Consider the following 144,179-nt stretch of genomic DNA (forward strand, 5'->3'; position numbering starts at 1 on the left):
AACGTTGAAAAAAAGGGGCTACAAACTAGCAAGGTGAAAAGACCTTTTTAGCTGCGTATGTAAAAAAAAATTGCCCATTTTAGATCAATCTTTGTAAAAAATAATGCATTCAAGCGCACGCGAAAGAAAAACTCCCAAGAGAAGCATCACTTTAACTGAAATGGAATAATTAACAGAAAGATTTTTGGTTTGTTTACGACAGTTTTTCTTTTGACTCTTTTGTTTGTTTATCTGTTTTGTTTGTTTTTCAGTGTAATTTTGTCAGTGCAAAATAGAAATAAAAGGAAAAAAGAAGTAAAATATTTTTGGGCTGTCCTCGGCCAGACTCGAAGTACCAAAGCTCTTCGATTTCGCTCGCACGATAGAATATCGCTAAACCACCCACATCCAAATAAAATCCATCTCCTTTAGGACAATTATAGCTTATAGCTTCACCGGAAGAGTGGAAACGTAAAATCGACAAGTTCTACTTGATCCTGTATTAAGCTGTCGATGAACCATTGCCCTAAGGGACCGTTAATTGCAGGTTGAACTGCAAAATAGCCCTTATGCATGTTTACGTCAATCTGGCTAGTTTCACCACCAAGCCTCGCTTTCAAAGTGCAAACTTATAAATATTATCATGAACGAATTCCCAAAGCAGCAAAGATGAAAAGAATACCCACGTGAAAACTGCATGAAGGTGGCGAAAGGATGCGCATAATTTGCGTAAACGAGGCTTGGTGGTGAATTTTGAGCTTATGATGTTATCATGCATAAGGCCTATTCTCTGGCATCCGATCGCTTGTCCGATCGCGCGCCGAGATTAATTTAGTGCGTTGTCATATTTTATGAGCTCCGAGATGTTCCCGAGGATTTTTCGGTTCAGCATCAATCCGCGCGTCACAATTCTTGGGACACTTGCCATTTTTTTAAACTTAAAATAGGGGAAAAATTAGCAATTCTCCCCCCTCCCCTCCCCGCGCCATTACAATGTTGTGTACCTTTAAAAAACAATGCCTTCTGTTGCCATCTATTTTGCAACATTGCTTTTGGGGAAAGGGGGTTCTCCATTTCTGAGAATTTCGTAACAGAATGTCACGTTACAATTGTTGGAGTGAGTGTCCCAAGGAATGATGGCGCGGATTGATTATTGAACTTCAATATGGCCACTACAAAACAAAAGGAGCGTTAGCAGGAAACAATATCCAGATATCTAGTATTCGTCCTCCAACTTAATGTGAGGGCCCTCTGTGTCGTCATGTTTATTAGTATTCTTCCTTGATATTAATAAACTGTGTACATATATCATATTTACACCTAATAAGAGGCATTAATTTATAAGGTGTCTGGAAAATAACTATGCGCAAAAATGTATTGTTAGTGCATGTATGGTAACTTAAAGATCAATTCGAAGAAGCATCATCCTCTCTCTTCTAATTAGCATTTCTTTAATTCATACAACCGTAGCATAATAATAGCCTGTGTACAGCCGTCCCGCTCCGCTCAAAAGAATCGCGGAACGGAGCGGGACGGCTGTACACAGGTTACATAATAATTACAGTCTTAGCACGTTTATAAACCTAGCAGAAAAACATGAAGAAGGAAAATTAATGACATTGAAATTGAAACAAAGGTATCAAAAAGTACAATTAACTACACCTTTGATACAATCACGCAATTCATTTTTGCACTAACAGTCAACTTCCACTCTAACGGACACTTCAGCTAGGGATTACAATTTGGTGTACGTAATAAAGAAAGTTCGTAATTGCGGGGGTTATTTTTAGTAATTCTCATTCGTTGGGACTTCAATTCATGTCCGTAATCAGGGGATAACTGGGTGTTCCTAGTACAGTCAACTCCCGCCTTGCGGACACTTTGCTATTACGGACACCCCGTTATTACGGACAGGAGTTGAAGTCCAGGTGAATAAGAATTACTGAAAATAACTCCCGCTGCTACGGACTTTCACTACATTGCGGATAGCAATATGTGCTCCCGAAGGTGTCCGTTATAGTGAGATTTGACTAGGTCGAGGTGTCCGCAAGACGGGAGTCAACTGTATATTTTTGAAAATGTGTTTAAACCACACGTCTAATCCTCAGGGTCAACATACAAATTTCTCTTCATTGCTTGCATTCGCTGTTAATTAATCGTATGATTAAGTTTTCACAATTATGTATCTTGTTAGAATAAATTTGATAATTACTTGGGGAATAAAGGATAAATACCATCCTAGTCTCTAGGCTTTCACACTTGTCCCGTTGTCGGCGCGAAGTCTGGAATGGAGTGGATGACGTCACGGCTCACAGTGTTGTCCAGGTTTGACCGAGCCAGAACACCCATACAGGGAATTTAGTAGGGAATAGGCTTAAGGACTAGGCTGTTTTTTTTTTTTTTAAATACTGCTACGTATGACATTAAGTGCATTGATAAAAGGCGAGACAATGACAACTGGAGACTTGTCCTAATGCAAAGCTATTCGCTACATTTCTTTTCAGAAACGTTCTTTTATACACATGACTACCACTTTTTTACGTCTCAACAAAATGTTCTGGAAAAAAGTGTTAAAAATCAACCGCATTAACCAATGTTTCACAAATTGGCTCTTACCATTGGTCAGAATTGGCCGGCCAGACCAGTATGCTCGGGAACAGAATTCCGTTGTTAGTCAGTTTTGTCCTGTGATATCAGTCAATGCATAAATGTTATTCACTGTTCTGGTGGATCTGTGGGAAAATGTCCTGAAAAAAGTCCATTTCACATTCACAACCACTGCACCGGCCGGCCAGTTCTGACTATTTGTAAGCGCCGTCAAAAGCGCAATTATATACAGTAAAAAAATGCTGATTCAAATTGAATATTCACTAGTCTTCTTTAAACGCCAGCTCAAAACAAATCCAAAAATTGACTGTCTGCGACGCAGGCTGAACTGATGTGTACATAACAGACATTTTTTTTGGTTTACAGCTATCTAAAAGTAAAATTTAAGGTTCTAATATTTTTTGTCCAGTATAAACATATTGCTATTGTCATAAAAAATTGTACTTGAAATTTTAAGCTCTGTTATCTTCTAGAACTTAAACCAAGGCTGGCTTCCATGAAGCATCAAAATGAAACCAAATTCTCTATACGTATGCACCAATACGTATAAGCGAATAAGTATTTCTCATTGGCGATGTCTCATTTCCTTTTTTCAAATTCTAGGGTGACGTCATCGCCGACCAGTACAAAAGGCGCCCAATGCTTAACATGATTGTACTTGTCTGATTCCCTTAAACTTTTCATTGCCTGATTCAGAGAATCGTTTGCACTTTTCCCTTTCACAAGTTGATGATAGAAAATGGCCATGAATTCCATGGTTGCCTCGTCGTTGATCGCCCACAGTGACATCAAAACTGAGCGAACACCAGCGCCTAGAAAGGCTCGTGCAATGCCAACGACACCTTCGGCCTTAATTTGACCTTTACCGGAGTGACAACAACTAAGCACAACCAGTCTTGCTCGAAGTCGAACGCCCAACACATCTGCCATTGTTAAGGTGTAATCTTCCCTTTTGGGGATCTGGGAAGTTCGATTTGGGTCTGGGGTCAAAGCAATTTCCCCTGTTTCCATGCTCCCATGTGCTGCAATGTGAACTAAAGCAGCAGAACTGAGTCGTTTTAACACCTCGTTCTTTGTGGCCTCTTTTCCAATGAGAGGTGTTACCTGGAGAATCTCCCCAATCATTTCCACTTTCTTTCTGGCAAATGGAAGCTGTTTCAGTAGCGGTTTTCTTTTTTTTCCCCTTTTCTCAACAACTTCTTCATACCATGGATCTCCCACCAATAACGCATCACTCCTAATTTGAAGTTCTTCTGGACACTCAGCAATCAGCTGCAAAGTGGTCAGCGAGGGAACAAGCCGGACTTTAAAAGATTCACACAGGTATTTGGAATTGTGATCCACAAGTGCAGCATAAGGCACCAGCCACAGTGGACCATCTGGGACAACAATTAGCTCGCTACCTTGCACCAGCTCTGCAATCGGTTCAATCATGATGTCATACAAGGTGTGCAAAGAACTTTTTTGAAGAAAAGGTTGTAAACTTTCCTTATCAGGGCCGTTCTCGTCCGTCGTTGGTGTATCGTCCCTTAACGCATCCAAAGAACGATCTTCGCACCTGACGTCAGAGCGAACGCCAATTTCTTTATAGGAATTCTTTATAGACGACTGAAAAAAGTCAATGACATCATCCCATGCGATGGGATCATCAAGCTTCTTTCGTCTATACTGAATGGATCCTGTTGTAGTTTCTAGTACCCAGAAATTCACTGATCCTTCATGAAGTGCTTGGAAAACTATGCTTGATGGAATGTAACTAGGCGATTTAAATTCCTTTTCATCCCGTTCACCCAACATGGAATGACTAGGTTGAACACCATAATGAGATTTCAAAAGATCAGTTAGGGCTTGGGCTCGCCCCTCCTCGGCGGCAAAGAGAGCTTCACCAATCTTGCCTTGATTTAATAGAACTCTCCACAAGCCAGTGTAAGCTTCGCGAAACTCATTGCGGAAATTTATTTTCCACTCATCTTTAAATTCAAGGAGGCTTCTCAAATCATTGAACAATCTCACGCTCATTTCGTAAGATTCTAAAGCTTCTGGTAAGCGGTTCAGTGATTCAAAGACGTGACCAAGTCCTTGATAGCCTTGAGCTTCGCCAAACCTGTCCTTCACTTCTTTGGCATTTTTAAGATCGAGGTTGAAGTAGTGTATGGCTTTATCAAATTTACCAAGACCGAAAAAAACTTGGCCAAGATTGGAATAAGCTCTGCCTTCCCCAGTCCTGTCTCCCACCTCTTTGGAAATTTTAAGATGTTGCTCGTAGTAGTCTTGAGCTTTTTCGAAGTCACCAAGAATATATAAGGCACTGCCAAGCTGGCTATAAGCATTTCCTTCCCCATGCTTGTCTCCCAGCTCGATAGCAATTTCACGACTTAGCTCATAGTTCTTGATGGCATTTTGGAAATCTTTTACTTTACAAAGAGTATTACCCAGATTTCCATAAGCCATTCCTTCAAGAGACTTGTCTCCCACTTCTTTGACAATTTCAAGATGTCGTTGATGGTACTCTAGGGCTTTTTGAAAATCTCCGAGACATTGAAACATAGTGCCGAGATTGCCATTCGCATTTCCTTCACCAGTCCTGTCTCCTACCTCTTTGGCAGTAGTAAGATGTAGGTTGTGGTAGTCTATGGCTTTCTTAAAATCACCGAGACTTCCGAAAACAATACCAAGACCGCCATAAGCAACGCTTTCCATGTACTAGTCTGACACCGTTTGGGCAATTTGTAGACCCAGGCTGTAGTTTTTCCTGGCGTTTTCGAAATCACTAAGCCCATAGTAAGCATTTCCAAGATTGTTATAAGCAGATCCTTCCATAGATTTATCTCCTTCCTTTATGGCAATTTTAAGACATTGGCCGTGGTTGTCTAGGGCGCTTTTTGAATCACCGAGATGGATAAAGGCATTGCCAAGTTTTCTATAAGCCCTTCGCTCCCCAGACTTGTCTCCCACCTCTTTGGCAATTTCAAGATATAGTGTATGGTTGTCTATGGCTTTTTGAAACTCACACATGCTGTAAAAAGCATTGCCAAGATTGTTGTAAGCAGTTCCTTCCCTAGATTTGTCTCCAACTTCTCTGGCAATTTTAAGTGATAGGTTGAAGTTGTCTACAGCTTTACTCAAATCACCAAGGCCCCAAAAAGCTTTGCCAAGACAGTTATAGGCATTTACTTCCTTGCCAGAGCTTTCTTTTGCATTACTTGCAAATTTGAGATATAGGTTGTAGTAGTGTATAGCTTTCTTAAAATCATCGAGACAGTGAAAAGAAGCACCAAGTAAACCATAGGCATTTCTTTCCCCAGACGTATCACCCACCTCTTGAGCAAGGGTAAGACATCGTTCTTCGCAGTCTATAGCTCTCTTAAAATCACCGAGCTGGAAATAAGCCATTCCAAGTCTGTTGTAAGCAGATACTTCCATAGATTTGTCTCCTTCCTTTTCGGCGATTTTAAGAGACTGGTCGTAATTGTCCATGGCTTTTTTGAAATCACCAAGACGGACAAAGGAATCGCCAAGATTGCTATAAACACGTCCTTCCATAGACCTGTCTCCCACCTCTTTGGCAATTTTAAGATATGATGAAAAGTTTTCAACTGCTTTTGGGAAATCACCTTTACTTTGAAAAACGAGACCAAGATTGTTGTAACTAGCTCCTTCGACAGGCTTGTCTCCTACTTCTCTGGCAATTTCAAGAGACACGTTGTAGAAGTCTATGGCTTTTTCGAAATTACCTTTACCGAAAAAAACACTGCCAAGAATGTTGTAAGCAGCTCCTTCCCTCTTGTTTACCATTTGTTTGACAATTTCAAGATGTAGGTCTATGGCTTTCTTGAAATCAAAAACGTAAACGTAAACAAGAATGGCCAAGATTGCGATGCATCAATTCTTCTTCTGCGGCCTGGCTAAATGTGGATACCTGTTTGACAAAGAAAAGATAAATTTGTTTTGCGATGTAAAAATATTTTTTCGTTTCGACTTATATTAGCTCTAATACTACCTCGAGCTTAAGTCGGCAGTCAATTATAAGCACGTTTTTGTCTCTTGACGCTATTGGAAAATGCGCGCCAAATTCGAGTGACATGCAGCCTTTGCATAAAATAAGTATTTATCATAGACCGAGCGCGAGGTCCGTACTGGGAGAATATCGGGCCGAGGTCTTGACGGTATGGACCAAGCACCGAGGGCCAATATTCTGAAAATGATTTTTCTAGCTATATAAGCGAAAAAGTTGAAAGGATAAAAAGGACAGGATTCTGAACACGGACCCACCGGGCGCTTCGTTCGGAAAAGAATTCCCTAAGATTGTTTTTTTTTTTTAAAAAAAAAAAAGCTAATAAAAGTATGAAATGGTTTTTCATGACACTTAAGTTTATTTTCTTACTTTTGTAAGCCATACGAACATTGTGCAGGATCATTCTGAACAATACCTAGTCTAATAGTTAGAAAATATCGGATCGGCTATGGAACAGTCTGATATGTTGATTTTAGGTATTTGTCCCCTGAATACCTTAGTTGTGTAATAATGTAATGTTAAATAACGGAAGTAGCATTTCATTACTGACATTAATATTCCCAAACACTAAACGTGGTATCCCTAGTGATGTACCAGTCAGTCGGTTTTCTTTCTTGTTTATTGTTTATTAGTCTTACCGTGCGTTTTATAGTTTCAGTTTGTGACTTCTCCGTCGCTCGCTGCTTATTTTGTTCTTCCAGACACTGCAGTTTTAATTCTAACAACTTCTTGTTATTGTTGTCAATCTTTTAGTACAAATAAAGGAAGAAATCCAGAGAAGTATAACAGGATAACTCAAGGTAAGAATAAGTGCCACTTTTCCCGAAGAGGAAAAAGTTGGTTATTTTAGGCTAGTGGTTATGAAGAGGCGGTTTTCGTCTACAATTAACTCTACGACGAGTTAACGCACGCAGAAACAATCATGCAACATTTTTGGATGTTGCATGATGTTGTACTCGTTTCGCCACGTTCGCGCAACATTTTTGCGCCAGAGCATGCGCACTAGTTCAGTTTTCGCCATCCAACATGCAGCAACATATCGCAATAGGGTGGCCAAACGCGTGCAACATGTTGTGCAAACAGACCCTGTCCGTGCAAAAGTATTCAGCTAGGAATTTTTGCTTTATGCAAATTCAGAAACTCTTCAACGACATCGTATATTTAATTTTATTTCAGTCTTGAAAAAGGCGTCAAGATGATGCCGAAACGTCATTTGATTACGATTATTTTCGCATATACGTGTATATGCTTTTCAAAATCTCTTATTGTTTTATCAATCTTATATTACATATTCATGTAAGCTTTGTTCTACTAGTGAAAATTAGCATAATATGCTAATCCTAAAATTGCTCTCAACTATCAAAGCGAAGCGAAAGGTCGCACACTCGATCCGTCAGAATGCCGACCATGTTCATGAAATGAGCTGTGATTCTCAATTTTTTTTTAACCCAAAACGGCTCAAACTCAAAGGCTTCGATAGTCACTCTATAAATACATACCGAAAAAGTACCCAATGCTACATCTTTTCCCTGTAAAACGACAATATCCCGGTGGTAAAACCTCTACGAATCATCCTTGGCCCGAGCTCCTCTGTATTTAATCATATTCAATTTGAAGCCAGGGGAGGTGTATGGAATGTCACATGTGACACATATTCATGAGCTCAGGAATGAGGTGTAAACAAACAAAATTCAACATCTCCCCTAGAGAGTGGCGTTTTGGTGAGAAAGTAATATATTCTCACCAGGTCCACCCACACACAAAGCCAAATGGACCCAGATGCACTAAGATATGGGAGAATCGGCCCGAGGCTTTGCGAGTCGGCAGACTATGAGAGAATATGTTCCATCGCTGCGGGGAGGAGGGTGGGACGAACTCTCCTAGCAAGGGTACCGAGACCTAAACTTTACTGGAACTGGCTGAATTATCTAGCAGGCTGCACTTAAATAGAAGGGTGAGGTCTGTGGGAATGCCGTGTACTCCCCTGGGTAACGCTGGGAATTTTAGGTGGCGCATGGTGGTAAATTTTGGCTTTTGTGCGTGTTTTTCCTAGTGAGACACATGATAGGTAAACTTTGAGAATTACAGCTCATTTCACGAACACGATTCGGCATTCTGACGGATCCAGTGTGCGACCTTTCGTTTCAGTTTGAAAGTTGAGAGCAATTTAAGAATTAGCATATTATGCTAACTTTCACTCGTAGAACAAAGCTTACTGTATTTACTCGAATAAGCGCCGCGGCGCTTATTAATTTTTTTGCGCCTCAGTTGCGGCGCTTATTCGAGGGCGGCGCTTATTTAAAATGTGGACGCAACCAAGAATCTTATCTTCTACAGTAATTGAAAATAGCGTCTTTTAATTGTCAGTATTCGTCTCTTGCTAAAGAAAGAAGTGGAGCTAGCTATCCTGGCAAAGTTAGAGGAATTCACAACATTTAGAGAACTACGTGTTGTAAGAATGTTGGATAGAAAACTAATGGGCAAGCAGTTAAACAATCACTTAGAACTGCAAAACATCGCTTTTGTTGTTTTAGAGTTGTTTTGTAGTGCTGTTTTAAGTAAAACGGAATTCCTCGAACGAGCGCCGCATCAGTACTGCGGCGCTTATTCGGGGGCGGCCCTTATTAACTTTTTTGTCCCAAATGCGGCGCTTATTCGAGGGCGGCGCTTATTCGGGGGCGGCGCTTATTCGAGTAAATACGGTACATGAAGATGTAATCTTAGATTGAAAAAACAATAAACAGTTGATAATTTTAGATCATTTTACCCATTTTTAGTCGTATCTTAAGCTTTGGCTACCTGTGCAACAACATGGGGCCAATGGGAGAGTTCAATTATTTTTTTATAGTAGTAAAAGAAGTTCTCTAATTTGTGTCTTTAAAGCAGCGAAAATGTCCCGGATAGGTTGACAACATGTGGTGTTTGTTATGAAATAAAACCATCACGGAAATGGTAATGAAAACGTGGCGATCGAATTTTCCCGTGCCGGTCGGAGCTATTGTTCTTGCTCTATTGTTTCGAGGCAGTTTGTTGACTTGGTCGTTCTTTGTTTTACCTTGAAAATCGTGGCACAATCATTTGCATTTCAGCCCTAAAAAGTAGTGCTCACGACTTCAAAAAATTCTGCGTCTTTATAACTACACGACGATGACGAAATTTTGGGATAAAAACAGTTTATTTAGATGTTTAGTAAAGATAGTTGTCGCCGCTTTACAATCAATGAAACCACAGCAACGTACTTGTGATTGTCATAGCTTCCATCAGGGGCACCCATCGAGAATATAGTTCAAAACCACTTAAAGATAGCACCGTTAAACATATTTTAGTATTTAAACGGTAGATATAGGCATATGTTTATCCCCTAAATCTTTTTTATCTGTTCGGATTTCCTAGCTGAAAGTCTAGTGATCCGAAAGTTATAGGGATCAAAACTTACCTTTTCGAAAATTCCAGCCAGAGAAGGGCTCCCTTTTCGCAGGACTGAAGGGCCTGCTGCATCATCGTCCAGTATTTGTGGTCATTTGTATATGAGCTCATATACCATTGGCTATCAACCCATCAAAATGCAGGAATTGCAATATATCATTGCTAGTTTTTAATAAGAATGGTTATCTCCAAGCGAAACGATAACTAAAGGTACAAACAAAGGGTAATTTATGGTATACGATACATCTAGTAACAGTTTGTGTATAAAGGATACTGCTAGCCCCTTATCGCACCATGTAATTGCTTCTTCCACGCGGTCCATCTTCATACAGGCATTTGCTCCTAGGATAAAATATAAATCTAATGGTCATGATTCGCTAGCTAACTTCCGTTTTAAGCAGTTTCAAGCAGCCAACACTTCCGATAGGATCATACTTCATGGGACTAACACAGACTCCTTTGCTAATGATTTTTGTACTTATTTGTCATTTCCAACCTTAACCCAGGGCTCTAATACCTTTAAATACCAGGTTGTGTCATTGTCACCACAGATTATATTACCTGAATATTGCTAAATTAAAAACTTAAAAAGTATAGATTTGATGACAACTGACACTCAGTTCTAACGATCCCAATGTTGAGTTAATGTCTACAGAAAACTCTTCCGGCAAGTTTTATTTCACTTTTTTCACCTTCAACATTAGAGGCTGAAATCACGGTTTCGAAATAATTAAGACTCATGTTTATTGACATTAAAAATGTCTGCAGCCGGATAGCTGAGAAATCGCCAAAGCTAGTGCAGGGCCGTAACCAGACCTCTGACATAGATGGAGCAAAACCGAGCGCCGAAGGCTCTCGCCGCAAGCGGACTTTGGAGCATGCCCCCCGAAAAATTTTGAAATATAGAAGCTCTGAAACGCTATTTTGAGCATTTTTCATGAAGTAATTCGTAAAAAAAATCAATCTTGTTCAAGTGTAAAATGGCACTTCTCATTTCTTTTTACATACTTTGGCAAATGATTTCCTGTGCATATGCCTATACCCTTTCTTTCTTGTTTTTCGTCTTTGCTATATACGCCAAACCTCCCCCTTCCCATTACTCTTCCTGCACAGAAGTGTGCGGGACGACTGGTTTTCCTTTTATCAATTTAAAGCTGTCAAATTTTGTATTTACTAGTAAAAGCGTAAATAACGAAACCACAAGAGCAGGCGAAATTCATCGAGTTTATATAGAGGTCTTAGCTAACACTACCTTTTTGACGCTAATATAAGCAAATCAGCTACGCACCACCCGGCACTTAAAAATGTAAAACAGATACTGATGGAACACTGGAGCCTTATACAAAATCAGCCTTTGCTGAAAACAATTTTTAAAAACCCTCCGATCATCTCATTCAAAAAGGGTAAATCCCTTACGACATGCTAATGCGAAGCGACAACGAAACACACATGTGGAGTTCGTGTCGGCATGTCTTTAATTTGATTTCAAGCACCCGGCCTTTCTGAGGATTTCTTTTCTAACCAATGTTTTTTTTTTAATTTTTGGTTAAAATCAAGACGAGACAAGTGCCTCGTCTTGCCTCGTGCTAGTTACGGCCCTGTAGTGTAACTTCTGCAGTTTAAGGTCTTACCTCTCTCAATTGCCTTGAGAAAAGTTGGTTGTAAATCAGTGGCAGCCGTTGCATCACTCAGTGATTGCTCATAATTCCCTGGCAAATATATTTACAGGAAGCTAGTATATGGAATGGCAGAGCTCTAAGTATTCCATCTATTCTGAAGCAATGCTGATTGAAATGAATTACCTCCAAAATTTCTTTCTTTTCTTATACCTTTCAGTTGAAAATTTTAAAAGGTTAAGTTGTGTTTAAATTTGGAAGGAAAAAATTAGGTGTTGACCATTCTTTTAATACCATATAATAATAAAAATAAAAACAATCTTACCCAAGTGCAAATGTGCTTTTGCCCTGTTACTGTACAGTTTGGACTGCAGTTCTTTATCACTGCACTTCACTATAATTCCTTCCGTGTAGAAGTGAATGGCGTCGCTAAAATTCTTTTTATTGTACTCCTCATTTCCCTTCTTCTTGTAAAACTCTTTTTTTTCTAAATGAAAAATGAAAATGTCAAATAATTTCTGAAACATTATCCAGTGATTTTCTTTGCTTTCATCCTTCAAGACGCTCAATTTAAACGGGCCTGGCCTTTCCCACTTGAACCTAACTAATTTTCATTTACGTTTTTATACAATTACTGCTTTCCTCCAGTTTTACTCTTCTTATTTTCGTCAATCGTCCAAAGTAAGAAGCACGGGTAAATTTCACTTTCCCGTAAACTTTTGGTAAAATTGCTAAATATAGGCTGGTAATGATAACACTGTTAAAAGTATCTAAATTTGATTTTATTTTGCTGGTGAAATATGTGTTCATTTCTTCCAAACCTAAATTGTTCAGTCATTATACTATTAAAAATAACACCATTATTCTGTTGGTTCAACATATAATGATAAGCTACTTATCTTGCCGTTAAGCTCTTTTTCTAACCTCTTAAGCTGTTGTCATTGTCTCCCATTTCTTTATCAGCATAACCCGTATTCTCGCTTTTAAACACAACAATGTTCGGTGATTTCCATTCTATTGATTAGAAAAAAAGATCTATTGAACCATTATTATATATAATAGTGGCTATTCGTTAGGCACCCGTACGCGGACTTCAGTTTGCTAATTGTACGGGAGTCTACAATTTTTGTAGAATTTCTATGTAATAACTTTTTTGCTGATCCAAAATACTATATGTAGATTGAGATGCAGTAAGCGATTCTATTGAGCGCGGTTGAGTTGATTCAAAATAATTCATCTGACCTCTGCATACTACGCGAACAGCTAATTCGCGACTCTTAAAATTTACAAAGTTACATGAACTTACGGAAATGTCACACAACCTCTCGTTTAAAGAAGCACTTTTACAAGACTAAAATGAGATGGAACGGCAAGATTTCCGCACAGCCACATACATTTATTATGCATGCAGACCGTCTTTCTTGGGAACGAGATTCCAAATTTGATCGACGCTAGCCGGTTAGCTGGAATTAACCGGGGATTGAAAGCCAATCAGAAACGGAGAAATATTTTGAATGAATAATAATGGCCGATATCCAGTTGCTGGAACCGATACAGCAGGATTGCAACCGCGGACAGCTGTTTCGTTCTTATTGGAACTCATCAGCGCGGTGTAGCGAATCTAAATGACGCCAGCCCAAAGGCCAACGCAAATAAATTGCCCAATAACCCGTACACTTTTGTCCATGCGCTTAAATGTTCGGAATGGCTGTGCCTACCACATTTAAGTTATTTTGCTTTGCGAGACTCCATCGTGACACTTTGAATTTCTTGTCCCCCGAAACACGTGATGTGGCAGCGCGTGATTTGGGGGACAAGTAAGTTCAAAGTACGGAACTTGATACAGTGTACGGGTTATTGGGCAATTTATTTGCGTTGGCCTTTGGGCTGGCGTCATTTAGATTCGCTACACCGCGCTGATGAGTTCCAATAAGAACGAAACAGCTGTCCGCGGTTGCAATCCTGCTGTATCGGTTCCAGTCGTGGTGTTGTCTCGCAAAGCCTATTTTTCACGTAGTATGATCAGCCTTGCTTGCAGTTGAATGTAACAGGGCCCGCGCAGCAAGTTTTCGAGTGGGGGGGCTAAAGACGGACGCGTGAGCGAAATTAGCGGTGGTGGGGGGGAGGGGGGGTATATGCTTGAAAATTTTGATGTTAATTCCTCTAAAATGAAGAAAAATACATTTATAAATAGCAAACTAAATTTCATCTCCATAAAGAAACGTTGCTCACCAATCCGTGAAGCTTCTCGCTGATTAAGATAAAACTGCCCGACACCTACATCAACGCATTAGTGAGCACCGTTATTCTGCGATCGGTAAACACCTTGAGGCACAACATGGCAGCAAAGAAGCAAAGATTAATCACCTTTTCAAAGTGTTAAAGAAATGCAGAAGCAAGTTTGACTGCCTCGTATATGAAATGCTGTTCATCAGGGACATTAATCCTTCCCTGAACACCCAGAGTGACTCTATCCGCGCCAAATTATTTACTTGACACTTCCCTATTTTTAATTAGAACTTTTAGTTTTTCCATTGTTTTACTTTACGTATTATGCCCATAGGACACACAACTATTTTTATTGTTTCACGTTACTGTATATATATTCTTATTTTAACTATCACTTCTTTAGAGCAGCGCCGAAACGTCGTCTACTTTTTTAAAGTTTTTAAAGTTTAAAAATGAATTTTAACAATATTTTAGCGTTTAATTTCATTATAAAAACATAAAAAGAGGAGCACTAATTTTATGCTCATTGTTAAAAGATCAAGGTCGGGATTGTTGTTATCGTACCTCTGTCAACTGGACTCGGCAATCAACTGAACAATTTGTTTGGGAGCCTTATAAACTTAACCCAGTCATGAATTCGGATTGAAATTAACCGATTCCGTTTTCCTGAGAGGTCCGCCTGCAAAAAGAAGCCATTTAAAAGACATAAACCTGTACTAGCACAAGGCTACAACTGAAAATTTTTTCGATAATTATAGCGACTTATAACTAATTTATGACAATGTTTGTTGTTAACCTATCTGCGCGTCTACTTTGCCAGTAACTTTTGTCCCTTATTACTTAACTAACAAATTTTTTGCTTCGTTAATTTTTTTATTTTATTTATTTTTGCACAAAAGTGGGGGGCTAAAGCCCCCCTAGCCCCTCCCTCTGCACGGTCCCTGTGTAAAACATTCAGATGTAGAAGCACTTCTAATAGATGAAGTTCGAAAATGTCCAGAAATACGAGACCCAAATTACAAGAACGCAGTAGCGAAAGAAAACGCCTGGCGTCAGGTCACGGGGGTTGTGAATCGGGAAGCCGGGAAGGCCTACTCAAATCTTTTTGGTGTCTATCGGAAGTATTTATAAGATGACTTGTGGTCATATTTACGCATTTCTTTTACTAGGATGTGGTATATATTTGCCCACTTGATAACGCTTTAACGGTCTTACTTAATATTTCATGCGATATTTTCATCTTCTCTTACGTCTTTGCCGAAGGTTAAAAAAAACAGAAGGAAGCCCTTGTCTACAGCGGGTGCCATTACTTTGGCAGCAGGCAAAACAAATAACCCGCGATATCCTTGATTTTTGAATTGGCTCCAAAATTAAGGATGGCGGGCATTTACGTAGGTTCAACGCACGTAAAAAAGAAACGCTCTTTATAACTTTTTACGCGACAGTGGGAATTTCCCACGTACGTTTTGAAAGTACATTTATATTTTCGCGACAGTGGAAATCCATCTTTACGTAAGCCAATCAAAACTCTGAAGAAAAACTTTATCTAATACTTAAGTTTTAAACAATGTTATATATTATGTTTCTTTGTTCAGGTTTGTTTTGTAATCTACGCAGCCATTCCTTTTTGTCTTTACTCAAGCTTGCCCCTACGACAATTTTTGAGCACTTCTTGCACTTGCAAAGGCGTGCTGGGCATGTTTTCTTTGGGTGAAAACCTCCAAGACACTTACGGCACCTTTTATGTGGATGAATTTTGAAATTTGTGTTTGGGCTCCTGTCAGCTGTCCTGTTCCGAATGTTTTACGATTCTCAATCGACAATCGCTTTTTTGTCATCGTACTGTATGTAATTAGTGTAGACATGACCTCGAGTAGAATCCATGTTTTGAAAAACTTACGTCGCGCTACAAAAAAATATTTAAAACGTGGTTTGCCTATGCTTGCATCTGGTACAATTCTCCACAGAATTTTAAAATATGAAACTGTTATTGTTCCGCCTGACTTCAGATTAATAGGTACTAGCGATTGTTTTGAAAGTTCTCAAAATTGCATAAGCCTTTAGGCAAGTACTTTCAAAGCGTCAGTCGTTAAATAACCTATTAATCACGAATTGTACCCAAGGTCGTGCGATTTTTCACTGTTCTAATACATGTACGGTATTTAACAAAATTACAAGAAGCGTATTTCTATACTTCAAACCATGATTATTTGGAACGGTCTGCTCTATTATTCCTTGGTCGATCTTTGGACTTCTTTAATTAATTGGCTTCGAGATAAGTATAATCGACGAAAATTTATAAATCACAATCGGCTTTTCATCGACTATCAATAACAGTTGGGATTTATTTTCATCGTTTGATCGATAGATTTTCCGATCATCGATTTCATCATGTAAAAAGTTATGCCAATGCTAGACATGTTACATGTATTAATAATTCAAAGCAAAAATCATTCCCAGAAATACCGCACAACAAAGATACCAAACTTGGTGAAACAACGTTTTGTGCAGTAAGATGCGCTCGATACAAAGGTTTCCGGAAAGTTTCTCGTATAGTCCCATATACTTAATGATATAAATAATCCTTCACACTCGAACGGTAGTCATTACTTGAAAAATTGTATGCATAATTAAGTAAGTTATACAGAAATCTTACAATAGCCGGCTTTACAAGTTAATTTACCGAGAGAAAACCAATTGTTCTGTATCTCGCGAAATGAATTTCCTTTTCCTTTAATATGATTTTTATATATTTAAGTCTAGCTAAAAAAAAGAAATTGTTTGTCTACTCTTGGACAGAATCGTTGTGTTCGCATCGCAGCTGTTTCATCGAAATTGTTTACATCTGACATTGGTTTCCACGAAATACTTTTAACCAGTAATATGCACCTTCTTCGCTGACCGATAACGCTTTCGTTATCGGCCGTCCCAAGTCTGGCTACAGCGTCAAACTATCGCATTAGGTCCGGCACATGAGTGGAGCGATGTTTGGACTGGGCCTTAATTATACCCTACCGTCTATTTTCTTTGCTGTCGGCTCCGTTAGTAGGTTGATTGAAGAATGTATTCGGAAGACCCCTTCTTTATTCGACGATAACTCACCAAGTGCAAGATACCCTGCGACTGCGAGACAGAGACTCCCTTCTTTTTCTGTCTCTCAGGGTAACCCACGAAGATTCTAACCTGCGATCAGGCTTCTCTAGTTTTGAAAGGCACTAGGATCGACACTAGGAAAAGGTGAGATGGATAAGGTAATGTAGCTGGTAACTCTCTCCTCCGCAGAGGCCTGAGACCTCTGCGGAGGAGAGAGAGCTGGTAATGATCACAGGTTCCCAGACAGGTTCCTAAAGATTACTGACAGCAGCTGTGAGGTCACGTGCATTGGTCGTGCTGTGTGAGTAACGTCATGGTCTATTTATAAATCTTGCGTATTCCTCCATCAGAGAGGTCATGGATTCGAATTCCGCCTTTTTACTGTTTCTCCTGCTATATAACGCTTAGGAAATTCCTGGTTTATTTCCAGCACTTTTGAGGCACGCAGCACTGGTATTAAACAAACTGAAAATTAGAGAATAATAATTTCAGTTTATCTTATATCAGTGCTGTGTGGCTCACTCGTCATTACAATGCTCAGGTGTACCCTTTGTATTAGCGTGACGATGCCAAGTTTAGAAGTACGTAAACATAAAGCCACGATCGCGGCAACCCCGCTCACAGATGGCAGGCCGGTGGAAAATATTCTGGCACCCTGGATACCGTTGGAGTTGGTTAAGGGACAGACCATTTTTTTTGGAGGTGGGAGGAGGGATGGGTTGGGCAATTTTTTTTTAAAAAAGATATGCACATTAAAAACGGCTGAAAGAAAAAAATTATATAAAAATATAAAAAAAAATCTTACAAAAAATCTTGTATTGAATGTCCGAGTGCGTTGCTTGCCTTCCAGCAAGATGTTAGTTTGTACCATGAAATCGTTAGCTGCAAAAGGCCTAATACGTTGCGTATAAGAATAGCTTGTATTTGAACAAAAAATCTAACCTACCAATTGACATTTAACTAGTACACACTGGTTTATTGCAAATCGGCGAATCTGCACAATGTTCCTTCATTATCAATATTGTGGGAAAGTTATTCTTTAATTTTTGGCTTAAAAGGTACCCAAAAATATATGATATTTTTACTGCCATCAGTTATAGCGTCTCCTAGTGTTCTGTAAGTAATAGTCAACTCAAAGAAAAAATCGTGCACGTTGTGTAATTGTTAACTTGTTTTTATCGTTTTTCAAAAGGTGCTCACAATGCAATCTTACAGTAATAGCGTGTAAACTAAAGGTCGGGACATACTAGGCGGCATGTCGCGGGGATAAGTTGCTGCAACGCTTTGCCTCGTGTGACATGGTGCATTTTTGCGACAATCTTTGTCGCTGCGATCAGTCGCACGAATTCAAACCAGTTTGAATTCGTACGACTGATCGCAGCGACAAAATGAGCGAAAGCAGCGTTGTCGCAGCATGTGCACACCTCTGCGACAAAATTTTTATTAACCAATGAGAGAGCGTCATGTATTTTGCCACATTGAATTGGAAAACTAGTTCACATTCCCACTCTTCCAAATTCGCTGCGTGTGCAACAAACAAGCGCCTTGTCGCAGCGACTTGTTTTGAAGCAGTACACACGGAGCGACTTGTCGCAGAGACCTGTCGCTGCGACTTGTCGCCTAGTGTGCCCCGATCCGAATAGCTACACGCGTTCTCCAGGGGCTACCGCTTGTCCAGGTCGTAGCGGTAAGTGCAATTTAGCCACCATCAAGTTTGTGGTTACAAATTCCCTGTAAAAACTTGAGATTCAGCTGCACATGTAACTAAAATTCTTTTAAATAATCGGCCCGAAGAGTTCCAAGAGCGTATCAGTTGTCCTTCTTGGAAGCAGATTGCTCCTCTTCTGCTCTCACAACACAGTGGCGAGGAAACCAGCCCTTTGCTCTGCCGATGACATCATCTGTGGTTTCTTCACAAAACAAATAACATAACAGCTCAGTATTAACACCATTTTTTTTAATATTTAATACATAAAAGACCATCACAGTGATGAATGTAAATAGTTGCGAAAAGGTGGTCTGCAAAAAGTCAGTCGTGAAAACATGACTTTTGCGATACCGGTGCATTGTTCTGCCAAGTGGGCTATCAGGCTTGATAGCCAATGAGCACAATCGTGTAGTCTTGGCGCCATTCGGAGGTTAATGCAAACTTGAATTGGGTTTCGTGACTTTTCCCGCGCTGTGACGGGGTAACGAGGTCTTTCACTCGGAGATCTGATTGGTTTTTATTATTGTGATTAGTCAGATGTGATTGCTGTCATTGGCTTTGGTTTTACGCTTTGAAATATGGAGCGATTTTCACTTATGTCGCGTTTGCTTTGGTTTTGCTTTACTACGCATAGTGATTGGCTGAATGAACTCGCGCCACTTTATCGACCAATTAGAAGTTAAGACCAAAACCAATCGTGACTTGCTCGCACGCGTTTGCCCGCGCTTCTTACCGTCTACATGTATTTCCTTCGAGTTTTGTTCACTTTGATTGGCCAGAATGATTACTTTGGTTTTGGTTTAACGACACTAAACAACAACACTTACCGACAGATGTTGACTTACAAGACGACTTTTCACCATACAACCACCGCCTGACAACAAAACACAATTTACCATCCAGTCAAGATGAAAGTTCTCATTGTTACAAAGTTACATGAAGGAAAGGAAATGTAAAAAAGTAGTTTGACTGGCAACACAGTTCATCTATTCACCAGGTTGATAAGGGTCGATAAGTGTCGAGAGAACAATAGAACTAAAAACAGAAACAATGCCCCTATCGGTATCCCCCAAAGCAATAGCGATTTATAAGAGCAGTAGTTACAACTGAGCGTACGAGAGCTGATACACTACTTTTGAAGCCAATAAAATAAACATACTTTCTCCAGCGTGTTACTAGAACAATTTCTCCTGGCTGCAGTTTCATACGAGGCTCGTCTGTCCATGGCGTGGATAAACATGTTCTACAACCTTCACGCCAAGCTATTATGTTTCCATTATAGGATTTTACTACAGAACAACAAATCTATTAAACAGAATGGAACAACATATCAAGAGTTAGTTAGTTACCACTTATATTAAGACTTGCACATTACATGTAGAATGGATAAAACATACTCACAAGCACCTAGATTAATCACTAGACTAAAATGGAATATTTCAGCTGGTTTGTCAACCTACCGTTCTTTCTCTTTTTAATTTCTTCTGCTGTAATTGTTCTCTCTGGTGAAACAACGAAAAATTAAAAATATTCAGGTCACTAAACTAGAATAACTACTGCGAAGAGGACTATACATATTGCAGTACATTTAAACAAATAGTTAGAAGACAAAGGGCCTTCACAAGTTCCACATTTAAAAGTTGATTACTACCATTTTCGATTGACCGTGAATGGCTAACTTTTTCTGTGTTTTCTCACGTGTAAAAAAATAAAGTTTGTATAGACAAACTGTTGCGTTTTACAAGTAAAGTATTTAACATAGTTTAACACAAAAAAATCCCCCCAAAGTAAAAAAAAAAAAAACGATCCAAAGATCGCTGCCGCGGCAATTGAAAGAAATGGCAAGCCGCCCTTTGCGGTCGGCATTCATTGATTGGAAGAAATATAAAAAGTCGACGCAAAAGTTTTCAAAACCATTGTTTCAAGTGTAGAAACACACAGGCGGAGCTGTCAAACTTGACATATCGATGCTCCAAACGTTAATTGGTTCAGTTGAAAAACACGACAGTTTGTCTAGTCAAACTTGAATGTTTTACTGGTGAAAAAACGCGGAAAAAAGTTCAGTTGGCCGTTCACGGTCGCTGGAAAGTGGTAGTTAGCGTCAGGAACACTTGATGTGCGTTTTAAATGTCCATGATTGAGCCAGCTTTAGTAATTACACTCACTCACTCACTCATCCTCATCGAGCCCATGAGGGTTCTTGAGGCCGGAAATCTCAGGGTAGTTTTGGGTGTCACGAGGGAAATCCCAGGCGACTTAATCAGGTTACGGGGATCCTTGCGGCTTTGCCCTGCAGCTGTCATACGCGTGACACCAGAATTCCAGCTAAGAAAGCTATCATCGGGTGGCTCGCATGTCGCCCGACGGCACCCCCTGATGAGTTCGTCAATTCTCTGTTCGGTTTCCGTAATCATATATTTTTACAGGGTGCGGGGATTAGCCGCACGCCCAACCCCCCAACCTGGAGGACCAGTGACTACCATTTTGTCTGGCCTCTACCCTTTGACCTGCCCGCCAAGGTTAGACCTGCTGGGGGAAGACCCCCGACGGTATAGCTCTCAAGGTCATTGAGGCACGCAAGCTCCCCCACCACGACAAGGCGGTAGTCTACGGGGAAGCTTTAGTAATTACGTTAGAGTCTATTTCTTTTTGGCAAGAAATCTTTTTTTAGCCTGGTTACTTTTAATATTTGAAAGTCACAGTTTATATGAACCCTTTGTTTTAACTTTTTGCAGTTCTGCTAGGTTCTTAGTCAGGGTTTTTTAGATTTCGTATTAAATTTAATGAAATCTTGGCCCTGAGTGACCTTAAGTACTGTATAACTCCTGACTGTAACTATATGGGATGATAAAGATCGACAAGTTTATAACTTATTCTTGACATAAATGGTTTGGTGAAAGTTAATCTTACAACCACTTGCAAAAATATAATTGTCGTGAACAAAACAAAAAAAACGAAACAGTCTCAAAACAACACGACAATCATATAAAGCTGCATCAGATGATGAGAGCTGTAAGCAATTTTTGCATGATGCAACAGCACACACTCCAAAAGATGCATTCGACAAAGTTATCTACATCAGGTCTCATGTGTGAACTCATTCAAGCAGGGAAAGTGGAGGGGGACAGGGGGCGGGAGCCCGGGAGAAAAGGGGCGGGAAGCGGGATTCTTAAGGTGGCGGGAACCGGGAGAAAACGAGTGAAGTTTCGTAACATTTCATGATATTTCGCAATAGCCATGGAACAAACAGGAGAGAACAGCTACGGAAAGGGACGGGAGGCGGGAGTAAAAGGTACGGGAAGCGGGATTAAAAGGTACGGGAGGCGGGAGGTTCAGACCCCCCTGTCCCCCCCCCCCTGGGAAACTTACATGTTATTCAGGGTGGGGGCTATAATCAAGGAAACAGACAAACAATCAACATACAGTGAGTGTGTACTGATCACATCCTTCAATAACAGGCCAAGTGAATCCATCTCCAACATAATCTTGACTCAATGTTACTACCTATATTTGATAAAACACAGTCAAGTAATTAATATTTAACTGAGCGGAATACAATTCAGGAAGTAATCGGGCGAGTCTTTTCGAAATTGGCCGAGCGTGCAGCGCGAGGCCGATTTGAAATTACGAGCGTGATTACTCGCTGAATTGGACAACACGAGGTCCAATTACTAATTAATTGTGTCAATAACAAAGTTTGAGGTTAGGAAGTCTGGAGGAACCTTTTCTGTAAGAAAACATCAAAGGTAAATTCAATTGGTTGGACAAAAAGTTTTTTAAAAAAAGGAAAAAACAATTAAAAAAACAGCAAGAAAAAAACAATATTGTGGAAGTGGGCACAAATATGCATGAGCAGAATATTATTTGTAGCAAAACCTTAAGCAAAATCACTGTCAGACGCTAATGTGCATGAGCAGACCATTATCCGTAGGCAGTTATTTGCAGATCACACGGTGGGCTCTAGGCCAATGAAAAGGAATAAAAAATTGCATTGCATGATAATTATCATAATATCAAACTAGTTTCATTTGTATTTTTTTGCTTTTGTTCCAGATGACTGTATTACAGTGGAACCTCGATATAACGAAGGGCCAAGGGACTGGAAAAATGTGTTCACTTCATTTTATCGAGGTTCTTTTCCGTGGCTCTGACATGTTTTTTAACCTCCCCGGACAGTTAAATAACGATAGAAGGAAAGATTTACACGTGATGTGTTGAAAAACTCATACTGCTGGCTGACTGTGGAGAACGTAAGCTTTGCAAAACGCCTTTGTTCTTTGCATACGTAATTTCTAAAAAACGAAGCAAGATTCAGGGAATTTGAATACAGATCAATGTTAAGCACATGTTAACGAACTTGCGTGTGAAATTTGGAGTTGTTTGTGACAATTGTCAATTTGGCCAAAACTCGAAGTGCGTTTCTTGCTCTTGCCCCTTCATTTACAAACAACTGTTTGTGATTGGCAACGATCAGGAAGTACTGCACCTGTTTGAAATTTTCTTTCCAACCAAGATCATACGGGTATCTAAAAATTTCTCCATCAGCACGAGGTCTGTCTGCCTGAGAATTGAAACATAGTACAATAACAATGTAAGTCAAACTTACAAATTCAACCTCAATGTTGCTGAAGATTTTATACAAATTATGTAGCTTAACTTCAAAGATAAAAATTTCGAACCACTGAATTAATAAAAACATTGTTAAGAGTTTTTATTAATGTAATATAGTAAGTTACAATGTACATATTTCTACATTTTGAAGAATATTTTATGTTGAAGGCTTTCATCATACAATAATGTACAATGCGTTTTTACAAAATTGCTAATTACAGTAAATAATTTACCTTATTACATGAAATTTTCGTGACACTTTAATTTCGCGAATTTCGCGATTCTAATAAAATCGTGAAATTAAAGTGAAGCGAACAATAAGTGTCGCGAACATAACATGACGCGAATATTAAGTGACTCACATATGTTAGTAATCAATGTAAATGGATGTTGTCGTCAATTGACTCACTTAAGCTTGTAGACATTGTAAGAACTGCTGTTGTTGCTATTGCCGAGATTAAGTCCCCCCCTGCGTTTTTGTTAATTTTTACGTTATTGTTCCTTCGATAAAGTCGTTTTACATAATTCAAAGGCATGTCAAAATATATTGCCAAGAAAATGTAAATTGTGTCTCACTCAAAAACGCGAAATTAAAGTGATTCAAAATACAAAATGTTGGCAAAAATCGCGAAATTTAAGTGTCGCGAAATATGTGCACCCCAAAATCGCGAAATTAACGTGTCGCGAAAATTTCATGTAGTAAGGTACATTGCAGAACCAGTAAGTTGAAATCAAGTTGAAATTAATATTTTGATGTCTCAGATACATAGACATTCAAATATTAATATCAGCTGCAAAGAATTATCTGAGCGTCTAAATCACAAGTCATTGGATCTCCTGGATACTAAAATCAATGCCGCTTATGTCAAACAACATAATAATAATTATAAACTTATTTATTTTTTATTTGACCTTTTCTACTATCCATCCTTCTATTGCTGTCTGGTTTGTTAATATTCCTTTCATCTAAGACAGAATAAAAAAAAACAACAATAACAACATAAGAATAATGAGTACATTAACACTGAGTCGAACGGCCCGGATTCGAGGCCTGGCCGGGGCGCTGCGTTGTGTTCTTGGGCAAGACACTTTACTCTCACAGTGCCTCTCTCCACCCAGGTGTATAAATGGGTACCGGCGAATTTACTGCTGGGGGAAACCCTGCGATGGACTAGCATCCCATCCAGGGGGGAGTAGCAATACTCCTAGTTGCTTAATGCTACGGAAACGGAAACTGGGATAAGCTCCGGCTGTATGAGCCTTATGGCTCGGACACAGACTTTACCTTACCTAACACTGAAATAACCAAGTAGTCAATTTTGTGATAAAATCTTGCATAATCTATGCAGAATCTGTACCTGGTGATAGAGAAGAAATCCAACAGCTATTGTGACACCCACTGACAAACCAATGCAGAAGAGTACAAGTATCATGTGGTAGAATGTGAATGAAACAACTGCATTACGCTGGAACACAATGCGACGATAAACACTCCCAGATATCTAAGTTTGTTGAAAAAGGACCAAAAAATAATCAGTGACAATAACAGCAGTATCACAACAAATACGGAAAAAGCTATCCTGCAAAAAAGGACATTAAATGGCTTACATGTACTTACATTGGTACTCTAAGGGATACATTGAGGGTCAAAGGGAAACAAACCTCACGGCTTCCCAATGGACGATCAGTCAAGTGTTTCAATTGTTACACTTCCCAAATGAAGTCAAACAATTTAAATTATTTTCCTGCAATTATAACAACACTGACTCCTACATGTACAGTGTCGGTATTCCTTTGAATGCCAGCATAATATGACCATATTATCGAAGCGTGTTACTGCACATATGCACATTTTCAACTTAGAGGTATTGAGTGGGGTGTAGATTTAGCTCAAGAAAACATCATCATTAAGTTAAACATCGTACATCCGTGTTACGGCATGGAATGCACAAGGCCTCAAATCAAGAAATCAAAATAAGACTTCGATCTTGAGTCCTAACAATATTCAATCCATACGTACATTACAATAATAAACTATTTTTTCACAGACTTCAGGACATACATGTACCAATTAAAATAATGTACTTACCAAATAAAATTGCTGCATAAAACATGATATTAATATGACTGCTGCATGTGTACATCCAATGGGAATGAAGAATAAAAACAGTGTAAATGCTCTGTGGTTCAAATGACCGACACAGTTATTAATCCACGGACAGTGATGATCCATTTTCATGACACACCTGCAGATGAAAGTATTTTTTTAATGCCGAGCTTCATTGGAAGAGAACAAAAAAAGGAAAAAATGATTCGTGATTCTTTGATTAAGCAATCTGCCAACTTTTTTGTTAAAGTACATGTAAATGTTAATAAATAATTACCGTCCACACTTGCTACAGTGATGTGCTCTTGGTGCTTTGTAGCCGTTGCACACAACACACATCTGCAAAACATCTTGAACCTCTTTGTTGTCCTATAAAATAACAACAATAAATTATTGATCTGGGCCGAGTTGTTCAAAGCACGATTAAGCTAATCCCGGATTAGCGTGAATTTTGATTTAGGTGTTTCAATGTTCAGTGAGGTTTTTATGTTTGTATTTCCTGTCTTCCAGTTTTGGCGTGGACTTGTCTCGAACTCCACAAAACATAAGCAATAAAAATACTTTTTTACCAGAGAAATTGAACCCTCGATCAACTCTTAATCCTGGGTTAGTGTTAATCGGCTTTCGAACAAACCAGCCCTGTTATGTACAAGTTAAGGCCATGAGTTACTATAATGCAACATAATGTTGCATTGCAAGTTGCTGAACTGTTTGATCTATCCTCTAATTTTCGCAACATTCTGAGACAAGTTGCGGCATGTAACATATCAACCCAGGGAAGGGGGGTACTTGCAGTATACATGACAGGGGGGGGGGGTCCGACGGAGCTTCATATTGCGAACCGAAAAAAATATGTGAGCCTGAAATTTTACACCCAAAAAAAATACCTGGCATCAAAATTTTTTGCTACCCCAAAAAGTACAAGACCTAGCACCTCGATACTGATTTATTTAATCAAACAGACTTTAAGACCGTAAAAAAATACATGACAGATCTCTTGACCTAAAAAAATACCAAGGGTGTAAATTTTCGACCCCAAAAAATACGTCGGACCTCCCCCTCATGTATACTGCAAGTACCCCCCCTGGGCATATCAAGCGCAACCTGCAATGCAATGTTGTTGGAACCAGCCAACCAGAGTAGTTGTCTACAGGAGTGGATATCACTGAGATTTTCGTAATTATTTGGTGGGCGCATTGCAAGTTGTGAGTAAAATTAACTTGCACGGGTGTGACAACTCCTCTGCAACTCGCAATGTTTTTTAGTAGTCATTATAACAGTAACTGATGCATGTCTACTCTATAAAAACTAAAATTATCTTTATTTACTTTGTTTCATCTTATCTCAGCACCAGAACAATAACTGACGTAATTTATCAGCTATTGTTCTGGTGCTGAGGTAAGACAAAGCATTATATAAATAAAGATTTCAGTTTTTACAGGGTAAAAACTGAGAGAGGAGACTTCTGTACATACAATTCTGGCACCTCTAATTTCAAATGGTACCAGATCAATTTTTTTTATGATTCAAAAGGTACTAGTAAGATTCTTTATCCTGGGAATGGCTCAAATTAATAGCCATGACTATTATTTTGTCTTTCAGTGTCTGATAACGGACTTACCGCTTTCCAACCCAGAGGCAGATATCCTGGGCCAAGATATATTGATTTCAGGAAATAATTCATTATAAGAACCAGCCAAGACACAAATACAGCCAGGTGAATCACGCTTGCAATGCTAGTCCATGGAGGAAACCATAGCAACGTACAATAAAGTCCACAAAGAAACAGGGTCATAATTATCGATAAGGCAAGAAGAGGTCCCCAATGACAAATACCGCTCATCCTCAAATCAAATGAGCATCAAACTTGTATGTAGAATACAAATGCGAATGCAACAATCATGTGCAACAGTGCGACTTGTCTTGTTCTTGCACGTGCTTAGCCGAGCGAACTAGTCCTTTTTATTAAGTAATTATTTTTTAAAAAAACTTTCCGCTAAAACGATCTAAACTTCGCCGGTTAAAATCTGCAAGGCGTATATCGAGACATCCCGAGATTCAATTCGAGTTTGTCTCGTGTCCAGAGCCCTCTCGGCACTAAAATTCAAGATGGCGGGTGCAATGTTGTGAAGCAAGCCAAGTTTACGATCAAAATGGCGGGAGTTTCTTCGGCTGAAGTAGCTTCCCAGGTGCCGTTTTATGATCTGTGTTTGTTGCTGGAGAAGATAGCAGATACGCCAGGAACTGAAAAGAAGAAGAAAATTTTGACAACATTCGTCAGTTCTTGGAGGGAGGCTCATGGAAAGCTACATGGAACTGCCAAAACAGTTGAGTGTGGTCTTTTTGCACCTTTGTCAATTTTGCACCCTTAGTAAGCTTGATGTTAGGCAGTGTAGCTTTTGTTTTGGACATATGTAACGTTAGATAGCAGCAGCAGCAGAACACTGCAGCTGGCGGACTGAATTTCATGCTTGGAATTCAAGTTTAAAAATTATTACTGAGATAATTTTGTATATTTTTATTTTTCCATATAACCATTGATGTCCTTATTAATAGCGAAGCTCCCACAAAGTAAATAACCAGGGAGCTCCGCTTTAAGGCTTGGCTAAATATATTTATGCAGCTATCAGTGTTAAGCCCCAGGGTGGTGGTGTGTGTGTGTGTGGGGGGGGGGGGGGCGTTTCCATGGGAATTTGACAAAATTTGAAGCTCTCCCAGGGTAAGGATTTTGACATCTTAAATGGTCTGCTGGGTTAGAAATTTAAGAGGAGATATGTGAAATTTGACATTCACTATGTACCCAGGAGTGGGGCATTCGACTCTAGCTTCCAAAAAATATCAAAATCCCCTGGGTCTCCCCCCCCCCCACCCTGGGGCTTGACATTGTAAGTTGCATTAATAAGATTTTTTTTGTTATCATTAGCCTGACTCATTCCATTCTGCTATGCGGCTGTTGCTTCCTCAATTGGACAAAGAAAGAGGAGCTTATGGAATAAAGGAGGTGTGAACTTTTTTACTAAATAAATATATTTTGTAATGGTTTTCTTTGACTAATTATATTTAATTATATATTCTTTTACTAATTATATTTTGTAATGGTTTTCTTTGAGCAATACTGACAGCTGTATGTCACAGCCAACACATCTTGAAAAAAAGACCTATTTTTTCAAACTTGTTCATAATCCATTCTTCTTTCTAAGCCACTTGTCAAGTGAGCAGTTAAAACTGCTGTTGGAAATTAGAATTCAAAACAGCTCTGACTAGGGCATGAACCGTGAAAAAATTGTTTCATGACGGTGATGACCTAAAAAAATACCTTCAGTTAGGAGTGAAAGGAAATCTCCTCTTGGGGAGTTTAAAGTGGTACTATGATCAAAATTTTACCTTCCCTTTTCTCTTCGGTTTTCGAAAGTACTTACATTAAATAGTAACCTTGCCAAATTTTAAGTTCAAATTCGAATTGGAAGACCACTTATTTCACGCGTAAACTTCGGCTTTGGCTTGCCGCCATTACTAGATTCAAAAATGTCCGAGGACTAAATAGAGATCTGGAACTAGTTGGGGCGAGAGCATGCTGACGTCATATGCGCATCAATGCAACAAAATGCCTGCTTCGAAGGCTGGAGTGACCGATTTGGACAAACATTGGTTTTCTTTTTAACCTGAAGTGGTACAGAAGCCTGGTCTACTGCACAAATGTTTTTTAAACATACTACAAGGCATCTCCAGATCACTTTTGCACAACATAGTGGCAGAAAACAATTCAAAAGATGGAATTTCGTGACATCTCAACGTGCCCGATTCAACCGTGCGAGATGAATAATCGATCACCTGATAACTTTGAGGGAAACTTGTACTCATGGAAATGTGTTATAGATATTTTCCCTGCAACCACTGTGAGGTTAACTTCTTAGCTTTTCGAGAGAAGTTGGGGGATTGGATAGAATGCGTGAGCAAAGATGTTTCGAAATTATCTACAGCTTACTGTATTCACTAATTTGTAGAAGCAAAACATTGGGTGAGTGGCGTAAATTTACTTTTATTGCTCAAGCGCTTGTTTTCTAGAATATTTATTTTTAAATTAATTGTAGATAAGTTTACTTTATGCCCAAAAAGGTAATTTTTGGACAAAACCCTGTATGTTTCTGAATTATCTCTTTCGAATGAACATACATTATGTGAAGTACACTACAGCTGCAGGAGGAAGCAAAACTGAGCAATACCATTTTACTGATTATAGGTACTGAGAATGTTCCCATTGTAATCCTCTGTATACTCTGCAGTCTTAATAATTGAAGTTTTTTTGCTCACCAGCACGTTCTTGGTGTTGGTCACTTGTTTATTTCTGCCATGAAATGTACAAGTAGAAGTAGTCACTACAAAAGGACTACTTCATTGTGCACTTAGAATAGTATTCATAAACATTTTCTGAGGAGTAAATTAAACTCAGGATTGAACACTTACAGCCTGTCTCAGAGACATACAGGCTATCCTGATTTTACTCAGTAAATCTTTATTTATGAGCCATGTGTACCCTTATGAGCCTTTATTTATGAGCCATATGAGGAGTTTTTAACATAGATTAATTAGGAGTAATTCATTTTATCCAAATTTTTATCATTGTAATTTTTTATCATTGTAATTTTTTATCATTGTAATATTTATAATTTTAAAATTGTTATTTCTACTGTAATTTATTGTCACTGAAAAGCCCGTAAGGGGAGTGTCAAATTAAAGTATTGTATTGTATATGTACACTTACCGGTATGTTGTGTGCAACAGAGCAATGTTGAAATCCTAGCCACCCTTTATTTTGAGTTTGCAATATTTTTTTGCATGTCCTTTTTGTTCATTAGTTGAGAATTTATGGGTCAACACAAAATGCGAGGCAGCGACGCATGCAATCCATTCCAGTTAGCCTATGTAACAGTGCGGTTAGCCTACAGTTAGGTTAGGTAGCTTGCAGTTAGCCTTTTTATTTGGAGTAGGGATTTCTGCCTTGCATGCCTTGCCTCACTGCCTTGCCTTGCACGCCTCGCACATTATTTTGTAAGAGTTGATTTAGTAGCCAAAAATAAATCATGTGAATGTGCCAGAGAACTCTTGAGTTGCTAACACAAGTACAGTCAAACCTGTACCATAAATAAAAATTTTGTCATAGTAATGTAGTAGTTGTATTGAGATGCAGTGGCCTAATGGTAAGTGTGCTGGATTTCGTATCAAGGGGTTCAGGTGTGAGCCCTTACCGGTGTCATTGTGTTGTGTTCTTTGGCAAGACTACTCTCATAGTGCCTCTCCACCAAGTGTAGAATGGGAATCAGCAAATTAATGGTGTGGGGAGGGGGAAGGGTAAACCTGTGATGAACTTGTACTTGCATTTATCTAGGAGGAAGTGGAAATACTCCTGGTTGCTTAATCCTACTTACGGGTAAGCCAGGATAAGCTTGCTTGATGTACAACTAGGCTTGCATGCAGACTTTGATTTTTTGTGTCAAGGGAGCAATTGTGAAGACTATTTATGGGAATTAAGTATATTTAACCCTTATGGAAGCAGAAATTTTTTTCTGTAAGTTTTAGAGGTTGTACTTCTGTTAATCACTGGTTTTGAACCTAACATGTTACTTCAGAATATTACCTCATTGAGGTGCAGTATACAGCTGTACAAATGTTGATCTTAACTGAGTTTTCTGTTTATGTTTTTAGGTTGTACTGGCAAAATATTACATGGAAATACTGAGTATAGGAAAAGACTCTGCTGACGGGCGTAAACTGTTGAACTATAGAGCACCCAAACATGCCAAACAGGTACAGTGTACATCACATTAATTTGCAGCTAATTTAAGTGAACAAGAAGATGAGAAACCCAAAATCTTTCTGAAGTTACACCAAAACATGCCATAAAACAGCTTGGAAAAACTTGTGACTGACACTGTATATTAAATTTAATTACACTACCCAACTAATACCATGAAAGCAGTAATTTAAAGGCTGGCTGGAGAGAACACAACAGAATTGGATTATATTGTAAAAGTAAAAAAACTTTTAGGTTTTAAAATAAGCCAAATTTTAAATTTAATTATTAGTACTTAGTAATAATTGACAACAAATTATTGACAATAGCTATTACAAAACAATCTCTTAAATTTTATCCATTTTTCTTAGGATTCAGTGGCTGATTTTGCTAGTGTGGCTTACTTTGTTTTGAGAAACAGGTGTCCTGAAAAGGGCAGGTAAGCTTGGCTAGTACACTGTACAATCATCTCAATCTGTGTACAAAATCTGTATACAAAGACCAGTCTATTATGTGAAATGTCCACTTTTTAAGGCACTGTACTATGTATGTTCACACTTACTTAGGGGTGTCGAATGGTAAAAGCGAGACTTTGCGAGACGGCGAGACTGAGATATATTTTCTGCGAGCTGGAGACCTTTTTAGCCTTGCAAAAGAAATCGAGACTCCGAGAAGGCCTCAAACAAAAATTCGACGAGACCCTTGAAATTTGGCTAAAATTTTGCGAGACACGCATTTTTTGAAGGACCATTCACCACCCCTTTACTGAGCACAATATTTCCAAAACAGTTCTACAGCACTTTGACACATGATTGTACAGATGTTTTCATTCAGTTTTACCCTTGGTACAATCTGGAATTTTCCTTTGTTTTATATTTATTATCATAGATTACAAAAACAAAAAAAAACAGAACAAAGGAAATACCTGAAATTGTACCAGAGTAAAGTTGAACTACAAAAAAGATAACAAAACGTAATTAAAACCTGAGCTATGTCACAATTACTTTTATTAAGTTATTTTTCTGATGTGCTAAATTACTTTCAAACTAAAGGAAACCTCAAAATAATAGTTTTCTTAGGAGGAAAAACACCAAAAACTAAAAATAAACTGAAAGTACATGTAAACATTAGAATTATTAGCTAAGGGCCAATGCAGATTTAAATGAATGGCAGAATGAGAAACTTGAGAAAATGGCCAATGTTTTTCCTATGCACTGTCTGTGATGTACAGTGACTTTTATTGGTTGTTTGAATCTAAAACTTTAATAATCAGTGTGTCTTATTTTAAATTCTGTGTGGAATTCTTAGTTTAAGGATTGACCAAGTTAACAAGCATCTTGATCAGGTGGCACAGGCAAATCTTGAACGCAAACGAGATGACGTCAAGAAAGCTCTACAACTACTTCTCAGAAACACAAGTGCTCTTGAACAGGTGCATATTTGGGTATTGGTCACTTAGAAAGGAATTTTTAATATATATTATATAATGACTAAACATGTACATAAGGAATAATTTTAAACAGTTATTGGATGAGGTTTTTGTGATATCCAGAATAATCAAGGTTGAGGTAAGTGTTATCAGGCTCAGCTGATAACACTTACTGAGATCTTGATTATAATTCTGGATATCACAAAAACCGAATTTAATAATTGTTTTATTATACATTGTTTTTCTGGAAAAAAAAATAAGGACAAAACGATTACAACTGCGTTCTACTAATTCCTACTTGTCGCCTTGCTTTTGAATGTTTTTCTCTCAAGGTATTAGTGGAATATTTCCTTCGCAATCTTTGTCGGTCATTTTGTGCTTTCCGAGAATTTACTGTGCAGCAATTTTTCAATTTAGGTAAATCTTTTGCTCGGTCAAAGAAGCGAATCGATGAACTATGAATTTCCTTCGCTGTCAGATGTATCCCACATTGCTCTCGGAAATCATGCATTGCGCACCCAATCTGCTAGCAGATTATTCGCTTATCTGTAGGTTGCGCTGATTCTCAGAATTAACTGTAGGCTCTTAGCCAATGACAAGACAGATAGTGACTGCAACAATGTATAATGAACTAAATAAATGTCTTCAATGATTAGGGAATTGATGTTTTTCTTTTTCCTACATAGAAATGGTTAATCAGGATCATTTTCAAGGTGAGGTAATTGTAGCAGTAGGATCATTTTATTTTACATGAAAGGATGATGATCCTTAAGTGCTAGGGTCATCCTCTTTCCATGTAAATGGCCCCTTATAATTAGTAATTAAAGAAAATTACCTGGAGTAGAAGCAAGAAGGGTTCACGTTAGTGGGAGATTTGAGTTATTAAGAGTTTGCGGTTATCCTTTTAGCCGATACATTAATGTATATTTAAAATTACCGCTTTTCAATTGTTTCCTATGTTGTATCATTTTTTCCTTGTTATATGTGTATTATTTTAAGTTTATTTTTGCTAACATTGTTGTTATTTAAAACTGTTATATACTTTGTTTGTATTATTTTGAGTGTCAATAAAGTATTAATTAAAAAAAAAATAAAAAAAAAGAGTTTGAGGTTACTGGGATTCAACTGTATTACATTTACATAACTAATAAGCAACATTTTTAACACTGATAAGAAGAATTTTTATCTTGGTGCCTTTTCATTTAATAAAATAATGTGTTTTTTCCCCCAAAATTTTGGATATTATTAGGACTGTTGGGAGTTAAGGGGTTAAATGTAGAATTCAAATGCTATAGATAAAACTAAGAGAACTCGTTGACTAAAAACTTACCAAACCTTATTTTGTTTATACTAGGAACTAAAGATTGGCCTCAGCGAGAACTCTGTTTTTAACGTTTACCATCCTGATGCTGTTGAGCTTTACAGTGTCTGTAACAGTTTACCCAAGGTGAGAATTATACATGCATGTGTTGGCATTAAATAAGATGAGATGATTTTTGGCTTTTTTCGGAGGGCGGGGGGGGGGGGGGGGGGGGGGGGGGGGGCTAGTGTAACCAATGTCATTCCTTATTACATCCCTTAAAACTTTCATTTTCCAATGGTCCTCTACTTAAGGTGCCCTGCATACTGAAATAACAAAGTAGATCAGCAAGTAATCAATCAATCAATCAATCAAATCAATCAATCAAAACCTTTATTTATACACGATGGGATAAAAAAGCTACATAGCTTGAGGGGTCGTGTGTAAATAAAACATTAAAACTAGTAGATAAAAAACATTAAAACTATATTAAGGTAAAAAAGCTAAAAAGCTAAGCTAAAAATAGATAAATTGCTAAAATTGTTACAATGATAAAAAGGTAAAAAGCGTTAAGATCTCTTACAATAAAGATTGTTAAAATTGTTTTTTTTTTTTAATTATGTTCGACTTGTTGGTCATTGTCACAAAACTCTTGAGAGACATCGCCTTGTGACACTCTCCTGGTAAAAGTTTCCAGAGCACTGCCCCTCTGTAAGATGTTGAAAGTTTCATTATATTAGTATTAAATGATGGGGGAATTAGTAAATGTTTTTTTCTAAAATTGTAAGAATTTCTTACAACTTAGTGCCACTCCTTGAATTCTCTCAGCCCAGACAAGGGTAGAATGCATTAATTACCAAGATGGCAATTAATAGTCCCGCTATCACAATTCTAATGGTCTTCTTGCTCTTGTTTTCAAGACAGATTAAAACCAATGGTTTTGTGTGGATTACCACACACTAAACCCTATCAACCAAGCTCGCTTATTGCAGATCTACTGAGGGGATGCTTCAAAATACATATTGAAAAATAAATCAATACAATACAGTAAAACCTCTTTTAATTACTATGAACACCAAGGGGGCAAAGTTTAAAGCAGAGCTCACTTGTCCATACTAGGGAAGTTAGGTAGACATCTGTAAGGAGAGGATCTACCAGGTTACTAGTAGCTATAAAGATCCTGGTTTTCATCCTCAAGGGGATTGGCAGGTAGAAAGGTGAATAAAATTTCAAGGATCTTGTCTGGCTTAAGTTAGTAACTTAACATTGTTAAACTTTTCACATGTTTATTTATCAAATCGAGGAAGAAAATAAAACCTGCAAAGACCTCCTTTTAAACTCAACGCCAATAGATGAGTGCACGGGAATGGTGCCTGAGACTATGTGGGAGCCGCCAGCAAGCGCCAATGGTAACCATGACAACCCTGGGAGCAGCAACCACCAGGCACTGTCACACTGAGAGAAAAAACTCAGTGGAAGGCAAAAACTAAATACTTACCGGTACTTACCTATGGGAAAGGGCGGGTGGGAACGTAACGGCTAAAAGGTATAACTTGCTCAAAAGACAATGCGAGCGAAATGGCTTGACCGGAGGCCGCCCCAACTTCAGGGGAGCAGCCGCTGGCCAGCAAATATTGTCTCGACTTTAACCTTGCCTAAATAACAGTTAATTAAAGCTGATTTCCAGTCCGTACTGCGCAGACTCGGGGTTTGTTTACGTTTTTGTTTTGAATTCGTTGAAACATTACACTTCGGTGACAGCATACATGACGTTTTTTAGTCCGCCATTACAGTTCGTTTCGTTCAAGAATTTCTGATGAGCTGAAACGGTTTGAAATAGCGTCAAGGTTCTTGTACTCGTTATTATTTGTTCTGCAAGGATATCTGGCGTTAATAATGAAGAAAAAGGTAAGTTTGTCGCGGAATTTTTAGTTTTGCTTACAAGTAAACATTCCCTTCGTGTGGGCTCACATAAACATTGCAGCCGAGATTGCGCAGTACGGACTGGAATTCATCTTTAACCACATATAACTGCAGCAGGAATATTATAAGACAGGCAGGTAGTATATGCATGCAATGCACTTTTAAACAAAAGGGGATAACATAGCTTACATGTATGTACTAAGCTCCAGTTAGTATATGCATAATTATGCGCTAAATATTTATGTGATTCATATCAAACAGGAATAGACCTTGTGCAAAAATGGTTGTCATTAATTTTATTTCAGTTGTTTGGTAAAGTTTCTTAAAATGCTGGTGGTGACACTTGAAAATATTATATGGAATGATGTGCTTCTCTGAGAAGTTTCATTGTTTCTGGTTAAAAGCTAAGGCTGCAGATTTGTAACTTATTCAAATTTAAGAGATTTGTATGGAAAAAGCCACCCTGGCCTCCCTAGCCTCATTTTCATGTTTTTGGAAATGTCCTTATAACTTCCCATTAGATAAAGTGTAGCCTTTAAACTTCATACACTTATTTACTTGACTGGATCTTTAAGTTAATTAATATCAAAGTAATTTAATTTTGTTGACAAATGATTCTTTTGGGAGCCGAAAATTAAAGGCAGCCATATTTGCATAGGTTCTGTACAATTTATTTCAATTGTTTTTTTAAAGGTTACCAATTTTATGTATAAAAGATTATCTTCTGATCAAAGGTATGCTTGGATCTTCATGATCGTAGTATCAGGATGAACGAAGCAGAGATGACTTTGTTCTCACCATTCAGACCCATGTTGGCCGATAGAGGAAGCATTGGAGAGGCCAGTAAATTCCATTAATGTTACTCTAAAAGTCACTGAACAGTTTTTAAAACAGTCAGGTTGTATCTAAAGGTTATTGACAGTTTGCTAAATGTCTGGACCAATTTTATTTATTTTTCTCAAAATGAGATGTTTTCTGTTTAATTCATAAATTAAATTTAATTAGGAATAGTCACTTTAGAGCAGTTAAAGTTTGTAGTTTTGGTTTCTTGTCATGAGATGAATAGCAGGCAGATCAGATTTGAGCAATTAATAAAAATATCACCATCTTGTTGAGCTGTGTATCACAGGTTTACACAGAGCCTGAAAAAAACCCTTGATTTTCAGCTTACCGTTCGGACAGGCAGCTGTCAAAATTTACTTGTCCAGGGCAGTTGCAAGCCGAAAATTATTTAATGTTACTTGCCTGGCAGGAAAATCTACTTGTCCTGGATGACTGGACAGGACTATTTTGAGCCTGCTTACAGGATGACAGCAACATATTGTGTTATAAACATTTTTTAAATTTATTTCTCTATAAATTTCACAGGTAGAAAAGCTGATGGACAATCAATCATTTTACATAGAGACAAAGATAGATGGAGAGAGAATGCAAGTCCATAAACAGGGAGATTCTTTCATGTATTTTTCTAGAAGGTATCGATCAATAATTGAGAGAATTTGTTTAATGTATCAAAGAAATTTAAATGTTATGATCTTCATATTAATTGTCATCTTATTTCAAGCACTGAGAAGGGAGGTGATATTATGACACACAACATACCTTATTATAGGAAATTAACGCGAATTTTAAAAATTTGCGTTAATTTAAGTCGCTTTAATATTTGTTAACGTTAATTTCCGTGCCGTTAATTAAGTGGAGCATTAATTTCCACGACCTTAATTTCCATTATTTTGGCCCCAATTTTGTGATACAGTCCAGACGTTCTTATTTGCTAGGAAAAGGCATTATTTCTTCAGGGTGGACGCTCAGAGTGGTCAGATTCCTTCGCTTAACCCATACGTTTGGGTTTAGTATTGTTTCCGTCTCGGATTATACGCCTAGTGTTGAAATAAACTTGTTTCTGTTGTCTCAACAAGTGTTTTTCTTTGTGTACGTCGCGTTAATTTCCATCATTTTGAAATGTTACCCTCTCTTTCGCATTAATTTCCTTTATTGGGAAGTAATAATTATTTCCTTCGATTCGCGTTAATTTAAGTCGCGTTAATTTCAAATACCTTAATTTACACAAGCGTTAATTTCCTATAATAAGGTAGTATTTTTATTGAAATTGATGGTGTTTGGAAATATGATGAAACACTGTACTGTCTTGAGTGTTTGATTTATCTTTTTAATTTAGGTATATGAAAGTAAACTGAGAAATAAAATTGTAACAATCTGTGCTAACTGAGTGAAATCTTAGTCAGCTAGTCATTTTTCCTGTATTTTACCTAAGCCCAAATGTTCATTCAAAGAATCATCATGCTACTGTACATGTACCCCGCAAAATCACTGTGTTGTGTCTGCCTTGTGTTACCATTACTGTGCATATATTCTTGGAACACAGGAGCTGAGATGTAACCATGACGCACTTTATGAATACATGACTGTATTACATGTATTCATAAAGTGCGTCATGGTTACATCTCAGCTCCTGTGTTCCAAGAATATGGTTTGACTATGGAAAGAGTCTTGAATATTGCTTACAAACCATGAACTTAATCTCATTTTATTTGCAGTGCCAATGAGTACACTCATGTGTTTGGTTCTAACTCATCTGCTGGAGTTCTCACACCTCATATCGCTTGTTGTTTTTCAAGGTATTTGTCATGTATTTGATTAAAGAGTAATTGAATAGCTTGATGCAAAGGTATGCTAAGTGACTTTTAAGATGAAAAATCGTTTTTTCCTTCAAACGCGCCTGAATTTTTGCTCAAACGTGCCAGAATTTTTGCGTGTGGTCTTCGATTAAATAGAAAATCGTTGTCCTTTTGTTGGGGGGGGGGGGGGGGGGAATTTATTCGCTCGCTCAAAAACGGGATCTGGAAATGAATTTCTTAAACTACTTTGTGACGTAAGCTTACGTTTGAATTATTTTGGCGCGCGAAGCCGAGGCAACGAGACTTTCAATCAGACCAGTTGAAAACTCACCTTACGCATTAGAAGTCCGCTTATTTTCGCTTATTTGACACATATTTACGCCCGTCTGGTGGTGAAAGGACATCATTAAGTCTGGAAACCCGTAAGCCACTAGCATATCTCAAAGAAGCGAGATGTGTTGCTGCCTGAAGATTGCTAAGCCCTGCCAAGACTGGCGGTAAACTTGGCTTTCGAAGGCGCATTGAGCCAGGCGAGGTCTAGAAGCAACTTCTGTTCCAAAAAACGTTATTTTCTCGAAGTTTTGGCTCATTTGCCTCGTGTTGCCGCGTTGAACGTTTGGAAATAAGGAGGTGCTTTTAGACTTATAAAAATTCTCTTAGATTTGGCGATAGGATTTCCCGTATTTCAGCTACTCAGGGATATCCCATAATAATCTTTAATGGATACGTCATTCGATACGCATTGTCACAATAAACAAAGTTTGTTCGGCACGGCAAAGACGGAAAACGCTCACTCAATCAACAGAACACAACAGAATCGACAGAAAAGGATAATTTTTACCAAGAAAAGCAACAAATTGCTTCATTTCGACAAAAACTAGCCCTAAGCTGCGATCCTTTCCAGGAATAAAAGGCCTGAATGTTTAAAAGAACGATCGTTGCTTGTGAGTCAAGATCAAATTGCGTTACGCGTGACTACGGAGAGAAACTGGGGAAAAGCGAAAACATATTATGGATTAACCTTTAGCAGCCTAAATTTGCTGACTGAAAACAAAACATTGAACATTTGGCGAGTGCATTTGTGGTTAGAAGCTGGCGAGAGGAAAGGGCAACGGCGTAAGTCGTTTTTGTTTAAGGATTTCTCGTTCATTTTGCTATATATTTTTCACTTCTTTTCACTGTTCAGTCGCTCAAGTTTGTCGATCGGTCAAGTTCAATGTTTATATAACATTCGTGACACTTAACCCTAACCTTAACACTAGCTGACCCTAACTTTACTTTACTGTAACTGCTAAGTTTAATCCTCTTTCTCTCTTTGCCGCGTGTTATTGTTTTAAAGTGACCATAGTTCTAGTTTTCTCGAAGACAAGGTGCAAACCAGAAATTTTAATTCGAGGACAATGTTTTTCCATTAAATTGAAGACCACATGCAAAAATTCGGGCACGTTTGAAGGAAAAAAACGATTTTTCATCCTAAAAGTCACTTAGCATAGTTTTGCATCAAGCTATTCAATTATTTAAAAATAGTTATTAAAAATAAGTATGGGAGGTGCAATGGCCTAATAGTTAGTGTGCTGGACTCTGGACCATGCCTTCCTGGTTCGATCCCTGGCCAGGGCACTGTAAGTTACAGTTTGCCTTTCATTTTTGTAGTGCGGCTTGAAAAGGCTTCTAACTACAGTTTTGAACAAATGTTTCTGGGAAGCTCACGATTACATGTAGGTTTTCTAATAACTATTTATTTTCTAAAGCAAGTAAACTATTAATGTTATTTTAAAAAATACAATTTTCTAAAACATATTTGTAATTTTCATGTAGTTCTGTACATTCTTGCATACTGGATGGAGAAATGATTGTGATTGATCCTGCAACAGATGTATGGATGTAAGTCATCAAGCCTTCAGGAACTTCATTATTCTATTTTATTCCTTAGTTCATTTGATCCCTGGTTTGTTGGGTCACTCCTTTTTTTGCTTGTTTATTCATCTGCTTAATATTTGTCTGGCCATGTCTCTGTCCTTCCTCGCTTCCTTCCTTCCTTCTATCCTCTCTTATTTTAAATAACTCATAATAAACTTCTCTCAGTCTTCTTTTTTTAAGAGTGGTTTTCACTTGAGTGTCAAAAGTAATTTGCATTTGCTTTGGTTTTGCATTGCTATGCTTAGTGATTGGTTTAAAAAAAATTGTGCCACTTTCTCAACCATTCAGGAGTAAAACCAAAACCAAGTCTGGATCATGCACAGGCAGTTTCTTTGGGGAGGGGGAGGGGAGGGGGGACTCATCTCACTTAGGGGTGTAGATTTCGGATTTTGGTGTTCTGGGCAAAATGCCATTAGTTTAGCCATCAAGGTATTTAGGGTTGCACACGAAGAAATATACAAATAAAAATTCTATTTTCAGTATTTTGGTATCTATTAGGGGTCCAAAAGAGCTTGTGCCACACCCAACTTGGTCTCTTTTAGATTTCTTTTGAAAATTTCTGACGAGCATCCCAACCCTTTTATATGGGAGTCCCCATCCCCCAAGGATTTTCTTGTGCTTCATTCTGGTTAGTACAAACATTTGCTTCAAGTTTTTGGTTCACTGGATTGTCCCCTTTCTTTGTGATTGGTCAGAACCATTACTTTGGCTTTGGTTTTATGACACTCAGTGCTGAAAAAATGTTTAATCGCTGATCCCTGATTTAAATAAATTTGTTGTTGTGTTGTGTTAACATGTACAGCTAAAAACTAAAGATTGCTATTATTTTATTAATTTTTCTGAATGTTTTACAGATCCAAAGGCATGAATGTTGATGTGAAATCTTTAACTACTTATGAAAACGGTTAGAACTCAAGATCCACTGTCACATTATTATTAATAAGTAATTTAATGTTAATTATTAATTTGGCAAGTAGAACACATACATAAGTTGTAAAAGATTTAGGAAAGTTAAGTGGCGGTAGCAGAGACATTAATAAGTAGAAAATAAGTAGAAAATTTCAGTAAAAACACCTCCCCTCCCTCGCTGTCTCTGAAACCCCCTCCACCATCCTTGCCTACCCCCTCCCCCCCCCCCTCAGATTTGCGGACAACCTCCGGATTTTCTATCCAACCCCTTATTCACTTTGCCACATTGGAAACATTTGGTGAACCACTATTTTCTTACCCTAAATTTTACCTAGGTTGAAAAATTATAACCTAGGTAAAAAAATGTTAACCTGATCATTTCAGTTCAAAATTGTCATCCAGGTTGTGATTCGAGGCATTTCTTAATATGTTTTCATATTCATTTTTTTTTTTTCAGGTCATCATCCCTGTTTTGTTGTGTTTGATATGCTTGTTATTAATGAGAAAAAGCTTGCCAATGTTCCTCTGAGTGAAAGGATCAAATCCATGGAAAAGTAAGTTGCTGGAACCTTGACTTTTCTTTTCTTGTAGTGTTGCAAAAAAATAATCAACATACATAGAATTGAGGACCTTTACTGTTTTAGATGTTCTTGGTTTGTTAGTTTTGCTTCTTTACTCTATAATAATTTGCCCAATCACTGTCAGTCAATTGTAGAATCACACTACTTTGCCATCTGCCACTTTCGTTAAACTCTTCACTGACTAGGTTTTCTTTCTTCTTTCTTTCCCAGAAAATTCTTTCAGAAGTTTCCTAGAAGTTTCTTTAGATTCCCAGTTGTTAGAACTGCTCGAGATTTGGATCAGCGTTTGTTAGAGTTGTTGCCCCTCGACAATCATCCCTGTCTTATTGTTTGTTATTTTTTTAATTATTCTTTTTAGAATGCTGAAGCCCCATCCTGGCTACCTTCAGTTTGTTGAAAGGCATGATGCCTCAACAAAGTATGTATATAAACAGTATGACTAAGAACAGACTTTGACATCACTGAGTAAATGTAATTAATATTTTGTAATTTATTTTGACAACTAGGTGGAGCATGAGCCCCTTGCATAAGGTTACTAGATGTGCAGTTTGGTCAAAACATTTTTTCATTTCACATTTAATTTTGTTGGTGGTCTGTCAGCTAACTGTCGATAATCTGTTGGTAGACTGTCAACTGAATGTTGGCTAATAGCTTCCTGACAGCTTCATGTACTTCTGGGAGCTATTGCTCATGAACACCACACTAACATTAAATTAAAATTTTAGTAAGTTCCCATCAAGCCGGAGCTTATCCCGGCTTGAACCCAGACCGTTTGATCTGGAGTTCAGTGCACTAACTTTCAAGCCACCATGTTTCCCCTTAAGTAGCTGGGTCCGAAAGGTAAAAGTAAACTTTCATGTCAGTCAAGCTTAATTATTAATTATTATAGTTTATTGAAAAATGATTGATCATTTAAGGGCCTGATGTACGTGCATTGACAATTGGTTTTCTATATCCTCTAGGGAAGATGTAGTAAAAGCTCTTAATGATGCAATTGACAAAAGAGAAGAGGGCTTGGTCATCAAATCACCATCCTCTATATATAAACCGAACCAGAGAAGTGGTATGCAAAAATATATGTAATAAATTAATATCAAATCGATAATATGTAATTATTCAACATTAAATTTCTTCTGTTAACTGATTTTGGCAATTTGCAGCTCTCTTCATTTGCATGTGAGGTTATAGCTAAGCCGTGTTTACACAAGAAGTTTTTATGTGACAATTATTTGTCTGCAGTTCATAGTTTAGTGTACCATTAATGACCTTGGACAGCAGAGATACACACACATACGCGCACACAGTGCCCAGTGCGAGATTGGGGACCACATATGTTGATGCAATATTTTCCATTATTTTTATGTACTGTAATGAGTCCTCTACACGAGCAATTTATTTTTTGTATGTGACAATTTTTATTTGCCACATAAAAGCTGACACGCCAGCTTGTCAACAAATATATTTGTCACATAAATATTGGCCATTTTTCTCATATACATGAGCAAATAAAAGTTGTCACATAAAAATTGCTCGTGTAAACGAGCCTTTAGGGAAGTCAGCCCTTGTTTATTTTAATTTGTATATTATATGTTACCCATTTGAAATTTGAGTAACAAAATGATGTTATTTACATTTTACGATATTTAGTACTTAAAATGTTTAATTTGAAGTTTGGTCATCTCAGTGCGTTGTCCTTTCTCTTGATAGGAAGTGGCTGGGTGAAGATCAAGCCAGAATATGTTGATAGTTTAAGCGATGAGGTAAATAGTTTTTCATTGTTGTGCATACAATTTATCAGATCAATTGAACATAGTGTAGACGCTTTACAGAATCCCTCTCACATGACCTTGTCATTCATAACAGTAATAGTGCAACAAAATGGATATCAGAAATGAAAAGAGCGTGGTAAAATTAGTAAAATTACCAATCTTGAGATTATTGTTGTTTAAGTGCGAAAATTTATGGCCGTTTCAAAGTTTGAAAAATTTTGAACTGAGGCTCCATCCAGAAGTAATTGTTTTGACTTGAAATCGAAACTTTCTCTTTGGGAATTGCTCTCCGTCCACACGAATTTAGTGAAAACAGTGACCGAAAAAAGGAACTTTTCAAAAAAGCTCTACAGAGTAGAAATTGAAAGTGATAAATGATCATCGCAGTGAATTTCCAATTTAGGTCACAGGTTTGAATTCCGTCGAAGCCCTGAATTTTTTTCAGGCTTCTTTATTCCTATTGCTTAAATTGGAAATTCACTGCGATAATCATTTATCACTTTCGTATACATCCGCAGTTTATATATGAATCATTTCACATACATTACATCAGAGTGGAAATATTTTTGAAAATGCCGTTTTCTTGTTTTGGGGTGGACGGTGCAAAGGGAACTTTTGAAAACGACAACGCCACCTGCTGTCTTGGTTAATGTGCATGTTCCGTCAGGGTATTAGCGTTTTCAAATCGTTTTAGCGTTTTCGTGTGAACGGGCAAAAATGATTTGAAAATGGCATGTGTGGACGTGAATTTTTTGAAAACAGAGGGAAACACATCCGTTTTCAAACGAAAACGGATACATGTGGACGGGACCTGAAATCAGTGACTCTACACAGTTTATAACCATATTTGCTTTGTCCTTTATTTAGTTGGATCTGCTGATTGTTGGTGGCTATTTTGGAGTTGGTGTAAGTACATTACCACTGTACATTCATAAAACCATGATACTTAACAATTATACCATGAGCGTGCGTTGGCTATAACTATCTCATATCCAACAAACGAGTGGAATAATTGTTTTATTAAAACACCAAAAGAATTGCAACATTTGAGCTCCCCAGCTATTCTCGCCACGCTAACACCTACCATATTTTTGGCTCATATATGAGCTCATATACCATCACCTGTAAACCAATCAAAACTCGGGAAATGCAATATACCAATGACCATGGCTAGTTTTTAATAAAGGATGATATTTTATACTAAGACTTTTGTTAAAGAACAGAAGTTCTGCATTAATTGCAGTCAAACCAGATGTTCTTTTGATGGGAAGTCTGCAAAGTTGTGGCGCAATGTTCGAAGTTTGATTGAGGCAACTTTGCAACTTTTACTTCAAATTTTCTCAAGCGAGTTGCCAAGTTCTGGTTTTATTTTTAAGAGTAACCACATCTTCTCTTTGTGTCTGTTTTTTTTTTTTATTATTATTATTATTATTATTTGTGTTTTTAGCGCCGTAGCGGCATGATATCTCATTTTATGTGTGCAGTGGCCGTGTCATCCAACACTCCAGGTGAACACCCTAAAGTGTTCCACTCATTTTGCAAGGTAACATGTCCAGAAATTCGTTTCTAAATGATTCAATAATTACGTTTTAGCTACACTTAGCAAGACTACAACAGCAAATGTTTTTCAGTTTATGCAAGGAGAGACTTGTATTACCGTATCAACGGCAAAAATGAACAGATTGCTACACGATAAGAAGGCGTTTCCTTCATTTCGACATTATGTGACCATTGTTGCATTGTAAATACCGCTATCATGAGTGTAATTTCTAACAACCTTTGTAATCCTTAGTGTTACATGTAGTGTCAATTGTGTAATTTTTGTATGCAAACAAAATTTTTTCTAGAAGTCTTAATGTGTGAAAGTGCGTTACTTGTCGATGAAAAGTGCTTCTGTACTCACTAAGTTGATCAACAATCGTTTGAAAATATTGCAACGTGTTGTTAAAAAATTGCAATAATCAGCGGAGTTTGACTTTTTTTACCCAAGCTGTATATGATATCAGGTCAGTGAATTGATATCATAGGGTAACTGGGCAGTATATAGAGCCTGTGATTGGTTGATTTCAAATTTTTGTTCGGTGATAAGAAAACAAAATGTTAAAGGGGCAGTGTCAAGTATAATCTTCTAAGTTTTTGTGTGAACTGTGCTAGAATTATAAGGTGCACTCACTATTTAACAGAATAACCTTTGAACAACAAAAGAAAGGCAAAAACTTGTGGTTTTTATGTAATATATCAAACACGAGAGGCAGTGTTTCATCGGGATATCCAAACACCGAGAAGAGAGTTGAAAATACCACGCGCAGCGGAGTATTTTTGACGAAATTCGAGGTGTTTGGATAGCCGATGAAACACTGTCTCGAGTGTTTGATATATCTTCTCAATCGAAACAAAAACTACGGAGTAAACGGAGAAATAAAATCGTAAAAATCTATGCTATATAAGATCGGGTTTCCAAACCACCGTCACGGTTATAATTTTCTTTGTTTTAACTTGATGAATTATTAATGAGTTTGAGAAGTGATTTTGTTCAAACTTGAAAATGTCGGCCCGGCGTTTTCAAGTTTTAGGCCACTACGTTCCTATTAGTCCGTGACCGCACCACTGTTTAGCAATTGCCATGACTAGTACAGTGCATTTAGCAATGCCAGGCCACTTTCTGCACTTGAAGTGGATTTCCAACTAATTCCAACACCTTCATTGGATTTTCAGATAGCGCTGAATGTTGGCGATACTGCCCTTTAAGTAACAATCTGTCAAAGATGTAGTTGTTATGCATTTTTCCAGAAAAATAGGAATTCTCCGTGAGTGACCATGTCATCCCTTTTCCATAAAGGTGGGGTCCGGTTACACAATGAACGAGCTGCGTGAATTAGATCAACAGTTGCGTCCACACTGGAATGTGTTTGATACTAAAAAGCCTCCCACATCTATTATTCTGGCACCTGGATACAAAGTAAGTATGAGATGAGCATCTTCATCTGTTTTAGAGCAGAGTGCAGTTTTTTTGATAATAGACCATTAAAGAAGGGGAACCTTTTCAAAAATAGGAAGATTTTCAAAACTTCTTTTTTTGAAGTGTGGAACTATGTTAAGACACTGGCGTAATCTAGTGCTGATCACATCTTTAATTATTTACTGTAGACACCCATTTAAGGGATTTGAAGTAACGCATGCAAGTATGCTCCTATTCTTGGATGGAGAGGTGCCTGACTCGTCACTGTCAGAGCTTACAGCTTACAGAAGCGATGCCACGAAATCTCAAGTTATTTTTTACCGTGTACAAAATAAATTTCAAATTGAAGGAAACTTCACAAAAATAGTTCTTTAAGTAAAAAACAAACATCTAGTACTAATGAACCAAAAATAAACTTGTAAGTACGGCTTAGAAAGAACAAGACGGATTACGATGCGTCACCAGTAATGTAGCTCCTTTAACTTTTCTTTCCAAGTGCCAACACTTGCATCGAGAAAGCACAGTAAGAGTAAAATGCATTAAATAAACACACAACACAAGAGCGCCGGCTGCACTTGCGCTCTGAGTGTAAAGCCCTGGCCACACGGTAATGCAAGTAGATGCAAGTTGAACTTGCGTACAGACTTGCGTTGGGTGGCCAAACGGTGAAAAACTTGCGTTAACTTAAGTGCAGATTTGATTTCGACCAAAGTCAACGCAAGTGTACGCAAATCAGCGCAAGTGCACGCAAGTCCTGGCAAAGCGGAGATGCAAGTTTACTTGCGTTGCCGTTTGGCCAGGACTTAACAAACCAATCTTTGATCCAATAAGCTAACCATGCTATGTACGTATACTACACCACTGGTTCTGTGAGTTGAAGTGAAACTGAACTTTCAATTATGTTTGTTTTACGACCTTTGTAATAATATTATGATTATTATTACAACAGGAAAAACCAGATGTGTGGATTGAACCATCCAAGTCAAAGATAGTTCAGATCAAGGCTACAGAAATTATAACATCCGACAAGTAAGTTTGGAACTATATCTAGAAAAACGCTTTGTTTTCTGTTGCATACTAATTAAGTGTTGGCTTTGAGGTTTGGAGAAAAGTGATCTGTGGCTCCCTTGAGGTTCCACTTTAGCTGTATTTCAGACGTTTACTTTGGGTTCCACTTTAGTTATATGCCAAACTCTTCCAGCAAAGCTACCTTGTTGTTGTCATTCAGGAAATACCAAGCTATATTTCCCTCTCTTTGCAGGTTCAAAACTGGTATCACTCTTCGCTTTCCAAGACTGGAGGCTGTTCGTAATGATAAGATGTGGTATGAATGCTTGGACCTGAATGAACTTGCCAGGCTGAAATCGGTGAGAACAGAGCTTATATTTGTCTGTTCAAAATCAACTGTTAATATGAACAGAACAGAACATCACTTTGAATCTAGATATAATGTATGAAGATTGGGAATATTGGGAATGTTGCTCATAATTTTGAAAACAAAATTAGGAGACTATTCAGAATTTTATTACACCGTGGTATTGCACAATCGGTACCCCCTCCCCCGACCCATTTGTAAAAGTTGACATTTGCTTTGTCACCAAGGAATTTGTTTTGAGTAGCTTTTTTTCTGAGAAAATTAAAACCATTACCAAACGATAACCACATCGTAACAGCCTAAAGTGCGTTTTTTTCCAATGTAAGGCCTGCTTGTTATTATTTGTAATGCAGATGGCAGAAGGAAAGCTGACGTACCAGCACACTAATGCTGAGGAGAAATCTGAGCCTGCCAAGAAAAGGCGTCGGGAAGCTGCAAGAATCGAGCATACGCGTACTGTGGCGCAGCATTTTAAACCGGCTGATGTGTCATCTGTTAAAGAAGTATGATCAATGATTCCTGATTTCCTAATGTGTTATCTAGAGTAGATCCCTGCAAAGTGAGGTTTGTGATTTTGTTGGCCTATCGGCTCGTGTAGGATCATGTCGATTGATTGACTGATTGATTGATTGATTGATTGATTGATTGATTGATTGATTGATTGATTGATTGATTTCTAAAGGTTGTGTTTGATCACAAAGATGACGTAACACGGTGTTTATGGCAAAATTTGGCGGGGGTGGGGGGAGGGTAAGAGATCCCCAATCTCTATGGACGGTGTTATAGTGATAAAGCAACTAAAGTTCAAGTCATGTGTCAAATTCATGTTTCAGGTATCACAAATGTTCCACGACAAGGAATTTTATATTGTCAATGGTCCTACGTCGCATTCCAAGGCTCTACTGGAGAAGAAAGTTGCTGAGGTATTCCTCACTATCAGTTGTTCATTTATCAACATGCTATGGCTAGAACAGTATGCCCTGATACCCCGCATTTGAAAAACACCAGGATGGTAAAAGATAGGAAAGTTAGAGATTTAGTATCTCATCAAGAAAATTGTAACTTTTTTCATTCATGTCCGAAAAAAGCCCAAAAGATGTCAAAAATGGTTAAGCAACTTTTTTTACGTGGCGTTTTAAAGTACGAGCACTTTTAATATTTTTCATGTTTTAATATATTTTATCACTTTTTATTCTCGACAGAATGGAGGCACGTTCACTCAAAACCCTGGCCCTGACACGTTCTGTATCGTTGCTGATAGAATCAATGTGAGGGTTAAAAACATCATCAGGTTAGGAATGGTCCATTTGTTAGCCACTGAGTTGTTCAAATAGAAAATGCTATGTAGAAGCCAAGACGACACGCTAACAACGTTGCACGAGTGGTTTTGTATGGCAACGAGGCTGTGTGTACACTTTGAGTTTTTTCCCTGCTTCATGTCACTGCGACGTGTCCCAGTAACGATCCCTTCTTGACAGTACCCTGCCGTTATATAGTCAAACACGAGAGACATTGTTTCATCGGGATATCCAAACACCGAGAAGTGAGTTGAAAATACGACGCGCAGCGGAGTATTTTTTACAAAGTATGAGGTGTTTTGGTAGCCGATGAAACACTGTCGCGAGTTTTTGATATATCTAACTACGGAGTAAATGGAGAAATGAAATCATAAAAATCTATGCTAATTAAGACCGAGTATCCAAACCTCCTTCACGGTTATGATTTTCTTTGTTTTAACTTGATGAGTTATTAATGAGTTTGAGAAAGTACCTTACCGTATAATAGTAATCGTGATTTGTCGTCCTTTATAGCCAGAAACAGTTCGATGTTGTGAAGGCATCGTGGCTTATAAACTGCTTGGTAAGTGTATCACATTTATAGACATATTAAACGTATCCGGGTGGCTTAAAATTCCATATTAAAGACAATGCTTCTTTTCTGTTAATTTGGCAATAATGTATTCTTAGTAAATAATAAAGATGGTAAATTTTAAGCTCGGTAATAAATAGTGAAGATGAAGTATTCAACATGACTCGAGCATGGGACAAAGAAAAATTCTGAGTCCCCGACGGAAATCGAACCCATGGCCTCCCAGATACCGGTTGGGCGCTATAACCGACTGAGCTACGAGAGACTCGTTGTGAGCTGGGCCATTTTACTAGGTGGATAAGTGACACGCGTCCTGCATACTGCTAGGATCAGCAATGTCGAATTCATCAAGTTTGTAGTAAATAATAAAGATGGTAAATTTTCTTGTTTTTATTTCATGGAAGGAATGTGGTGAAGTGAAGCCGTGGCTTCCAAGTGACATGTTTCACTCGTCCTCACGGACCGCTGATAAATTTGCTGAGGAGTATGATCGCCATGGAGACAGCTATACAGAGAATGCAACAAGTGAATCCCTCAAGAAAGTGTTCCGTAATGTCCAAGAAAAAGTAAGTTGGTATAGGAATGCGGTCAGTTCGAGAAACAATTAGGGATTAATTGTACGAGTGAACAGATCGGACTTTTTAGTAATTTTAAAAAGTCCGATCAACAACAACAAACATCCTCTTTATTTTCTTATCATCGGAGAGAGCCTGGGTCGAAAACAAGATGGCCGTGTTTTTTGGCTTCTGCTGGATACTGGCCAAAATCTTGTTTTATTCGTTTCCTTTTTGACTATTTTGTGTCCTTTGTGTATTCCATTAGTTACTTTCTATATACCAGAATGTCAACTATAACAACAGAGCAATTATCGACTATTTTAGTGGAAAAACTCGATGAGAAGCTGGCGCCATTAAACTCGACCGTAGCTGAGCTGAGAAAGTCGCTCGACGAAGCAATTAAACACGTGAAGTTCGTTGATGCAAAATACGATGATCTGCTAAAGAAGATGATCACAAGTACAATTAATCGATCGGTTCACAAGTACAATTAATCCCTAATTATTTCGAGAAAAAGCTCGATTTTCTTTTAATAATAATGCTACCGTAAGTACAAGCTTCTGAATCGAGCAAATTTTCGTGTTTACACGAGGTAAAATGTGTCAGGCTTCCTTTTGCCGTTGTTTAGCTCATGTTGGATTTGAAAGCCAATGAATGTGAGCTATTTATTGAAAAGACTACTTAAATAACCTTTATGCTTTCTTGTTCCTTCATTTCTAATCCAAGTTAAATTTGTCGGTTAGGATCCACGATCATTGTTTTCAGATCGATTGTTGACGATTTGTAAGAAACAAAACCGCAAGTGAAGCAGACTGGAAACGAGTTGTAATAGTGGTGCGGCCGCGTTTTTTCTTTTCTTTTTTTTTAATTGCATATTGTCGAGTTCTGTTTTGTGTGAAGAGCAAGAAGTTAAAAGGAGATTTGAATGACGGTTTTAACACCACGTTGCAGGCAGCTGCGGCAGTTACCAAACTTAACAATGTCACTTGCTTAAAGAAATACAGGGAATGTATAATAGCAAATAAAGGACAATGTTTGAATGGTGACCTGTTAAAAAACAGAAGCAAACGTTGTGATATGGCTGTGGTGACATTGCAGTTTTTGACCGAGTGAGGTCGGTCGGGCCGGAAGACAGCACCATGAGCGAAAGCTAAGTATCTTCCTGTCCGGTCCGACCTGACTTGGTCAATAAGCACCTTATTACACGAAATTTTCACAACAACTTATAAGTTTTTTGGAAGAGCGAAATTTCACGACACTTGATTTTCGCGAATTTGGAGAATTATCAAATTTTCTTTAAAAAAATCGCGAAGAACGCGGAAATTTGAAGTTGAGAAAATCAGTTTCGTGCATTTTAAAGCTTAGTTTGGTCAACTTTTTTTTCAGAACTCCGCAGTTCCACTATCAACAGATGAAATTCTGGAAATATCACAACGCTATTTTTCCGATAATTCGCCTCTGGGATTATTCAAGCATTGCAGGTAACACAGACTTTACCTACAGCTTATTAGGTTAAAAGAGCTCAAGTCTTGCAATGGACTTCAATGATTTTTCCAGTCTCAAGACGTTTGGTGGATGGCCAACATTCATTGTATGTTTTTGTTTCGTTGTTAGGGTGTATCTTGATCAGTTTACTCGTGTTGGGGATAGTTCAACGGTAGGTGAATCTGTAATTGACTAATATTTCTACACTGTTTGTAATAGATTAGCATGTTAATTGTGTTGTAACCAATCTAAATTTAGATATGTTAAAGTGTATATGACATGAAAAATATTTTCTGCCAATTTGAAAGGCCTTTCGAAATACAGAAGAATGGCGTTTTTCTTTTGCATTATTAATTAACCCTTCTCGCCCTCACTCTCTCTTTTGTTCTAAATGTAAATGATTGTGATTGATTTTACTGTTATGTTCGACTTATAGCTTTAAAATCGTTACCCTCCAACCCTCTCTCCTTTCCGTCATCTCTCCCCCCTTCCTTCTCTCCCTCTCTCTTTTTGCCCTCTCTCCGTCTCTCATTTGCTCTAAATGTGAACGAATGTGAATGAATTTGTGATTGATTTTACTGTTTTGTTCAACTTACTGCATTGAAATCAATTATCCCCAACTTCCCTTCGTCCCTTCCTCAGTTTGCTATTCATTCCTTCATTTGTTTTAGAGCCAATTACGTATCATGTTTCACTGTAGCCTGCGAACATTTTTCTTGTGGAAACACATAAGGTCATAAAACGTTACATCTAAAGCCCGGGCTAAACGAGGATGAGAGTTTATGCGAGTTCAAACTCTCACTCTCGTTTGGCATGGAACTCGCATGCACTCTCATCGACTCACATGCGCTCTCATCAACATTGAACGTGATCAAATTTTTCATGAGAGTCGATGAGAGTTCGACGGACTCTCGTTCTCGTTTGGCCCGAGTTGATGATAGTCGACGAGAGTTAGTTAACTCTCATCCTCGTTTGGCCCGGGCTTAACGTTGTTCCTGTTTTTTTTTTTAGCGAATACCTAACTGCAGTTTGGAGCTAGTTGGTTTAAAGCTTCGCATGTATGGCGCCCAGGTCACTAGCAGTCTTGACAGCAAAGTAACACATGTTGTGATTGACGGAAGGTTATTGCAATTTCCATTCATAAGCTACTGTAAAATAATGTCAAAATACTCCCCCCCCCCCCCCACGCCCCCTAAATTTGTGAAAACCTTGCCTCAAACATAACTCAGGGAGTGAAATTAAATTTTGAAAGATCAAGCCTTTAAAGAACAGTAATTCCTGCTTATATAGAGTTTGTTTTGCTTGGATGTGATTGTTTTGATGTTGTTGTTGTTTTGCTGTTGTTTGTTTTGTTATTGTTGCTTTTGTTTTTGTTGTTTTGTTGTTGCAGTACGTTCACGACAGATCTTTAGCAAACTACAGCTAAATACCTCATTTATTTTATTTTTCTAGTAAATTTTGCCGATTTGAAGAACTTCAAAAAATAACCCAAGAAAGGCATGCAAGGCAACATCTTGTCACGCTAGACTGGGTCACGCAATCAGTGGAAGCTGAAAAGGTCTTACTAGAAAGACATTTCAGACCATTATTATGATTGCTCTCAAATAACTGGGAGGCCTGGGCACGAACGTTTGGCGCTAGGATTCCCAAGATCCTTTTGACTGGTTTCCAAACAGCAACATGGACCCAATTATAGCTCTAGCAGTTTGTGGCTTTATTGGAAGTCCTTATGAAACCGGAGTGACTCGTTTTTGAAATATTACCAAATGATTTACCAATGTTGGAACGTTGGTAACGGGACTGTCTTCAATCATATTTGGTGGCAATTCCACAGTCACAGACGTGAAAGATGTGAGCAATACATCGTCTACCTCAAACACACGTAATATATACCGTAAAATTCCGGTTATAATCCCCCCCGGCTTATAATCCCCCCCGGTTATAGGCCCTTCTACCTGGAAACAAAAAAATACATCCAATTATAAGCCCCCCCCCCCCCCAGGATATAAGCGCCCTCTGTCGGATGGGAGTACTGAAAAGGGCTAAATGTTGCCTTATTGTGCGTTTTTAACTAAAAAACGCATTTCGATCAACACTCCCGTGGCCCGTTTCGGAATGTTTTTTTTATTATTATTCCGCTTATAAGCCCTCCCGGATATAAGCCCCTCCACTTTTAAGCCCACCCAAAAACCCTGAAGTTGTATAAGCCCAGGGCTTATAACCGGAATTTTACGGTATATTATCATGATCAACTACACTTGTAAATGAAGAATTATTATTTGAAATGGCAAAGTAGAACAAGTTTTATTTCAATTTTAGCAATAAATACATACAAGTAAATACATTCTAAATCGCGAAATACAATGAGCCCAATGAGCTCCGTAAGCCCCACATCGACAGCCATGATATTGATGCTAAAATATGACATTAATATAAAAACCCAGTCGATCCTCTATCGACAAAAGTAGAGCGATCCCAAGAGGGAAAGCTTTTGTAAAAAAATATTCCATCACACGTTTTCCGTCTCACTGGTTGTCTAGATTCACACCCAAGCATATCACGTCAACAAAACCGGGCCTATGTGACTGTTCCCAGTACGAATCGCTGTACTAGCTTGATCTTGGTTTTACTTGCTGTATGCATAAAATCTTCTTCAGAATAGTTTCTTATTGCATACATACATCTTATTAGAACCCAGCAAGAGGACCGAACTGGGGTATATCGGCCCGAGGTCTTGAAAGTACGGACCTAGAGCAGCGAGGTCTGTACAGAAAACACCAACACTTAACTGGTCTGGTCCCGAAGGAAACACACACACTTAATGACTGTTCCCGAAAGAAACACTTAATTTTGTTTCCTAAAAGACCAGCTATTAAGTGATTTTAAAAGGAAAACTTGAAAAACAGTGGTCGTCAGTCAACATTCGCCGTTAACAGTGCACCGTTACCTTCTGACGTCATTGCAAGTGTGCAATGTTGACAACGTTGCCCGCTCAGGTACTTTAACTCAGTTTTATTGTTAAGCCTGGGCCAAACAAGGGATGAGAGTTTTCGTCAACTCTTATCGACAATCATCAACTCGGGTCAAACGAGAACGACAGTCCGTCAAAATCTCATTGACTCTCACGAAAAATTTGAGCACGTTCAAAGTCGATGAGAGTTCCATGCCAAACGAAAGTGAGAGTTTGAACTTCCAAACTCTCATCCTCGTTGCCCCGGCCGCGCGCCACTGTTAAGTACATTCTATCACTGGGACCAAAGTAGCTCACTCTTATAATGCAGTACGTTTATTTTTACTGACACCTTTAAAATTTTATTAACATGTGTTTAGCCAGTAAACAGGCTCCCCAGTGGAGATAGATCTCACAGGGGAAGATCCCCCCTCCCCTCTACCCCTCTATCAGGGTTGCCACAGGTCTGGAAATGGTCAAGGGAAAACAATCTTGAAGTTTAGGGAAATGGCAGGGGAATTTTGTTGACTCAAGGAAAATTGAAATTATAACACCAGATTGATCGATTGATTGATTGATTGATTGATTGATTGATTGATTGATTGATTGATTGATTGAGTGAGTGATTAAGTGAGTGATTGACTAATTGATTAATTGACTGACTGATTGATTGATTTTTGGAAGAAAACTTTCCAGGTCAATATGATCTCAGCGATGGTGTTTATTTAGTGGGCTGGAGGCCTCTACTGTATCTGGCATTATGTATTGATTTGCTCAAGGAAGCTTTATTTTTATTAGGGAATTTTGAAATCTGATGTCTGTGGCAACCATGTCTGGTACTCGCCGGCCATTTATCTTCAATCCATTCCCGATTAGAAAGCCTGTTTATGGCCTTACTTGAATCAGTCTTTTTGGAGCCGCGTCGCTCCTGGGACACGTAATTTGATTGGCAAGATTTTTAGAGTGATTTCATTTAACCCGTGAAACACTATCTACCAGTCAGTACCTAATGGTCAAAAATAAACAAAAGAAAACAATGGAATAAGTGTCTAATAGTATCAAAAAGTGTAATAACTATTTCCCGGGTTTAGTGAAATCACTCTGACAAAGAATTCAAAATCTTAATCAAATCAACTGCTTAAAAGCGGTGACAGCAAAGGGATAGCAAAGGGATTTTAAAACGGTCGATTTAGTTGATTCCAATTACTTTACACCCCACCTATGTCCTCCCTAAACGAACCCTAGTTCCACCAGAAAGTAGAACAGTTTGCCTGCTTTATAAAGGAAAAAAAAAATACAAATACTGTTTGTTCGTATGAAATAACTTTAATTTAGTCACTTTTAAAGAACAAATTTCTCTTAAATTCAGTGATAAAAAAATTCAGTTCTGAGTGCCCCTAGTTATTTTTTGATTTTACATCGATTCTTTCGATGAATACATTGCTGAAAAAACAGTGTTACCCCTCTGCTGGTTTTCAATGTACAGTACAGTATTTCATTATTGGTGCACACAGGTAGGTTATAATTTCTTTTTTTTTTCAAGCATTTATAGTGGCTTCCTAAGAACCAATCTAAACATGGGTGTAAATATATCTTTCTTTCCCGCTTGTGTAAGAGAATCAGCAGCGGTCAGCAGCACAGTGTGCACGGCAGTGGAGCCTTGTGGTACAACTCGCAGCATTTCCATGGCTGACAGCATGAAGTGCGTGAGCTTTCTACCAACTGACGACACTCTAAAAGCATCAAGAGAGAAAGCGTGCTTTCCAACGAGGAATGTGTACCTGTGTCAGAAGTGAACAGAAAAAATATTTTTAACATGCTATGCCAGTCTTGTAGATAAGAGACTGGGGAGGTAAAAGTTGGGGAGCTCGAGACGAGCGGGACACCCGCAGCCTCGTACCCAGTCCAATTCGTGCTATGCAAATGAGCAGAGGAGGCTTGGGACCGAACGCGAATTCTACCGACAAGCCTTATTCATGAGTGACTTCACATCCCATCTCGCAGGGGACGACTGGGAAACGAGGTCCCTTTCCAGGTCGTCAGGCCCAGTGCGTTTGCCATGAGTATGCAAGGAAACTCGTAAATCACCCCCTAGGGATAAAATGTGACGTGGGTTGTTGCAGTTATGGCACTCTCTAGGTCGAGCATATACATCAAGCTTGTATGTTTTCACGGCATGAGAACAGAATCTTAAATGCCTTCCTGAAGTTACTGGGACATTAGAAATAAGGGAGAGGTGTCATTATATTGGAACCGTTCAACTACGTAGTATATAATGGGGAGGGGGGGACAGGGGGGAAGGACATTGCATTGACATTACATTGCTGAAAAGCCCTTTTCAGGGAGCGCAATTAAATTGTATGTATGTATGTATAAGGAGCCAGGCTGAAAAGGGGTGGGAGGCGGCAGATGAGAGGGCGAGAAGCGGGTTTCCTTAGGAGTAATCCACTACGGAAAAGAGCGTGCAGCGTGAAAAAAGTACGGGAAGTTGGAGTAATAGGTGCGGGTGGCGGCTGGTTTAGTCCCCCTTGTTCCCCCTTTATATAATATATAAGTACTAGTTATTACCATGGAAGCTCCCCATCACAATGCGCATTCTTGTACTCTACGATCTCCAGTCCAGATTTTCTGATTGCCTCCAACAGGACAGCCTGGGTTCGCATATCGGCCACTCCATTTCCAATCTAAAGAAAACAGGAATATCATGTGAAACATTACGCAACAATACCGCAAATACAGCGCCTGCCTAAATTGTGGATAGATTGAGGATCTAGGGGCGGCAATAAAACATGACACAAGACTCATTCAACATTTCATCTTAACTTTTATTGAATTATTTAGAGTAAATTTTATATTTTGTAGTAAATCGAAGCCGACGTAATGTTTCTCTATATATCTTCTATATGCGCCATTGATTCTAGACTACTGGTAGTCCGTCTTTTCTCTTAGGGTCCGAGGAGCGCGCGGTTATAGCAGGAACGCGAACAAACTGGTTGAACTGGCGGAAGGACGAGGGACGAGAAGGGGCTTGGGGCGAGACAAGAAAAGATGTTTTTCCTCGATCGCGCGCGCACTCTTGTCTCGCCCCAATCCTTCCTTGCGCATCTTAAACCCTCGCCGAGAGTCACACTCCCTTACTAAATTTCGAGAGAAAAACAGACTGCAAGCAGTCAACATTGATTCCAACATAACGAACACATAGGGTGGTCTGCCTGTACGCCTTTCTCGATTATGCTAGCATTTTTTTCGGCATTTTTTTGGGGAAAACGAGCATTTTTTCCGTTTTTTCTTGAAAAAGAATTGCTAGCATTTTCTGTCATTTTTCATGACTGTGATCCAGATTTCAGCACTCAGAACTCAGAAGGACAAATAATCCTAAAGTTTCACAATTTTGATTACTTAATTTGATTGTTTTCTGTCTGTTTCGACTGTTTGTGCGTTGTGTTACTTGTTTACTTGTGTTGTGTTACTCGTGTGTGTTTTTTTATTTTTTTTAAAAAAATATATATTTTTATTTTTTTTTAAATAATTTTTTTTTATTTTTTTATTTTTTTTATAAACAAACAATTATTAAGTATCACCTGTTGTTGATTTGAGCATATAATGTAAGAGCTTGTACGTTTTGTTTGAAAAAAAGCAAAGCATTCTTTGGAATTCAAATGGCATTTTTTAAAGAAATCAGGCATTATTCTAGCATTTTTTGGCTTTATGCGAGAATTTCTAGTAGCATTAAATGCCAGTTTTACTAGCATAATCGAGAAGGCCTATCTGCCTGTAGACAACAGACACTGCAATTATCTCTCAGACATGATCTGAAGGAGGAGAATTTAATCTCAACTTTTTAATCATATTGCCCTTATCATAACTTACTTCAATGTCTTCTTTGATCTTCACATGTTCCGCATTGTTCGGGTCAAAGGAGTCCGTCATGGCCCAAGCGGAGTCAACAAAGATAGCACCTGGTTTGAGCACGCGCAGTATCTCTCTGTACACAATTTCTGGGTCACGTGCATAGAGGGTGGACTCCAATGCATATCCGCCATCGAAAGTGTTGTCATCGAACTCCATGTGGTGATAATCTCCCTATAAAAAAGACGAAGATATTTTACACAATAACTGAGAAAATTTTCTCGCGCTCATTGGTCAAGAGCTATGATCGATGAAAGTATAGACCATGATTATGACATCGCCTGTAACGAAACGTAAGGCAAATTTTGGAAAACTCGAGTAATTGTCGCCGCTCTAATTTTTAAAAACCAAAGTCCTGCAAGTGCACAAATATCAATTGAAATACTTAGGGTGAAAGTTCCCACATATTCGACGGCTTCAAGTAAAGCAACTGTGATTTTACAAGCTGTCACACACACGCGCGACTTCGCGCTGATTTTCCATCTAATTCGCCGGCAAATTTTCAATGTTGTTGTATAAAACAAATCGACTTCATTTCTTCAAGGTCTATATTCTTATAGCCCATAGTAATGACGGTTTTAAATGTCCAAAACATTGCAGTGAAGCCACTAGCTTGACGACTCGTGGTTCTACTTGAGTTTTGAACATTACATGGCGTCATTTCTATATGCTCTATTAGCGCGCGTTGGATATGAGATGGTAGATAGCCAACGAGGCGCGGAGCGCCGAGTTGGCAACCTACCATCTCATATCCAACATGCACGAGTGGAATAATTGTTTTATTAAAACAAGCAAAGGATTACAATATTTGAGCTCCCTGGATGTTCATACTGACGCGTACGCCTGCCAAACTTGTGCACCATGGTATATATGCACATATTATAGCCTGTTAGCCAATCAAAACTGCAATATACCATGCATGCTACTGAGATTGTGATAAAATGTGTAGACCATGTTAACATGTGGTCGATTTCTTAACCAGTTCACAGAACAAGTACTGCAAACAAAGGGATTGTTCATTGACTTGTTTTTGTCGCACTGACAATTAAGTGAAAGCTTTTAAAACTGACCTTAACGCCACTGCAATATTCCTGCATGTTGTTTTGCTCAATGTGATACTTCACTCGCTTGAGCTGATATTCACAGGGATTCAGGCCAACTACCTGTGCCCCAGAAAACTTGGCAACCTCTATCATGGGTCCACCTACACCACAGCCGGCGTCCTAAAGCACATGTGAATATCATCAGGATTTTTTCGTATCCCTTAATTAAAGCGCTTTTACTTTTATATTACTCTAATCTATTATTTTATTATCTAAACTCCTTACACAAGCGTAGTAGCTGTAGCAGCAGCAGCTCCGCCTGAAAGGGGTACCTTTTTGAGGCTGGAGGAATATTTAACAATTATTCCACTCGCGCTTGTTGGATATGAGATGGTAGATAGCCAACGAGGCGCGTAGCACCGAGTTGGCTTTAACGATCTCGGGGGGGGATATCCAACAAGCGCGAGTGGAATAATTGTTTTATTAAAAAAAGGCCAAAGAATTGCAATATTTGAGCTCTTCAGATTTTTTTCGTTGACGCATTTTGGCTACCATATTTGTGGTCAATGGTATATGAGCTCATATACCATTGCCTGTTAACCAATCAAAAAGCAGGAATTGCAATATACCATTTCTAGTTTTTAATAAAAAAGGATAGCGATTTCACGAGTTGAAGTACAAAAGAGGGCAAGGGAAACATCAGTAGGTACCTTGACTTCCGCCACAAAACGAACTAAAGAATGAATATTATTGATTGGTTAACATCATAAGTGGTAACCCTTGATCGGCTTTTCTGTGGAGATCCCCTTAACTGTAGTTTATTTCAAGGGTATAGCGAAGAGTGCTTCCTTTGAAGGACTATGGAAGGGGTACCATTTTCTATGGAAGGTGTATATTAAAGATTTTTTTATTTTTTTTATTTTTTTGTATATTAAAGGGTTACCTTTTCTTTCAAAACTTTATTTAAAGGGTAAAAGAATTGGGACTTAGCAGACAATCGAGCAATTATGTACAATGTTTCAATCGGTATTTTTGGCAGCTGCCATGCATGTTGATGATGAAAACAATGGAATTAAAAAATACATTTTTAAACAAACAACTATTCATTGTATTTGACTACCATCAACTATACTAAGGTAAAAACGTTAACTGGCTTAAAATTTTAAAAAGAAAAATGAGCTTTCGGCTGGTCGCTCTACAGCCTTCGACGGATAAAAATGGAGTGATAAATGAATAGAATAAATACAGTTGACTCCCGATAACTCGAACCTTCGCTATCTCGAGCCTCGTGCTAACTCGAAGCAAATTCGATTTCCCCTGGATTTCTGTCATGCATTTACTGTAATTTTACCCTAGGTAACTCAAACCCTCGATAACTCGAATCTCCCGCTAACTCGAACCAATGTTCGTTTCCCTTCAGGTCATTTTCTTTATAGTTTTACCTTCGATAACTCGAAACATGTCTGTCAATACGTGACAAGTCAAAACAGTGTACTGTAGTCCAAAACGTTGAATTTATTTTTAAAATAAAAACGTACATGAGTCAGAACGCCCCTCAAAACAAGACCTGTGCCACGCCATTGACGTGCTACGGCTGTTCTGTTTGTTTGTGGAGGTTGATACCAATTCTTTCAAATCTGACCTTGGATATGATTATCTACCTTCTCTTTTGTTTCATCAAAACTTTGGGAAACTATTCCAACTGATTTGAAAAAACTGCCTTATACTTCCAGTTACAAGCACTATAAAATTTATCTCTTAAAAAAACAATCCTACTCTTGTGGATAATTTCGTTGTTTTCTGCATATTAGCTTATATTTAGTTTGATTTATTCATCTTTTAACATATTTATTCTACATACGTTTGTTATTCATATTCTATTATTTCTAGTAATTTATGTGTCTTGTCTGTTTTTTTGAACGTGTCAGTGACCAACACGATAGCTTATGCTTCTTTGGTCACTGAGCACATTTTATTTTGGTTTTGTATCTATTGTATATTTTCCTTATTTTATTATTGCATTTTCTGTAAATAGTGTTAATATTGCTTAATTGTTGTTAATAGTGTGAAATAATAAAAATCTAAAAATCTAAAATCTAATCTAATCTAAATTAACTGAACGGCTATTTCTCGAAAAAGTAAATCGCATAAACTCTGCAGCAGTAGCCTATGGAGTTGTTCTCTTTGAAACCTGCATAGTTCGCAGCTGATTTGCTTTGTTTTACGTTACGTTACATTCTGATTTATACAGTGATTTAGAAATATATTGTTTCTTTTTCTTTCAGCCTGTCTATACTTATACTTAGTCTCCTTCGCAGCCGCTTTTTGGGACGTCACGCAACGCTACTCTAATTATTAAATTTGTTTAAAATGTACACTGGTCTACATTGAGGGTAGCAAAGGGTTTATACGTGACACGTGAAAAGGGCAAAAATTTGTCCGTGACGCGTGAAAATAGGGTAAAAACTATACCGTGACGCGTGAAAATAGCTAGAAAAAATACGGTATTCGTGAATTCTGCTGTTTCAAGTACACGTGACATGTGAATTTGGTTAAAATTTGTGCGTGAAACGGGATCACGACACCCCCTTTGCTACCCTGTACATTGTATGGATGAAAAATCAGTAAAAACTGTTTCTCCTTATTTCCGGTCATTTGTTTTCAACTCCGGATACTGACTCGAACTCCCATTAACTCGAACTATTCGCAATTTCCCTTGAAGGATCGAGTTATCGGAAGTCAACTGTGCAAAAATGGCACTAAGAAAAAATAAGAAGAACTAGAGCGAAGGTAAAATGCGCTAATATGATGACTATTTTCTAAAAAAAGAATAAAGCGACAGCCGAAAGCTCATATTCTTTTTGATAATTATTTTAAGCCAGTGGACTTTTTTACTGTAGTTTTAATTATATCAGCTGGTATCGATAAGACTCTTAAAGCCTGCGCAACAGGCGCATCAGTGGGGGGGTGCTCGAGCGGGTTTTGAGGTGCGAGCGCGCAGGACAAGACACGCGAGGATAATACAAAACAAAACAAAACAAAACAAAATAAAATAAAAATAGCGAAATAGCATATCTCGTCCCCTTAACCCGCTTGAGCAGCCCCGAGAGCGCCTATTATGCATGTTAACGATTTTTATATCAGTTTAATAAGATTTTAGAGTATCAATGAACATTTGAAGGGCAATGCAACATGTAACTCAAACACGATCAGACGTTTCACAGCTCATGAACCTTGTATCCACAGTTCGTTGTTCATACTTGACCTTTGGTACATGAAGCATGCCTCTTTGCACGCAAAGCAAAGCCCGGTTTTTAATGTGTTCGGTGGAGTGATAGCTATTATCCAATGAACGATCGATGGATTTCGACATCTTCCTTTCCCCATGTTCCACTGATCAAGAAATGCTATTAGCTTTTTTTTAAAAAACGTTCATGGAACCGAAATTTCATACAGAGTCCTAATTACTATTCATCATTTTGATATCGCATCGCGCTCGGTGCATACAGTTATCGGTGGTGTGATGGATCTCAGCCAATCATAAGCCGGCAAATTTTTGACATTTTGAAATACATAGTGAATGTATTTTAACTTATAAAAATGTTCGCTTGCGCCGCATTTCATAAATAAAAAATCCCACTAATCAAAAGTATATATTTTTTTAAAATTTCATGGAACTCATATCGCATACACACTTAAAAATCCTAGCCAAAGAAGGTTTCACTTACCAGAATTTTCATGCCTTGCCCTGCCTTTATAGTCCTTGCTATTCCTCTCTCGTACGCCAAGATACAGTCGCGCATGGAGGAACTCGCGTTCAGAACCGGTGCAAAGTGGAAGCATCTTCCATAGCCATATTCGTAAAAGTCCGTGACAAGGGTATAGAAGTTGTTAGAAATATCTTTCACTTGTTGAATTCGCTTTTTCCGATTTTCTTCTCGCTCCGACTCCTCTTTACCACGTTCGAACTGTTTTACATATCGGTTAACATTTTCGTGAACGAAATCTCGCCCGTAAGCTTGGCGGTTATAATTCACTAAGCTAGTAGAATTTTCAGAATTATCAACGTTACTTTGCTCGTTTTTAGACATTATTGCAAAGCTACAATTTAGCGTATAAGGTTGAATAATACTTTAAGCCTAGCGCACACAAACACACACCTCGACGCCTTAAGCAGACTAGACAAGAACCCGCGTGCAGTCCTTTTAATATGCCTTTGCTTAGGCAACTCGGCTGCTTTTTGGTCACGCGAACTACGCGTATGTCACGAGAGCGACGTATGTCACGAAAGCTCGTCCGTGTGTCACAAACTACACGTGTGTCATAAGAGCAACTGTTACGAAGAAAAGCAACTACACGAGTGTCACAAACTACACGTGTGTTATGAGAGCAATTGTTAAAAATTAAGAGGAAAAGTGACTGCACGAGTGTCAAGAACTACACGTGTGTCATGAGGAAAAGTAGCTGCGAGTGTGTCACAAGCAGAGCAAGCAAGAAAGCAGGCAATCGAGCGGGCAAACAATCGAGCAAGCAAGCAAGCGAGGAAGCAAACGAGCAGGCAAACGAACAAACAAACAAGCAAGAAAGCAAGCAAGCAAGCAAACAAAAGCAAGCGTATGCAGATACGCGCACCGAGTCAACATTAGCATCGCCAAGTCGACATTTGAATCGACTATCGAGGTGCCGTACAACTTAGGCAGTATTTTACCTGTATTATTTTTAATGCCATTACTCACAATAAATATTGGGAAAAATGTAAAAACTATCGATGACATCGCGTCTTTTTCGGTTTTATAATGACTTTGGAATTTTTGCTTCATCTACGAAGATTCGCTCGGTTTATTGTGGAGATCAAAAAAGTCAAAGGCTCCCTATTTTTATTATTTTTTAATTTTTTTATAAATTATATTCTTTTTCAATTTTTAGATCCGACTCGTGCGGATTTTACATAAGTGCGATTTGTCTGGGAGTCCACGAAATTATTTAACAAATAATGTTTTCTACATTTCTTGAGTGTTCTCAAATGCCCGGAGTGTTTTATGACAGTTTAGAATATAGCCGCTGTATACGCGCTGTGGAATTCTAGCGGGCATTATTTTAACATTAGCATAACCACACTGACCTACTATTGGTAATCGCGCGGAAATCTGATTGGCTACACAGGTGCCTACTATCGATCCGTAGAAGGCTCTCGGAGCGCGCGCGTAGTCTTCGCTGAATTTTATCAATCAAAACCTTCAATAAATCAATTCTAGCGATATTCTGAGTTTAATAGATCGGTCAGTGGGTTATGCTAACACAATTAGACGGCTCGCTCTTGGTTTCTACCGGCTTTTGATAGTTGGCTCGGGGAACTTCGCCCCTCGCCAACTATCAGCCGGTGGGACAGAAACCTCGAGCTTGCCGTCTAATTGTTAAACTAAATTTTCTCCGCGCGACATATAAAAAACGTCGTTATTTTTTTTTTTTTTTTGTTTATCTCAATTCCTTTTTTAAAAAACCAATCCCTTTTTTTTTTTTTTTTTTTAAAGGCTTTTGATAGTGCCCTCCGGCGGACGGGCACTATCGCGTCACGTGTTCAATTTAAACCAATCAGAATCGGATAAAATTTAGTGGTGAACTATAATTTAACAATAGAGTGTTTCTATCGAGGAACTATCGGCTGATAGTTGCCCCGCGGAAATTTGATGTTCTTAAAACAAATATTAGCCCGAGAAGCGAAACTAAATGCACTAAATGCAGTGAATTTGGTTCACGCATCGTGAATTATTTTTACTTTTGAGGATAAAAAACTCAATTGAAAGCCGATATTTAACAAACGAAACAAAACCAGACGAGAAACCCACTAAATGCAGTAAATTTGGTTGGGGTTTTTTGTCTGCATGCAGCTTGTTTACAGAACAATTTTTCCGATACAACTGATTGAGCAGCAATTGTAATGCTATCAGGAACTTTGAATATCAACTTAAAAAAGGCAGGCTGTTTTTTTTTGCAAGTTGTGTCCTTGTGGACAAGAAAAAGCAGCTAAAAATTAGCATAGCTCCGTTCTTCCTTCAACAACAGTTTACTTTATTTCTCTATCTTGATCTGGTGCCTTTTATGTACGAGAAGACCTGATTTGCCAATTTTAGTTTCTTTTTTTAACGAAAAGCATTAAAAATTCTCGTGACATTGTCACTTTCATTCAAGATTCTTACTTCAATCATGCCTGATTCCCATCGTCCATCGGTACCAGTTCCTACCTAACACCAGTTGCTATGCCACATCTTGTTTTTTTGTAATACCAATTTATTGCAACACAAATACAACTTGTAATAAGGTTACTTACAATCGGATTACTTAAACTACTTAAAACACCGTTATTTGACGCTTACAATAAGATTAAGACTACTCACAATGCGAATATTTACAATGCTATTGCTTTTAACGCTTATTAAATATTCACTAAAAAGTAAGCTACTAGTTTACAATATGATAATTATGTGACTGTCAATAGCTGCAATAGCAAAGCGCGCGAGTGACGTCACGACTCAGACAAGACTCAGACAAACAAACCGAAATGGCGGGTGATTTTCAAAACGAAAACTTTGTCTAGATTCCTTCTATTTCTCTCAGTACACGCTGATGTTTTCTGAGTCTTGTGGCGGTTATATTCATTTACGTTCTATTTTCAGACTTGGCGCGCTTCGCTATTAAAGTTACAGCACCGTTTGATCGCCACAAAATTTATGATTTTATATAGTTTAAGGAATATTCTTTTAGATTCTCAAAAATCTAAGCAGTCGCGTCACGTTTTCCCGTTTTAAAACGCGCTTGAAAAAGGGAGCTGTCAGCCTCATAAATACCCGGGAGCCACCTTAATAACATTGAAATTTTTCCCTCAGAAATTAAGAACCTATTAAGAACCTAATTAGCCTAATTTTGTGTTAATAACCCTTTATGTAAGAACCTGTTTATGCTTATTTGAGAAACAATAGGTTCTTACTCGCGGGTGTTTTAATTTACTGTACCGCAATAAAGCAATCCCAAGCCAGCTCGAGAGAAATTCTAGCAATTTTGTGGGTATTTTATTTGTTATGGCTTTCACTTTACTTGCTTCAATGCAGCTGAATTTCCACACTTTCCCTCACTACAGGATCATGGCCAGTCGCAAACATCGCGAGAAACTTTTCTTTTAAAAAGGCGCGAAAATCTCTCATTTGTACACAGTATATTATAACATTTACAGCACTGTTTGAAAATGCTATTAACCCACTGCCATAGCGAATAATGAGATCAGTCTCATAACTGATATCTGCCTTTGTTACCATGTTGTAAATAACTTGACCAAAGTATAGGAAATAAGGAATGACAAATGCAAACATGAGAGTAATCGAGATAATCGTTCCTCGTCTCTTTGCAGCTCTCCTCATGGCTTTTATGCCATTGTCCTGTTGAATGTCAACAGGTCCTTCTTCAACCTTGAGTTTAGAGTCACGATAAGGCATATACTTATAATAATTATAATAATACTTGGTATGAAATATTGAAAAATTATGTATGTTGAAAACATTATTCTAGACGGTAAATAATGCTTATCATACTTGCAAGATAAAGTGTAATGTGTTTCGTTTAGATCGTATCTTACCCCTTTAAATGTCGCAGCGGGAATTAACACGTAAAACATTGCTGATACCCATGCAAACAATACTAGCTTTTTAACGGTGGAATAACTAAACGTACGTGGAACTTTGCGAGTTGAAAAATATTTTTCAATGCTTATAACTAACAGATTATTCATAGTAACAGAAGGGAACAAAATATTCAAATAACGAGCTGCTCTGCAAGGCCAGTCTTGTTCAAAGATGCTGAAATGAAATTCGACACAACCAACTGGATTTCCCGTCACGGAACAAAGAGCATCAGAGATAGCTAGACTCTTAATATAAAAGTCAAAATTCTGCTGGAAGGAACATGCCCTCAGAAAAGAAGTCGACTTTTTCTTCGACTTTAAGAAGCAAAGTATGAGAACATTCCCTACAAATCCTATTATTCCTACTGATGCCATTAATACGGTGAGAGTGACTTTCGTGGAGGATCGTACTGGGGAAAATACGTAAATGCCACTGGTCAGCCCTGTTTCGATACCAGGCGTCGAGGAGATGTCAGAAGAGAGGCTGGACGACAGATTCGTACCCTGCAGATCATCCATCAGTAGCAAGGAATAATCTACGAAAGAAGTATAATTAATACAATTAGCACATGTAGAACACATGAAGAACATATACTTGTGCTTGCACTTTCCGTTGTTATGTCGAAAGCCCCATTCAAAAGTGTAACTTTACATTTGTACATAGGTATTTTTATACGCTCACCGTTTGTTCACATCTAATTGACATATTGAAAAAAATATCGTAAAACGCTCTCCATGCCAAAGGTAATAAATTTTTATATCCGTTTAACCATTCTCGTGTGTACAAACAAATACGCTGATTTAACGATTGGAATTTTTTTAAACTTTTCAGTCACGTTTTGGTAAGGATTTTGCCTTTATATAACAGCCAAATCTAAGGGCGCCCATTGCCTCCATTTTACTTAATAAGACTGTTTTAAATTTTAAATGTTAAAGTTTTTCGAGAAAGGCAAATGAATACCGTGAAATAAAACGTACGTGGAATGGTGGAATGATATGAGTATCGTTGTCAATTACGAAATCCTTAAGCTTGAAATCGCTGGTGACCGCTGAAGTTTTAGAATCAAATTCCGGGCATATAAGTCCTCTTGGCTTTTACTTTATGATCCACCGATAACGTAAGGTTCGGGAACGGTTTTGAGAAAGCAAACTGCAAGCGAAGTTACCGCAACGGCTACTATACCCGCCCTATATGTGCTTAGATAGTTTTCTTAGCGCGCGCTCGATGCATGACGTGACATGACGTTGCGACAGGAATTACGTGCGCAGTAAGGATGCGCATAAACAATTAGCGCGAACGTCATTAAATGTACGTTTTTTAGCCTACGCGAACGATAATCATGAGCTCAAAGTCCAGTTTTCTTTTAAAAACAGATATTTCGAGCAACTTTTTCCCCTTTTAGCATCTTCTTTCCTTTCGAGCAACTTGTTGCATTTTGAGCAATTTCTATTCGGAAGTTCTCCGAAGATTGTCCAAGTGTTGCCTGAAGGCCATACGAACGTTTCCAAAGATTGACGAAGTTTGCCGAAAAATAATGGTTAGCAAACATGACGTCATCGATATCTTCAGAATTTCAGATACTTCTGTTGCATTGAAATTGAGTGAATCTTACCTACAAAAGGAAATTAGTATATATTTCCAGAAATTAACTTGATAAAAAGCAGCGTTTTGGATTTTTTCGGGCACCTTTCGAGCATATTTTTTTTATCAAAAGCAACTTTTTGGATTTTTGTAGCAACTTTTGAGCACCTTTTTTAGAAATTTCGAGCAACGTTTTGAATAATTTCGGGCAACTTATGGAAAGCCCGGGGGGGGGGGGGGGGTGGATTTTGTCATTGTGTTTTCTTGCTATCTTTCATCATTCTTTTTCGTATCAGTTGACAAAAGTTAGTTTCAAAGTTAAACCCATAATTTGTGCAAATGCTTTGCTTTGCAAATCCCATCTACTTTATCAAAATGTTCTTACAAGGCTGTTGGTTCCAAGAAAGTTACACAGAGATCAGCGTCCCGCCTTCACCTGTTTGTTGTTTCCCTTCACTGAAAAATAAAAATGAACACAGAGGACAAGAGAACATTTTTATTTGACAGCGGATTTAGTGCTTTTGTGAAAACCTAATTGCTTCATGCTCAAATGTAGTAATTGAAACTGTAATTGGAGTTGGTAACATGTTGGTCTTTTCCTGGTAAAACAAGCCGTTACAGTCCTGTGAACAGCAAGTTTCGTTACAATACAAAAAATGAATTTCCTTAGAATATAAGCCTCTCTGTGCTTATATTTTAGAAATTATTCATTTAAACTATTTAAATCTAAATTTAATTTTTCGCATATGTTATGCATACATAATTTGAATATTTTAGATCGGTCTTCATTTTGTCAATAATTTATACAGATCATTTATTCCAATTTGTTTGCTCGCCCTAGTAAAGTTTGGTTTTTCGCCATTTTAATACACTGCTAATATGATTTTCTTTCAACGCTTACCGAGATATTTTGATTTCATTCATTTTTCCACCAAAGATTAGTCTATCCCATCAAAAAGGATATATTTATTAACTTTTTCATGCTTGTTATAATATAAAAGAGTGAACACTCTGGACCTGCCTTTAAAAAGATACCATGCTTAACACTAACGGGTGGTTGACAATTCAGTCAATTTCATTAGTTTTACTTTAATGTTTTTTTTTTGCCGTCATAGTATATTATTTTAAAGGAAAAATCGTCATGAAATTACTTTTTTTTTTGAGAAAATAAAATAATAATTTTGAAGGGCAAAAATATAGTCCTTTATTTATATGGATTCACACCCACACACACAAAAAAAAAAATGCGGAAATCGATCGCGAGTTCCGAAAAACTGTCATTATTGTAATTTAGAGTAATTAAGCAATATAATAGAAGTGTCATGTGCTATAAGCACTATTGTGAAGTCCTGATTTTGCAATTTGTTTTGATTTGTTACAGTTTCCGATAGGATTTTGAAAGAAGCTTAACAACCAGTTTTGCTCACAATTGGTTTGACTTATTAAAGTTTTTACTGTCCTTTAGGTCAAAAACCTTCTACTGTTTTTTTTTTCAATCAATACAAATCAAAGTTCAAAGTTAAGCTGTTTAATGCTTTTCAGTTCATGTGAGCCGCTAGGTTTCTAAATTATGTACTATATTCCTCAGAAAAACAAATGTCCGTGTGAATTTAACGAAAACTGTCAGCTACACTGAACAAAACAGAAGCATATTGCATTGAAAATAGAACCAAGAAAAAATTCCTTTTTTGTTTTCTTTTTTGAATTGTTTACGTTTTTCCGGCAAAAATGCATTTTACCCGAACTCTGTCTTAAAAAGAAAAACATGATTGCTTAAACATGCACCCACATTTTCTCGAAATTCTTCTTTAACGCAGAAAAGTTACTACTTGAGTAAGCTTTTATGTTAAAAAAACATCGAAAAGAAAAATAATCGAAAAAAAAAACATAAAAACCAAAAAAGCACGTTCTTGGAAGCAACGTTAGAAGAACACTGAGGATTAAATGCTCTTTAAAAATTGTGCTAAAATTTCAAGTGGCTTCTTTCTAATTTCATGATTGGTCAGAGAATTTTGAAGGCTTATGTGAACAGGAAACTTAACTGTTTAACAGCAATCAAAGAAACAGATTTTTATTCACAGGAAAATAAAGGAATATAACATACAAGCTGAATTAGAGCTCCCATCGAAAAAAACAGTATTCAATGTAAACAGAATACTTTAAAGTCAATTGCAGGTCAAACAGAATTTCCACAAAAAAACGTTCATGTTTTAACAGCAAAAAACTCATAAGAATGTTTACCATAAAACATTTTGTGGCACATCAACAGAGTACTGAAAAATCAATAATTAATAAGATTAAAGATAATGTTCGCATCACTATTAGAGCTAGTTTAACGATAATTTTAGATAAATTTAAAAAGAAAATTTGGCACACTACATAAACAGAATACTCAAGAGTACATGAATAAAAGGTTCAAACAGGTTTAATATTCCTGCAAAATTTTAATCTCCTTTCAAAGAAAGAGTGAGCGACAGAAAGTCATGCAGAAAAGCTGATTATTAGAGAAAGCTGTTACACATTGACGAATGATATTTTAATATTTTTAAAAAAGAAACCCCATTAAAAACGTAAAATTAAAGCGAGTGATTTTTTTTCCGAGACGACAGTAGCAAAGAGACTGCGAATGAGGTTCATCGAAACGATTCGCTGAAGTATGGTCTCATTTAATTTCCATCAAGTATCAGTGGTGGACATATAGCACTGTAGTTTATCAGTAAAGGGGCAACAATTGTAGTGAATGTAATTTACCAAACATTAGCTGGGGTACTTTCTTTTCCTTTAATCAATTTCTCTTATGTGTCTATTTTGCTCTTTTTTTATTTACCGATTTTTTTTCTTATAGAAATCTTGTCACTGAGACAAAGAAGGTTAATCATAAAGTTACTGTTGATGAAAATTGCCAAAGAGCACATTTTAGTTTTCGCGCGCACATACAGCCATTTTCGTACGTTTAGTACTTACAATAGATGTCAAAGTCCAAGGCACACAGCGAGAATAGCTAAGCTTTTTTCCTGTTACTGAGCGCTGAAAAAAAGCATAAAGGAGAATATCAGAATACTTTCGACACACCGTATATTGACCTACTTTAGCGTTGACTTAAAATTAAAAGTCCTCGTAATAACCCGTCGACCATTTAAATTAACTTTGCAAATGAACGGACTTGATTTTGTTCAGGTATGATATTTGCTCATATATATCTAACTAAATCACCCACATCAAAGGAAAAGTTAGTTCAAATGCTGATCTTTTCAATTTACGGAATTGTACTGCTGGTTGATATAATTATGTTTGTTAGCTTTATACTTGGCAACCATTACATTAAAACCTCACCTCAGCGAGAGAGATCCGTGAATGTGGATTAACCTACGCGGCTTCAGTTTCAGTTCTCACTGACGATCATCCTTACTGTGGAACTTTTATACGTTTTACTGACGTTTTAGATTAGGCGAGGACGTGCCGGGAATATTTAATGAGAATTTAGGCACTTGAGGTTTCTGTATGCATTCTGTTTTTGTTAAAATTTCTTCATTCAAAGAGGCCTGAGATACAACAGCCTGGTATACCCTATTACATAATTTCAGACCAGGTAGCTCGCGTTCTACAGTTTCGGAAATAAGCACGACTGACGTTATATAACCAAGAGAAATTAAAGAAATGAGCTTGATGATTATGTTTTTTTCTTAACTTGATAAGTACGGGTGGAGTATAAGAGCCACCCGAGAAAAAAACAATTATGCAAAGATGAATTAAATATTAAAAAAAAAGTATTTTCAATATAGTCTGTTTTGACATGCTTATTCGATTCGTCGAAAGTGATCAATATGGCGTTAGAAACTCGGATCTGGTTTGATTTTACTTCTAAAAATAACTTTCAATTGCCTCTTACGTAATAGGCTTACTTTCAAAGTTCGCGAGAGTCCGTATAAGTGCAAGAAAGTTATATTTTTGGTTTGCGTTTGTGAATTTAACGGCGGACAATATGAGGCAACACCATAGGCCATTTGTACCGTCGAGTTAAAAAATTCCCAATCGTAATGTGTACAAGTACTACCGTAATGTATGAGGAATTGCCGTGAAATAAAAAATACACAACGTAGAAAACACTTGTTTAGATTCCTTTTTTGTGATTCGAAAACCTGCAGCAGGGAAACAGTCGATAACAATATCTGATTTTTTTTCTCAGGAGATAACGTTTACTGCGAAAAGAATTCGAGTCTGACTAAAGTATAAAAGAGGTAGACTTTGTTTATTTTTTCCATTGTGTGGGTGCGGCCACGGTATCATGTCAAAGGAATACGGGACCAACAATGATGTACACGAAACCGTACAATTTTACAGGCAGCACGAAGACTCAATATTTACTAGGGTTGGTACCTTTTGTCATAACGGCGCGCGGCCAAAAGGTATGTCACGTCACCTTTGTGACGTCTACTTGTTTGATGAATTTTCAAGATGGCTGAGAGTGCGACATTTCGGAGGCAAAAAATGACGGAAAAATTTTTTTGAACAAATTTTAACTATCAATCCTTTATTTAAGCATATAAACGAAAGAAAAAAGCCAATAAAAGATTTCGTGTCATATACACTTTAAAAAAGAAATCTTTTCTAAAAACACCAAACATCGAAAACCAATTTCGAAGTTCCACTGAATTCTACTAAATCGTTTAAAGACGATTTTACAAAATGGCTACACGTGAGATTCTTCCTTTAGTACACTAGTACATGAGCCTCTGGCTCGGATAGAGAGGGCAACCTCATCCCGCGCCTTGACATTAACAAATTGATTGATTGATTGATTGATTGATTGATTGATTGATTGATTGATTGATGACAGAGCCATTTCGAACGAGCTGTGCCGTGAGGCCGTTTTCTCGCCAAAATTCGAATCCGCGGCTTGATTTCCCCCTCCGTCATAAAGAAGGAAAGTTTCTTTTTTTTGGCCCATGGTGGTACTGCCTAATCTAAACATAGATGAAGGATACATGCTAGTTTGCGGCATGCAATTTTAACAGCTTACGAATTTTGTGTAAGCTTTCATTATGAGAGAATAAAGTTAATATCTACGTTAATTATGCCATAATATTTTCGCACGTACATTTCGCCATTTTCGTATATTTTGTACTTACAATAAATTGCACAGACGTCAAAGTCCAAGGCACACTGCGAGAATAGCTAAGCTTTTTTCCCGTCTCATAACACTGAAAAAAAAAAACATAACGGAGAATATCAGAATACTTTCGACAAACTGTGCATTGACCTACTTTAGCGTTGACTTAAAATTGAACTGACTCCTCGTAATAACCCGTCAACTATTTAAATTAACTTTGCACATGAATGAACTGGATTTTGTTCAGGTATGAGATTTGCTCATATATATCTAACTAAATCACCCACATCAAAGGAAATGTTAGTTCAAATGTTGATCTTTTCAATTTACGTATAACTGTGCTGCTGGTTGATATAAGTTTGTAAGCTTTATACTTGACAACCATTACATTAAAACGTCACCTCAACGAGAGAGATCCGAGAACGTGGATTAACCTACGCGGCTTCAGTCTCAGTTCTCACTGACGATCATCCTTACTGTGGAACTTTTATACGTTTTACTGACGTTTTAGATTGGGCGAGGACGTGCCGGGAATATTTAATGAGAATTTAGGCACTTGAGGTTTCTGTATGCATTCTGTTTTTGTTGAAATTTCTTCATTAAAAGAGGCCTGAGATACAACATCAGTGGTATACGCTATTACATAACTTTAGACCAGGTAGCTCGCGTTCCATTTTGGAAATAGGAAATAAGCACGACTGACGTTATATAACCAAGAGAAATTAAAGAAATGAGCTTGATGATTATGTTTTTTTCTTAACTTGATGAGTACGGGTGGAGTATAAAAGCCACCCGAGAAAAAAACAATTATGCCAAAATGAATTGAATATTTAAAAAAAGAGTATTTTTAATATAGTCTGTTTTGACATGCTTATTCGATTCGTCGAAAGTGATCAATATGGCGTTAGAAACTCGGATCTGGTTTGATTTTGCTTCTAAAAATGTCTTTCAATTGCCTCTTACGTAATAGGCTTAACTTCAAAGTTCACGAGAGTCCGTATAAGTGGAAGAAAGTTATATATATTTTTGGTTTGCGTTTGAGAATTTAATGGCGGACATTATGAAGCAACACCATACGCCATTTGTATCGTCGAGTTAAAAAAATTCCCAATTCGTAATGTGTACATGTACTACCGTAATGAATGTGGAATAGCCGTGAAATAAAAATGCACAACGTAGAAAACACTTGTTTATATTCCTTTTTTGTGATTCGAAAACCTGCAGCAGGGAAACAGTCGATAGCAGTATCTGATTTTTTCTCAGGAGATAACGTTTACTGCGAAAAGAATTCGAGTCTGACTAAAGTATAAAAGAAAGTATACAAGGAATACGGGACCAACAATGATGTAAACGAAACCGTGCAATTTTACAGGCAGCACGAAGACTCAATATTTACTAGGGTTTGTACCTTTTGTCATAGCGGCGCGCAGCCGAAAGGTATGTCACGTCACCTTTGTGACGTCTACTTGTTTGATGAATTTTCAAGATGGCTGAGAGTGCGACATTTCGGAGGCAAAAAATGACGGAAAAATTTTTTGGACAAACTTTAACTATCAATCCTTTATTTAAGCATATAAACGAAAGAAAAAGCCAATAAAAGATTTCGTGTCATATACACTTTAAAAAAGAAATCTTTTCTAAAAACACCAAACATCGAAAACCAATTTCGAAGTTCTACTGAATTCTACTAAATCGTTTAAAGACGATTTTACAAAATGGCTACACGTGAGATTTTGCCTTTAGTACATGAGCCTCTGGCTCGGATAGAGAGGGCAACCTCATCCCGCGCCTTGACATTAATAATTTGATTGATTGATTGATTGATTGATAGATTGATTGATGACAGAGCCATTTCGAACGAGCCGTGCCGTGAGGCCGTTTTCTCGCCAAAATTCGAATCCGCGGCTTGATTTCCCCCTCCGTCGTAAAGAAGGGAAGTTTCTTTTTTTTGGCCCATGGTGGTACTGCCTAATATAAACATAGATGAAGGATACATGCTAGTTTGCGGCATGCAATTTTAACAGCTTACGAATTTTGTGTAAGCTTTCATTTTGAGAGAATAAAGTTAATATCTACGTTAATTATGCCATAATATTTTCGCACGTACATTTCGCCATTTTCGTATATTTTGTACTTACAATAAATTGCACAGACGTCAAAGTCCAAGGCACACTGCGAGAATAGCTAAGCTTTTTTCCCGTCTCATAACACTGAAAAAAAAAAACATAACGGAGAATATCAGAATACTTTCGACAAACTGTGCATTGACCTACTTTAGCGTTGACTTAAAATTGAACTGACTCCTCGTAATAACCCGTCAACTATTTAAATTAACTTTGCACATGAATGAACTGGATTTTGTTCAGGTATGAGATTTGCTCATATATATCTAACTAAATCACCCACATCAAAGGAAATGTTAGTTCAAATGTTGATCTTTTCAATTTACGTATAACTGTGCTGCTGGTTGATATAAGTTTGTAAGCTTTATACTTGACAACCATTACATTAAAACGTCACCTCAACGAGAGAGATCCGAGAACGTGGATTAACCTACGCGGCTTCAGTCTCAGTTCTCACTGACGATCATCCTTACTGTGGAACTTTTATACGTTTTACTGACGTTTTAGATTGGGCGAGGACGTGCCGGGAATATTTAATGAGAATTTAGGCACTTGAGGTTTCTGTATGCATTCTGTTTTTGTTCAAATTTCTTCATTTAAAGAGGCCTGAGATACAACATCGGTGATATACCCTAATTATTTTTTTCTTTGTTCGTGAGCGGGCGGTATCCTACAAATCCTGCGATCTGATTGGTTCCGGGAGCGGGCGGTATTCTCCAATCCGGCCCTCGACAGCGGGCGGTATCCGTTGCGAGATGAATCGTCGAGTGTACTTTCCGCGCGAAATCATTTTGCAGCGTTGTACGAACGAACACATGAAAGATTTGCTCAGCAAAATCGAAATAGCCGCTCACCAACTGTTGTAAATGCGAAAAGACAGAATAGAAGTGGAATTTAAGGCCTCGAAGTTCTTCTAAAGGCGAGTGTTGATTTTGTTTATCGACAAATTAAGTTCTAGTTGATAGTTTGTTGAGTTTGTGGTTGTTTGTGCATTTTGCAATCATTTCCACGCCATTTTAATACGATAAGATGCGCCGGTTTTAAACTTCAATTTTGAGTAAAAACTGTCTTTTTATCGGCCACTTCTTTGCCAAAACAAAACACTAGTTGCCATCATTCAAGAAAATAAGATTCGTTAATTAAAAACAGCCAAAATAATTCTGACAATATTGTGCCGTACGTCCAAGCTTCGCATTTCATTTAGTTTCACTTTTGCACTGTTTATCACAAAATAATTATGCTTGGAATTAACCCAGAGCTTATTAATTCGTTAAATACAAGTGTGTATAGCTATACCGCAACTGTCTTTCCGTCAGATAGTTTTTTTTTTTCGGGAAATTCTCAAACTTAACATCCTGCGAACAGGGTTCTTTATCAAAACATTCATCGGGAAGCCGGAATCGGCGTTTAGTTTTGTCAATGATAATGCTTTGGCTCGATTTTACATTTATGATATATTTACCACTTCAATTTCTTTGATTGAATCTCTTCAGTGTTAATTTAATATGCTGAACTTTTCTGTAAATACGGTTCATTTTATTTATTTCGAACTAAATAACAAACAGCATTTTACACTCTTGCTAACTCGTCGATCGACTCAACGGCATTGAAATTAAATGGCGCGCGTATACAGACAAAGATTTTGTGACACAATCTTTCTAGGTTTCTTTTAAAAACAGATAAAGTGGGGAAAAAAATAAAAACGTTATTCACCAGCCTAGGTCGGTCCGTATTGGGAAAAACTGTGCCCTCGGTCTTGGAACCGCCCTCGGCCTGCGGCCTCGGGCGGTATCCAAGACCTCGGGCACAGTTTTTCCCAATACGGACCTCCCGGCTGGTGAATAACCTATATATACTTAAAAGAAAAAAAGTAGAATTGTGCAAAAACACGATAAAGGTACAGTATTTAGTGCTGCTTTAAAATCTTAATGACGAAAAAAAAAACATTTGCGATATACGTTTTATCATAATTTAAAAAATTTTCAAGCAAACTTGTTAAATTAACATTTAGAAATACAAATGCATTTACGAGTACCTAGATTCCAAGTTTTTCGTTCCATGTTTGACTGTCCATCGATGACCATTTAAGTTGAGTTTTCTACGTTGCCTTTATGGTATACAGTTTATTTCAAGGGCAATAATTACTTAGGCTTCAGACCTACATATGCTGCATAATACGTAACTTCAAGCGATTTTTCTTTAGAATAATATACTGTGAGGGTACAGCAAAACTACTAAAATAGGTCACCAAGGGTGACATGAGTCTAATGCCGTATGGCATAGTGATACAGATTGCGCGGTTTTCGTAAGCCGGTTAAAATTGGTTAGAGGTTTGTGTTCGGGAGTTTAATTTAAAATGCTTATAGCAAGCTAGGGGCATCGTGGATGATTATGGATGAAAACGAAACAGTCATAAATGTTATATGCTTCACAAAATTTAAAGTATGAACAGGAGTTGATGTTACTTCTTCCGTATTGTCCGTAAAAGCAGAAACGATTAAACATTTGGACAAGATTGCGTGACGATTTACAAAAAGCATGTTCATTACAACAAGGGTTGAAGAACTTCACATCGTTTTCTTTCAGATTTTTCACCATTTTGATGATGACTCTTGAAACAGATTTTGCAATAAAAGCACTTGAAATAGTGACTGTTACTCCATTGTACTGTAAGCACTTAGTGACAGATTTTCCTAAAAACGGGTGTAAATGCTCACGTCAATATAATGATGACCTTTTGAACGCTGGAAACTAGGCAATTATTATCGAGCTACCATACACAGGAGCGAAGACTGTTTATCATGATGTACAAATTTCGCGAATCATCACTTCCATATCAATGTAACCATTTTATGATTTTTCTAGCTGTAAGAAGAACTTAAGATCTCTGAGAGTCGTAAAAGCATGAAATTCGATTTCAGTGTATGGCAAAGGCCGGGACAGTGTAATACTGCAAAGCGGCCAAACAAACGCATTTTGATTTAGTCGCGTAACTTGATTTACATTTATCCATGTACATCTTTTATTTTTGAAGGTTTTTGTTTGCACTGTAAAGAAAAAATTGGTCAAAATTCGAATGACTTAAATACAAAAACCGAGGTAAAGTTTTCTATTTTTTAAAACAAAATAAATATTTGGTCGCATTGTGTAAATAAACGCGAGTCGCCGTCGAAATATTTTTTCTCAAAGACGTCTTGCTTTTTAAGCAAGACGAAAACACAAGTGCTTAACTGAACTGAAAACGAAGATTTATTTTCACAAAAAGCTTACAAATGTCTTAACTGGAAAATTATTTCGTCCTGTTCAAGTGTTGAATAATCGTGACTTGAGAAAGAACTTTTAATTATGCGTGGGAACACGTGTCGCTGATTGGCTGTTTTTAATTGAAACTAATCGTGCGTGTCCGTACGGAGTCCGTTCTTGCAGCTGATCATAGACCCTTTGCATAAATGGCGCCCAAATTTAAATAACAATACTATGTACATCCTTAGCCTCGTGTGGATGTTTTTTAACAAAGGATTTTTACGTGAACGTGAGGCTAAGGATGTATCTGTATTGTTATTCAAATGCGGACGCCATTTATGCAAAGGGTCTATTGTTTTCTACATTACAGCGAACGATTATCGATCCCGAACCATTCCCTTGGGATTGCTAACAGCTTTTTTCATATAACAAAGAGTCTAATGCGCATGCGCAAAGCGCACGCAAGCATTAGACTCAAAAAATTGTTTAAAATTAAATTTATCAACTCAGAAGCTGATAAGCAGAAATAAAAGGATAAAGCTTACATTCAGTAGTCTTCAAAACCAGCTAAAAGTGTCCAATTGGTTTATTGAGGCAACATCAGTGTCCTATAAAACATCATACAAATAGATCAGACTTAAGCTTTCTCAAATAATTTTAGGTTTTACAACGGGGTCAATCATAGCCATTTTTAATCCGGTCTACAGTTATAAAACAGTTAGTGGTTTGATAAAAATGCTAAAGTTTGATAAAGGTGACAATTTATTTATTCTCATCTTCAACAAACCACTACATTAAAACTGGCCATGCACTATCCAGCAAATCATCTCTGATGAGCTTCTGCAATGGCTCCAATAATCGTGGGTCCCGTTTCTGGATTTTTTATAGCCCCAATACTTTCTTTTTTTAATGGTACAGTGGAACCCCGATATAACGATCTTCGATATAACGATATTCCCGATATAACGATGAATATGTTATGTACCAGCAATAGTAAAATGTATGGGACGGAACCCCGATATAACGATTCCTCGATATAACGATATAATTTTACTGCCCCCTTGGCATATCGTTATATCGGGGTTCCACTGTATAGATTTTCGATAGCCCCCCCCCCCCCCCTCCCCCACCCCTAAAACCATAAAATATTATGAACCCTCCCTAAGTACTTACAATAGATTCCTAGTTGCAAGAATTATTGCACAGAAGTCAAAGTCCAACGTACACGGCGTAATAGCTAAGCTTTTTCCCCGTTATGGAACGCTGAAAAAAAAAACATAGCGGATAATATCAGAACACTTTTGACACCTCGGGTATTAACTACTTTAGCGTTAACTTTAAATTGAGATTTCTCGAAACAACTCGTCGACCATTTCAATGAACTTTGCAAATGAATAGAGTTAATTCAGGTCAAGTGTGAGTTTTGCTGGTAAATATATTTCAGTAAATCACCCAAATCAAAGGAAATGTTAGTTCAAATGTTGATCTTTTCAATCTACGGAACTGTACTGCAGGTTGATATAAGTTTGTTAGCTTTATACTTGGCTTCAAGTACATCAAAACCTTACCTCAGCGAGTGAGATCCGAGAACGTGTATTAACCTACGTGGCTTCAGTCTCAGTTTTTTTTTTCTGACAATCACCCTTACTGTCAGACTTTTATACGTTTTACTGGCATTTTAGATTGGGTGAGAACGTGCCAGGAATATTAAATGAGAATTTGGGTACTTGACGTTACTGTATGCATTCTTTAAACTTTAAAATGGCGTTTTTAGGGCTTCTTTAGGATAAAAAATTCATAAAAAAATAATAGAGCCAGAAAAGAAAAATCTGAGACGCCGTTTTTTAGACCAATATATGTAGAACAAATTCCACACAAAAGTTTTGGCTCTCATGTAAATGTCAGTCTCAAATAAACCTAAAGTTGCACAACATCATAATTGTAAACAAAATGCTGACGTTGCTTATTATGGTCTATATGATGTAAACAAAATCCAAAAATAAAATCTTTATTCAATAAGCTTTCATAAAATAGGTACTCTATTGGGGTTACCATTGATGGTTTGCACACAATTTGACTTGGAACGAAAACGCCAATTTTTCTTCCGTGATACCTTAACAGTATCTCGATCACAGTTTCAGGTGTTTTGTTCTAGCTATAACACAAGGAATAAAGACATGCTTAGGCTACCTCATGTAACCAAAAATTGGGGAAAGCAGAGAGTGTATTATCACTCTCTGTAAGACTGGAATACCCTAGACAGAGACACCAGAAATGCACTTGATTTTGTAAATTTTAAGCGTAGCGTTCTAAGTAGGTTTTTAGTTAATTCTTTCAAGTTAGTTTTTAATAATAGTTTTTAATTCTTAGGTATTTTTCGTTTTATTGTATATAGTCTTATTAAGTATTTTTAATCTTAGTTAGGACCTTTCTGAAATCCACTGTATGGTGAATGAAGGCTTCCTAATAAAAGATTATTATTATTATTATTGTTAACTGCTCTTCGATGTGCTTTTAAAGTTCAGTTTGCAGTGACGATGATCAGTGCACCGAAATGTGCAAACACTTTGGTTTGAGAAAATTTGCTTTCAGTAGTGTACTATTTATTTCATGAGGAATAATTACCCAAGAAATGCAAGTCTCAGATCTACACGTGCAGAATACGGAAAGTAGAAGACATAAAAAAAAAACGAGAGGACATTTCTAGAATAAGCAGAAAAAAAATTTCACGAATATTGCCACACCCTTTTTTCTATTTTTTTTTAATAAAAAAAGATTATCAGTAAGTTTTGGGATTTAGAAGCGCATAAACTGTTGTTCTGTCAGAATAAACGTGTAATTAACAGGATCTAAATGTGATCCGTGACAAGAAGTTAACTGGTGTATTCTCTCTTCAGAACGATTACTAAAGCAGATCTATGGTTATCACATTAACTTGAATTTATATCGATGTATAATTAAGCAATAAAGCCGCCCATGTCATGTAATGTTAACTCAGTAACGGGCAAAATTCTAAAAGTAAAAGTTTCCCGGTGCAGTATACTTGTATTTCCTAATTATTTTAAGACGGAATCCAACAGGAAGCCGAGTAATATTTATTTAAGTTGGACAAAAAATCGAGTACCAGAATAATTTAAATCCTATTGCGTTATTTCCTACCCTTAAATGGCAAAGATGTAAGAAATTATTCGTGATAACACCAACAAAAGTTTCTTATCAGAGTCTGAGAAAATAAATTGCAAAGCTCACAAGCTTTGGGCTAATTCTTACGTGTAGCCATTTTTTGTAAAATCATCTTTAAACAATTCAGTGGAATTCAGTTGAATTTCAATATTTGTTTTCGATGTTTGGTGTTGCTAGAAAAGATTTCTTTTAATGATATATTAAAAGCAGTAACACAAAAAGGCGTGCAACAAGGTGTTAAATAGTTTTGTGCAATAACTACTCGAAGTCCTGGCGGAGTCCATCTTAAACATCAATGAAAAACGATCATACACGTTTTCTTTTTTTTTCTTTTTCGGGCGCCAAACGACTCTTCTGTTTGTACTGAAATGTTTTTGCTTGGTTTTTGGAAGTTGATAACATTTAAGTATTTTCCTTTTATAACAATAAATTAGTCGTTTCAGTTTCGTTACAATACAAAAAATAAAATTTCCGTAAAATATAGGCCTCCCTGATCTTTTATTTTAGAAATCATACATTTGAACCATTTTAATTTGATTCAAAATTTTAGCATGTGTTATGCATACATAATTTGCAAAGTTTGGTTTTCGCCATCTCAATACACTGCTGCTATAATTTTCCTTCAACGGCTACCGAGATATTTCGTTGTCTTTCTTTTCCTCGAAAGATTAGTCTATCTCATCAACAATTAGGATAAATTTATTCACTTTTCATGTTGATTATAAAATAAGTGATTAAACAATCTGGACCTGCCTTTAAAAAGTTATCAAGCTTACCACAAACGGGTGGTTTACAAGTCAGTTAATTTTTATATGCTTTACTTTAATTCTGCTGCCGTCACAGCAAATTTTTTTTATTGAAAAATTTAAAGAAGCGTTTTGTGTTATAGGCCTTTTTTGTGAAGACCTGATTTTGCAATTTGTGTTGATTTGTTATCGTTTCCGATGGGATTTCGAAAGAAGCTTAACACTCAGTTTCGCCTACAGTTGGTTTGACTTAGAAAGAGGTGTGTGCGTCCTTCAGGCCAAAAACCTTCCACTCTTTTTTATTTTATTTTTCTTAATGAATATAAATCTCGGTTCGTTTTTATTACTTTAAGCTATTTAATGTTTTTCAGTTCATGGGAGCCATAAGGTTCTAAATTACACAGGTTATTATGTAATTTATTCCTCAGAAAAACAAATCTCCGTGTGAATTTAACGAAAATGGTCAGATACGTTTAACAAAAAAAGAAGCATATTGCATTATTAAAAATAGAACAACAAGAAACATTTCCTTTGTCTTTTCTGTTTTAGATTGTTTAAGTTTTCCGGCAAAAATGCATATTACCCGAAGATTTCAATGCTGAAATCCCAACTCTGTCTTATTAAAAAATGCTGCTATTTTTTTCGAAATTCTTTTTTAACGCACAAGCGTTTCTATTCAGTAAGCTTTTGCGTTAAAAACCATCGGACAGAAAAAATAATATAAAACCAAAACAATTACGTTTTCAGCTCAAATTTTACAAGGAAGCTAAACTTAAAAAAATGCTGCAAGGATTAAATGCTTGTTAAAAATAGTGCTATTTTCGGGTGGCTTCTTTTCAATTTCATGATTGGTCAGAGAATCTTGAAGGCTTATGTGAACAGGAAACTTAACTGTTTAACAGCAATCAAAGAAACAGATTTTTATTCACAGGAAAAATAAAGAAAAATAACATAGAGGCGGAACTGGAGCTCTCAACGAAAAACAACATTCAATATAAACAGAATACTTTAAGGTCAATTGTAAAAGATTTTCTACAAAAATAGTCATGTTTTAACAGGAAAAAAAAATCAGCACAATTCTCACACACAAAAAAACATTTTGTGGCCCATCAACAGAATACTGAAAATCAATAAAATATAAAAGTGAATGTTCGCATCGCTATAAGAGTTTTTGATAATTTTAGAAAATATTTTGTTACATAAAGAGAAAATTTGGCACACTACGTAAACAGAATACTCAAGAGCGAATAATAGGTTCAAATAGGTTAAATATTCCTGCCAAATTTTAATCTCCTTTCAAAGCAAAAGTGAGCGACAGCAAGTCATGCAGAAAATCTGATTATAAGAGAAAGCTATTACGCAGTGAAGAAATAATTTTTTGGACTTAAAAAAAATCTGAAAAAAAAAAATTAAAGCACGGGTTTTTTTCCGAAACAACAGTAGCAAAGAGATTGGAAAAGATGTTTTCAGCGAAAGCGATTTGCTGAGGTATGGTTAAATTTATTTGTTTATGGAGTATAAGTGTGAATTTTAGCCGCCCTCTTTGAACATAAACCAGTTTATAAGTAAAGGTGCAATCATTTCAGTGGAGGCAATTTCCCAAACATAGGCAAAAATTATTGGATCACTCGCTTTTTCTTAAATTTCTTTCTTTCATATGTCAATTTTGTTGTCTTTTTTATTGAACGATTTATTTTCGCTTTAGAAAGCTAGTCACTAAGACAAATAAGGTTGATCATAAAGTTACTGTTGATGTAAATTGTCAAATAGCACATTTCAACTTCTTCTGTTGCAGGAAAGGGGAAAAATCCTGTTCTTTTCTTGCTGACCTTTTGTTGGAAAAGGACGATTTCATGAGATCTTCTGTAAGCACTGAAAATAATTGTGTTTTTTTAGCGCCAGGTCGCATTTTGATTCAGTTAGCTTCCGGCAAATCACACCCCAGTAACCGTTGTTTGAGGAATAGAGTTGTTAAAACACACGTTGTAACCTTACAATGCCTTTAGAAGATATCGCATTATCATTTTTTGGACGAAAAAAAAAACAACGACTAATAAACAATTTAGATCCCTTTCGGGTTTTGGTCTTTAGATTTTCTTTAATAGAATTTTGGTTTTTTGAAGACGGATCAATGAATACCAGTGAAACGCTCAGTTAGTTTTCAATTTTAGTTACAAGAATACCACAACTCGTCCAAGCAGAAACATTGGAAAACCTGAGATTATAGAAAATACATTATAAAACTTTCAAACCTAAGTCAATTCACTGAAGTAGATTGAATGTTAAAAACAACGAATAAACAAATAAACATTACATGGGCGTTCAATATGTTGTTAAATGTAATAAATAATGTTAAATGTCAATACATTTTCAACCGCCGATAATTTTCATTTTGTTTTTAGGAAGTAGATACTTAGAGATTTTTAAAGGCTCATGGTGGTACTGCCTAATGAAGGAAACATGCTAATTTGAGGTATGCAATTTTAACAGCTTAGTTTTTTTGTGCGCAAGCTATCGCTTTGAGAGAATAAAGTTTATATATACGCACATTGTGCCATCACATTTTCACACATACATTTTGCCATTTTCGCATATTTAGTACTTACAATGATTCTTGGTTGCAAGAGAATTGCACAGACGTCAAAGTCCAAGGCACACAGCGAGAATAGCTGAGCCTTTTTCCCGTAACTGAACACTGAAAAAAAAAACATAACGGGAATATCAGAATACTTCTCACACTTCGTGTATTGACCTAGTTACGCGCTGACTTAAAATTGAAACTCCTCGTAATAAATTGTCGACCATAAATTTCGCGATTGTAGGAAAAAATATAGAAAAAGTGTATCAAATTTCGCAAATTTATCAGTGTTTCATGGATCAGTTGTAAAAGACTAAGGAACTACTGGAAATATACAAAGGTCTGACTCAATGTAACTAACTACAAAAACTGCCTTGAAACGTAAACTTTGGTGACTGTATTTAAGAGGTTTTGGCCAATTTACAAGCTCGAAACAGTAATCCTAGGAAGGTTGCTTGTCAAAACCAAAATGGAAAGATATTTTTAAAGGAGGATAGTTAAGGTTTCAAACATTTAAAACATAAATTGTTTTGATGCATAATATGGCATTAATTTTCGCGTGTTTAAATTTCGCGCAATGTTTTTTCGCGCGTACTAAATTTTGCGATTATTTTGAAGTTGCGAAAATAAGTACTCGCGAAAATTAGTAAGAATAAGGTAACTCTAGTTAAATCACCGACGACAAAGGAAATGTTAGTTCAAATGTTGGTGTTTTCAATTTACGGAACTGCACTGCTGGTTGATTTAAGTTTGTTAGCTTAATGCTTGTCAACAATTACATTAAAACCTTACCTCAGCGAGTGAGATCCGAGAACAAACCTACGCTGGTGCAGTCTCAGGTTATACAGGCAATCGTCCTTACTGTCGATCCTTTTATACGTTTTACTGACGTTTTAGATTAGGCGAGAACGTGCCTGGAATATTAAATGAGAAATTGGGCACTTGAGATCTCTGTATGCATTCTGTTTTTTGTTAAAATTTCTTCATTAAAGGAGGCCTGAGATACAAGATCGGTTGTATACCCTATTACATAATATCAGATTAGGTAGGGAAACATACGTTAATTATCGAAAATAAGCACGACTGAATCTTATATAACCAAGAGCAGATAAAGAAATGAGCTTGATGATGTTTTTTTTTTAACTTGATGGGTAGTGGTGGGAAAAAGCGCCATCCGAGAAAAAGCAATTTAATGCAAAAATAACTGAATCTTTAAGAAAAATATATTTTTAATATAGTCTGTTTTGGCATGCTTGCTCGATTCGTCGAAAGTGAATAATGTTGTTAAAAACTCGGATCTGGTTTGATTTTGCCTCAAAAAAGGTCTCACAAATGCCTCTTACGTAATATACTTTACTTCAACTGTACGAGAGTCCATATAAGTGGAAGAAAATTATATTTTTGGTTTGTGTTTGTGATTTTAATGGCGGATATTATGTAGCAACACCATACACCATTTGTATCGTCGAGTTAAAAAATTCCCAATTCGTAATGTGTTCAAGTACTACCGTAATGTATGAGAAAAAGCCGTGAAATAAAAATGCACAACGCAGAAAACACTTGTCTATATTCCTTTCTTGCGATTCGAAAACCTACAGCGGGAAAACAGTCGATAACAGTAACTGACTTTTTTTTCGGGAGATTACTTTTACTGCTAAAAAGATCCAGTCTGGGAGATTTTTCTTTATTTTTCTGTTGTGTGGGTGTAAGCCACGGTATCATATCCAAGGAAAAGAGACCAACAAGGGTAAACATGAAACCGTGTAATCTCACAGGCAGCACGAAGACTTAATTTACAAGAGTTTGTATGGGAGCGAAACAAGTTTGTTTCATGAGGTATAAATTTGAATGTTTTATGAATCATAATAAACTTGATGTAAGATGGAAACCGCCAGGACTTCAAGTAGTTATTGGAAAAAAATATTCAAACATCTTTGAAAAAGAGATCTTTTCTAACAACACCAAACATAGAAAACCAATTTCGAAGTTCCACAGAATTCCAGTAAATCGCTTAAAAACAATTTAACAAAATGAGATTTTGCCTAAACATGTATCTTGTGAACTTGAAATTCATTTTCTCAGACTCGCTAATAAGAAATTGTTGTTATCGCGCATAGTTACTTACATCTTTACCTTTTATTAAGGGTAGGAAAAGACGCAATAAAAATTTAAATTAACTTGAATAAATATTTCTCGACTTCCTGGTGGATTCCGTCTTAAACTAAACCACTATAAATGTTGTGTCCTTTGTTGTTTACCAGCTTCTTAGGTAGAATTAAATCGATTTCAGTGAGTTACTTTTTTGCAAAGCTTTCGAACACATGTACTTTAATAAATATTTCAAAGCGAAGCTCGATATATTCCATGAAAATGGCTAACAGGCTTTTTTAATTTACGGAAATCGACTCGCCTTCATTGTAACAAAAAAAATGTTTTCCACAATTTGCCTTTAAAAACCAAACCAACTGTGAATAAAACCCAGGGGGGTTACTCCGGCTTGTAAATGACGGGATGATCGAATGGAGGCAAACCTCAGGACCCAAAAAAATCCCTTTCGACATTTTACAAAAAAATCCCTGGACCAAAAATAACCCCCAAAAAAATCCCTTGTCAAATTACCCCTAAATTGCCAGGAGGGGCTGCAATAATATAACACAAAGAAAATCATAAAAAATTGAACGCTCGTGTTTGTTTATTCATTATACCATAAATACGCCAAGGCCGCACCAAGGCACTTTAGTTCGTTTTTAATACCCAAAAAAATCCCCTATTTAAATCAAGTCACCAAAAAAAATACTTGCCAAATTTTCCAACCCAAAAAAATCCCGGAATCGAAAACTTCAATCCCAAAAAAATCCTTCCATCATCCCCATCATTTACAAGCCGGAGTACCCCCCCCCCCCCCCCTCTGGAGAATAAAACCTCAATCACATAGGAAAAGATAAACAACTCGACATAAATTGAACGATCAGATATCCTCAATAGTGCTAACTTAACAGGTCATGATAGCATTTTTGCAAAACTTAAATGTTCACCATTTTCAGGTATTTACTTCTTACCGGTCATCACATCTTTTCAAGTCGTACATTTTTCCTAAAAAAGATTGGACGTGTGATTTTTGTGAAAATCGCCAGCTGCACGTAAAAGGGCAGGAAGATGTCGCATATAAAGCAAAACAAAACATTTAATGATTCCACTGATTTTCATTTTCCTGGATTGTGTTACCTTTTCCTAGCATATGCACATTTTCACAACGTTTTTCATGCTGGCCTCGAGAAGACCACTGGTTCAAACCGGTTTATGCATGTTTTTTCCTGGGAATTTTTTTTCATGAATATCATCCGACAAAAAATACAATTGCGACCCAAGAAGGTTTGCAAATCATCTCCTTTTGCCTGGATATTAAAACGAAGTTACGTTAATTAAAAAATAAAAACCTAAAGAATATTTTTAAAAAGTTTAAATTTTACGGTGGCTGATCCCCCCTTTATGACTGATCAAAGTAACAGTTGAAGTCTTTTATAAAAAAAAAAATATTTAAATTTTAATTACAGATTAAAAAGAATTTTCGGCCGGCATAACTGTTTTAGTTGTATGATACTTTTTTAGAATTACAGCATACGATGTTAAATACGCGAATTTGGTAACTTCGGGGTTTCCCTGACCATACATCGTAAACAAAAGGATGCAAAATTCAATGAAAGATATTGGCCCGACATTTTAAACAAACGACGATAAAAATGCACGAATCTGGTAACTTCGGAGTTTACCAATGATTATGTTTTCGATCTTTGTTCATATTGGCGAGCTGAGCTGGCCACACCCTGAACCGATCAGTGGTGTGAGGAATAAAGTTCGGAATAGGAATAGAAACTCGGAAGAGAAAGAGGCTTTCCTAAACGTACATAATATCATCGCACCGTCGTTGTTGACAGATGGTTTTCCCTAAAACACTGATAATGATATAGCTCTCCTCTAAATCTCAGTTTGACCAAACACAAAACACACACAACCCTTGGGTGTGGCTCGCTTCAAGCCAAGCGTTCGGTTTATTTCTAAAGAGTACAGAATACAACAGTGCAAAAGAAAAACGTAAACTACAAAATAAACCAAGTTATAGGCAGTACAAAATACTCAAACGCGATATAACTGAAATGGGGTTGTGGAACAACAGCTGGGTGAAAACCTCCCCGTACGTCCACTTGCTCCTAGGAGGAAAACCCCAGGCCAGCTGTACCCCATATTCAACGGTCCCCCGGGCAAGACCAACTAACGAGATAGAATAATACATGATACAACGAAATAGAAAAAACTAAACATCTAAGGCCTTAGATACTGACAAGCGAGAAGACAAAGAGTCTTACATAACCATCCTTAGCCGAATCACTAGACCAGCGGCCATGACGCTTAAAGAGACGGTCTGGAATACCAGCATTAGCGGCAGCAGTAGCCCCGCCACTCCTGAGGCTATGCGTACCAATGGCGGAAATGTTTGGCACAATGTCTTTAAACGCTTCTAACACTAATTCCCTTAATCTAGTATAACTTAAACCTTTCGACCTAGGTTTATAACCAAACTTGGTTTTCGATAACTGACAAAAAAGAGGGCTGTCATCGGAAAGCTTCGCCCTGTCTAAATAACGTCTCATCAATGCTACAGAACAAGTTACTTACAGATAAAGCTACAACAACCCAAGCTTCATCCCTGTACTGATCCGTCTTACTAGATTCAATAAATAATTGTAACATGTCTCTCTGAATCTCAACATCAGAACGAACTAACTTGGTAAGCTCATCAAAACGAAGAAAAGCAGCAAAGGCTAGCAAACAAATTACAACAGAACGAATGTTATACAAATTAAAGAGGCCATCGCATCGCCCTTGCAGCTAACTAATTGTTCCAACTGAGAGACAGTGATTGGCTCCTTCTTGCTTGTGTGGTGGGCCAACAAACGCTGCGCACCAGCAAGAATACTCTTCACCAACGGATGCTCCGTAGGAGAGGGCTCGCCACCCAACTGATGAATCCAAGCAATGCTATGAACCGCTGACTCCAGGGGGGACGCTGTCTTCGCCTCAGTCATCAAATGACGCAAATAAAGAGCAAAGTAAAGGAGATGCAGGAAAAGCACACAAGCCATTCTCTCGCGCCCAAGACTTCCATCTTATGTAGGTGGATGAATACTTAGACGAAGTACTAGGAGCTCTGCCAGCCCAAGCCACGTCTGGAAGAGAATTCGCAAGAGATGATAAAACATAATCATCCTGGGGAGCAGCTGCCTGAAGGTCCGTCCACATAGAACAGTTGAAAACATCTGCAAAATAAGAGAAGAAAAAGAAAACACACACAAGAGAATGACCAAACTAAACCAAAAACAAAACAAACAAACAAACAAAAAAAAAAATACCCGAACGCTGAGAAAGCGAGACCGAGATGAAAGACCTATTCATCACACCCGAATATAAATACTCCGGCTAATTACCCACATACCAGCGCACATGCCTAATCAAACATTAGATACCGACGATGTATCACCCATAAATGTAATAAAACCATAAATGTATATATCAACCATAAATGTAATACAAATTGACCATAAATGTAATACTAACCATAAATGTAATAACTTTTAACCACAAATGTAATAAATCCACTAACCATTAATGTAATGAAATTTGCCCACTCACTTCTATGGAACTCACTATGGAACTCACTACTATGGAACTCATTACTATGGAACTCACTACTATGGAACTCATTACTATGGAACTCACTACTATGGAACTCACTACTATGGAACTCACTACTAGGGAACTCACTACTATGGAACTCATTACTATGGAACTCACTAGGGAACTCACTACTATGGAACTCACTAAAAAACTCAATACTATGGAACTCACTACTATGGAACTCACTAGGGAACTCACTACTATGGAACTCACTACTATGGAACTCACTACTATGGAACTCACTAGGGAACTCACTACTATGGAACTCACTATGGAACTCACTAAGAAACTCACTACTATGGAACTCACTAAGGAACTCACTACTATGGAACTCACTACTATGGAACTCACCACTATGGAACTCACTACTATGGAACTCACTATTATGGAACTCACTACCATGGAACTCACTACTATGGAACTCACTAGGGAACTCACTACTGTGGAAATCACTAGGGAACTCACTTCTATGGAACTCACTATGGAACTCACTACTATGGAACTCACTACAATGGAACTCACTACTATGGAACTCACTATGGAACTCACTACTATGGAACTCACTAGGGAACTCACTACTATGGAACTCATTACTATGGAACTCACTACTATGGAACTCACTACTATGGAACTCACTACTATGGAACTCACTACTATGGAACTCACTACTATGGATCTCACTACTATGGAACTCATTACTATGGAACTCACTAGGGAACTCACTACTATGGAACTCACTAGGGAACTCACTACTATGGAACTCACTATGGAACTCACTACTATGGAACTCATTACTATGGAACTCACTAGGGAACTCACTACTATGGAACTCACTACTATGGAACTCACTAGGGAACTCACTACTATGGATCTCACTAGGGAACTCACTACTATGGAACTCACTAGGGAACTCATTACTATGGAACTCACTAGGGAACTCACTACTATGGAACTCACTAGGGAACTCACTACTGTGGAACTCACTAGGGAGCTCACTACTATGGAACTCACTAGGGAACTCACTACTATGGAACTCACTAGGGAACTCACTACTATGGAACTCACTAAAAAACTCAATACTATGGAACTCACTACTATGGAACTCACTAGGGAACTCACTACTATGGAACTCACTACTATGGAACTCACTACTATGGAACTCACTACTATGGAACTCACTACTATGGAACTCACTATGGAACTCACTAAGGAACTCACTACTATGGAACTCACTAAGGAACTCACTACTATGGAACTCACTACTATGGAACTCACTAGGGAACTCACTACTATGGAACTCACTACTATGGAACTCACTACTATGGAACTCACTAGGGAACTCACTACTATGGAACTCACTACTATGTAACTCACTAGGGAACTCACTACTATGGAACTCACTAGAAAACACACTACTATGTAACTCACTAGGGAACTCACTTCTATGGAACTCACTACTATGGAACTCACTAGGGAACTCACTACTATGGATCTCACTAGGGAACTCACTACTATGGAACTCACTAGGGAACTCATTACTATGGAACTCACTAGGGAACTCACTACTATGGAACTCACTAAGGAACTCACTACTATGGAACTCACTATGGAACTCACTACTATGGAACTCATTACTATGGAACTCACTAGGGAACTCACTACTATGGAACTCACTACTATGGAACTCACTAGGGAACTCATTACTATGGAACTCACTAGGGAACTCACTACTATGGAACTCACTAGGGAACTCACTACTGTGGAACTCACTAGGGAGCTCACTACTATGGAACTCACTAGCGAACTCACTACTATGGAACTCACTAGGGAACTCACTACTATGGAACTCACTAGGGAACTCACTACTATGGAACTCACTAGGGAACTCACTACTATGGAACTCACTAGGGAACTCACTACTATGGAACTCACTACTATGGAACTCACTATTATGGAACTCACTACTATGGAACTCACTATGGAACTCACTACTATGTAACTCACTAGGGAACTCACTACTATGGAACTCACTAGAAAACACACTACTATGTAACTCACTAGGTAACTCACTTCTATGGAACTCTTTACTGTGGAACGCACGTGATTAGGGGTGGGGGTGGGGGAGGAACTCGCTACTATGGAACTCACTACTCACTAGGGAACTCAAATGAGTTCAGAGCCGTAACCAGACCTTTGCCAGAGACAAGATCTTGCTAGGGGGTTATGGAGAGCAGCTCCTGAAATCTAGAAGCTCTGAATCCCTTTCAGAGACATTTTTCCAGAGGCATTTCTTGAGAAAGACCAATCTTGTTCAACTGGGGATTATTTTCCCAACAAAAAAATTTTTTGGTTAAAAATCTAAACGAGGCAAGTGCCTCATCTTGCCTCTTGTTAGTTACGGCTGTATCACTCATAAATGTAATAAAAACCATAAATGTAATACCAACCATAAATGTAATACAAATTGACCATAAATGTAATACTAACCATAAATGTAATAACTTTTAACCACAAATGTAATAAATCCACTAACCATTAATGTAATGAAATTTGCCCATAAATGTAACAAACTGAACAACCATAAATGTAATAAGGCTTAACCATAAATGTAATAAACTGGCTACGACTTCCAAGTAAGGGGCCACAAACTTGTCATTCTCTTTGTGCACTGCTTACTTCAGGACACGGGACTCGTTCATCAAGTTAGTATTTTAACCCAAGACCAAAACCCAAGAAGCTATAATTATGGTCTGCGAACATTTAGAAAGTACCCAAAGTATGATTAAAAAGTCTATATACCAGAGCGTTTCAAGTACTGGAGGTTTATGACATTCCATCCATTTGAAGGAGCTTGCAGTTCTCTTTGAGTCAAGACGAATTCAGTCAAACATCACATTACAAGGAATACGCCTGTTTTATTTTTGTTATATTTTCCCATATATCCTCCCGGATTTGCAAAATTGTGCTCTCCGCTTCCGCGCGTCCATGCGTCCATGCGTCCGTGCCGACGTTATTCGGCCTTCAAGTCAATGTTACGCAAGGTGGTAGGGTGGGGAAGGGGGGAGGGGGTTGGATGTTTCCTATTGGAGCCAGAATAATCAACAGTAGCCTGCAGAACAGGCGGTTTATTTTGCGGAGCCTCGGGCTAGAACTGCTAAACAAAATAATGTTGACCTTTTTGGAGCCGTTTTTGTTTCTTTCTGGATAAAATTTACTGTAACCGTGAATTTTTTAGTGTTAAAATACCTAACAATTAGCTGTTTCATGTTACAGAGCCAAAAAATTAAGTGGTTATCGGGTTATCAGACCTTTGAATAACTTTGGCATGGACGCACGGAAACGCGGACGCACATAAACATTCAAACCGGAGAGTACAATTTCGCAATTCTGAGTAGATATATATATACCGCAATATAGTAGAGTCCTCGTTTAGGATTGCACACGAAGAAATGGTATTTTTGTTGCTTTAAGGGGTAACAAAGAGCTTGAGCCAGGCCTTTAGGGGTATAATCGAACAGTCAATTTCTCGAAAGGTTTGTGGCCCCTTACTTGGAAGTCGTAGCCAGTTTATTACATATATGGTTAAGCCTTATTACATTTATGGTTGTTCAGTTTATTACATTTATGGGCAAATTTCATTACATTTATGGTTAGTGGATTTATTACATTTGTGGTTAAAAGTTATTACATTTATGGTTAGTATTATACATTTATGGTCAATTTGTATTACATTTATGGTTGGTATTACATTAATGGTTTTTATTACATTTATGGGTGATACAGACGAGAGCATATTTTCCTGCTAATTCCACAGTCAAACGCAGGAAATACTACTCTCCTCTAAATCTCAGTTTGACCAAACACAAAACACACACAACCCTTGGGTGTGGCTCGCTTCAAGCCAAGCGCTGTCCAATCCGAGAGAACGAGAACGGGGAAACAATAGGCAAAACAAAAGCACCCAATAACTAAAACTAAACGAAGCCACCCACTGGCAACGTGAAAGCCACACACTGGCTACGCGCAAGCCACCCACTGGCATAGATAAATCAAATAAAATCAGCGAAAGCCACCCACTGGCATCAGACATCCGACAGGCACACACTGACTGAAGCAAGAAATGCTAACAAATGCAAGCCACCCACTGGCATTAAGAAACTAAAACGCATCAACTAAAAGACAACAGAGAAACCACCCCCCCCCCCCTCCCGAAAAAGAAAAAAAAGAGAAAAAATAGGAACAACTTACCAAACCGATGCAGACGAACATCGAGAACACCAACCTTGATCGCTAGTGCAAAACCCGCATTAAAAAATCGCGCAGATCTGAAATTAATACGAATAGCCAAAACCCTAAAGTTAAGATCCTCTCTGCCAAAAACACCAGAGCTGTGGCGACCAATGCAGAAAGTAGTCTTCAAAGGGGGAAGGTCCACCCAATCCTCGACAAAATGCGCCAGATGAAGGCCGTCCGAAGTGAGGAGAGGCCAAAACGGAGCAGAACGTCATAGCGGTACGACCAAAGAACCTCGTGCGCAGCAAGACCTCATGTGTTTCAGGGCCCTCGGAACAAGGTGAGGTGGCGGACAAAGCCACTTGTTATCGAAGCTCCACGACCTTTTTAAAGTGTCCATAGCTTCGCAGAGAGGGTTCCAAAACCTAGATTCAAATCTAGGCAACAAATGGTTATGCTCATCAGCAAAACGATCAATAGAATGAGGTCCCCATTTCAAGTCTACAAAACGAAAAATGCGAGGACTAACAAACCAATCATCAACGTCAACTATACGACTTAAATAATCCGCCTGCTCATTACTGGATCTAGGCAGCCATTCAGGTTCGATAGAGATCCCATAAAGAACGCAAATCTCAAAAATGCGCTTAGCTTCCACTTGCAAACTAGACTTCCTGCTACCGACGTCAATAATACGCGCAACATTCTGGTTGTCCGTGTGCCACTTGACACATAACCCCGCAAGCTGAGGCGCAAAAGAATGCAAAACGTTCCTAACGGCCACAATCTCGCGCATAGTAAAACTTTCCTTTGCTAAATCGGCCGACCAAACACCTTGAGCGGCCACCTGGGGCCCAAGCTCAACAATATAACCACCATATCCGGTGTCACTCGCATCCGAATATGCGACTCTGACTGCATTGGATTTAAACCAGATACGACGGCCATTGAGATGATCCAAATTGGACTGCCAAAAACTAGTTCCTCCACGACCGAGTGCTCCAGAGAAAAAGTTGAAAACCAGGAACTCTGAGCTGAAATCTGAGCGTACATTGAGCGGGACATTAAACGCACAATGTTCCCAATGGCCAAAAACATAGAATTCAGCTGACCGGCAATGCTAGCTAAATCCTTAGCGTTTACAAGACGTTGCGCGAGAATATGTGAAATGCTTTCCTTAAGTTTCGTTATCTTTGGAAGAGGAACGGAGATAATATTAAGACTGAAATCTAGATGGAATCCAAGCCAGGCACCGACTTGCGAGGGCTCCCAAACGGATTTTTGAAGATTCACAAAAAAACCGGCGGAGTCCAAATCAGAGTGACATAAACGACTAAGCTCCTGGCAACCAGCGAACTCGGGGCTCCCGCCAATACCGTCATCCAGGAATGTCACAACGCGACGCCCAAGACCACGCCAATAATTAACGAGCGAACGCACTAACTTAGTGAATATGTACGGAGCCGAAGACAAGCCAAAAGGCAAAACATTGAAAATAAAGTATTTGATAGCAGAATCAAAACACCAAGAAAAACCTAGATACTAGATGATCAGGAAAAATTTCGACGTGATGATAACCAGATTTCAGATCAAAGGTAAAGAAAAAATAACCAGACTGGAACAAATCAAACACAGTGCGAATATCTTCGTACCGAACGGACTGCTTCCAAACAAATTTGTTTAAATACGAAAGATCCAAAATAAGCCTGCATTTCCCACTGGACTGCTGAACCACGTGCAACGAGTTGATAAAAGTGGGCGGATAATCAACTTCAGAAACACAACCACGCTGAAATGGCTTCATCAACAAAATCTCTAAACTTGAAAGCCGAAGATCTATTAGGAATAACAAAATTCTCAGGCAAATCAATGAAAGGAATTCTGTAGCCTTCAACAATCGTGTTAATGAAAAAGTCGGAAGCACGAATGGAATTCGACCAAAATTCAACGTGTTTCTTGAGGGAACCAACCTTAAACAAACCAGGCTCTGACGATTTTTCAAAATCAAAAGCATCACTTGGTTGACTTATCTGATCTTGTTGAAGGAGTGATATTGGGACAGTTGTTCCTCCAACGACCTTCTGATCCACAAGCGAAGCAAGTTCCTCTCCTGAACTGAGATCTGGGCAGAAAAGCGGCTTGTCGAAACTGAAAGGGCTGACGAAAGGACTTGAAGGCGTCGTCGGCTTCTTGCAGCTCTTTCTTCACCTTGTCTGACTTCTTCTTATCAACAGCGGCGATAGCTGAATCAATCCTGGCTTCCACAGATTCGTTAAATTTGAACTGCTTCTCGTCACCAACTTTCTTCCACTTGATGGAATGATCTTCTTTGACCTTTTTTACCACGGATCGTACACAATCTTCCTGGTCTTCAGAAATGGATCTCTTAAGGTCTTGTAACTTCGAATCAACGCGCTCCAAAATCGCTTCTTGAGATTTCGCTAGCAACTCGACGAGTTCGTCCTTGTTCATTTTGAAATACCCGAACGCTGAGAAAGCGAGACCGACATGAAAGACCTATTCATCCCACCCGAATATAAATACTCCGGCTAATTACCCACATACCAGCGCAGATGCCTAATCAAACATTAGATACCGACGAGAGCATATTTTCCTGCTAATTCCACAGTCAAACGCAGGAAAATACTATTCTTAAAAATAGGTCACCAAGGGTGACATGAGTCTAATGCCGTATGGCATAGTGATACAGATTGGGCGGTTTTCGTAAGCCGGTTAAAATTGGTTAGAGGTTTGTGTTCGGGAGTTTAATTTAAAATGCTTATAGCAAGCTAGGGGCATCGTGGATGATTATGGATGAAAACGAAACAGTCATAAATGTTATATGCTTCACAAAATTTAAAGTATGAACAGGAGTTGATGTTACTTCTTCCGTATTGTCCGTAAAAGCAGAAACGATTAAACATTTGGACAAGATTGCGTGACGATTTACAAAAAGCATGTTCATTACAACAAGGGTTGAAGAACTTCACATCGTTTTCTTTCAGATTTTTCACCATTTTGATGATGACTCTTGAAACAGATTTTGCAATAAAAGCACTTGAAATAGTGACTGTTACTCCATTGTACTGTAAGCACTTAGTGACAGATTTTCCTAAAAACGGGTGTAAATGCTCACGTCAATATAATGATGACCTTTTGAACGCTGGAAACTAGGCAATTATTATCGAGCTACCATACACAGGAGCGAAGACTGTTTATCATGATGTACAAATTTCGCGAATCATCACTTCCATATCAATGTAACCATTTTATGATTTTTCTAGCTGTAAGAAGAACTTAAGATCTCTGAGAGTCGTAAAAGCATGAAATTCGATTTCAGTGTATGGCAAAGGCCGGGACAGTGTAATACTGCAAAGCGGCCAAACAAACGCATTTTGATTTAGTCGCGTAACTTGATTTACATTTATCCATGTACATCTTTTATTTTTGAAGGTTTTTGTTTGCACTGTAAAGAAAAAATTGGTCAAAATTCGAATGACTTAAATACAAAAACCGACGTAAAGTTTTTTTTTTTTTTAAAACAAAATAAATATTTGGTCGCATTGTGTAAATAAACGCGAGTCGCCGTCGAAATATTTTTTCTCAAAGACGTCTTGCTTTTTAAGCACGACGAAAACACAAGTGCTTAACTGAACTGAAAACGAAGATTTATTTTCACAAAAAGCTTACAAATGTCTTAACTGGAAAATTATTTCGTCCTGTTCAAGTGTTGAATAATCGTGACTTGAGAAAGAACTTTTAATTATGCGTGGGAACACGTGTCGCTGATTGGCTGTTTTTAATTGAAACTAATCGTGCGTGTCCGTACGGAGTCCGTTCTTGCAGCTGATCATTGTTTTCTACATTACAGCGAACGATTATCGATCCCGAACCATTCCCTTGGGATTGCTAACAGCTTTTTTCATATAACAAAGAGTCTAATGCGCATGCGCAAAGCGCACGCAAGCATTAGACTCAAAAAATCCAAGTCTGGGATAGGGTAGGGATTTCTGGCGTCTAGTCTGCACACACCCAGCCAAAAATATAAAGAGTGCGCTCCCTCCCCTCCCCAATGGGGAGCTCGGCTAGCTCCACATCCAAGCATCGCTTCAAACGCGTCAAATGCTTTAAACCGGGCCTAAGTGTTCCTAAGACGAACCGCGGGATTTGCTTTGGTTTGGTTTCCTTGCCTTGTGTGCATAAAACCCCTTTCAAAAGTTATTTCTTATTGTCTTGAAAGCGAATAGAAGCAGGCCATGGGTAAGATTTTGAGCCGTTGGCAGCAGTATGGAGAACAGCCTGAAATAATCACTTCTACCTGTTTGTAGTATTTTACATTCTTTATTAAACTAAGTTCTGCACTCGACCCAAAGTAGCGAACATTTTTTTACTATGCTGTATGTTTATAATTACTACAGTCAACTCTCTCTTAACGGACACCCCTATAAGACGGACACCTCCATTAGACGGACACCTGGTGTTGGTCCCGTCCCTGCCGTTTTTCAGTCATTTTACTGTAACTTAACTCCCTATAATACGGACAGTTGGAGCCGGTCCCAACGGTGTCCGTTTTAGAGAGAGTTGACTGTATAATAAAGTACATACGAACGGTGTTAGCAAACAACAACTTGCTCAATACTGACACATAATTTCAATTTTTATCACACATAAAGCCTACAAACAGGCTCCCCTAGTGGGTTATAGAGCGGGGAGAAGACCTAGCCCCTCTAACCAGAGATATGCGACATTCTTAAGTTAAATATAAATCTATTATTAATCGAAGTTGCCCACGGCGTCGCCTTCGTGGTTGTTTACAAAACCTTTAAGTTAAACTACGAAGAACGTTGTAATTCCACGCAACTGAAACGCCTTCTTTTGCTAAGTACCGGAGTAACAATAGTTTGAAACTTCGACTGCTGTGTGATATTGTCGGGCGTTTGGAGACCGCCTCAAATTTGTGTGCGGGTCGCCTCGACTTGTCTGAAGTTGAATGAGACTAGGAAACCAGAATTCTTTTTTCAGTTGCGGGCTTTACCAAACACTTTTACATGTAAGTCATTAAAATGACAAGCCCAACGGGAAACACTGAGTTTTTTCCCCTCGACTTTTAAAGGTCCCCGAAGAAGGACTGAAGGGAACAATGGGGAAAAGAAAGCTCTCATTTTCCCGTTGGGATGGCCATTATAAATAAACCTTACTGTTTTTGATAGTTTTTGGGTTCTGTTTGTTTTGACCAATCAAAATTCAAGACATTTGGCGGTCATTCTCGTTCCTTATAGCCCTTTCGTTACTCTTAGGCCGCTAGGCCTAAAACGTTAGGACTCTCTCATAAATTCTTTTGAAACATCATGACTGCATACATGAAGACCAGAAGTCGTAGAGTCTAGGACTGGAAATCCTATGTCCCCTGAGCCCTTCGTTTTCTCATGCCAAGGCCCAGCCGGCTAAGAGTTGACGTGGCGTGTCAGCTCCGCCCCAGACTTCTTGGGTTTCAATTGGTTAAATCACATTAAAACAGTACTGCATGTATAATATTTTTTGAAATGTTACTTCGTTGCTAGAATTGGCAAATAGAATTCGTGTCTACAAGTTAGAAATTCTCTTTGTTGTAGTAGAACTTGACTCCTTCGGCAGCATTGCTGTGTGCATTTGCTGTTTTGTGAAGCTGATGCGAAAGGACAGCTGGACCACAGAAAAATACACCAATTTTCGTTCTGCAAGTAATAAGAAATAATTTCTTTATTATTAACATTCAAAAAATGAAATTTCTTGCGTTTGAGTGAACACGAATTAGCCGGAAATTGAATATTTCTGCGGCACTAGAGCAGTATGGACTGGGGCTAGCCCAGTCGAAGTGAGCATGTGCATGAGGTAGGACTACATAAGAGATGATTATCACGTGGGAAATCATTCTAGGCCGACACCTCGTTAGCCCAGTTCGTTATTTTTAATTTTGATCTTTTACTTTTAAGTATGTCATTCTTGGTAGTCACACATTTAGTAGCTCCGTAGGATGGGCTATTTTGAGCTTGAGCCATGGTTCCTACCCAGATTTCCTGCCATATTTTTTCCCCTCCGGGTTTTTTTCTGGCCTCCGTCTGACAGTAGCTTTTATAAACTGTCGCTCAGCTCTGTTACATGTTATATAATATGGATGTAATAATAGGTTGTAGTATAACGTATGTTATAGTCCCGGTGCTCGGTCGAAACCTCCAAAATAAACCTAATGGTTTTGTACATGTCGTCTACTGCGTAGTGGAGCTGAAATATACCCCTTACCCCGGGCCTCCTTCCTCATTTACATGTTGTTCTTAACCCGACCATTTGAATAGCAATAAGCAAAGAGATGTTTTGGAATCATGTGACCGTATTCTGTAAGACATTTTCTGAATTTTATGTACATTTTGAAGTCAGCATGGCCCATGGCAAAAAGTGGAAAGAACTTGATAGAAAACTAAAAACTCGATAAACTATAAAACCTAGTCAGTGCCCATGGTTGCCACTAATGACGATAACAAAAATTCTCTGACTTTCCAGTATAAATTCGCTCTTTTACGGAAAACAGGTTTTTTGTTGACCAAAATTAAAGGCCCCTCTTTTTTCCCCTCACCCCACCTCCCGCTCAGTCAATAAGGTCATTTTGAAGTGGTGTTTATTGTGCGGTTAAAGGCATTTGTAACTTTAAAGGCAGTGAGAAACCCTGAAACCCTTTCAAAAAGAAAACCACTAAGCGGCTCGTTTGTGTGGTGCTGATTAGTTTTCATAGTTTCTTCAATGTTAATGGGAAAAAAAATCAAATGCGTATTCGAAGGAGATAAAAGAACAACCGAACGCGGTTTTACCTGGGATGAGCCCTAGCGATGTTACCAAAAATTCCATTCCACTCAGGCCGACCATATCGCGTTTTCTGTTTACAGCCAGTGATGATGTCATCCTCTTCATCTTCGTGCAAGACAATAGTACGAGCCTAATAAGGAGTCAGAAGAAAATACATTGGCAATGTACGGTGTTGTAACGTATAACCCCCATCATTTTTTTTACCTTTTTTAAAAAAAATTACGTTCTCTGGAATTGTCATTGTGGGATCTACCGATCGTTCACTGCCACAGACAAACTGATCTTTATGATTTTTTTTCCCTTTTCACACCCGTAATGTATACATTTATAGAGAATAAGCCCATTTTGTATTTTATTTTCATAACTCCTTCACCTCATGATTGTACAATGTTAGGGGCATATGGGTATAAACTTCCCCCTTTCCGCCCCCACCTTAGGAGTTCCGACCCCCCGGTACTTTCTCTATTGCAAAATTAGATAAGATAAGATAAGATAAAATTTTATTGAACACTCCTAAAGAGGTTTTTCAGTGAACAATACATGAAGTTGAATAAAATGTAAAATTTAAAATGTGTACCCTAGTTATATATTATAAAAAATAAAAAGAAATAGAAAGAAAAATGCAAGAAATAAGAAAAAAAAAAATAATTTAAAAACTCGCTGAGAAGCTTTGTCTTCAGAGTTTTCTTAAAAATTGTATGACTCTTGCATAGTTTTAAGTCTTTGTCTAAAGAGTTCCATAGCTTTACTATTCTGTAATAAAATGACTTCTGGCCAGCAGTGGTTTTGCACAGGGGAATATTCAGTTGTTGTGAATTTCTTGTGGTTCTACTCGATATTTCTTGCCTTTTGACAAATTGCGAAGTCAGATAGGTCGGGGCACAGCCCGTCATGCACTTAAATGCGAAAACAGCGTCTCGGAGGTAAAGCTGCTTTTTTACGGGAAGCCACCTCAAATTCTTAAGTGATGGAGTTATATGCTCAAATTTGTATGTACCACTAATTATGCGAGCAGCGAAGTTCTGAACGAGTTGAAGTTTTTGCACATTACAGGCAGTGGTGCTGGACCATACAGTAGAGCAATAGTACAACTTACTGAAAACGAGCGCGTTGATGATAGTCACTAATAGGTCGGAGTTAAATGCGTGCTTTGCCCGATTTATTTGAGCTAATTTACTCATACAGGATGAAACTGTCGCTAAAATGTGGTTTTCAAATGACAGAGTGGGGTCGAATGTTACACCAAGATCTTTGATGGACTCTGACGGCAAGAGTTCCTTTCCGAGCAGCGAAAGCTTGAAATCAGATAGTCTACGGATCATCGGGCGGCTGCCAAAGATCATGAGCTTTGTCTTTTCAGGGTTAAGCAGAAGACAATTATCAAAACACCAGTTACGGATTAGATGTAAATCTTTTTGGATAGTGTCCTTTGCTTCGTCAGCATCACCAACTTTGAAAGACAAAAGAAGTTTGGTGTCATCCACGTAGCATTCGGTTGAACAACTTTCGCTGGTTGCTGGAAGGTCATTTACATAGATACTAAACAGCAGAGCCCCGAGTACGCTGCCTTGAGGGACGCCACAAGTAACGGGTAGAGCGTCTGATAGCGTTGAGTTTATGCGAACTACCTAAAATTTCACGCAATGTTGTAAAAAATCTCCCCTATTTCTTTTTCGCTCCTGTCTCCGTAGAAATTCCGCTTCCCGTCCTCCCCTCCCCCCCCAAAAAAAAACACCCCCTTTACTCCCGGGTTTTCGCCCATCCTAAAAAAAAAGTGCCCTTCCTTGAAAACACAAATAAATATATCACACAAGCATTTTTGACATAGAAACTGACCAATGAAACTCACCATATTTGGACCCCACCCTCGGGTAAGGTATATGTTGTACTCCAAGAAATCTGCGTTTCCTGTTTCCACCATCTGCAAGAGAGACATTAAGAATAGTTTTTGAGAACTTGAAAACACTGAGGCCGAAGCTTAGTTTTCTTCGCAGCCGTCACGCAACGCTCCCTCCCTCCTTGATGAAGGAGGGAGCGTTGTGTGACGAGCTCAAACAACGGCTGCGAAGGAGACAAACAGAGGCTTCGCTAGCATTTTTAAAATTACTTAGCGATTCATGCTGCTCCTTGCAAGAAAAGTAGACTCACCCTTTCTTCAAGAAACTGCAAGAGATCTGTAAACCACTCGAATGCGTTAGTGTCGGGACAGATCCAAAAGAAATAGACTTTTTTGACCACTGGGTTCACGTTATTTTGTTGGTGCTGATACCTGAAAAACACAAATGGCAAATATGAGTTCAACAAGTTCAACATCGAAAATGAGTTCAACCCAACGTATTTTGTAACGCACATAAGTACAAAAGCATCTCGAGTTCTTAAACAAGAGGTATCTCGTTGCATAGTAAATTTTTTTCTCTGCTCGAGGGACATCCAAGATGAGGGCCACCCAGGGGTTTTAGGAAACAAGGGAACATGGCAATTTCTTTTTTAGGAACATGGTGTTAACAAAGAAAACAGCGAGAACTGAACTTACGTAATGTGGCGTGCCCCCGTGCAGCCCCAAGGGGCACGCCTCGACATTTATTTATTCATATTTCAAAAGCTGTAGTTTAGTGTTTCGCACAGTCTAGTTTCGCATAGTTTCGTATAGTTAAACGAACTCTTGTTACGTCCGTCGTAGATTAATCCGGAATTAGGGGTGAGTGTCTCAGTCCTGTTTTGTTTCGTTTTGCTGTACCTTTAGGAACTAATTCTTGAATTATTCATCACTGTTTTGCAGTGATTTGACGAACACTCGAACTGTAAGCCGTCAACTGCTGGACGCAAATCGAACTTGTACAAATCCCCGATAAATAAACAGTCAAAACAGTCAAGCTTGCGAGCTAGGGACTTGAAATTGACTACGGTAACGGACATGTCGGCCTTCGCTTTACGCGATGAACAACTTGAACAATGACTGAGAACACAGAAACAAAACCATATTTAAGGAAACAGGGAACACCTTTATCGAAACAAAACTCTTTTAGGAAACGCGGGAACACAAGGGAAATTTTGTTGGGAACAAGAGAACATTGACCGCCTCCTGTGAGTCCCTCCCAAATTAAATCCCGAAAAATTCCATACTGATGACGTCGCTCTACAGGATCCGTGTCTCTGATTGGTTGTTGCTCAGTTTTCGATTTTCGCGCGCAGTTAACAACCAATCAGAGACACTGTTCATAGTCCTACAGAGCTACGTCATTAGAAAAAAAAATCGTGTTGAATCTTTGACTTCATTCGTGACGGGGGAAAAATTGAGCGAATCACGAAGAGGGACCATGGCTCAACTTGTGGATTCACGGGATTACCAGTGCCCAAAATATTCGTCCGCCTGGTAGCACGATCCAATTTGCATGTACATCACTGACATTTCCCATCGTCGCTCATGAGAAATTGATGCACGTACACGTCTTAACGAGCTCTTGAGCTCTTCTGTGTCACGTGGGTAAATAAATTACAAAAAAATTACATTTAGATTGTTCTGCAAACCTCCTCATGGGCGGGTTTATTGCACTGCTGAACTATTGAAAATGCGCCGTGCGTTCAACTGTACTACTAAGCTGCAGTTAAAAAGCGTCTTCTTGAGACAGCTTGTTCAAACTTACCATATGGACTTCAAAACAGACGCGAAAGGCGTCACTCCAATACCTGCACCAATACACATGCACACTGGATACTTGAAAACGTCCTGTGTGTAGAAAAATATTTATCTCATCAATTCGTCCCCGTATTCTACCCTTCTTTGTTGCAAAAACGAGACGTCCCCCTTAAAGAGATAACGAGACTGTTTCAAACAAGTCCTCATCAAAATTTTGAACTTGTTCAACAAACAATGATTAGATCATAGCAATGTTATTTCACTCACGGAGCTCGCCGTTCCGAAAGGTCCGTCAACTGCAAGTCTACGGAACGAAAATAAAAAACAAATTTCATTTAGATTACATGCTGCGATGTACGACATTGAACAAATGTTACCAAAATGTAAGGCTGCAGCAAAAGCATTGCAAACTTGAAAAAGTGTTCAAAGGAGGGTTATATGAGAAGGTAAGAGTGCGGTGTACTAATGAACGATCACTTGATTGCCATTCTCCAAGAACCCGCCCTCCAGTAGAAAGGGCGAAAACAGCTTTAAACATAGACGATATAATTACGATTTAAAAATAGGGACCTTCAGATTGGAGTACGAGAACGAGGTTTTGAACAAGTACGACTTTTCAAACCTTGTGCTTATGCTTTCGATTTCACAACGTTCTCGTACCAATATTCAACTGGTCAGAAATAGGGAGGAGATAGAAATAGGGGGAACTCACACTCTGATCTGAAGGATCCTATTGCTTTACCGACTGAAATACAAGGCCAGGCGTATTTCCTTTCTAAAGGTAACGCAAATATATAGTACTGAAATACATACATTATGATAAAAACTGACATTGTTTTACAGTCAGTTTACAACTAACCTCGGCATATCAGCTAGACTTCTGGTCTCTTTTCCATCACCACTGCAGAGCTTGGCCAATCCACCTAATAACAGCGAAAAACAAGTAAATAAATAAATACATGTAAATAAACAAACAAATATCATTTAACTGTGTAACGGCTTTGACCCGTTCAAACGCCGCGTTACCGAGGTCGTGTTGAATTAAGCTGGACTGCAGCTCGCACTTCAATTAAAGGGGTCAGGTAAGAGCTCTCGTTTTACATAGTTACCCTTCGAGAGAATAATAGTACAAACAAAAGGAACAATGCCCCTAGCCCCAAAAAACAACAGCAGCTGCCACACTAGAGGACCAGTAGAATTACAAGCTTATGAGAGCTGCTCCACTTCTGAGTCATAAACGTGCTTAACGACCTACCTGTCCAGTCTCCAGCGATACGAATATGCACGGAGAAGAAATCATCCTCAGGAGCCTGGTAAAAAGTTAACACAGGTTAATATCTGATTGCTTATTATTAACTTCAATCTTTCAAAAATTTAAGGCAAAACTTATCAAGTTGTTTCCGTGCATCTTCAAAAATTTAAGTTGCCTACCACTAGAACAGTTTGGAGTAAAAATCCGCAAAATCCCCGTGACATAGCTCGCTTAAAGTTTACACGGCCGTGATGTAAACATAAATCTCGTGTTGGAGTAACTACTCTACACTCACTTGATTTCCAACGAGGTGTAAATGAAACTAGGCCTTGGCACTTTTTGTGTTAAAAAATGTAACATCGGCAAACGAGTGTTATGCCTTCTACATCATCGACGTCCCGAGTTTGTTTTTTTTAGCAAAGTGAAATCCCAAAATAAAGACTAACCCAAGTCTCACCCGAGTATCCCTGCTCTTGTGTTCGGTCATTTTTAGTCATTTCGTTCCACCTGGAGCCGGCCAGGGCTCGAACCCGGAACAGCCGCTCGACCCGGAGTCTAGCGCCTTAACCATTAGGCCACAGCGCCTCCCAAGCTTAGTTAGTACCCGGTACTAAACATTATCGTGTTTGCTTTAGTTGGATTAAGGTTGCACCTGTATACACAGCGACAACTTACCGATGTCAGTGTGAACGGATGCCACTCTAAATGAGAGAGCTTGGGGCACTTGAGAAAAATATACTGAAAAGAAACGAGGCGAAATATGTGTTAATATTTATTGTTTACAAATAGTCCATTCTAAGAGGCTTGTGCAATTGGATACCTTGCCAGTTTTTCAGGTGAAAATCCAATTTAAAACTGACTTGAAGTTTATTTGTTTTGAAATAGAAAGAAGCAGGATGATTTAAAGGAAGAAATGATTAAGACAAAATATAAAAATAAGGGATTAAGAAATAAAATAGGTACAAAAAAGAGAGGTACCTGCCCAGCTTCGTGATGGAAGCCAGCTTTTTTCATTTGGATTTCGATCACTTTAGACGGATGATTAACAACCTGCGCGATAAACAAAAGGATATATTAACAACCTACATCGCATATCGATCAAAGATCGTGTTCCTAATGCAACCTTTATCTCCAAAGCTAGTCTTTAATGCATGAAGTGATGTCTATTTTCTTAGTCTCTGCGTCTGTCTAAAGGAAATTTCTAATACAAAAGACGATATTTAATGCCGATTGTTAACGTAACAGGAAGCGACTGGAACAGAATTCGGACAGAATACTGCAGTATATCGCCTTTAAGGAAATTGTAGTGTGTTGCCGCGTGTTTTAAATCACCTCAGTGCACCATGTTACATGATAACGATTTCAACGCAACAATGAATATCGCCTTAAAGACTTGCCGAGGAAAATGCTTCGTTAAGTTCTCTAGAGTACTGTGTTACACTATGAAGGTTATTTTGCATACCCACAGCAGTACTCTGACCTCTACTCCATAAGTATACAAGAATACCTTATTTTTAAGAAAAACAAGAGGGAATATCTAAGGCTAAGTCTGACCTCAGTAGGATTTTTATGATTATGAAGCAACAGGGTTATTAAGTAATAGGATTTTTGTGATTATTAAATATCCCTGGGAATAAGTAGGTGTTTTTTTTGGCATGATGAGATATGTGATTTATTCAACGAGGGTGCAGCCCGAGGTTAATAAATTGCATATCTTACCTTTATGATTTTAACCTGCTGGAATGAGCGATAAAACCTGATACCACGTTCAATAAGATACAGGATCATGGGTCCAACGACCCACTTCCAGGTCTGCAAGAGAAAATAACAGTGATGTTCCTATCACGAGCTTATCTCGCGCAAGTCGTAGCTCATTTACCAGTGAAAAGTCTCTCTGAATTCACAGCTATGAGGGAGGTGATAGGTTCGCAGATCGACGGATTTGGCCTGAAAACGCGCCCGGATTGCGGATTTAATTTTTTGCGATAAATTGAGCGGATTCGCGGATCTCGAAACTATTCGTGGATAGTAAACGAAGTTGGGATCACTTTGGTTGGTCTCCGTCGGTATGTTGGCGAAATTGTCGAAAAAAACACAATGAAACGAAAATTCTCAACTACGGCATCTACCGTCGGTCGCAATGATACTAAGTTTTCAAGTAATCGGGTTCGGATTTAAACGAAAAAGCGGTGGATTTACGGATTTGGCCAAAACAATGGCACGGATCGGCGGATTTGCGTACCCCTATTCACCCCCCTCTGCTATGTTTTGATCTATCATCGAGAGATGAAGGGAATCGACGAAAGTCAGTCTCGCACGTCAACGCTGGTTAGACAAATTCTCCGTGGGATAAAGCCATCATGATTGACAGGTATCGAAAAACTCACCAATCAGAACCGATTATTTAAACGGCCTGGATTGATTCAATAAAGCAAAAGAAGTTAGGGATTGCTGAACAGTAATCTTTTGTGCTGTTGACCACAGTCTTTCGCTTTCAGTAGTGTTATACGTCTGAGTCAAGATAGAATAAAGAAGCCAGGTTTGCTTTCTCAACATGAATCAACTGCAGACAAATAAGAAAGTACTGTACAAGATACGAAACAAAACAAAAAAATTGTTGTTGTGGAATTACCAAAATTTAAAGAATTACTGCCGCATAATTTACAAAGCAGTAAACCATAACCCCGCTTCACGGAAAAGAGGGGGTGCACCAATAAACCACATACATAGTCTTTTTTGGCAGAATACCAGCTATATTAGAAAGCCGCAGGTCATCTCAGGGGGGAGGTTTCCACCCCCTGCACCCCTCCCCCTAGATCCGCCCCTGTTGGAGTACTGACTCCATTTTGGTAGGTCAATTGATTGGGCGAGGAACGAGCGCACGTGAAAATCGCACTGAATGAGCAGACGCGACGCGCGAGGATCTCGCGTTTTCGCGAGAGCCTCATGCGCACCAGGTAATGATTCGTTACTACCAGCACAATTTCTAAAGTGACTTATGAATGATTGCACTTACGTTCATTCCAAAAGGGACAAATTTAGGGAGTTCTTTGCAAGGACCGTCTTTTTCCCACTTGCTCACGTCTTTGTAGCATACTTCAGGATCATGTGTATCGACGTTCGATTGAAATCGCACCACACCCCTGAAGGAGAAACGCATTTGTTGGTCTGTACATAAATCGCAATAATGCCATGACATAAAGCCTAAGTATAGAGTTACGCAACGAAAAATTGCGCTCAAACTTGATTATCATGAAAGCATGATCCACGCATTAAAATTTGTTAAATCGGCCTCCATTTTCTTTGAATTCGGTCAAATTACCAACGACAGCTTTTTTTGCTAATTAGTTTTAGTAAAATGCAATAATATTCCGTATGCTAAAGTATTAATAATACTATTAATAATGTAATATAATAATAGTATTCCGGTTTCCTTAAACCTAAGATTAAAGTGTGAAATTAGTGTTGAATACAAGTCGACAAAACCAACAATGTTGGGTCTTTAGTAACCGCGTCTTCTTAAACTAAAAGAAGTGACCACTAAACAAGGTAAAACGTTTTAAAATAACTGAGTGTGACTTTGATTTTTCCAAGGGACCTTTTAATAAAGAGTGAGCGCTTGAGGGTCTACATTCATCTTGCATGCTTTGAGTTCGCTTGCTTCTTGTTTTGAAAAAAACTTACATTGTACCATATGTGCTTCTATTGGTCCAATTACCTTCCTCTGACAGAATTTATGTGTCTTCGCGCACACGAGATAAAATAATTCAGTAGCTTGTACTGAATAAATATTTAAACTAGTTTTAGCGCCAGTTTCGATGTCAAGAGTACATTTAAAATGTACCACAGCCCACAGGGCATACTGGATGAATATAGACTATAAGCACACGTCTCTAACACTTTACTTACTGTATTCCATGAAGGACCAGTCCGATGTAGAAGATAACAAACATGTGATGATTATACCAAAAAACTTCAAAATATGATCTCCTACAAAAAAAATAAGAAATTAAGAATAACAGGATGTCAACAAGAGGGCAAACACTATTTCAGAACTCAACAAAAAAATAAATAAAACAAGTGCTGAATCAAAATATTAATTTTGGCGCCAACATGAGTGACATACCTTATAAGTTCCGTCGAGGAAGAAAGCTGGCAAAGAAACGGAAAAACGATTCAGCTGATAAACTTAATTAGAATTAAACATATTTAACTCTTCTAAGGCAAACCGCGAAAACTGTAATTTTGGAATTTTTGGTGGTCAAATTCCCCCCCCCCCCCCCCCCCGCTACCTTTCAATTGTGAGTCAAATGGGCAATTCCCTCTACGAGAAATGCCTACAGGGAGTCATGGTAGTCGTATTTAGCGTTGCCAAGTCTCTAGCCTGTTCCAGGCTTTCGGTAGTGGGGGAGAGCGAAAAACGCGGGCGAGCGAGGAAAAAACGAGGAAGGCGTCCCCCTCGTTTTTTCCCTCGCTCGCCCGCGTTTTTCACTCTCCCCCAACTATCGAGAGCCCGGAACAGGCTACCAAGTCTCGCCCATGTTTTGCTAAATACGACTTCCATGATTCCCTGCAGTCGTGTCTCATAGAGGTAACTGGCCATTAGAGGCTCAAATGCTTTGTGTCTCAAAGTCTTTGAATGAAGTACCTCGGATTGTTCGAAAAACGTGCAAAACTTCTGCGAAAATGTCAAAGAGACCAGATTAAATTTTGTTTCTCTTTCGATATTATTTTACACGAACTGTATGCCGCTCAAAGTAGACACAGTAGTTTACTCACCGCCCTTAAAACTTTTAGCGAACTTTCTTCTTACTTAGAAAGACATTTTCTTTAATCGGAAGAAAAATAATTTTATCTTTTTTGGGAATTAAGTATTGCCATCAACAGTATTTTGATGCAAAATTGGAGAAATCTGTCTACACAAAAATTCTATTTTGTCGATTATTTATTTATTCATTGATACTCTCTCCTCCGCAGAGGTCTCTTTCGTGTTTCGAGCTGGGAAATAATAGGGAGAGGAACGGGGAGCCGGAGAGGTGAAAAGTAAGCGCGCGGAGCCTGGAGAGAATCGAAACGAAAGCGCGCGGGGCACACTGGGAAGGGGAAAGGAAAGGAGCGAGACCTCGAGGCCTCCGCTCCTTCGCCCTTCCCGTCGTCTCCCGCGCTCCCCCTATTTTTCATTTTTCGTGTTTTCGCCTTCCTTCCCCCGTGTTTTTTCGCCTTTCCCCACGAAAGAGGCCTCTGCGGAGGAGAGAGTCATTGATAAGAAGCCGTTATTTAGTTTTATTTTACTCATACCATCAGAATAAGGCAAAGTGTGATGACTGCTCCTGTAATTCCGGACGCTATAAAAGAGAAAAAAGTTAGGATTTACATTACAACCTGACGTTTCCTGGCAAAATAAACAAACTATAGTACTATAGGGGTGCACTTTGCTAATAAAAAGATTATGAAAGATTATGTTAATTCAAAGTCATCTTCAGAGCAACAATCAGTTTTCAGCACTCGATACGAGTTTGATAATTGTAAGTGTTCCTCAAAGGCCAAGTGGCTTACTATAGTTTGCGTTATTATCTACAATCTACATGAGGCGGCCAACAGTCTTTTCACTGCCCCTGATTCCCTGTTTGGGATGCTAGTCCAGCCTTTGCTTATTAAGCATCCAAGCGATATCACTTGAACTCATTCAGGTGTTTAGTTGTTAAATAGTATATACAAAAACGTTTAATAGGACGTTGACGAAATTCACCGTGTTGTTTCACGTTACAGATTAAACCAGAATTAGGTCAATTCGAACAGTTAAGGCACGAGAACAGAGCTATATTTTATTGGTCAATAAACCTTTTTTTAATAATACGTACTAAACATATGATCCATTCATAACATTACCTAATTTCCACAGCTCCACGACTGGTACCTAACAAAGACAACGTAAAAAATTAACATTTAATTAAATAAAATCCTCCAATTCGAGCGCTCTATTTTTCCCTTTACAATTAAGACATCTCAAGTTTGACCTGAAAATTCCATACTGATGACGTAGTTATGCGGAGATTTGAGAAGTGTCTCTGATTGGTTGTTTCTCTCGGTTTTGAATTTTCGCGCGCAAGTTTTAGCCAATCAGAGATAATACAGAGATGTCTGTAGATCTACGTCATCAATAAGGGACCTTTTCATTTGGGATCTATGACGCCTCTAGAGAGGGGAAATATTCGAGTGTGTGGAGAGACGTAAGGTCTCATTAACTTAGGCTAGTCAAAACTACACTCAACAGTTAGACAAAGAAAGAACCTTAAGAATCGTTAACTTAATTAGGGAAACGAAGAAAAAGTACGGGGTAGAGATAAATATCTGTTTTGGAAATGAAAAACTATGGTGGAGGTTATGAACGTAAATTAACAACATACGTGAACACAAGGAAAGTCATATATCAGCTTTTTTTCAAAACAAATACCCCCGAACTACAGTTCTTAATAATTTTTCCTGCCGTAGAACACGTGTACTATACTTTATCCTCCAAGTTCCAAAAATATTGCTTTTTAGCTGCTCAAGAAGGTTATCTTCTCAATACCTTTTAGGTCACTTTTTCCATACGTGTTTTAAAGCGGGCCTACCCTTCTACAGCTTTACTTTTTTATACTTGATACAGCAACTAGTCAGGAATGGATTTAGAGGGAGGCCGAGGGGGGTGGCGTCTCCCGTTTTCTCCTCAGATGCATTAACTTTTGGTCACAAATGCTCCCAGGTTACTGTTAACAACATCTCCACGAACGTGATTTTTCATTGGGGGGAAGGGGCGGACGGGTTGGGGGCCGCCGCAATTACCTCTGCCTCCTATTTGTGAACTTTCTGAAACCGACCCTGCTAGTGGGGATATGTTTGGGGGAGGGGGGATTATGGTGAGGAATATGTCAAAGGGAGTATACAAACTATCTTCGCGAAGGCCCGACGTTTGTTTCAGTAAGCTAACACAAACACAAATTAAAGAATATTTCTTACAGCGGTTCTGTCTCTTATGGGGTTCAGGTAAGTTTCGTCGCCAATATCTTCCATGTTATTCAGTCTCTGAACAAGCGTGTCATTACTCATGTGTGAGTCAACAAAGAACTCCACATTAAAAACGTGAGCCACAATGTGGATGACTGTAGGTAAAATAAAACGACAAAAATGTTAAGTTAACAATAAGTAATTAACAACGCTACTACTTTCATTTCTTTCAGCCGACATTGTAATTAAAACGTTGGCAAGAAAATATTTTTGTTTTCTCTACAAACGAAAAACTTGAAATGTACGAGAATTTTTTTTTTTTTTTTTTTTTTGGGGGGGGGGGGGGAGGCATGCGTGATGTAACAAGTATGATACAAAAAAAAATGATCTCTCGCGTGCTGGGAATCTACATCCATCTGCAAAACAAGAGAGTTTCAATTCAAGAGAAATGTCTAAATTGGATCCTCGCACACAAATAAGATAGTACGCAAAATTCTAATAGGTCATTTCCGAGTTACCCTGAATGCCTCTGTTTCAAAACGAGTCTACGTGCGAAACCATTTATATGAAATGAGTTTCACCTACAGGAGGGGGTGAATACGTTCGCGGATCAACGGATTTGGCCTTAAAAAACGCATGGATTGTGGATTTTTGCGATTCATCAAGCGGATTCGCGGATCTCGAAAATACAACGGATTGGGGATAAGCTGAGAATTTTGGCGCGGATTCTGGATTCTTCATGACAGAAAGTTCGGATCGTGGATACTCAACGAAGTTCGGATCACTTTAGTCGGTCTTCGAAACTTCTTAAACAATTGGCATTAAAAGCAACATATACTGTCCGTTAAGGTGAAAATATACCACAGAAAGTTTTCAAGTAGTGCAGATGCGGGTAGCGGATGACGGATTTGGCAAAAAAAATAGCAAGGATCGACGTATTTGCGTACCCTTATTCACCCCCTTCCTACAGGTTCATTTTCATGCAAATCAAACTTATTTGCATTTGAGTGGTTCCGCACATAGACTAGTTTTTAATCAGAGGCAAAGGGTAACTCGAAAATGACCTATTGCGAATTCTTCATTACAAAGCTGAAAATGATCCATAGTTTTATATTTCTTTTCGTGGTAGGTATCTGTTCTCATTGTTACTTTGTATAATATTTTTTTTAGTTTTACCGTCATTTTTTACTTTTACTAATGTTTAACGTTAGAACAAGCAGTTTAAAGGCCTTACCAGTCTGAAGACATATCATATACGCGATGTATTTGTGAAATGTCATATGTTTGTCCAAAAGACGAAGAACACTGTGTCCACACTGCAACAAACATACAATTCTATAATTATTATTCCTGGTTGGCAGGCACGTGGAATCAAAGGAGATATTTCTAGGCAAAGTTCACGTACCCCCAAGCCTCTTATGGACGATAAGAGGTTTCTACACATTGTCAGAAGAATGAGCATACAGTTGAAATTTAACACTGCTGCAGAAGCTCTTGCGAACGCCAGCCCCTCCTGTAGAAAAAAAAAATGAGTATAGTCAATAAAACAAAATCTAGTAAACACTTCTCGAAATCGATTGGTTCTTATCACGTTCTAGTTTTCATCAAAAAATGTGTCTACCTAATTCTTACTAATTTTCGCACGATATATCGCACGAAAATTAGTAACAATAAGGTAATAACAAAGTATCCAATGACAAAACTCTCGTGCTGTGCACTTGATGGGGTTTCTTTTTGTTACTTGACTGCACCAGATTCTCGATAAGCCAGTCAGAAGCCCTGTTGTTTACTGTCCTCGAAAATACGAACCATCCTTCGAACCATCCGGTGAAGTGTACCGAAACGTTACTACTTAGTATGAGAATATTCATGTTTAACCCCCCCCCCCCCCCACACACACACACACACACACACACAGCGGTCAAACGCATTAGCTCGCGGTTGCGCATGGCATTTCTGCGATAATTCGCGCGCAGAAAAGTTTCCATACAAAGTCTTAAATTTTCCGAAAACTTTCGCTTTAAAGCCAAAAGTTAACGCCGTCCGCTGGAAAGTTAAGGTTTATACGCCGCTTATGGATTGGAAATTTGATAGGTCATCTTCACTGAGTGTCCCAGCTTGAACTGTTCTTTCACCGTACTAGTTTTCTGGTTAACAATTTCTTGCAAAAGTTTGCCCACTTTCAAGTCGAAAGTTCGAGGCGGCGAAGACCGGATGTGACGTCAACTTTTGCGTTTGACCGCTTGTGAACCCCCCCCCCCCGCACACACACACACACACACACACACACACCCAATCCCCGCCTCATCCCATTAGCTTTTCTCGTCAGGTTGCCATGGCTATTCACCGATACACTGCAATTTGGGTAGAGAACAGATACTGTGAGAGTTAAATGTCTTGACGTAGAAACGCAGTGCACCATTTCCTGACCAGCCCTCGAACCCAGACCGCTCGAGCCGGAATGCAGCGCGTTAACCACCACAGCGCTTCCCTTCACAGCGGTCAAACGCAAACAATGACTTCACGTCCGGTCCTCGCCACCTCGAACTTTTCTAAGAATTTGACTCCAAAGTGTGCAATCTTTTGTAAGAAATTGTTAAAGAAATAGCACGGTGAAAGAAAATTTCAAGCTGGGAAACTCAGTGAAGATCAATTATCAAATTTCCAATGCATAAGCAGCGTCAGGAGTTTAACCTTAACTTTCCGGGGACAGCGTTAACTTTTGGCTTTAAAGCGAAAGTTTTCGGAAATTTTAAAGGTTTGTATGGAGCCGTTTTGGCGGAAACTGCGCACGCGCGCGACATTTGACCGCTGTGTGGCGCCCCCCACACCTGGCGTTGGACCTGATGTAGACAAAATTTGTGTTATAAAATTTATGTTTTAGAAATATTGACATTCACCTTGACGATGGCTCGCAGATAGAAGTTTTTTTTGTCTGTTTGGAGGGAAATGTAGGCATTAACAAATAAATATGTGTTGATTCCCATCCATGCTACCTACAAAGACAAAAAGAATAAAACACATTCAATAACTAGAACAAGTCCGCCCTTTGCGTAAAACCAGATTTGCAATCTGTCCGGCATAGTTAGGCCTCAAGTGACATCTAGCTAGCAGGTGCATTCTCTAAAACAAGATATCGACCAAACAAACAAAGTACTAGTCAAGCAGTTTAGTTCTGCGTTGTCTGGTGCTTAGCATATAAAAGTATCAGATCAGGCCTAGATCAAACGCCAAACCTTTCATGAGCCGAACGTAATGCACACAAGCAAAAGCTCATTTACATTAAGGTCGGGACACCCTAGGCGACAAGTCGCTGCAACATGTCGCGGAGACAAGTTGCTGCAACAAGTTGCCTCCTGTGACATCGTGCATTTTTGCGAGAATCTTTGTCACTGCAACAGAGCTGCAACGGAGCGACTTGTCGCAGAGACCTGTCGCTGCGACTTGTCGCCTAGTGTGTCCCGACCTTTAGTTTAGCTTCGCTCATGATAAGGGACGGACCATTATTTTCTTAGTTTGGGGGGGGGGGGGATGAAAAATTTTCCTCTGCAAACTTTTTTTTTTAGTTTATGCACCTCTGCAAACATTTTTTTTCGAAATTCTTACTAATTTTTGTTATACATATCATGTTTGCAAACAATTTATTTTGTCTTTCCAGGCCCTGCAAACAATTTTTTTCAATATTTTTCATCCCCCCCCCCCCTCCAAAAAAATAATGGTCCGTCCTAAGTACCGCGTCAGTACCAAAGGCCGTGGTTTTTAATTTTGACTTCGTCCAATCTGAAACTAGCATTACCACCTACAGTTAATTAACTTACCGTTAGTTCTGGGATACAGTACAGGATATGGTTTTGCTTTGTAAAAATTGCGGGATTTACGGCACACTATACACTATTTTTATTTTATAAGAATATTGTTTTTCCAACCTAGGCTAATTTTAGGCTGAAAATATTCTTATGAACATTCTTATAGTCCGGCGGCTTAGCTCCTGAGTTGTGCGATTTTTGATACAAGCACCAAACTTTGCGGGATTACAAACATTCGTATACTAATCAATTCTTGATATGGTGCCAACGCCAGTTTTCTATTTTTAGCTAGTAAACAGCAATACGAAGTACTTCTTCTTGTACTTTTATAAACCTTTTATTGTAGATTTTTATTCATAAATACAGATGTGAATACTTTAAATTAGCCTTACAATTGTCATTCTTTACCATCTGTTTGATACCAATAATTTACTAGGAAATTATTGCATGGGAAAAGATTTTTCGTTCCCCGCTCTCTGCTCCCTGGCGTCTTTCGTTTTGCGCTTGCGTCCGGGTCTCTCGCGATCGGTGAACCGTTCGCTAACAGAAGAAAAATAGCAAAATATAGGGCTGTGAACAGTCTAAATTAGGCCATTTCATTCTAAATTTTGTACGCTTGACTTGATATCACTTCCTGACATAATAGTATTTGTCTATAAACCAGGACAAACAAATATTTCACGAAATTTCAGTGATTTTAAGAAATTACGGTTTCCATGGAAACCGTGTTTTTTTGGGCTTGGCACTATATCTGAAAAAACTTCTGTTGGTGACCACTTTCATTGTGCCAAGTTTCATGCTTGTATCAATAACTGGCACGCGATGCATGCAGAAGCGATGGCGTTTCACGAGGGGTCTTACATAATTTTGAGGAAAACATAAAGTAAATAATAGTAGCTGACACCTTGTGTGTCGAAAAGACTGTTATCCAACTGCATCTTACATTTTTTTAACATAGGAAGCAATGTTAGTGATTGTATAAATAGTATAGTCCGAGGATCTGATGGAATTCAAATAAATGCAGTTGTTATGAATTCACAGACCAAGGATGCAAATAATACATTTTCTTCGTAGATTTGCTCAATTGAACAACAGTAATACTTTATTTTATATTTTTATTATTTATTTAGATTTCCCTATGTTGTCTCAACAAAGATTGCGTTATACTGCAGAGTGATATCACGGATAAACGACATATGATACGCGCGAACAAGCTTTTAAGGTCAAACGGTCTCTTGCTCACAGCGGCCCTTTGTATTTTAAGAATTAGAAATTTCTGTCTACTCAATCTAATAGATTCCATCATATATAATAAGTCTCTTTCGTTCATACATTGTAGTTTTTCATTCTAACTGCACAGAAGTATTTTGCTTTTGTGTTTTACGCGGCGATTTCTTGTTAAGTTAAACTTGATTTCTGTTCGATCGGGCCAAACAGACAAAACGAACCGATCGTGCGATGGCATAAAAGCGATGTCACGCCATCGCTTAAAAAGTGCACAATTCAACTAAAATTTCGAGCTAAGCCGCCGGACTAATAGTTAATACCGTTTGACATTTCCGTATTAGCATGCATCGAACATTTGGCTAGTGTAAGTTTTTATGGATTTATTGGCTGGTTAAAAGTGTTGCCGCTTAGAGAAATTAAAGGATTTATTTTACTGATCAGGAAATTAAAAACATATTAAATTAGTATTCTATTTATCAAATTTCATCTCAAAATTGTATCCTTTCTAAAATTACTCAGGCTCGGGTTTTTGTCTTATTAATATTCTTTTGAAGAGCGAAGTTAGTAAAATTTCAGCCTCAATATTCCGTTATAAACTGATTCATATAAGCACACACACACGAGAATTCGCGTTAATTAAGGTGGCTCATAGGGTCGACGCGCGAAGAATGGGTAGAAAGGGCGAGTGAAACCCCGGCAAATAAAACAAAGATGGCGCCTTCACGCGAGGAAATCCTCGGCGAGAACGGACTTGCTTCCTGGAACTAACTGACTTTCCTGTTTGAGCAGACCAAAGATTACAAAACCCTAAAAAGGTTTTCAGCAACGTCCCGGTGCTTCTGGCCGCTTTTGTAAGTTCGCGAAAAGAAAGACAAAATAAAAAATAGTCTCTGCATTGTAAGATACTTAAATTTCAGAGATCCTACATAAAGGATAGGGTATTCCTAACGAGCCATGGGGTTAACAGATATTCGACAGACCGACCGGACCCGTCACACTCAACTCGTATGTTCAAAGTTCGCGCATGCTCAAATGCGATTTGAATTTTATTCTGATACGTAATTGTTAGGATAGAAATCTGTAATTACTAAGTTTCCTTCGGTGAAATTCCTTAAAATTTGGCATAAATGTGATACCTTTTTAACTGCCCCTTTTGCCGTTTTTTTAAAAAATTTGTAAGCCATTTATTTGCTAGTCAAAAAAAACACAAAATAACCAAAAACGCAAAAACGACCTGGACAACTCCTACTTTTTTTGTTTCTAAAAGTTACTTCTCATCAGATTCAAGCCGTTGGGAGAATTTAAAGATTTGCACCGAAGAAAATTAAAGAAATTTAGATCCAGCCCTAGACCCATTCAATGAATATTAGTCACTATTTTGAGTTGTTGTTTATGGTTTACCAGAATTAAAGGCCTCATGTTCAAATAGAATAATGGACAACATATTTTTGTCTTTGTCTTTTGAAGAGCGGCAGCTTTTATTTAACTAGTTTAAAAATTACTACGCATAAATTCGCGTTAATGTTACTGCATGTAAGCACGCGCCGTAACATCTGAAAACCTATCGCGTTACCTTAAATGCATGTTAACATAAGTTTTCGACAATTCGCGTTAATTTTATTACGCGTATATTTTGTTCGCGTTGTTAAAATGCTTCGTTATATTCCTATAATAAGGTATTTGGCACTTCGATACATCGAGGGTTCACTGTAGCTAGGTCATGAAACATTTTGTTTTTCGTCCTCGTCGTTCCAATTAAGTATATTAAGATCAGATTCGTTTGTTCTTCGATTCTTGCTCGACTTCCTTTTCTTTTCTATTCTTTCCTTTCTCTTCTCATTTGCTTTTTCGATTTCCTTCATTCCCTTCTTATTTCAACAGGAAACGATTTGACCTTTTCTAACCCTGGGGAAGAGAAATTGAGACGTGCTCTTAAGCAACAAATGCTTGCGAGAGATTAACTACGACCACAAAAATTAAAAAGATATATATCCTGCATAACCGTGGCAGATATAGCATGCACGCTTGTATGCACGCTTGTATGTCCTTTGTGCGGCAGTCTTGATAGAAAAGAATTGTTAACACTTAACGATGAATATGACCGTGCAAATAAGCTAAGAAATCATATCTACCATTATTGTACCAAAAGGAGTCACAACAGTGTCCGAGAACAGTGTTTACTTTTTCACAGCGGAATATTTTTTCTGTAAACGTTTTGCAAATTGACGAAACGTAAAACTCTTGCTGTTTTTACCATGACGGTATAAGGACAATTCATGCCATGAATCGATCTTTTTGTCGAGAATAACTTCGATATTTTTGCGGAAGTTTTAATAAGCCATCCATTGTCTTCAAAATGAATTGTTGATGTTCATTTGCAAAGACAAGAATAGAACTTGAAAAGAACTTCATGATATATTGCACAATGGGATTATATTGGCTGCAAATTATGATTGTTTCTATTTTTCAATAACATTGACCGGTTTATTTTCGCGCACTAAAATAAATGTTCAAATGCTAATTAACGCGACCTTACACCCAAGAAACGTAAAGCAGAGTTCATGATTTCGTGTACAACGCTTATAAGACTGTTATTAATTCCCGCTGCGGCTCATTAACTTATCGTGAAATATATTATAATAGTGATAGCATGCAGAGATCGGGATAAATATAGCTAACAGTTCAAATTTGGCTAGGTTTTCGGATAAATCAAGCAATCTTGAGAGCTAGAAGATTCATTTATAACCATATTTGTGGCGTGCAGGAAGAGTGGAGGAAGAAAGCTAATATACCGGACATTTGAAACGAAAACAATGTAAATAATATTACATTTTTTGATCGCTATTTACTCGACAAACTACATCGCGTTCAAAAATCTACAATAACAACAGGCCTAGACTCGACTGACTTCATTTAAAAAGCGGCAAACTTATAAAGTAAGCGATTGGGATAGCTTCCATGATAGAAAATAAAAACCTATCCATCGTTCTTTTAAAAGTCTTGGACTTCAACAGAGCCGGAATTAAACAACCACACGAATTTGAAAATGAAATTGACTTACAATAACAATGTATCTTCCAAGTTCGTTCCTCACGGCGAATCTTGACATCGTTCCCAGCTATCAGCCACGGTGTTGTCGAGGTAAATAGTGCTTCGTTAAGGGGGCAAGTTATGGAGAATATTGTTGAAATACCGGTCGTAGCTCAGCCTCTGATCTGGAAACAACCATGCATAATCAATGTCATTGAATAATGTAGTCCATGCGTTACGGCATAGTATAAAACATGGACCGGACTCTGGACTGGACTATGGACTCTGGACTTTGGACTCTGGACTCTGGACTCTGGACTCAAAAAAACCTGGACTTGGAATGAAAAAAAAAATAAAAAACAAAAGGAATTAAATTAAATTATCCACACGATGATTAATGTGAAATACAGACCTGTGTTAAGGCTGATAATATTAAAGGCTGATTTTTGTTCTATCAAAACTCTATTTCTTCTTGTCTCTCTCTTTCTGCAGCCGTTTATAGGGATGTCACACAACGCTCTGAACGCTCCCCAAGAGGGGGAGCGTTGTGTGACATCCCAAAAAATGCTGCAAAGGAGACTGCGTTTCTGTCGAAGTATTTATCGTTGCGCAGTGGTGAATGGTATGTTGTAACAGAAAGAATGAATTGCTATTGTGTCTTTTCTTTTCTCTTTTTGAAGTGCCTACTGCCTGTATCTCTTCAGATGCTGTGTAAAGTGGAGTCTGTTCTCGGCCCGATGGCTGTTACTACTCTCGTATGGGTGTCAATAACATATGTATAACTAATTATCAAAACGACAGGGCTCTGAAACGTTCAGAGAGAAATCATGAATCTGTTATCTTTAATCAGTTCGATATATAGGTACTAGGTGAACTGTCACGGTTGATAAATTAAACGCAAAATAGACAGACATGTATGATGACGAAACTTTTGCAGAATTGATGTATAAAGTAATCAACATGTTTCAAACAACTGCCAAACAAAAGCCAAAATTGACTGCGCCATACAAAACAAAATGGAACCAACGTTTTTATTACTGAAGAGAATCGAGATTTTATCAGGTGATAAGGGGGCGCCGCTTCCCTTAATCACAGTTTAACGGGTTATACGGAACAGTCGCCTTTGCGAATGTTCTAATTCCGTTTATCTTGAAAGTTAAATGCTTTTATGTTGCATAGGTAAAATAAATGTTGCAAGTTGCTAGAAACTGGTGAATGCAGCGTTGTTATGTTTCATAATTTTAGCGACATTTTGAGCTGACACTCAAGGGTTGCGTGCTGGTAAATATTGTAATCATAGGCGAGCTTATTGTTAGGTTTTTATAGCAATTAAAAATTGACGCAAATGTCGATACAATGTATGCTTGAAAATGTCTGTCTATTTTGCGAATACTTAAAGCCGTTTCATTTATCTCCCGTGACAATTCACCTAGTATATGTCAAACTGATTAAAGATATCAAATGCGTGATATCTCTCTGAATGTTTCAAACAGGTAATTACCAATAATTGGCAGTTTTAGCCACCTTAGTGGCATCCCTGCCTTTGATAAATAGTTATACACATGTTACTGACACCCATACGAGAGAAATAGGCATCGGGCCGAGGACAAACTATACATTAAAAACAGCATCTGAAGAGATGCAGGCAGTCGGCACTTCAAAAAGAGAAAAAAAGGACAAAATAGCAATTCTTTCTTTTTGTCACAACATACTATCCACCTTTTAAAAAAGGGGATGTCACGCAACGCTCCTCCACAAATTGGGGGGGGGGGGGGGCGTTGCGTGACATCCCTAAAAACGGCTGCAGAAATAGAGACTTGCAGAAAATGGAGCCTTGATAGAAAGAAATAAGCCTTTGTGGAAAAATACAATTAGGCCGAGGTATATTTTTTGACAGAATAAAAATACGCTCTGTATCAGAACGCCCTGAAACTCTTTTCTAAACAGAGGACTCTCTTTGGCTAAACGGCATGCCAAACACCTCAAGCAAGGCAACAGGCATTACTGTCTTTTAAAACTGGTCTGTATTTAACTTAATCCGTGGCTCTGTGGCTAATTTTTATCTTTATTCTTACTTTTGTTTCGTTGTTTTTAATTGTTTTGTAGTGGAGTCAATAGTTTTTTTTTTTTTTGAGTCCAGATTTTTTGAGTCCAGGTTTTTTTGAGTCCAGAGTCCAGAGTCCAGAGTCCAGAGTCCAGTCCAGAGTCCAGAGTCCAGAGTCCAGTCCAGAGTCCAGTCCATGTTTTATACTATGCCCATGCGTTACATTAATTTTGTTCAATCCGTCACGCTTGGCTACACGGGATCTCTTGTCACGCAGGCTCACCTTGGGCCACACGCGCGATCGCGCGAAGAGCGATTCCGCAAGCAAAGCGATAAAGGCTTGCGCCGCTCGCTGTCACGGTTTCGCCGCTCGCATTTCCCAATCGTGATCCTGCTCCCAGGCTACTTATGGCGCACTCATTCAAGTTCCTAATCAAATGATGTGTCCCCAGAGTTTGTTCCTCGTGCCCCAGTCTCAGCCGGCTATAAAGAGGGACAAGCGGCTCTGGGCAGTCTGGGGACTAGAATGCACTCTTAAAATTCTAGCTTGGCTCCGAGGCTTAGGGGAATAAAACAAAAGATAACACATCGAGGTTGATGGATGAATGAATAAATTCTTTTGTTTTATTCCCCCAAGCCTCGGAGCCAAGTAATAATTTTAATATATCGGAACCGGCCTATTTTGACAGAATTTTCGATTTCAAAACTTTGTCGACGTTACACTTACGCACAAAACCCACCAGAAACCCCCTCCAGGCAGCAGTTATAGGTATACGGTTCGGTCAAATTCTGCTCGAAAAGCATAAATAAAATACAAAAAAAAAAATGATTTGGCCGTCTATGACTGATCCGCATAAATGTCTTGATTTGAGTTTAGCGTGGTGTTATTTATTTTAATATTTGTTAACAAGGCTCTTGCCTTTTTATGAGGAATTTACACAGTTTAATATTTCGCTTGTATTAATTTGTGTTCAACACTAGGCCAATCATATGGTATTTATTCGATTAAACGCCTCCCTCGAATTAATGCCGCCCTCGAATAAACGCCCCACATAAGGGCAGAAATATTAAACGCCGCCCTCGGATAGACGACGCATCATGATGCGGCGTTTATTCCTATGATTAAGTCAAAAAAGCAAATCCAGTAATAATCAAGTTTGAACAAGCCTCAATAATATTTTCTTTATTGTAACAGTGTTTTTAGATATTGAATGACAGTCTTTTCAGGCAAGCACTAAAACATTTTTCTGTTTTTAAAACTCACTGATATTCAGTTACCATACTATTGTCAGCGAAAAATAAATTGACTTTTAAATAAACGCCGCCCTCGAATAAACGCCGAACTTGAATCACGAAAAATTTAATAAACGCCGCGGCGTTTCATCGAATAAATACGGTATGTCAGTTGAACGCCTTTCCTTTATCATTTACGAAGCGTGAGAGCGCGGTTTTTACCCGTTAATTTTTTACTCTGTGAAAGAAAAACAAACTCCATTTCAATCATTAAAAAAAACGGGGAAAAAGCATAGTCACGGATCTTCATCATCATGATAACTAAATAATGTTCATTAAAATCAAGGTCCGGATATGACAAGGCAAGCTCGACTGTATTTTTGTCGGCTAAAGATCGGAGTTCATGCAAAATTCAGTTTGATGTAAAGTTTACGGGTAAATGCATTTCTTTATTTTCGGCCTAAAATTATGCTTCCCAAGTAGAACTACTGTTTAAGAACAAAGCCACCGCTTGAAATAATTATAAATATAGCGGCCAGAGACAAAACTTTTGAATTTACACTGCGGGAGAGTTTTCAAACGCCAAGAATAGAACGAAGACATCATATATATTCTCTGTAGCGGTATAATAGCGATATGGTGGCTTGTAGCCAAAGAATTAAGTTGGATTCGGTGAACTATTCCTCAAATAATGCTGCAAATGCTCTATCTAGATGTTATCGTACATAAAACAGTTGACTTGTTTGATAAACCTTTATCAGACAATATAGTTGCAGTTTTCAAAAATTAGCATTTTTGTTCAAGTAATTATCTTGTTTGGAATTTTTTCCCGGGGGCTAAATGTACGTATAGATGCGCGAGTTTGTGGGTGATTTAACGTCTGTGTATGAGCGTTCCATTTCAGCTAATCTGCTGCCCTTCTTGAGCCAAATACGTGGATAGCATTTTAACATGCTAAGGTCGTGTTTTGTTAAAACCAACTGTTTTAACCGCATTGCGTTTTGGTTGATTTGCTTGAAGTAACCCAACAAAATACGTTTTCCGACTATTTTCAGTTGAGACTTGTTGATTACCGTTCGACCCGTGTTCTACCTTTTTGGGGTTGGCTGAGATTGGTTAAGTCTATTTCGTTTTCTATTCGGAAAAACCGTTTTCAGTTGATAGGATTGTTAAATAACGTAAAAATTCCGCTTATAAGCCCCGTCGGTTATAGGCCCATCTACCCGTAGACAAAAAATGTTATCCGATTATAAGCCCCCTGGATATAAGCCCCCGCTTTCAATATCGCTCCAAATATTGTAATGAATTTGCTTTATTAAGGCTGGCCAGGCCCCGCGCTCTGTCGCCGCGTTTGCAAAGCGAGGGAGGAGCGCACACTGAAGCGACAGAGGACAGAGACGACGGGACGATCATATGAGAACCAGCCTTTATGAGTTTTTAAAGCCGAATTCAAAACCAGTTAATGAAAAACATGTATTTCGATCAACGCTGCTGTTGCTGATTTCAAAACGTTTTTTTTATTCTACTTATAAGCATGCAACCCCCGAATATAGGCCCTCCTGTTTATAAGCTCATCCAAAAACCATTTCGAAGTTGTATATGCCCAGGGTTTGAAGCGGAATTTTACGTCTTAACCGAAAAAATAGTTTAAAAAGTGTTCTATGGTAAATTTCCACCAAATTAACTGTTTCAACCTAGTTCGGTGCCTGTTGAAAAAGTTAATCAACCAAATTAAACAACCGAGAACGTTTTTTTTTTTTCAATAGAACGCGACTAAATCTGTTGTTAACAATAGTTGCTTGATTTTGGCTTAGTTGTGAAGATATTGGTCATAGTTTCAGTAGTTTGCCTTGGATTTCATTGTTTGTTTGTTTGTATTGCAAATAAATCACGCAAACATTTCTCTTAACTTTAAGAATTTTTAATAACTGAGATATTTTTAGCACATAAGCCAGAAAATGTGAAATGTCGTATCCAACGCACTATCGATCGACGTAGCAAAATAACTACAATATTCAAACAGCCTTTTTATAGCAAAAAAACCTGGTTTTGTGGTGACCTGCATATGCAATTGCGGTATGTGTTGATATCATGACTCATTTGCGTTTGTTCTTTGTTTTCTCATTATATTGACCTTCTAAAGGTGGCTGCTTAAGAGAAACTTAACTTGACATATATAATTTGTGCCCACATTGCACGAAATGATAGTAAGATAGAAATAAAGTTTGAAAGTAAATTAGCATAGGGCATATTTACTTAAAAGCATTCGAACCTTTATAACAATTCGAAATTTCGTGCTGTAAACAATTTAGATATACACATATTACGTAATCAGTGTCTCACAGCACTGGTAAATAAGTTACAAATAAGTTACAAATGAGTAAAGTAAAGGCCATGTTCGGAGTTAAACAAGAATTTTGTAAACAAGAATTTTTAATAGCATCAATTCATGGACAAGTAAATGTGAAGAATTTGATCTGGTCTTAGTTTCTGTACTTTCAAACACTGTGCGATGTTAGGCGATCGATTTTGCCTAATTAACATTGCAAGGTAAATCGAAGAAGCCGTTTTACGTTTCAACATACTATCGCTCCGAGTCGAAGGACCTTGTTTTAGCCTGGTATCTTCTGAAGCAGATTAAAGGCCCGGTGAGAAACTGATATTAAGGCTCTCGAATCTTTGATTTGTTTTTAAAGACGAAAAACTCTTAAAAAATACTTTATACATACAATACATACCTTTGCCTTTACGCCTCAGTTTTTGTTTGCTTTGCAGTTTCACTCTCTGGTAAACTGACGTCTCTGTTTGAACTTAGCTGAAGTGTTTTATCTTCACGGAATGTTTTCTAATCAAAGCGAATATTGTTTGGTTAAAATCGCGGTGTGGGGTCATTGAACTGAACAGTTTGCGTGAGAATCTTACATATAAATACGAATATCACTTGATTGTTATTCAAATGAATAACAAGCAAATGATAGGGCCCCTTTTGATACCAGCCAAGTGCTGTTTGGGCCGCCCTGCCTAAATAAAGTTGACTTGAATTTATTTGAATAGAACTTGAAATATCCACCTCATAAAAGTTCCACAATAGACATGTTTTTTTCCTTATTTATCTGTTTTTCACTTTTTCACAAGTTGTATAGTTTGTATAGTTTTTAAAACGCTGAGCACCGACCGGATAAAAGCAAAAAGAAATCACTTTGTGCGAAATAAAAACTGGAACGACATTAAAGGGAAGGAAAATTACTTTTAACCTCACTTTTCCTTCAAAAATAACAGGGTACATTGCTAAAAAAAGCGACAAATGATATTTCAGGAGCTTATTTTAAAATATCTTACTGAGGTGAGCACATAAGATGACGCAAAGACCACAAAATACGTATTATGGAATACAAGATCTATTTAGGTATTGTTTTGTACGATTATTAGCTTAATGAAAGCAAACAAAAGAAGTCAAAAACAGGTGAAAACAATTTATAGGATCAATTCTTTGTCTTTTGAATATATATCTCTCGGCGTTGGTTGAAAACCGTGAATTTTGAAGTCTAAACTCTATGGCCTTTAATGCAGCGACTTTTCGTTCACTTCCATTGATGTGCTGAAATCAGCGATCAACGGGCACCGAGATTGTTAATACACCAAACTTGTTCATTCATTCGCAAATGCTATGAACGAAATAACACAAGCACAAAGGTTTTTCTACATAAAGAACGTGACTAGACATAGTTATTTTTCTACAAAATTAAAACTGTCGGCGGTTTTTGTCTGTGCTGGCGGGTAAGCAGTGTTCATGCTGCGAGCCTCAATATTCAGTAGTGACGCAGCCATTTTATGGCACGTCATAAATTTCTGTATTTAGCTAGCTCTTGTAATTTTCCTGGACCAGCATCACGTCTGTTCATAAATAGCCTGTAAAAACAGCCGGGCAATTGGCTAGTTACGTTACCAGCTCACAACGGAACATAGAATACAGGCGGTTCATACTCTATCAGTCATGTATAAGAGGATGTTTACCGCGCTGTTAAGCATTACATTTGAGTTATTGGTGCTTGAGCTGACTTCCCTTTCCGGGGCTTAATAATCCGTTCTGACGTCATTTTGACGTCAAATTGAAGCTAGCTGAAGTGGCCCTGCTGTTCAAAGAGCAGATCAAACGTAATCCAGTGGATAAATCCCTCAACAACGATAAATCTAACGGCTCTTGTCCAAATCTGGTCATGCAATGGATAAACTTTATTGTTTGGATATAAATTTGGCAGTCGATCTGATATGCAAAGTCATGGACTCCTTATGACTTGGCGTTCCTTACATGTGTCCAGCACGTGCACGCTTGAAGGTGATGTAAACAAGTTTTGTGTTGTCTTGGTGATACCGTTTATTAATGCATATGCGGTGTAGATATTGGTATTGCCACCAAGTACCATATATTTGAGGCAAATTAAATTGACCTTTTATTTAGCGAATCAATGGTTCGTAAAAGTCGCATTAACTCGTTTTATTCGCATGCGTTTATTATGTTATAATTCAAAAAATTGTCACCATATTTAGTAGTAATTAACTATGTTGTCACATTGCTCAGATATGGTCATGATGTCGGGGCTGAGAAAAGGCCAAAATTTGTGCCCAAGGCTGAAATTTGGTTAAGAACCAATTTTTATTTTTCCTCTTTGTTGTAAGTGACAAATACATGTACGAAATGAATAAATCTTTATTCAAATCCTGACTGAAACCAACATTGTCATCACTCATTGTCGACGTGAACACATACATTTCGGTTAGGAACGAATTTACTGCAATTCCTCTTTGTTTTTAAAATTTAAAAACTAAGAACATTTTAAGAACATTGAGCCTCGGCCGAAAATTAGACGTTCTCATTTAAAGCAAAGAGTGCATCGCCTGATTTAAGCAAACTTGAACTTCAGCCTCGTCGGGCTGACATTCCATACGATTTTGCAGGACAACTGTTAAATATTGGATTCCCAAATGTAATATTGGTTAAAGAGTGCCCTTAGAGAGGCAAAATTAATTTTCACAGTGTATGGTTGCTCGTGAAACAACGCATTAAAGATATTGCAGTCGAGCGATGAAACGGGTCCAAGATTTTTCTATCAACCTTAACTCCTCTCCAAAAACAAGCAAACAACACAAACAAATAAACAAATAAACTGAGGTTGTTCCGTTAAAACCCCTCATGATAACGTTCCCTAGCCATTTCCACTGCGGAGAACATAATTGTTAAATATTGTACGTACTTTTAGTTTTTGTAGATAAATTTACATGACATTTTCGCGGAAGGTATTATTTAGTTTCGTATTGCCTTGATTTGACCTAATTTGGTTTTCGATATTTTTCTTTTCCTTTCTTTGCAATCTAAAAAAGGGTTCATTGAAAGAAATTTCTCAGCACCGTCTATATTCTAAACATAACTAAGTGTAAGTGTATAGAAAACCGCGATCGAACATTTGTGTTGGCCAGTAACAAGAGGTTTCCCATTCGATAAACCATTATTTGTATTTGTGTATAATTTCTGTTAGCAATTGTTCCGTAACACGCTAATTAGTTCCCAAGAATAACGAGAGAGCGAAAGACAGCCATGGCATTTGAAACTGAAACAATTCTAGGATGCCTGATTTCATCATCTGCAGGAATAACATGGAATAAAACTCTAAAAGGTTTAAGGAAGTTTTGACAATGTTGTGACGTAATCAATGCTTTTGATGTTATTCATTCAATAAGACCAAGAAGCAGACGAATTAATGTTAAGCCTTTGCTTAGAAGAAAAGTAACCCTTCTACTGCGGGTAAAGACAGAATAAAACGTAGCTACTATTAAAGAAAATTATAAATGTCTATTTTAAGAAATACGACAATTTTTTTAAGTTTGAAAGACATGTTTCGACAGAGCATCTGTCAACTTCAGTTGAATGGTTTACAAAGCACAGAGAGTTGAATAATAAGTAGACAAAAAATGCTGTGAATTAGAAAGATAATTTTAGATTTACATGATGTAATTGCTGATTGAGGCAAGGTAGTTCCTTTTGAAAGGTAGGTAGTTCCTTTTTCGAAACAACCAAATGTTCAAAACAAAACTTTAATATATATTAAAATAACTAACAATAACATAAACTGTAACAGTAACAAATTGTTGAAAGTTCAGTTACTTTTACAAGAATTGTTCATTTTATGCGAATGACGTTTCGACCGTTCGACGGTCATTTTCATTTTCAACTTGAAAATGACCGTCGAACGGTCGAAACGTCATTCGCACAAAGTTATTTTTTAGCCATTTTTAGCCTTTTTATTCTTATTGTCTATTGTTTGTATGTACATATTTTAGCGCTTTTACTATATTTACACATGTAATTTTATTCTAACACCTAACTTGAAAATGACCGTCGAACGGTCGAAACGTCATTCGCACAAAGTTATTTTTTAGCCATTTTTAGCCTTTTTAGTGCAGAATGCACTATTGTGATGGTTTGGTGGGTTGTCGTTTGCTAAATCCCTCAGGCGCTAAAGCACTATGGTGTAAACTTTTAATCACCAATTAATTAATTAATACCAATTAATTAATTATTCCTTGTGGAGGGGGTGGGGGTGGGGAGCACCTGACCGTACCCCTAGGTAAAACCTGGAGCACATCTACGTTACTTTCATATGAAGATCTCAAACGTATATATTTGTTTCAGAAAACCCTTTGCTCTCCTTGTGGTACTACTCAACGTAATTTACACCAAACGCATGCGCAGATTAGTCTACGTTGTTTTCTGGAACTATCATGAACATCGCTTGTATTGCGTGTTTGCGGTAGGCTTCCTGCAGACTTCTTGGCGCCAAGTAAAAACCGCAAATTAATTAAATTAGATTTTGAGACTTTCACGGCGCTTTCGTAATTAGGTATGCAAAAACTTGCACCGGGATTTTCGGCGTGAACACCTGATAACCAGGAAACAAATATCCTAGCTGTACTGCGTTTTAAAAAACCTGTCGAAAAATATGTTTTTTGATTAGATTTGTTTCTTTAGTTTTTGAGAATCGTCTTTCGTGCAGTCTAAACCGTAACTTAATTAAATTAAACAAATGTCATCGATGCCGCCGTAAAACAAACAAAAAACAAAAGTTTCATGTTATCGCATTTTCAAGGAAGACAAAAGTATTTTGTTACAAACGAACAAAAGTGTCGTGTTACGTTTGCAAAGATTAGCGTAAGGAACACCTGGGAAAGAATACAAGTAGCCTGTGAACAGTTTTTCCGAAAGTAAAATAAAGCAAATAAACACGAACATATATAAAACAACATACTTTCAATTGTTCCATATTGCATTCTGCACTTACCAAATCATCGAGATTTTTATTCTTATTGTCTATTGTTTGTATGTACATATTTTAGCGCTTTTACTATATTTAAACATGTAATTTTATTCTAACACCTAACTTGAAAATGACCGTCGAACGGTCGAAACGTCATTCGCACAAAGTTATTTTTTAGCCATTTTTAGCCTTTTTATTCTTATTGTCTATTGTTTGTATGTACATATTTTAGCGCTTTTACTATATTTACACATGTAATTTTATTCTAACACCTAACTTGAAAATGACCGTCGAACGGTCGAAACGTCATTCGCACAAAGTTATTTTTTAGCCATTTTTAGCCTTTTTATTCTTATTGTCTATTGTTCAGTTTAGCAGTAAATATATACTAGTTATGCAACGCTTTCGAGTGGTATACACACTCGCCTAAAGGCTCGTGTGTATTCCGAGAAAATACAAGTGACTCGTGTGATATTCCATAGTATACCACGAGAAAGTGTTGTGTAACTATTTTATACCATGCCATAGAAAATACGCTCACTAAATTTCATCGAGAATAAGATCGCAGCGCACGATGGGAAGGTTGGGTTGAATACCGTCGAATATACAACGGCTTTCCTGTATTCTGATTGGCTGTATTTTCTATGGCATGGTATCAATACATGTACGGTACGGTGAATGTTCATGAGTTTATCTCAGTTCGACGTCGACGACTCCAGTAGGGGCAGTTAGCCACAATAGAAGCTCTGTTTAGAATAGGGGCGCTGTAAGAATGGGGGCGCTAATTGGAGTAGGGGCGCTTATTATCAAAAACACATTCGAAGGGGGGGGGGGGGGGGGGCGCTTATTCGGAAGGGGGCGCTTATTGGAAGGAGGGCGCTAAATCGAATCATTACGGTACACCATGTAAATCTAAAATTATCCTTCTTATTCACACATTTTCACGTTCTGTTGTTACTACTTGTCTTAATTAGCATTTTTTGTCTACTTATTATTCAACTCTCTGTGCTTTGTAAACCATTCAACTGAAGATGACAGATATGCTCTGTCGAAACATGTCTTTCAAACTTAAAAATATGCCGTATTTCTTAAAATCTTTACGTGTCTGCTGTTCTCAAGACCTTTTGTAAATATTTATTGTAGTTGAGCTAGCAACAAACCAACCACTGAAACTGTCTCATGAACAAAGTTGCACCGAGACGTCGCGTATCCGCGGTATACATATCAAGACACTGCCCTCCTTTTGCCATTAAGAACGTTGGAAAAGCGATAATTCTAAGCACTTACCTTGTTAGTAAATTCAAGAGTGAATCGCCTGATACCAAGACGTTGTCGCATGTACAGTCCAGTGGGATGTGAATTCAATGTGATTCCAGACGAATAGACAGCAATTTGTGTCTGTTTCTCAGTTTAATTGCTATATATTTAAGTACTGTATATCCACCAATTGGCGCCAAGAGAGTTGTTTGATTGACAACTTAAGACGGAAGGAAGTCCATAATTGTAAGCAAAGCTGAAGCTAAGAATAGTGTGACTTCATGGACGTTTCACGCGTCGAAAATGATGCATCAGAGGATGCGTTCATAATGATTATCAGAATGATTATTCAGTCTATTCTTATTGTATTGTTAATTTAATTTAATTTAATTTAGGATGCGAAATAAAAAAAAATGTCCTAAAAAATTAAGCAAGTCTCGATATATTATAGTTAAAAATAAAATTGCATCCAACAAGAGTTCTCTCTTTTAAAAGGGTTTTTGTGAGTTCAACATGCAACTCCTTGCCACTGACACAGGCAACTAAAGCGTACTATCAGTGCACTATAATTATAGGAGTCTGTATGGGTCTAAAATTTGAACATCCTGTGCGGAACTGTAAAACCGTGTTACGAAAATTTCGTAAGTTTGGTTTTAGTTTAGTTCTGATTGTAAACATTAAAGTTCGGTCGTCCTTTTTTTGACGTTTCCGCGTTTATTCAGCATTCAAAGTACACAATCTATGTATGTAATTATGTAATTATGTACTTCTGACGCACAACACTAAATACCCCCGCCCGCTGGTATACATGATAAACAATTAATCAGGACTCGCCTCTTACGCAAATCCTTTACAATTGAGCTCGCTACGCTTACGTAACTAGCCCAAAGGGCATCGCGTAGGAGGCTTGATCAAGATGTGAAAGGTTATTTAAGGAAAACAGAAGTTTTCTTACACTTCATAAGCAGATAGGAGCCGCGGCATCCATTTTTAATTAGTATCGGATTCTTTTATGGACTTAACATTTTTCTAGGTTGGTGGCTATGGCGCGAGTTTGCGCTCTCGTGGCTGAATTTCTATTCCTGGATCTTGCCTTGTTTAGAACTTTCACACGCAATGTATGCATAGCCCAAGGACATTTTACTGACGTAGATTTTTATGTGTCTGTCTTGTTACTGATCGGAAATTCGTCATAACCTTGTCAAAATAGTCTGCGAATTAACGAGGCGAAGCCGTTCGTATCTTTTTATCTGTAATTATTAATAACGGGCTAAGACTGGCCCAAAAATACTCGGTAGGTATTTTGGCCAACTTTTTGTTTCCTGAGCAGTTTCTTTCTAGTTTCTAGAAGTTTCTTTCTTCTCCGATTGTTGTTCAGGCCATACAAACGTTTCCGATCATTTTTCGAACTTTTCCGAAGAAAGACGAAGTTTCCCGAGGATTTCTAAAGGAAGGAAGTTTTGAAGATGTTTGAACTCAAACCAGAGACAGAACATCTGGGCAAACCAATTTTACGCTGCGCTTGCGATATTTTCGGCACCAAAATGTGTGTGTGTGTGTGTGTGTGTGTGTGTGTGGGGGGGGGGGGGTCGGCTACAGCCCCCTCTACCCCCTGATCCGCCGCCTATGTTAATAAACGTTATCCTCTTATTACTCCTGACGGCGCAGAAGTCAGTCAGGATTTGGGGAAATGAAATCGTGAAATGGTACCTGAAATCTCTTATTAGACATGTTGATGTGTAGTATCACTGTACATTTGTACTCATCATTAACCATCTACATTTTGTATTTTGATTTACCCCACAGATTCACCAAAATAATGCAATACTCGTTAAAAATATAAAGCGGTACTCCACAATAGAATGTCAAACAAGATATATATTTGAATAGAAAAAACAGAGGAATTTTTTTAGGCGTAAGCTTTTCTAATGACTGTATTTATAGTGTCTAAAATAAATAGACGTACAATGAGTGGGAATATCTAAGGAAGTGTCAAAAAAGAGATTTGAAATATACAGTATAAAGCAGGAACTTTAGGGAGGGTCGTGAAGGGGAGGGGGGGGGGGGGAAATTTAAATCCTGTTTCCCAGCCCAAATTTTGCCCTAATCCCATTTCCCAGCCTATTGATTTCCCAAAATTTCTAAATCCCACACCCAGTTCTATTGTTTTACTGCTTGTGTTTCCCAGTCCAAGTGACCTAAATTCCATTTTCCCAGTGAAAAATTTTATTTGCCTAAATCCCAGTTTTCATTTTACTCTTCAGGGCCGGGCCTCTTCAGAGTTTCCCCTGCCACATTCCATGTACATCATGCCATGAACAGCTAGCAGATGAGTGCTGACCACGATGGGGCATGTTGCAAGGACACACTAGAGCCCCTGCACACGTGGGGGCGTTTCGTAGCAACATGTAGCAGCGACAATAATTATCATGTGTTGTTCACACTTCAGGGGAAATGTAGCAGGGGGGTGTAGCAGCAACAGAATCACAAATTATATGTACACACGCAAGAAATTGTAGAGGGGACTTGTCCCAGGGACATGTCACAGCCTCACGTCCCCTTGTGTGCTGATAATTTTTGGCTCATGCAACACAAATTTTGCAGCAATTTTGTACCAGTGACATAATGTTAAACAGAGTTCAACTAGTTGAACTTCGTGGGATGTGTCGCAGGGAAAAAATGTTTCAGGTATTGGTGTTGCATGAGCCAAAAATTATCAGCACACACGAGGGGGTGTGTCACTGTGACATGTCAATGCGACAAGTCCCCACATACACAAGGACCCGCTAAATTTTCTTTTGTGTGTACATGTTGCAATTTTGTCCCTGCTACAGGTCCATGCAATTTGTCCCTTCCTTTGTCAGCAAGCCCCCTTTTGATTAAATTACAGATAACAAATTATGATTGTTCAACCCGCATTCCAAATTCTGCACATTAAATTGTGGTGTGCATATTTGACTTCAGAATAATTTCCATAGTGGTTTGTTAGTATTGTATTTCTATCCTCCAATGAGCTCGGGACATTCATCAAGCCATTGCAATACAAAACACGTGTTATGTTTCCAGTAAGTTGAGGGCAAGTCCAGATATCCACGTTCACTCCTTCGCCATCTCTATTTGACAAGCCAAGCTTTGCCATGTCGATAGGGAGATACCAGTGAGGTTTCTTACCCGTGATGCTTTCTGCCTCGGGTTTGAAATGGCCAACATTTGACTTCAGAGCTTCTTCAAACAATGGAAACTGTCCAGGTGTGATGCAGATATCAATATCATGTTCCCAATGAATTGGCATGTCAAGTCCACGGTGCACTGCTAAAAGATCACCCATAGTCAACCACCATGAAGTCACATTTGAAGATGCCGCAAATGACGCAAACTGTAGAAGTTTTGCACACAATTCATGTGTCACACTTGGATGCTGTGCACACCAAAGTCCATTACTTGAAAGATAATATAGAACCAAACATGCTGAAAGTAACAGTGACACTGCATTTGACGGACACCACCAAAGTTTTATTTGTCTTTGACGTAGGATTAAGATGACAAAGAAAGGAAGCAATCCTAAAAACAGGATAGTTATTCCGTGAAATCCTATTCCAAAATGTCCATGTATTCCACGATGAATTAAAATGGGAATCACTATACACAACGTTCCAAAACAGGTGAACAACAGCGCATGCTTCCAGTATTCCTGAAGTTCTTTCATCATAAATCTAAGAGAAAATACAGATAACGTGTTAAAACAAACAACAGAACTATGGTTTTTCGTAACAGTTGCACTGCCATAATTAATTTTGTTAGTTCACGGTACTATCAATTGTACCTTATTCTTACTTATTTTCGAGAGACCTAATTTTCGCAATTATCACGACTTCAAAACAATCGCGAAATTTAAAACACGCGAAAAAAAATTAATACCATCATTTATATCAAAACAATTAATTTTAACAATTATTTTCTATCCACACCATATTTATGAGCACTATTTAAGTGTGATTAAGGATATTATATTCCTTAACAATTAAAAAAAAAATGAACTGACCAATCGGCAATGGGAGACGTAACCAGGCGGGCAACGCACACACACATTAAGGATAGCCTTAAACACCATTTGAAGCAGTGCAGTTTCAACCCTGAGAACTGGGAGCAATTCGCAATCAACCTGCCTGACTGGAAAAGTGCTATCCATTTTTTTTTTATTGCAAGACACAAAAAATGAAGAAGTTACATTACATTGCATTACATTACACTACTTACACAAAAGCGCTATTTACAATACAACATGTTACATTACTCTAATTACGATACTCTACTTACAATATAGTATTTAAACTTATTACACCTAATGCTTATAATTACACTTTTCAGTTTACACCACACAGTGACACATATAGACCATGCAAATGCCCAATGAATTCCCTTACAAAATTTAACGAAAACAACTTAATAGACAGTGTGTCAAATATTTAAGCTTAATAAATCCAACGGACATTCCATGCATTTATTTCCTTGAATTAAACTAATTTACGATTACAACAGAAGTTCCCATCTTGTATAAAAATCGCGAAGCTTTCGGTTCCTTATTGCAATTATCTTGCTTAACTTCGACCTTGTGCAGGAACAATCTCAACTTTGGAGAGGTCTTATTTTTTCTACACTCCCAAATAGTTATCTTACCAAGAATTATCAAGTAATTTAATAAATCTTTCCTCTTAAGAAAGCTAATTATAATATCTTCTAAAGACAAAGATAGATTTTCGCCACTAATATCACACTACCAGACTGCGAATCTATTCCAGAAGACCCGCACAAAGGAGCAGTGAAAGAAGAGGTGGTACAAATCTTCCGTATTGGTTTCACAAAAAGAACACTTGTCTGTATCGCTTAAACCTATTTCAAATAATTTATCATTCGTAAACAAAATGAAATTCAACAATCTTTATTGGAATGACCAGACATACGTTTCGCTTGCAATTTGATATGGAATAGAAAAAGCTTCTTGAGGATTTGAGAGATTAAAATCAGCTATCAATGTTTTAAAGCTATTCGGAGTTTTCGCTTTAGTTGATATCATCATTGAATAGAATTGTTTGCACTTTACCGTATATGCATTAAAAGCTTTAGCATTATACTCGAAATTCATAGGATCGAAGTTGCCTGTAAGGATATTGCAAGAAGTTTTTGACTTCATGTTTGTGATAGAAGTCCTCAAAGCTGTCCATGCCAGAAAATTAGTGTTAAGAACTTTTTGTTTAAATGTCTCAAAAGAGCGTACATTATCCACGTTGAACTGTAAATCATCTAAATAAGTAGTGCCCTTATCAAAGAACAAGAAGGCCTGGTTTATTATTTATTCTTATGTCCTTATTATTCCAGATAACATTTTGGGAATAATTAACATCAGAAAAGGATCTTCTAAATTCCGCCCACCACAAAAGGAGCTCCAAGTAAAAATTACTAACACTTAAATCAAGATCCTTTACATCGTCGATTGCATCTAAAGAAGAAACATCCTCCATATTTTTTTAAATTGTATTGGAGATATGATATCCAAGGGCCTTTCCTCCCATCTGAGAGTCTCGGAATCCAGTACAGTCTTAGTGCTTTAATATGTGGCTCAAAGTTTGTAATATAATATTCAGTCCACCATTGTCTAAGGTGTTTATCACAGAAAGCCTTGTGACTTTATCAGGACCTTTCCATAAAAATTTAAAAATCATTTTCTCCATCTGTTTAATAATTGCAGGTGGGGTTTCTATTATTGAAGAAACATATAATAATTTTGGGATGAGAAACGATTTAATGGTTGCTCAGTACTTTACCAAAGAGAGAAAGACCTCTTAGTTTCCATAAATTAATTAATTTTTGACATTCCTCTAGTCTCTTTTGAAAATTTTCTTTCAGAACTTGTTCTTGGTCACATGAGAAATGAATACCTAGAGTCCTAATGCCAGTACACCACTCAAGGCCCAAAGGTGTCTCTACGGAGTTTTTATTATTTCCAATCCACATAGCCTTAGTTTTTGAGAGATTCATTTTTAAGCCAGAGCATTTCTCAAAGTTATCAAGGGTTTTTATTACTTTTTTGACCGAAGAAATATTGGCGAGTGTAGCTGTCATGTCATCTGCATACAATAAAGTCTTAGTCTTATCTTCCCCGATTTTTATGCCTTCAATCTGTTCATTTGTTCTTATAGATATTGCCATTATTTCTATGGCGATAAGGAATAAATACGGCGACAAAGGGTCTCCCTGTCTTACACCTCTTTCAAGTTGAAAAGGAGATGAGAAGAAACCATTGTTAAGAACACAACTTGAGAGGTTATTGTAAAATGTTTGAATCCATTTTATGAAGGAGGGGCTCTAGTGATTTATAAAGAAAGTCATGTTCGATGGAATCAAAAGCTTTTTCAAAGTCTATTAAGAGTAAAACACCTGGAAGCTTTGATGATTCTGTATGTGCGTTTATGTCTAAGATTGAACGAGCTGTTTCTCCAATAAACCTACCCTTCATAAAACCAGACTGATTTGAGTGAATTATACCCGGAAGAACACTTTTAATTCTATTTGCAATGACCTTAGTTGCAATTTTCGAGTCGACATTTATTAACGAGATTGGTCTCCAATTTTCCAAGAACATTCTATCTTTTCCTTTTTTGTCAATCAAAGTGATGACTTCCTGCTTTTGGAAACTTGACATTTGCCCTTGCTCAAAAGAATGATTAAAAACCTCCGTCATAAACACACCAACTAAATTCCAGAAGGTTTCATAAAATTCAATAGGAATTCCATCATTCCCTGGAGTTTTCCCAGTGTCAAATGTATCAAGAGCTTTAACACACTCCTTTGTAGTAATTTGACCTTCACAACTTAATCTCTCTTCTTTCGATAGCATTGGAATGTTCGCGTTGCCTAAGAAATGATCTAATACACAAGACTGAGTAATGCTCAATTTGCTACGGTATAACTCCTTATAATATTCCGAGGAGGAGTCTAGTATTTTTTTATAATTATTGGTAATAACTCCACTTAAGCAAAGCTTCCTTATATGTTTTCTTGTATAATTTCTCTTTTCCATACTCAAAAAATATTTGTACTCTTTTCGCCATATGCATGCCATCTTGCCCTTACACGTACTATCAATCCATTAGCTTTTTCCTCATAAAATTTTTCCAATTCCGCATTACATTCATCAAGAATTTTTTCGACCTCTTCACAGGGGTTCTGCTCAAACTGTGCTTTGGCAATTTGTAGGTTTCTTTGCAGTTTTTCTTCTCTTTCCTTTTTTGCTTTAGCTAATTCTTTTGAGTAATTAATCGAAAACAGGCGCACATTATATTTTATCCAGTCCCAAGCAACTCTTTTATCTGAGAACTCCTCGCCCTCCTTTTTTCCATTCCTCTAATTTTTCTTTCATCTTTTGGACAAAGTTTTCATCAGTCATAACGAAGTATTCATTTTCCAAAACCCCGGGCCACGCTTACATTCCTCAAGTTTCTGCAGATGTAGAAGAATTGCCGAGTGATCAGTTCTTATTGCAGCAATAATATCGACGTCTTTAATTAAGTCCTGAAGTGAATTTGAGATAAGCCAATAGTCTATAAATCTACAAAAAACAAAAGGAGTCTTTTTGTTTGGGGTTTTTTTACACGCCAAACATCATGTGAATTAAATACTGTTTGTATTTCTTCGATCCGTTCAGCAATTTTTTTCCGTGCTACAAGTATCCTGCCTTGTTTGTCAAGAACTGGATTAATGGGACAACTGAAATCGTCACCGATAATTATCTTATCTTCGTAAGCAAGGCCTTCTTTTCTCAAAAGGTCAATTAAATGATCATAGAATTGCACAGCTTGATTATCATTGTTTGGACCGTACACGTTCACTAAAAAATAATTTTCATCATTGATTTGAGTTTGAATACTAATGAATCTCCCAGCGGGATCAATGATTTTTTTTATTATCCTGCAGTCAAACCCTTTCCGAAAGAGTATTGTGACACCTCTCGAATTACTACTCCCATGTGCAAGCTCCAAAGGGGCACCCCATTCAGCTTTCCATTGTTTCTCGCTATTGACGGTTGAATGCGTTTCTTGCAGAAAAATAATATTTGCATTTTGTTTTCTGCACCATGCAAAAATTGCTCGTCGTTTTTTAAACTTGCTCAAACCTCTTACATTTAACGAAAGCATTCTAAAATCACCCATAGCTGCCGTTAATTTTTAATTTAGGTAACGGAAAAAACATGGAACACCGTCACGTTGGCGTTATAACGTACCATTGAATAGCTAATTGCATCGCACTAAACAAAAGGCTCTTACTTCGTGTAGAAGACACAGTTCATGATCACCTATAACAATAGAGAACAAAAGGACAAAAGAACGAGGAATATAATAAAAACAAAAGGTTTGCGATGCAGTATTCTATTGCACGTGTTCTGTGCTTCTACACGAAGAAGGAGCCAAACAAAAACACGAGAACACAAGCACAAAAACACACACACACAGACTGAGTAAATACTTTAAGCTGAAAATCTATTTTAACTTTCAAAATTTTCTCTTTCCTGAAGGAGTACAGCATTCTTTATCTCTCCCTCAGCCGTGCCCGCTCCTGTCTATTCATAATTAACTTAAATAACGTTTGAAATTAAAAGTGAATATGGCTTCTATCTCTGATAGAAAACTAGATATTTGGCACTAAATAAATAGAAAGTACAAACCATTATCTGGAGCGAGGGATAAATTTTGCGGCAGTAATAAACACTGTTCAAGTTCAGTAGCCCGTTTAGGTGGTTTTAGCGTCCTCGGCTTGTAGATATAGAGACTTCAGTTTCGACTCTCCGGTCAATTTGTAAATTATTCTGATTATTCAATTCGAGGAGGAACACTCCAAGGGAAGTAAGCGAAAAGGACGGAGCGATTTTACAATACCGGGCCACTTATTTACATATCTCTGAACGTTTAAAGAACGAAGCATAGTAGAAACAAAAGGAATCATTCAAATTCAATGAGATGCAAATTTAATAGTGGCCCGGTATTCTACAGTTTAGCCCCGATTTCGTTCGATTTCGTTCGGTTTTATTCGATTTGATACCCCGGGTTTATTTCGAGTGATTGCCGACACACACACACATTCATATTTTACGGGAAAAATATATTAACCATTTCACGATTCACGAGGTAAAAAGATAAGCTTAAAACCCACTGACATAGTAAGCTTTATATAAAGACCTTAAAATTTGTAGGATCACTGGTTTTGTCTTAGCTCGAACACAGAATTATTACATGTGGAAGAATTTGTATGCAGAACTTACAATGGGGCTATACGAAAATCTTTCTAGTCCCCCTTAATTACTGAGATGAAAAAAATAATAGTAAATTCATACCGTACCTTCTCAATTCTGTAGTTAAATTCTCCGCCACTGAACTATGTAACCGCGGCCCGTTACTTGACCGGGAAAGGTCATTCTCTGGGTACAAGGATGGGGAAAGGCAAAAATCGAGAAAGACTGTGGCGACTAATCCCAGGACTCCTCGACCAAGGTGCCATGTTTCTTT

The 144,179-nt window shown here is 38.0% G+C and overlaps 7 protein-coding genes across 10 annotated transcripts in view; 2 read left to right on the forward strand and 5 right to left on the reverse strand.

The window, feature by feature from the left end:
- Positions 1-6,424: 6,424 nt before the first annotated feature.
- On the reverse strand, positions 6,425-12,631 carry LOC144664980 (tetratricopeptide repeat protein 4-like). Its single transcript, XM_078526172.1, has 6 exons — positions 12,568-12,631; positions 11,969-12,130; positions 11,659-11,736; positions 10,302-10,369; positions 7,240-7,347; positions 6,425-6,505 (listed from the first exon to the last, which is right to left on the reverse strand). The coding sequence occupies exons 1-6, from the start codon at positions 12,593-12,595 to the stop codon at positions 6,425-6,427; spliced, it is 525 nt and encodes a 174-aa protein (XP_078382298.1). The 5' UTR covers positions 12,596-12,631.
- A 5,487-nt stretch (positions 12,632-18,118) lies between these two features.
- LOC144666965 (palmitoyltransferase ZDHHC6-like) lies at positions 18,119-27,408 on the reverse strand. Of its 2 annotated transcripts, none has more exons than XM_078528418.1 (11): positions 27,013-27,408; positions 25,669-25,760; positions 25,374-25,530; positions 24,643-24,786; positions 24,197-24,250; positions 23,160-23,234; positions 22,097-22,177; positions 20,134-20,175; positions 19,833-19,978; positions 19,519-19,547; positions 18,119-18,875 (listed from the first exon to the last, which is right to left on the reverse strand). In XM_078528418.1, coding segments are annotated over exons 1-11 (1,044 nt in total). In that variant the 5' UTR covers positions 27,235-27,408; the 3' UTR covers positions 18,119-18,873. The 2 variants fall into 2 exon arrangements, with proteins under 2 accessions (XP_078384544.1, XP_078384543.1); XM_078528417.1 differs by having other exon boundaries at positions 19,501-19,547.
- An 81-nt stretch (positions 27,409-27,489) lies between these two features.
- LOC144666951 (DNA ligase 4-like) lies at positions 27,490-54,566 on the forward strand. The gene is made up of 30 exons (XM_078528396.1): positions 27,490-27,718; positions 28,315-28,392; positions 31,095-31,196; positions 31,554-31,621; positions 32,491-32,614; positions 33,298-33,324; positions 33,966-34,058; positions 36,569-36,677; positions 37,207-37,309; positions 38,393-38,473; positions 40,292-40,357; positions 41,248-41,297; positions 41,760-41,856; positions 42,242-42,301; positions 42,846-42,946; positions 43,591-43,643; positions 44,520-44,558; positions 45,100-45,195; positions 46,492-46,611; positions 47,561-47,640; positions 47,873-47,978; positions 48,340-48,489; positions 48,820-48,909; positions 49,189-49,277; positions 49,798-49,846; positions 50,260-50,421; positions 51,799-51,893; positions 52,027-52,069; positions 52,909-53,018; positions 53,350-54,566. Exons 1-30 carry the CDS (start codon positions 27,545-27,547, stop codon positions 53,489-53,491), a joined length of 2,757 nt encoding a protein of 918 aa, XP_078384522.1. The 5' UTR covers positions 27,490-27,544; the 3' UTR covers positions 53,492-54,566.
- Positions 54,567-56,372: 1,806 nt separating this feature from the next.
- LOC144666967 (uncharacterized) lies at positions 56,373-64,011 on the reverse strand. Its single transcript, XM_078528420.1, has 5 exons — positions 63,528-64,011; positions 59,827-59,979; positions 58,718-58,930; positions 57,416-57,531; positions 56,373-56,628 (listed from the first exon to the last, which is right to left on the reverse strand). Exons 1-5 carry the CDS (start codon positions 63,888-63,890, stop codon positions 56,394-56,396), a joined length of 1,080 nt encoding a protein of 359 aa, XP_078384546.1. The 5' UTR covers positions 63,891-64,011; the 3' UTR covers positions 56,373-56,393.
- Positions 64,012-100,323: 36,312 nt separating this feature from the next.
- On the reverse strand, positions 100,324-128,924 carry LOC144666957 (NADPH oxidase 2-like). Of its 2 annotated transcripts, XM_078528407.1 has the most exons (22): positions 128,794-128,924; positions 122,810-122,963; positions 117,616-117,711; positions 116,121-116,228; positions 115,950-116,031; positions 114,728-114,870; positions 113,618-113,645; positions 113,027-113,073; positions 111,855-111,880; positions 111,638-111,718; positions 110,745-110,871; positions 109,448-109,540; positions 108,707-108,778; positions 108,404-108,466; positions 107,732-107,786; positions 107,336-107,399; positions 106,744-106,780; positions 106,484-106,566; positions 104,988-105,108; positions 104,689-104,760; positions 102,845-102,969; positions 100,324-101,716 (listed from the first exon to the last, which is right to left on the reverse strand). In XM_078528407.1, the coding sequence occupies exons 2-22, from the start codon at positions 122,855-122,857 to the stop codon at positions 101,593-101,595; spliced, it is 1,695 nt and encodes a 564-aa protein (XP_078384533.1). In that variant the 5' UTR covers positions 122,858-122,963; positions 128,794-128,924; the 3' UTR covers positions 100,324-101,592. The 2 variants fall into 2 exon arrangements, with proteins under 2 accessions (XP_078384533.1, XP_078384532.1); XM_078528406.1 differs by lacking the exon at positions 128,794-128,924 and having other exon boundaries at positions 122,810-123,001.
- Positions 128,925-136,533: 7,609 nt separating this feature from the next.
- Positions 136,534-144,033, reverse strand: LOC144666042 (uncharacterized). Its single transcript, XM_078527396.1, has 2 exons — positions 144,013-144,033; positions 136,534-138,335 (listed from the first exon to the last, which is right to left on the reverse strand). Exon 2 carries the CDS (start codon positions 138,329-138,331, stop codon positions 137,531-137,533), a length of 801 nt encoding a protein of 266 aa, XP_078383522.1. The 5' UTR covers positions 138,332-138,335; positions 144,013-144,033; the 3' UTR covers positions 136,534-137,530.
- A 139-nt stretch (positions 144,034-144,172) lies between these two features.
- LOC144666974 (receptor-binding cancer antigen expressed on SiSo cells-like) overlaps positions 144,173-144,179 on the forward strand; it is a 15,341-nt gene continuing 15,334 nt past the window's right edge. For both annotated transcript variants that reach the window (XM_078528428.1, XM_078528427.1), the window contains exon 1: positions 144,173-144,179. This exon is cut by the window's right edge and continues 193 nt beyond it. The gene's annotated coding sequence lies outside the window, so the exon portion shown is untranslated.

This window comes from Oculina patagonica, chromosome 9, assembly GCF_052425735.1.
Source record: "Oculina patagonica isolate OP01 chromosome 9, crgOcupat, whole genome shotgun sequence".
Taxonomy (NCBI): domain Eukaryota; kingdom Metazoa; phylum Cnidaria; class Anthozoa; order Scleractinia; family Oculinidae; genus Oculina; species Oculina patagonica.

What these genes read in the sequence shown, in the direction of transcription:
- LOC144664980 (XM_078526172.1), bottom strand. Translation starts at nt 12,595, where the DNA reads ATGGGAGACAATGACAACAGCTTAAGAG. An exon ending in TCTCAAGGCAATTGAGAGAG is followed by an intron (nt 10,370 to 11,658) that starts GTAAGACCTTAA and finishes ATTTTATCCTAG; the next exon opens with GAGCAAATGCCTGTATGAAG. An exon ending in GGTGCGATAAGGGGCTAGCA is followed by an intron (nt 7,348 to 10,301) that starts GTATCCTTTATA and finishes TTGTACTAAAAG; the next exon opens with ATTGACAACAATAACAAGAA.
- LOC144666957 (XM_078528407.1), bottom strand. Translation starts at nt 122,857, where the DNA reads ATGTCAAGATTCGCCGTGAGGAACGAACTTGGAAGATACATTGTTATT. An exon ending in TCCTCGACGGAACTTATAAG is followed by an intron (nt 111,719 to 111,854) that starts GTATGTCACTCA and finishes TTTTTTTTGTAG; the next exon opens with GAGATCATATTTTGAAGTTT. An exon ending in ATCCGTTCACACTGACATCG is followed by an intron (nt 107,787 to 108,403) that starts GTAAGTTGTCGC and finishes ACTTTTTACCAG; the next exon opens with GCTCCTGAGGATGATTTCTT.
- LOC144666965 (XM_078528417.1), bottom strand. Translation starts at nt 27,234, where the DNA reads ATGAGCGGTATTTGTCATTGGGGACCTCTTCTTGCCTTATCGATAATT. An exon ending in CACTGTAGCAAGTGTGGACG is followed by an intron (nt 25,531 to 25,668) that starts GTAATTATTTAT and finishes TTTCATCTGCAG; the next exon opens with GTGTGTCATGAAAATGGATC. An exon ending in GGAAAGAAAATTTCAAACAG is followed by an intron (nt 22,178 to 23,159) that starts GTGCAGTACTTC and finishes TATCAAATATAG; the next exon opens with GTAGTAACATTGAGTCAAGA.
- LOC144666967 (XM_078528420.1), bottom strand. Translation starts at nt 63,890, where the DNA reads ATGTCTAAAAACGAGCAAAGTAACGTTGATAATTCTGAAAATTCTACT. An exon ending in AGATCAAAGAAGACATTGAA is followed by an intron (nt 57,532 to 58,717) that starts GTAAGTTATGAT and finishes TGTTTTCTTTAG; the next exon opens with ATTGGAAATGGAGTGGCCGA. An exon ending in TGTGATGGGGAGCTTCCATG is followed by an intron (nt 56,629 to 57,415) that starts GTAATAACTAGT and finishes CTTCTGACACAG; the next exon opens with GTACACATTCCTCGTTGGAA.
- LOC144666951 (XM_078528396.1), top strand. Translation starts at nt 27,545, where the DNA reads ATGGCGGGAGTTTCTTCGGCTGAAGTAGCTTCCCAGGTGCCGTTTTAT. An exon ending in CACCCAAACATGCCAAACAG is followed by an intron (nt 31,197 to 31,553) that starts GTACAGTGTACA and finishes CATTTTTCTTAG; the next exon opens with GATTCAGTGGCTGATTTTGC. An exon ending in ATCGCTTGTTGTTTTTCAAG is followed by an intron (nt 38,474 to 40,291) that starts GTATTTGTCATG and finishes ATTTTCATGTAG; the next exon opens with TTCTGTACATTCTTGCATAC.
- LOC144666042 (XM_078527396.1), bottom strand. Translation starts at nt 138,331, where the DNA reads ATGATGAAAGAACTTCAGGAATACTGGAAGCATGCGCTGTTGTTCACC.